The sequence below is a fragment of the Grampus griseus genome (assembly GCF_964374135.1).
Source record: "Grampus griseus genome assembly, chromosome: 1".
Lineage (NCBI taxonomy): Eukaryota > Metazoa > Chordata > Mammalia > Artiodactyla > Delphinidae > Grampus > Grampus griseus.
This window is the reverse complement of record NC_139017.1, coordinates 109,388,350-109,532,528: the sequence shown is the minus strand read 5'-3', so window position 1 is coordinate 109,532,528 and position 144,179 is coordinate 109,388,350. Positions and strand designations below refer to the sequence as shown.

Sequence of the window (144,179 nt, the reverse complement as noted above, 5' to 3'; positions counted from 1 at the left end):
ATTACTTTTGTGAAAGGTTCTGTGTCCACTAAAATGTACTGTATCAGAAAGGCTTGGGGAGGGGGAGAAAGATGGGGAAGGAGGGCAGATGTAAAAGGAGGAGAGGAGGCATAAGTGACACTGGTAAAATTTTTTGTTGACGAACTCTAATCTTTTGCTTTTTAAAACTTTCAAAATATTTTGAGTATTGGTTCTCTTCTTCTTCTCTTTCAAGTTTCCTTTCTTCTCTCCAGCTTTCTTTATTGTCTTTTTTTCCTTTTGGTGCCTTTTCCTTCTACTTTGTCTCCATCTTCTACATATTGCAAAGCTCCAAGTTTCTGTGGCTAAGAAAGGAATGATATGAGAAGAGAGACTGAGAGTGTGACCAGGATTAGAGGCTGAACCATTTAGCGCCCTTGAGCCTTGCTTCTATAAGAATGTCTATATAACCTGGTAAAAAATATCACAGAATGTGGCAGAGATAGAGACTTAGGAAAGAAAGTCCACCATTATAAAGACCAGTCATGAAAAATGTTACAACACTCACAGTAATTTGTTGCACCTCCGTACGTTCCACCATCTGGATTTGATATTACAGAAAAGCATACAGGAAGCTTTGAATGCCAGAAGGTGTGCATGAAGGATATGACTAAGAACAACACCTTGCCAAAAGCCAATATTTAAGATGGACAGGCTGGGCCCCATACATTCTGACAGGAAGTGTGGCTTCCCAGAGCTCTTTCTGATGATTTGCAAAATGCATGAATATTGTTCATCTTGTGACACAGACATAATCATTGCTAGCAGTACAGTGACTAAAAACAGTCACTATGTACCCAGGAAAACAACCCGATACACCTAGTAATAAATCTACAATCTCCATCCATGAGTAAAATATAAAATGAAGCAAAATACACAAACAGAAAAAACAATAAAGAATAATGAAGCTATCTTGAAAGGTATCATTATTTTTATTGTGAAACTACTGGAATATTTCAAACTGTTAATTTCTTTTCTTTTCTTCCTTTCTTTTCTTTTCCTCCTTTGTGTCTTTTCATTTTTCTTTTACCTTCAACCTGCTTCCCAATTCAGGCACGTAGAAAATGATGCATTTATTGCCTCCTAGTAGCTTTGGGACAAGATGGAAAGCAGAAGAGGTCTGCAAATCTTTTTCATTATTCTTTCAGGATCTTAAGAGAGCACAATGGCTTTGTGAAGGGGATGAATGTTTCTGTGCTAAACACAGAAAACGTTGTCTTGGCCAGAAATAAAAAGGGAGGAAGACTGTCATAGACAGAGATTCCCTCTGTTCTAGGTTGGTGGCTGAGGGGAGAAGAGAGAGAGAGGGAGGTCTGCAGGTACTGAGAGCAAAGCAAACTTGAGCCCACGTCCTGCCAGCACACTAATGCAGCAGCGAGACCCAGAGAGAAAAGGGCTGCCTGCTGTGTCTAGGCTGGGAAGAGCACAACAACCTAAGTACAAAATTTCCAGCTAATGTCAGCAGGTAAAGGTAAAGCAGATCATCTCTGCAGGTGATGTATAAACTAAGGTTTTTAGCTTGGAAGCCAACTGCACCTGGTTTGAGCAAGAAAAGAATGTATTATCTCAAAAGTGGAATTTACTGGAAGGTTATAGGGAAGTTTAAGGAACCAAAAGCAATCTGGGAAGATCTAGCTTCAGAAAGAGGAAGATTGCAGTGATTTTGATGACCTAACAGGAAGTATGGGCTTCCTTCAGGGTGCTGACACCAAGTACAACAGCTACAATCTTTTCCCATCCTTGAGTCACTCCTCAGAAAATTTAAATTCCTGGAGGAGTTGGAGGAAACTTACTCAGATCCCTTGCTCAACTTTCAGCTAAGGAAGGTAGAATAACTTGTCTGATAATTGCAGGCAGTGGTAGGCATTGGAAGGGTTAACCGCTGAAAGGAGAATCAAATGCTATTACAGAAAATGACAGAAAGAAAGAATGGATGCTGGGCAGGTATAAACAATATTTGCCAACTACGGATGGCCACTTTATATATATATATATATATATAAATCTCATATACATGATTACTTTTTAAGACATTGTTCATGTGTGACAATCAGCTGGAAGAAGTTGAAGTTCAATTTGTCTGAGTACTAACTTCATCGTGTCACTCCCCTGCTTACAACTATTCATTGACTCTTCATTCTCTCCAATAAAGCTCTAAATTCCTTTATATTTCTCTAGTCCTTGCTTATCTCTCCACCTTCAATTCCTTTCCTTCAGAGCACCATACGTTCCCATAACACTGCAAGGAACTTGCAGTTCTTTGAATACATTATCTTATTCATATCCACGAGTCTTTACACGTGCCACTCCCTGTGTTTGGAAAGGCCTTCTCTATCCCTTGTCTGTCTGCAGAGCCCATTCACCCAAATTGAAAACTTTCTCTTTAGGGATACCTTCGTCTCCCTATCATCCTTTCCCCACCACTTCTCTTCTTCATCTTGGTATCCCCAGATAACTTTATTTTACTGTTGTAATTATTTGTTTATATGTTTGACTCCCCTAAAGATACATGAGCTTTTGGCGGGGGTAGATTCTGAATAAATGGTCATTGAATGAACTAATGAACTTCCCAATCAGACACCAAAATTCACCCAGGGCCCACTCTGTTTGTAGTCATATACGGGAGGTGTAGTAGGGAGTCACACAGAATGTTTACTACCACATTAATTCTCCATTAGGGGTATGCAGACTACCAGTGGGGAAGGAAAAATGTTCTAGGTAGGACACAGGTTTTCACTAGAATCTCTGAATATTCACTCTTCCTTAATCCCCATATCCACTTGCAAGCACAATGCACCATTTTCTGCCTACTTTACTTTCTGATATTACTTCTGCAAATTTTAAGAAAGTTTTTTTTTTTGCGGTACGCGTGCCTCTCACTGTTGTGGCCTCTCCCGTTGCGGAGCACAGGTTACGGACCCACAGGCTCAGCGGCCATGGCTTACGGGCCCAGCCGCTCCGCGGCACGTGGGACCTTCCCGGACCGGGGCACGAACCCGTGTCTCCTGCATTGGCAGGCGGACTCCCAACCACTGCGCCACCAGGGAAGCCCCTACTTCTGCAAATTTTATTTGTCTTCATTTCATTTCTGTAGTGGTAAAGTTCAGAGTTCAAATTATTTATATATTTTTAATTACTAGTGAAACATTGGTTTTATATGGTGGATCATTTTATAGCATTGTCCCTAAGAATGTGGGTACAGGAGCCAGATTGCCTGGGTGTGGATCCTGGTCCTGGTCAGGTGACTCTGGGCAAGAATATTTTAACTTCTCTGTGCCTCAGACACCTAATCTATACAAGTGAGGTCCATAATAGTACCCGACACATTGAATAGTTGAGAGGATAAATAGGTCACAGATGTAAAGTACTTAGAACACTGCTTAGCACGTAAAAAGTGCTAAATAAATGTTAGTTACCATTCTCTTTTTTTTTAACATCTTTATCGGAGTATAATTGCTTTACAATGGTGTGTTAGTTTCTGTTTTATAACAAAGTGAATCAGTTATACATATACATATGTCCCCATATCTTTTCCCTCTTGCATCTCCCTCTCACCCTCCCTATCCCACTCCTCTAGGTGGTCACAAACCACCGAGCTGATCTCCCTGTGCTATGCGATTAGCCACCATTCTTATTGCAATAAAATGTACACCCTAACATATAACCACAATTTTTTTGGCCATTAAAATAATACAGTAAATGAGAAGTATAATAAAAAGTGCATGAAAACATGAGTTTGTTTCTATGATAGTAGGATTCAGATTCTTTGGTGAAGTAATCATCAGGACATAAGAAACGATTGAAAACCACTGCAACACAGAATGACCCTTAAGGAACTGATAAATGAATGGGGGAAATAGGGTAAACACAAATCCAAATCCACCCAGGGACACTTGAACATACTTTCTCACGCAAGAGCTTAGTGACTGGGAAATAACCAAATATGAGTCCAATGAGGTTATTTAATTTGAAGTGGCTGAGAGAGGAAAGGCATTGCCTTTTAGTTTGGGAAAAAGGCAGGAGTTTAAAAAATCTTGAACTTTGTGAAAAACAATTTTGCCCAATTTAGCATAGGGAACTAGAACTAATTAATGAATCTACTTACTTCATGAGTCAGTATTTATATTTTCAGTCAGTCTTGTTTCCTAGATCAGAGCTACAAAGTTTACTAACCTGTAGTCATGTATCAGAGAATCCCAACTCATTTACTCTGAAGCTGACTTTTGTTAAAGGAAATTTAAATAACTTATCCACTCACTGTAAGAACAGTTGAAATGAAGTTGAAAGCCATATAAAACTGGCTTTCCTGGTTTTCTAAGCATTTTGGTCACTCAGTAAAAGTTATATAATAAAATACGCTGTAACTTTGTTCAGGAGTTTCCAAATTGTCACTCTGTTTATATGGGAAGATGCTTGGAAATCCAAACTTATTTCTGTAGTTTGTGCTTATTACAAGTTGACTAAGGACATTGTATGTTTTGGTAGTTATGAAAATAAGCATTGGCCCTAAAGTGCAGGGTCCAAGCCTATTGATGTTAATGATAATCAAGGCTTAAGACTACTGAAATCCTAAAATATTACCTTTCCTCCTCCCTAATCTCTTATGGTTTAGCTTTTGATGGGATGTGTATTAATGAGTTAAATCAGATTACTGACTAGGGAAAAATAACTGTGCTGTTTCAGCATGTTTGGAACAATATGTGAGGATGCCTTGGCAGGTGAGAGAGATATGTTACCTTGGAAAATGTCTTAAGTCAAATGGAATTTGGAACCTAACGGCTTCTACAGATGATGATAAAGCAATAATAATGAATACTCTTGTTTTCAGTTTAGCTAAAATCTCCCCTTACGACCTTACTTCTACTACTCAAAAGGGTCAAAAACTCCCTCAATTTTCCCAAACTGAAGCCTACACATCTCCATAAAATTATACCAATCCTTTCTTACTTTCTTTTTTCCTAAGGCCATTGCTCTTCCTGTGCTCTGGATCCCACCTGAAATGCCTTTTCTCTTGTATGTTCATTTCCTAACGCCCCTGTGTACTCGATCTTTTCCATCAGCTTTCAAATACACTCAGTCTCTTTACCTCTAAAAAATCCTCCCTCAATCCCACCTCCTCTACTCTATACCACCCTATCACTGTCCTGCCCCCCACAGACTGATAAAAGATTTGTCTACTCTCTCTTCCTTTTGTCACTACACACTCCTTTTTAAACTTCTATGACCTAACTTCCATTTTCACTTCCCTGAAATGACAGTCACTAAGGTCACCAATGTTCTCTAGGTTGTTAAATCCAATGGACATTTTAGTCCTCAGTGTAACTGATCTCTCAGGAGCATTCAACACGTTGATGACTCTCTCCTCTATGAAACACTCTCTTCTCTTGGATTCTATTCCACCACATAATCCTTGTTTGGTTTTTTTTTTTTGGAAGTTTTAATTTTATTTATTTTTTATACAGCAGGTTCTTATTAGTCATCCATTTTATACACATACACATCCATTTTATACACATCAGTATACATGTCAATCCCAACCTCCCAATTCATCACACCACCACCCCCCCCATTGCCACTTTACCCACTTTGTGCCCATATGTTTGTTCTCTACATCTGTCTCTCTATTTCTACCCTGCAAACCGGTTCATCTGTACCATTTTTCTAGGTTCCACATATATGCGTTAATATACAATATTTGTTTTTTTCTTTCTGACTTACTTCACTCTGTATGACAGTCTCTAGATCCATCCACGTCTCTACAAATGACCCAATATCGTTCCTTCTTATGGTTGAGTAACACTCCATTGTATATATGTACCACATCTTCTTTATCCATTCATCTGTCGATGGGCATTTAGGTTGCTTCCATGACCTGGCTATTGTAAATAGTGCTGCAATGAACATTGGGGTGCATGTGTCTTTTTGAATTACGGTTTTCTATGGGTATATACCCAGTACTGGGATTGCTGGGTTGTATGGCAGTTCTATTTTTAGTTTTTAAAGAACCTCCATAGTGGCTGTGTCAGTTTACATTCCCACCAACAGTGCAAGAGGGTTCCCTTTTCTCCACACCCTCTCCAGCATTTGTTGTTTGTAGATTTTCTGATGATGCCCATTCTAACAATGTGAGGTGATACCTCATTGTAGTTTTGATTTGCATTTCTCTAATAATTAGTAATGTTGAGAAGCTTTTCATGTACTTCTTGGTCATCTGTATGTCTTCTTTGGAGAAATGTCTATTTAGGTCTTCTGCCTTTTTTGGATTAGGTTGTTTGTTTTTTTAATATTGCACTGCATGAGCTGTTTATATATTTTGGAGATCAATCCTTTGTCCATTGATTCATCTGCAAAATTTTTTTCCCATTCTGAGGTTTGTTTTTTCGTTTTGTTTATGGTTTCCTTTGCTGTGCAAAAGCTTTTAAGTTTCATTAGGTACCATTTGTTTATTTTGTTTTTATTTCCATTACTCTAGGAGGTGGATCAAAAAAGATCTTGCTGTGATTTATGTCAAAGAGTGTTCTTCCTATGTTTTCCTCTAAGATTTTTATAGTGTCCAGTCTTACATTTAGATCTCTAATCCATTTTGAGTTTATTTTTGTGTATGGTGTTAGGGAGTGTTCTAATTTCATTCTTTTACATGTAGGTGTCCAGTTTGCCCAACAGCATTTACTGAAGAGACTGTCTTTTCTCCATTGTAAATCCTTGCCTCCTTTGTCATAGACTAGTTGACCATAGGTGTGTGGGTTTATCTCTGGGCTTTCTATGTTCCATTGATCTATATTTCTGTTTTTGTGCCAGTACCATATTGTCTTGATGACTGTAGCTTTGTAGTATAGTCTGAAGTCAGGGAGTCTGATTCCTCCAACTCTGCTTTTTTCCCTAAAGACTGCTTTGGATATTTGGGGTCTTTTGTGTCTCCATACAAATTTTTTGTTCTAGTTGTGTAAAAAATGCCATTAGTAACTTGACAGGGATTGCACTGAATCTGTAGATTGCTTTGGGTAGTATAGTCATTTTCACAATATTGATTCTTCCAACCCAAGAACATGGTATATCTCTCCATCTGTTTGTATCATCTTTAATTTCTTTCATCAGTGTCTTATAGTTTTCTGCTACAGGTCTTTTGTCTCCTTAGGTAGGTGTATTCCTAGGTATTTTATTTGTTTTGTTGCAATGGTAAATGGGAGTGTTTCCTTAATTTCTCTTTCAGATGTTTCATCATTAGTGTATAGGAATGCAAGAGATTTCTGTGCCTTAATTTTGTATCCTGCAAATTTACCAAATTCATTGATTAGCTCTAGTAGAGTAATCTTGGTTGTAGGTTCTTCCCTTTCATCAGTTTAAGTATATCATGCCACTCCCTTTTGGCTTGTAGAGATTCTGCTGAGAAATCAGCTGTTAACTTTATGGGAGTTCCCTTGTATGTTATTTGCCGATTTTCCCTTGCTGCTTTCAATATTTTTTCTTTGTCTTTAATTTTGGCTATTTTCATTACTATGTGTCTTGGCGTGTTTCTCCTTGGGTTTATCCTGTATGGGATTCTCTGCGCTTCCTGGACTTGGGTGGCTATTTCCTTTCTCATGTTAGGGAAGTTTTTGACTATAATCTCTTCAAATATTTTCTCAGGTCCTTGCTCTCTCTTCTCCTTCTGGGACCCCTATAATGCGAATATTTTTGCATTTATTGTTGTCCCAGAGATCTCTTAGGCTGTCTTCATTTCTTTTCATTCTTTTTTCTTTATTCTGTTCCACGACAGTGAATTCCACCATTCTGTCTCCCAGTCACTTACCCGTTCTTCTGCCTCAGTTATTCTGCTATTGATTCCTTCTAGTGTATTTTTCATTTCAGTTATTGTATTGTTCATCTCTGTTTGTTTGTTCTTTAATTCTTCTAGGTCTTTGTTGAACATTTCTTGCATCTTCATTTCTTGCTTCCATTCTTTTTCCGAGGTCCTGATCATCTTCACTATCATTATTCTGAATTCTTTTTCTGGAAGGTTGCCTCTCTCCACTTTATTTAGTTGTTTTTCTGGAGTTTTATCTTGTTCCTTCATCTGGTACATAGCCCTCTACCTTTTCATCTTGTCTATCTTTCCGTGAATGTGGTTTTTGTTCCACAGGCTGCTGGACTGTAATTCTTCTTGCTTCTGCTGTCTGCCCTCTGGTGGATGAGGCTATCTACGAGGCTTGTGCAAGTTTCCTGATGGGAGGGACTGGTGCTGGGTAGAGCTGGCTGTTGCTCTGGTGGGCAGAGCTCAGTAAAACTTTAATCCACTTGACTGCTGATGGGTGGGGCTGCGTTCCCTCCCTGTTGGTTGTTTGGCCTGAGGCGACCCAACATTGGAGCCTACCTGGCTTCTTTGGTGGGGCTAATGGCTGACTCTGGGAGGGCTTACGCCAGGAGTACTTCCCAAAACTTCTGCTGCCAGTGTCCTTGTCCTCATGGTGAGCGAGAGCCACCCCCTGCATCTGCCAGAGACCTTCCAACACTAGCAGGTAAGTCTGGTTCAGTCTCCTATGGGGTCACCGCTCCTTCCCCTGGGTCCCGATGTGCACAGTACTTTGTGTGTGCCCTCCAAGAGTAGAGTCTCTGTTTCCCCCAGTCCTGTCAATATCCTGCAATCAAATCCTGCTAGCCTTCAAAGTCTGATTCTCTTGGAATTCCTCCTCCCGTTGCCTGACCCCCAGGTTGGGAAGCCTGACATGTGGCTCAGAACCTTCACTCCAGTGGGTGAACTTCTGTGGTATAAGTGTTCTCCAGTTTGTGAGTAACCCACCCAACAGTTATGGGATTTGATTTTATTGTGATTGTGCCCCTCTTACCTTCTCATTGTGGCTTCTCCTTTGTCTTTGGATGTGGGGTATCTTTTTTGGTGAGTTCCAGTGTCTTCCTATCGATGACTGTTCAGCAGTTAGTTGTGATTCTGGTGTTCTTGCAGGAGGGAGTGAGAGCACGTCTTTCTACTCCACTATCTTGAACCAATCTACAGTCGCGTACTCCTTGTTTTTCTTCTACTATTATTTCTCAGTCTCTTTTGCTAAACTTTCTTTTTTTTTTTTTGTCCTCCTCTATTCATCCTTTACTGTTGGTGTTCCTCAAAATCAATCTTAGACCTACCATTCTTCTTATGCTATAACCTCCCTACTTGTTTACATGCATATGAATGCTTTCAGTTATTATGTTTACACAAATGACTCCCAAATTTATACCTCCAGCTCAGACTTCTGAGGTCCAGGCCATATGTCTAACTGCCTACTTGAAAACTCCAGTTAGATGTTCAAAAGGCACCTCACACTTGAAATGTGCAAAATCAAACTCAGGGCCTTTCCTCTACCCTGACTACTTGGTCTTTTTTTTTGCTTTAACCTTTCCCTGTCTTGCCATCCATCCATTTTCTAGGTCAGAAATGGGGAATCATCCTTGACTCTTTTCCCTCTCACTTCCCATATCCAATATTTCAGGCTGGTAAATTGTTCTCTCCCTGTGTTCTCAGAATTGCCACCAAAGCTCTAAAGCTAACAACAACAGGCTCCAAGGAACCCCTATCATCTAAAGAGTGGGTTAATGAGAAGCAGCAGAACTAGCTTTGCAAATGCAAGCATCAGTCTCCCCCACCCTCCCTTTGCATTTTATACACACACGCACACTAGAGTAACATAAAGAGAGTCCCTGGGGATAAATGATGTGTCTCTTTCCCTCCACATATGCTGAGGTAATAAAACCAATCAAATTTCTTGTAAAGACAAGAAACGTGTGGAAGAAGGAAATACAAGCATCTCCTTGCTGGGTTGGACATCTACTTAGGCAGTGGACTTGTTAATTTGCTCTCAGCACCACCCTGAGCAGCAGAAAAACAGAACTTGAGAATAAAGGAAAGTGACATCAGTTCGAGTGGCACAGTGGTTGGATTTCCCAGAAGACACTGAAGAAGAAAGCCACACTTGAAGGGAATTGCTGGTAGGTGTCCAAGAGGGCCAGAGCCCAAGTGAGGGTGCCACAACACCAAGAGGCTGTGGTGTACATTGCTAAAGTAGGGTGTCAAAAGAGGTGGCCCCTCGCACATCAGAGAACTATGCAGAGGACCTTGCATGACCCTGTGAAGAATGCCTCATCAGACAGAGGCAGCATTTGATGCCTACCAAACAGAGTATATCATCAGCAGCTCCAATTAAGTGGGAGACATTTGTAACCTTTCCCCAGCTCTACACTCAGGCCCCATAGGCCACGGAACAGAGAAAAAGGTAAGAAAACAGACCACATGGCAACCCAACTTCCAGAGACATCTTTCAGTCCTTGGGTTATAACTGGACTGAGTGGGGGTGGGTGGAGAAAGGTTTAAATTGGGTATAAGATTGGACTAGGCCAGACAGGACTTTTTAATAACAGTAAATGATCTGCAAACTATGATAATCTGCTAGAGATGTCATTAAGGAATTTGAAAGGAAATGGGATCAGCACATGTGAAGACAGTGGTTAGCAACAAAAGTAGAATCTTTTCATGTTTATATCCCACTGAATTAAGTCCCTTCAACCACCTGGTACACAATCGATCATAGAGACTCCTCTCTGCTTCCAGCACTCTTGGCCCTCTCCACACAGCAGCCACAGTGCTCTCCTAAAACACAGATCTGGTCACATAACACTCCTGGTTAAACTCTTTAGTGGCTTATCATTAACACACCTGGGATAAAGATCTAACTCCTTAACACTGCCCACAAAGCCCTGATTCCAGTCTCACCTGCCCCGCCTCCCTGCTCTGTACTCCACCCACTCTGGTCTGTCCAGGCCTCAGGCACACCAAGATCAGCCTTCACATATGCTGTTCCTCTGGCCAAAACACCCTTCCCCACCCCTCCTTTCCCACTTCCCACTCGTCTAGAGTTCCATTCATACGTCACTTCCTCAAGAAACTATTCCTTAAACTAGGCAAGTATTCCCTTGTTACACACTCTCAGAGCACAGTATACATCTTCATAACACTTATTATAATAATTACATATATTTATGTATTTGTTCAATGAAAAAAGAGCCTGAGTAGTTTTATTTACCTTTGTACTCCTGACACTTAGCACAGTAGCTAGCAATGAGAAGGCACACAAGAAATATTTGATGAATAAATGAATGAACGAGTGAATGAATGAATGAATTTCCATGCATTTACCAATGTCATTGAGTACATCTCCAACTAGGCATCACTGAACATATTTTATCCTCAGTAACAGCAACAAATGAGATACGGTTTACCCTCAACACACACATTGAGCAAGTTCACCTTAGCTCTTGTCCTCTCTGGGAAATCTTCTCTGATTACAATAATAGACTACTAGTAGTAATATGAGGTACTTAGTGAGAGCACGCTGAGTGCCAAACAGATTGTGCTAAAGTTTCTTTATCAATCTTATCTAATCATCACAACAATACCACGGGCTAGGTGCTTTTATTATCCACTTTTTTAAAAAAAGAGAAGGAAACAGAGGCTTAGAGAAGTTAAGGGACTTGCCCAAAACCACACAGCAAATGTGCATTAAGATGGGACTGGAACCCAGATATGGCTGATTCTAAGACCTATGTTCCTCAATAGTCAAGATATGGAAACAATCCAAATGCCCACCAATAGATGAATGGATAAAAAAAAGATGCAGGAGGAGGTTCAAGATGGCAGAACAGCAAGGCTTGGAGATCACCTTCCACCCAACAAATATATCAGAAACACAACTACATGTGGAACAACTCCTACAGAACACCTACTGAACACTGGCAGAACACCTCACACCTCCCAAAAGGCAAGAAACTCCCCACGTACCTGGGTAGGGCAAAAGAAAAAGAAAAAACAGGGGCTTCCCTGGTGGCGCAGTGGTTGAGAGTCCTCCTGCCGATTCAGGGGACACAGGTTCGTGCCCCGGTCCGGGAGGATCCCACATGCCGTGGAGCGGCTGGGCCCGTGAGCCGTGGCCACTGAGCCTGCGAAGCAAAAACAGCGACAAAAGAATAGGGATGAGATCTGCACCAGTGGGAGGGAGCTGTGAAGGAGAAAAGTTGTCCACACACTAGGAAGCCCCTTCGCAGGCGGAGACTGCGGATGGTGGAGGGGGGAAGCTTTGGAGCCATGGAGGAGAGCGCAGCCACAGGGGTGCGGAGGGCAAAGCGGAGAGATTCCCGCACAGAGGATTGGTGCCGATCGGCACTCACTAACCCGAGGGGCTTGTCTGCTCACCCGCCGGGGCAGGCGGGGGCTAGGAGCTGAGGCTCTGGCTTCGGCTTCGGTAGGATTCCAGGGAGAGGACTGGGGTTGGCTGCGTGAACACAGCCTGAGGGGGCTAGTGCGCCACAGCTAGCCGGGAGGGAGTCCGGGAGAAAGTCTGGAGCTGCCGAAGATGCAAGAGACTTTTTCTTGCCCCTTTGTTTTGCGGTGTGCGAGGAGGGGTGATTAAGAGCGCCACTTAAAGGAGCTCCAGAGACGGGCACGAGCCGCGGCTAACAGCGTGGACGCCAGAGACGGGCTTGAGACACTAAGGCTGCTGCTGCAGCCACCAAGAAGCCTGTGTGCAAGCACAGGTCACTCTCCACACCTCCCCTCCCGGGAGCCTGTGCAGCCCGGCACTGCCAGGGTCCCAGGATCCAGGGACAACTTCCCCGGGAGAACGCACGGCGCGCCTCAGGCTGCTGCAACGTCACACCGGCCTCTGACACCGCAGGCTCGCCCCGCATTCCGTACCCCTCCCTCCCCCAGGCCTGAGTGAGCCAGAGCCCCTGAATCAGCTGCTCCTTTAACCCTGTCCTGTCTGAGCAAAGAACAGACACCCTCAGGCGACCTACATGCAGAGGCGGGGCCAAATCCAAAGCTGAACGCCAGGAGCTGTGCGAACAAAGAAGAGAAAGGGAAATCTCTCCCAGCAGCCTCAGCAGCAGCGGATTAAATCTCCACAATCAACTTGATGTACCCTGCATCTGTGGAATACATGAATACAGAACAAATCATCCCAAATTGAGGAGGTGGACTTTGAGAGCAACGATATATATTTTTTCCCCTTTTTCTTTTTTTGTGATTGTGTATGTGTATGTTCCTGTGTGTGATTTTGTCTGTATAGCTTTGCTTTTGCCATTTGTCCTAGGGTTCGATCTGTCCGTTTTTCTCTTTTTCTTTTTCTTTAGTATAGTTTCTAGCACTTGTTATCATTGGTGGATTTGTTTTTTGGTTTGGTTGCTCTCTTCCCTTCTCTTTTTTTATTACTTAAAAATTTTTTTTAATAATTATTATTTATTTTAAATTATTTAATTTTATTTTCTTGTATCTCTTTCTTTCTTTATTTTTCTCTCCCTTTTATTCTGAGCTGTGTGGATGACAGGCTCTTGGTGCCATGGCCAGGCATCAGGGCAGTGCCTCTGAGGTGGGAGAGCCAAGTTCAGGAAATTGGTCCAACAGAGACCTCCCAGCTCCACGTAATATCAAACAGCAAAAATCTCCCAAAGATATCCATCTCAATGCCAAGACCCAGCTCCACTCAGTGACCAGCAAGCTACACCCTATGCCAAACAACTGGCAAGACAGGAACACAACCCCACCCATTAGCAGAGAGGCTGCCTAAAAGCATAATAAGGTCACAGACACCCCAAAACACACCACCAGACGTGGACCTGCCCACCAGAAAGACAAGATGCAGCCTCATCCACCAGAACACAGGCACAAGTCCCCTCCACCAGGAAGCCTACGCAAGCCACTGAATGAACCTTAGCCACTGGGGAGAGACACCACAAACAACGGGAACTACGAACCGGCAGCCTGCAAAAAGGAAACCCCAAACACAGTAAGTTAAGTAAAATGAGAAGACAGAGAAACACACAGCAGATAAAGGAGCAAGGTAAAAACCCACCAGACCTAACAAATGAAGAGGAAATAGGCAGTCTACCTGAAAAAGAATTCAAAATAATGATAGTAAAGATGATCCAAAATCTTGGAAATAGAATGGAGGACATACAAGTAATGTTTAACAAGGACCTAAAAGAACTAAAGAGCAAACAAACAATGATGAACAACACAATAAATGAAATTACAAATTCTCTAGAAGGGATCAATAGCAGAAACTCAGGCAGAAAAATGGATAAGTGACCTGGAAGATAAAATAGTGGAAATAACTACTGCAGAGCAGAATAAAGAAAAAACAATGAAAAGAATTGAGGACAGTCTTGGAGACCTCTGGGACAACATTACACGGACCAACATTCGAATTATAGGGGCCCCAGAAGAAGAAGGGAAAAAAAACAAGGGACTGAGAAAATATTTGAAGAGATTATATTTGAAAACTTCCCTAATATGGGAAAGGAAACAGTTAATCAAGTCCAGGAAGCAAAGAGAGTCCCATACAGGATAAATCCAAGGAGAAACACGCCAAGACACATATTAAACAAACTATCAAAAATTAAATACAAAGAAAAAATATTAAAAGCAGCAAGGGAAAAACAACACATAACATACAAGGGAATCCCCATAAGGTTAACAACTGACCTTTCAGCAGAAACTCTGCAAGCCAGAAGGGAGTGGCAGGACATATTTAAAGTGATGAAAGGGAAAAACCTACAACCAAGATTACTCTACCCAGCAAGGATCTCATTCAGATTTGACAGAGAAATTAAAACCTTTACAGACAAGCAAACTCTAAGAGAATTCAGCACCACCAAACCACCTTTACAACAAATTCTAAAGGCACTTCTCTAGGCAGGAAACACAAGAGAAGGAAAAGACCTCTGATAACAAACCCAAAACAAGAAAATGGGAATAGGAACATACATATCGATAATTACCTTAAATGTAAATGCATTAAAGGCTCCAAACAAAAGACATAGACTGGCTGAATGGATACAAAAACAAGACCCATATATATGCTATCTACAAGAGACTCATTTCAGACGTAGGGACACATACAGACTGAAAGTGAGGGGATGGAAAAAGATATTCCGTGCAAACGGAAATCAAAAGAAAGCTGGGGTAGCAATTCTCATATCAGACAAAATAGACTTTAAAATAAAGAATGTTACAAAGGGACAAAGAAGGACACTACATAATGATCAAGGGATCAATCCAAGAAGAAGATATAACAATGGTAAATATTTATGCACCCAACATAGGAGCACCTACTGCGTAAGGCAAATACTAACAGCCATAAAAGGGGAAATCAACAGTAACACAATCATAGTAGGGGACTTTAACACCCCACTTTCACCAACGGACAGATCATCCAAGATGAAAATAATAAGGAAACACAAGCTTTAAATGATACATTAAACAGGATGGACTTAATTGATATTTATAGGACATTCCATCCAAAAACTACAGAATACACTTTCTTCTCAAGTGCTCATGGAACATTCTCCGGGATAGATCATATCTTGGGTCACAAATCAAGCCTTGGAAAATTTAAGAAAATTGAAATCGTTATCAAGTATCTTTTCTGGCCACAACGCTATGAGACTAGATATCAATTACAGGAAAAAATCTGTAGAAAATACAAACACATGGATGCTAAACAATACAATACTTAATAACCAAGAGATCACTGAAAAATTCAAAGAGGAAATGAAAAAATACCTAGGAACAAATGATAATGAAAATACGATGACTCAAAACCTATGGGATGCAGCAAAAGCAGTTCTAAGATGGAAGTTTATAGCAATACAATCCTACCTTAAGAAACAAGAAACATCTCAAATAAACAACCTAACCTTACAGCTAAAGCAATTAGAGAACGAAGAATAAAAAACGCCCAAAGTTAGCAGAAGGAAAGAAATCATAAAGATCATAGCAGAAATAAATGAAAAAGAAATGAAGGAAATGATAGCAAAGATCAGTAAACTAAAAGCTGGTTCTTTGAGAAGATAAACAAAATTGATAAACCATTAGCCAGGCTCATCAAGAAAAAAGGGAGAAGACTCAAATCAATAGATTTAGAACTGAAAAACGAGAAGTAACAACTGACGCTGCAGAAATACAAAGGATCATGAGAGATTACTACAAGCAACTCTATGCCAATAAAATGGACAACCTGGAAGAGATGGACAAATTCTTAGAAATGCACAACCTTCTGAAACTGAACCAGGAAGAAATAGAAAATATGAACAGACCAATCACAAGCACTGAAATTGAAACTGTGATTAAAATCTTCCAACAGGGCTTCCCTGGTGGTGCAGTGGTTGAGAGTCTGCCTGCCGATGCAGGGGACACGGGTTCATGCCCTGGTCCGGGAGGATCCCACATGCTGCGGAGCGGCTGGGCCCGTGAGCCATGGCCACTGAGCCTGCGTGTCTGGAGCCTGTGCTCCGCAACGGGAGAGCCCAGAACAGTGAGAGGCCTGCGTACCGCAAAAAAAAAAAAAAAAAATCTTCCAACAAACAAAAGCCCAGGACCAGATGGTTTCACAGGCGACTTCTATCAAACATTTAGAGAAGAGCTAACACCTACCCTTCTCAAACTCTTCCAAAATATAGCAGAGGGAGGAACACTCCCAAACTCATTCTATAAGGCCACCATCACCCTGGCTACCAAACAGACAAAAATGTCACAAAGAAAGAAAGCTACAGGACTACATCACTGATGAACATAGATGCAAAAATCCTCAACAAAATACTAGCAAACAGAATCCAACAGCACATTAAAAGAATCATGCACCATGATCAAGTGGGGTTTATCCCAGGATTGCAAGGATTCTTCAATATACACAAATCAATCAACGTGATACACCATATTAACAAATTGAAGGAGATACACCATATGATCATCTCAACAGATGCAGAGAAAGCTTTTGACAAAATTCAACACCTATTTATGATAAAAACCCTCCAGAAAGTAGGCATAGAGGGAACTTACCTCAACATAATAAAGGCCATATATGACAAACCCACAGCTATCATTGTCCTCAGTGGTGAAAAACTGAAACAATTTCCACTAAGACCAGGAACAAGACAAGGTTGTCCACTCTCACCACTATTATTCAACATAGTTCTGGAAGTTTTAGCTACAGCAATCAGAGAAGAAAAAGAAATAAAAGGAATCCAAATCGGAAAAGAAGAAGTAAAGCTGTCACTGTTTGCAGATGACATGATACTATACATAGAGAACCCTAACGATGCTACTAGAAAACTAGTAGAGCTAATCAATGAATTTGGTAAAGTAGCAGGATACAAAATTAATGCACAGAAATCTCTTGCATTCCTGCACACCAATGATGAAAAATCTGAAAGTGAAATTAAGGAAACACTACCATTTACCATTGCAACAAAAAGAATAAAATACCTAGGAATAAACCTACCTAAGGAGACAAAATACCTGTATGCAGAAAATTATGAGACACTGATGAAAGAAATGATACAAATAGATGCAGAGATATACCATGTTCTTGGTTTGGAAGAATCGACATTGGGAAAATGACTCTACTACCCAAAGCAATCTACAGATTCAATGCAATCCCTATCAAACTACCACTGGCATTTTTCACAGAACTAGAACAAAAAATTTCACAATTTGTATGGAAATACAAATGACCCTGAATAGCCAAAGCAATCTTGAGAAAGAAAAAATGGAGCCGGAGGAATCAGGTTCCCTAACTTCAGACTATACTACAAAGCTACGGTAATCAAGACAGTATTGTACTGGCACAAAATCAGAAATATAGATCAATGGAACAGGATAGAAAGCGCAGAGATAAACCCACGCACATATGGTCACCTTATCTTTGATAAAGGAGGCAAGAATATACAGTGGACAAAAGACAGCCTCTTCAATAAGTGGTGCTGGGAAAACCAGAAGCTACATGTTAAAGAATGAAATTAGAACACTCCCTAACACCATACACAAAAATAAACTCAAATTGGATTAAAGACCTAAACGTAAGGCCAGACACTATCAAACTTTTAGAGGTAAACATAGGCAGAGCATTCTATGACATACATCACAGCAAGATCCTTTTTGACCCACCTCCTAGAGAAATGGAAATAAAAACAAAAATAAACAAATGGGATGTAATGAAACTTAAAAGCTTTTGCACAGCAAAGGAAACCACAAACAAGATGAAAAGACGACCCTCAGAATGGGAGAAAATATTTGTAAATGAAACAACTGACAAAAGATTAATCTCCAAAATTTATAAGCATCTCATGCAGCTCAATATCAGAAAAACAAACAACCCAATCCAAAATGGGCAGAGGAATAAATAGACATTTTTCCAAAGAAGATATACAGATTGCCAACAAACACATGAAAGAATGCTCAACATCATGAATCATTAGAGAAATGCAAATCAAAACTACAATGAGATATCATCTCACACCAGTCAGAATGGCCATCATCAAAAAATCTATAAACAATAAGTGCTGGAGAGGGTGTGGAGAAAAGGGAACCCTCTTGCACTGTTGGTGGGAATGTAAATTGATACAGCCACTATGGAGAAGAGTATGGAGATTCGTTAAAAAACTAAAAATAGAACTACCATACAACCCAGCAATCCCACTACTGGGCATAAACCTTGAGAAAACCATAATTCAAAAAGAGTCATGTACCACAATGTTCATTGCAGCTGTATTTATAATAGCCAGGACATGGAAGCAACTTAAGTGTCCATCTACAGGTGAATGGATAAAGAAGATGTGGTACATATATACAATGGAATATTACTCAGCCATAAAAAGAAACGAAATTGAGTTATGTGTAGTGAGGTGGATGGACCTAGAGTCTGTCATACAGAGTGAAGTAAGTCAGAAAGAGAAAAACAAATACCGTATGCTAACACATATATATGGAATCTAAAAAAGAAAAAAAAAAGAAAAAATGGTCATGAAGAACCTAGGGGCAAGACGGGAATAAAGACACAGACATACTAGAGAATGAACCTGAGAATATGGGAAGGGGGAAGAGTAAGCTGGGAGAAAGTGAGAGAGTAGCATGTACATATATACACTGCCAAACGTAAAATAGATAACTAGTGGAAAGCAGCCGCATAGCACAGGGAGATCAGCTCAGTGCTTTGTGACCACCTAGAGGGGTGGGATATGGAGGGTGGGAGGGAGGGAGATGCAAGAGGGAAGAGATATGGGGATATATGTATATGTATAGCTGATTCACTTTGTTATAAAGCAGAAACTAACACACCTTTGTAAAGCAATTATACTCCAATAAAGATGTTAAAAAAATGTGGTACATATACACAATGGAATATTTTTCAGCCAGGAGAAAGGAGGATATCCTCCCATTTATGACAACATGGATAGACCTTGAGCACATTATGCTAAGGGAGATAAGTCAGAAAGAAAGACAAGTACTGTACGGTACCACTTGTTTGTGGAATCTAAAAAAGTTATACCTATTAAAAACAGAGAGTAAAATGGTGGTTACCAGGGCATGGGGGGATGAGGTGCTGTTAAGAGAGATGATGTTCAAGGGTACAAACTTACAATGAGTAGTAAATAAGTCTCAGAGATATAAGCACAGTAGAATGATTTTAGGTAATAATGTTGTCCAAAAAAATTTTTTTAGAAACCTATGTTCCTAACCATTATAATACATTGTTTCCAAAACACAGGTCTTTCCCCTCATTTAATTTTTAAGATTGTATCTGGAGATATAATCTTCTAATCCTTACAGTACTGTTCTTTTCCAGTGCTATTTAACACCTGGATTAAGATATAAGACTTCATGTTTGTATGTTTTGATTTTTCATTAAATTTTAAGTTACTGGCAGAGAGGGGCCTTTTATTGTGTTTTGCTTCTCTGGCTTCCTCACATGGCCCATGCTTGGTTGTGAGGGCTGAGAAATATTTATATAGAATGAATGAATAAATGAGCTCTGGAAGTACCTTACTTAATAGTTTATGTGGACTAAATGTGCTATGTTCATTAAACACAATTCCAAGTTTAGGGAGACATATTTTTAATAAAGATGCCTATTGATCAATGCCATGACTCCTATTTAAGTGTTTGATATGACAATATAATGTTCCTCTGGAAAAGTTAACACACCGTATTTTCTTATCTAGAACATCAAAACCTGACCACTTTGTTAAATGTTAGTTTCAAAACAATTGCCGAAATGTTTATGTTCATTTGAGATAAAATATTAAATAGAAAATACCTTTTATCAGCTATGTAAAGTATATTAGGTTCATCTTCATTTTGTATAAGGCTAGAAGGCACCATTCAGATAGTAAACCTCCATTTACCTGCTCAAATATTAAATCTCCCCATGAATGGTGTGAATGTAAAATCTTATTCAGGTATTTGAAAACTATTTTGTTACTGAGAAAGAAACCTGGAAGAGAAATCAATAATTCTCCTGGCTTCTGACCAACAGTTTTGTAATTGTGTCAACCAAATAATTTTCAATTTATTACCTCACGTCAGGAAATCATAAAGATAATTCTTTCCCACTTACTACAACTGGGAACCCCTGAGGTTAAATCTCCCTATTTAGTCATAGATATAGGAAACAATACATCAAATATATACATTTTTGCTTAAATTCATTTTGCCAAAATTGTATGAAGCTTTATCATCTCCACAATAGAAAACATGGGTTGAAATAATTAAATGAAAAACAAATACTGCTCTCACATTCACTGCTTCCAACTTCATGCATCTGCCTCTTTAAAGGATCCACAGCTTACTTCATCAAGTGCTTTGCTCCTGAACATTCACTGCAGAGTCAAGAAAAGAAAATGAGTTATATGCAGCTATATGAGGTTGTGTTCACTTAATCATTTACTCTAAGTAATATGGACCTAAGGACATGACACATTGTAAGTTAAAACAGCAATGGTCTAAGAACTACAATTTGTAGTTTAATCTGGATGCTGTTTTAAATCTCTTTGAATTTCCGTTTTCCCACTGGAAAAATGGTGAAATTCCTGACTTGCATCTACTTATAGGAATTTTAGGAGGACCGAGATGATATATCAGAAACACTTTGAGAATATCTAAGGTTAGCTGTATCATAATTCTTGGTATTTTTAAGTAGCTTTGGCTTTATTTTACATAGATACTACTGAGGAAGACTGGAGAGATAAATGGTTCCTTCTATTACAAGCCTTTTTCAGAATTTCTCAACTCATATCAACAACCAGAGCAAAATAATATTTGTGTCCTTGATTACTTTAAAATACAATTTTTTAAAAGCACGAAAGAAGTAAGACTGGTAACTTTCTATTCAGCTCAAATTTATTTTAGAAATGTTAACTTCACCATGAACTATTCACCTTCAGTCTTAACTGTATTTCATAGGGATGATTTAAATTTCTGATATTCTGGTTTCCACTGATGAATTCTGCATTTTGACAAGTTTTGATGAAGTCTATTCACTCTAGACAATTAATACAAACCTAACTTGAATAGTTGATTTTGACTTTATCCCCTTGAGTTCCTAGAACTGCCTTGATTAAATTTTAAAATATAATTACAGGTAGCACATTGAGTCAGTCAGTTAGTCAGAGAAATCTGAGCTCTGAATGCCGACTTCCTGCAGCACACTGCATTAAGTGCTCTGGAGAGGGTGGCGGTAGATGGGAACAGTCATCATGAAATGATTTAAGGATTATTATTAACACAACACATCACCAAGTACAAAGTATTCAAGTGGAAACTGTATACACAAAAGTTCAAGAAATGGAGAATAAAGGAAGCACCTTTCCTGCTTTAACTGCCTGTCCTATACATTTAGTAAATGTGTTTTGTGACTGCTAGTAGCTTTGCTGGCATCCCAAGAAAACAAATTAAACAATGTTGGTCGACTTACAAATGGGCAGCCTGGGTTGGTGCAGAGCAGTTCTTTAATTTGTTTTACCTGGTAATACTGCAACAGTTTTGTTAAGTCAAGGGTCAGGGAGAGATTTTTTTAAGAAACTTTTTGTTTTGGAATAATTTTAGATTTACAGAGATGTTGCAAAAATAATACAGGGTTCCTATATACCCTTACCCAGTTTCCCCTAATGTTAATATTTTGCATTGCCATAGTACATTTTTCAAAACTTAGAACCAACATTGGTATATTACTATTGATTAAACTTTGGAATTTATTCTAATTTCATTCATTTTCCACTAATGTCTTTTTCTGTTTCAGGATTCAATCCATATATCACATTGCATTTAGCAGGAGTGTCTAACGTCTTGCTGCTGCTATTTAAAAAATCAGTCGTTTCTGGACAATGAGGCTAATCAGTCAAAATATTAATGTGAGCAGTAATAAAAATGAATTGAGTGTCCAAGGGCCACCTGGGCACACCATAGTATCAGATTCTTAACTAACTTTGGAAAAAGTTAAATATGGTTTTGTAGGCAGTCATTAATCTTTTATTTTTTTATTTTATTTTATTTTTTTGCGGTACACAGGCCTCTCACTGTTGTGGCCTCTCCCGTTGCGGAGCAACAGGCCCCGGATGTGCAGGCTCAGTGGCCATGGCTCACGGGTGCAGCCGCTCCGCTGCATGTGGGATCTTCCCGGACCGGGGCACAAACCTGTGTCCCCTGATCGGCAGGCGGACTCTCAACCACTGCGCCACCAGGGAAGCCCAATCTCTTTTATTTACCTAAAGGTGACGATTGTATCAATACAAGCTCTATCATCATTTCTAGAGGGGTTTTTTTTTGTTCTGGGGGCTTTTTTTTTTTTTTTTTTTTTTAGTATATCCATGAGAACATTTTGATGTGATCATTCTTTTGGTATCACCTAGTGTAGGCACCTAGATTTTCCAAACGAAGACATGGGAAGAGGCTGATTTGGTTCCCAGTTAAGGACGCTTACCTTAGACACTAGAGAAAAAAAAAAAAAAAAAACCCTTAAATGGTCGGCTTATATGTATCAGAAGATAATTATGGATCAAGACCAGTGGGTCTCCAGTTTGGGCATGCACCAGCATCACCTAGAGGGCTTATTAAAATACAGATTTCTGAGTTCCATCCTCAGAGCCTGACTCAGAGGGTCTTGGCTAGCCCAGGCATTTGCACTTCTAACAAGTTCCCAGGTGATGTGATGCTGCTGGACCTGGTACTAAACTTTGGGAATCACTTTTGTTGATAGTTGCATGAAAGAAAAATAAAGCTATTTTGTTCTGACAAGGTATAATTATAGGTCCCTGGATTTATCTGTTGCCTACCAGTCAGATAAGGGGTCTGTTAAATTTCATTTCATGTCTGTGCAACAACTAAGTTAGAAAAATAAAACAAATATATTAGCTTTCTGCAGTAGTTCCACCAGTCTGTCTTCCCTTCAAGCAATGTAATCATTTAAAAAATAATATTGTTTTTAACAATAATATTATAAACCAACAATAAATTTTTGGCCTGAAACAAGGCCTCTGACTGATCAGTGGAAATTAATATGGGTGGGGGATGTAACGCACATCTTCAGCAGTGTTTCTCAGACTTTAATGTGTTTACGGATCACCTGGGGATCTCTCGGTTGGCCTGGGTATGGACCCCGAGATTCTGCATTTCTGTCGAGCTTCCAGATGATGCCACTGCTGCTGGGCCATGGATCATACTTCAAGTTAGCTCTATTATGCCTTCTGAAGGTTTTAGCAAATACAAGATGTTCTAGCATCTAGTGCTCCCTGGAGAACCCTGGAACTTCCTAGCATGTCTCTGTCATAGGAATAGTGCCTTGGACTAAGGCAAATTTTGGAATATACTAATCTGCCTCTGAACTCTAGACTTTAGAATAAAGAAGGGATAATTGTAGGGAAACTAAATCAACAAAATCTTCCTGGAGGGTACTGGTACATGGTGGAAACTTTTGGAACCTGGTCACTTACTGAGGGGTCCTTTATCTCTAATCTCCACTTTTTTACCCTAGTTAATCTAGTAAGTAGGAGTGACCTAGAGAAAAAATAGAGAAGAGTATAATCCAGTTCTGCAGTTTCTGTCCACATCACTGCTGTGAATGCTGATCTCATGAACATGTCTTCAGTTCCTCAGACTGTTCTTCCATCTCCTTACCTCTCTGTCCCAGAGGTCCTACTGGCTCGTATGATGGAAATTCCAGGAAAGCTACCGACTTTTGTTATTTCCCCTAAATGAAGCTTAGCTTTCTTTCAATTTTTGTGGAGCCAAAGGCCAACATTATGTAAGACCTTATCATCCCTATTAGAGTGTAAAGGGATAAAGAATAAGGAGTCTTTTATCTCTATTTCGACTGGTTGCTATAAGAAAAAAAAAGGAAACTTCAGAAAAATTGAAAAGGTTTGTTGATTGCCTCAAGAAGAAGAGTGGCTATGAGAATGCATTCTTTTCCATCGTGGGTTGGAAAAGAAGAAAAACCTTAGTCAGAAACAGCTAATAGTATAAACTTTGGCTCTCCCAAGATGCTGCCTAATGATCCATCATAGGGTGGGATGGTGATGTGCATCTTGCACAAATGAACAGGGTAGAAGGACCCCCACAAAGCACCCCTCAGACTGTCTCTATCAGTAGACTCCCAAAATATTTTCAAGTTAATGATAAGGTGGCTCTAGCTAACTAATGGTGGCAATGGAAAAGTCAGGCAATTTTCAGGGGTCCATAGATGAAAAAGGTAACAGTGAGATGGCCTAGCCTGAGAAACAGCCATTGGAAGTATGTATCAACAAGAGGCCCTCATCACTCACAAATCTCCTAATTCCCTGCTTCCATCCCCTGCATTGCATTATAGGTACTACCATCAGTGACCTGGAGCCAAAGGAAGCCCCTATTCAAGAAAATCAGAATTTCAGAAAACCTCTATCCCCCATTGTAAGCTTGGCAGCCTACTAGTACCTGAAGACTTTTCTGATGAGACTAGTAGTGATTTTAACAAACGTGATTTTTTGATATTGTAAAATATAGTGTGTCAACTTTTAGAAGAAATGCATAACTCAGTGAACCAATATTTTCCAGATGACCAGTGAATGCATGATATTACAAAATCATGCATGGGTAAAAGATCCATTAAAAATGAAAAATGGACTATTAGATTTTAATGTAACAGAGCATAAAGAGCTGCTTAATATGATTTCAGATTGTACACTGCAACTAATCTTTAAAAAACTTACAACTAGTCAAATTTTAATGTAATATCAAAGACGAACATCCATGGCTATCTGAAGAAGTTCTTAAATACTCCTCTTTTCCAACCACATACCTGTTTGAGGCCAGGTTTTTCTTTATATACTTCAACCAAAATGGTATGTCACAACAGGTTAAACACAGAAGTAGATATAAATCCAGCTACCTCCTATTAAGCCAGACATAAAAGAGATTTGCAAAGCATGTAAAATAATGTCACTCTTCTCATTAGCTTTTTTGTTTGGAAAAATACAGTCATTTTCATAACGTGTGTATGTTATCACATAATGGGTTTATTGTTATTATTTTTAAGTAAAATATATTTTTTCTCAGTTTTAATTTCTACATGGTAAATATTGATAGATAGAAACCACATAAATGAAAGTTCCTTGGGGTCCCCAATAATTTTTAAGGACAAAAAGTTCTAAAACAAAAAGTTTGAAAACTGCTAGCCTAAGCTAAGGACTATGCTTCATTAGCTTTCATTTTTAATATTATGTCTCTGATAATTGTATAGAATGTTTGCTATATTTTATGTTCATGAAATGATACGGTAGAGAATATTTTATTTCACATAGTAATTCTTTCTATGATTATGGAAAATTAAGACAAATATGGGGAAAATAAACAGCATCAGTTGAAAACAAATAAATGAATGAGTATCTGTGTCTCTGGTCTGAGTGATCTAATCACTACATGCAGGTTAATATCGATGGGAAATACATCCTGAGCTACCAACAAGGGACTTACAAACACACCTAATCTGGCTCTTTGAAGAAGACATGAGAAGAAACTTGGCCTTCATTATAAAACAAGGTAGTGGTTATAGAACCTCTCATACTTTTGGGATTTGCTTTCTTACTTGGGCTCTCCCCACTGGAGTTCTTTGAAGGCAGGGAGATAGGTTTGTTTGTTTTATAATTCTATAGCCAGAGGATCCGGCATAAAGTATGACTTAATAAATATTTGTTTAATGAATGAATCAAAAGAACACTAGATACTTAGATATACAAAAGCCATTCCAGGCTGATATTTAAATTATATTTATGGTTGCTCCATAGTCAGAAACACCACTCAGAGGCACAGTATACCTTACAAAGAAATAAATAAAAGTTCCTTTGATGAACTCAAACAATAAGAAATTACTTTAAGAGATGATATTTTAGTGAAACTGCATTTTAAAAAAAATGTATTACTTATTTTTATTTGGTTGCACTGGGTCTTAGTTGCAGCAGGCGGGCTCCTTAGTTGTGGCATGCAAACTCTTAGCTGTGGCATGCATGTGGGATCTAGTTCCCTGACCAGGGATCGACCCTGGGACCCCTGCATTGGGAGCACAGAGTCTTATCCACTGCGCCACCATGCAAGTCCCTGAAACTGCATTTTAATTGTGGTGCTGCTTTCCCTGGTCAGGTAAGGATCAGAAATATGTATCACCATTTCTGATATGGTGGACCTCTACATGCTCTGGAAATATTAACAGGCAGAAAAAAACCCTGTTTATTCAAACATCTCACCTTATTGCTAAGGATCAAGCTACTTGGAAAATAAAGAGAGCACTGTCCTTGCATCCTACACCATCATGGCCAAGTTTAGAGTCTACCGAAAAAAAGTTAAAGGTCTCAAGGAAATGATCCGAAATTATTCCAAAGATACAATCTAAAGACTTATCTCTGGAGGAAAACTTTTGGTTTCCTAATATATTTTTGGTTTCTGGAAAGGCCAGGAAATGCATTGTCTATTTCACAGTGTGGAGTATATAGGGATGATAGTATTCACCACACAATTACTCTCCAGGTTTTCAGTAACTGAGAAGTCCCTGTATTTGAGTCATTCTAATTCAGTTTTAGATAGGAGAGGGTGTGGTTCTAATATCTCCTCACAAAATTGTATTCATTCTACTCGTGTGGACTTTAATTTCTTTCAAAGGAGAGCTGACATTGTGGGAGTCCTATCGACACTTGGAATCCTTGTAATAACTTCTCAACCAACTTCCTGTGTCAGTACAGTCTGGGAAACAAACCTCATTAGTCACTAAGGTAACTTAAGGTATAGAATACTGTAAACGAAAAAGAGAACTCTCAAACTTCCATTAGATAAGTAGTTTAAGTGCCCAAAACAGGTCTTGGGTACCAAGGAAACATTCACAGATGAGACGCTAGCTTTGTAATAGTTCTATTGTTCTGTCAAAAGAAAATTTGGAGAGCTTTACTTGATATAAACATTTTATCAAGCAAGAAACACTACTCACAAACAGGGCGATTTGAGCTGAAAGGTGGTTAGAAGCTCAGCATTCAGCAGTTACAGCTGAATTTATAAAGCATGGATGAGGGAGTACATTTTTTTTGTGTGTGTGTGTGATTGGTTACTAGAAACTTAACGTCTTTTTATGGGAGTAGCACTGTGTACACTGACCTGAAGAAAGCTTTTGTGTTTTAGGTCAGAGGCAGTACTTTGGGGAAATCAGGATTGTTTTAGGTCAGAGTCAGTACTTTGGGGAAATCAGGATAGTTTAAGTTTTGGTTATTTAACTATGAGTGTTTGGTCCAAAAGTATATTCAAAATGTGGCCTCTGTTTTGGTTTTTCTTTTAACAATTCTGAGCAACAAACTGAATGGCATAATTCAAGCTCAGAAAGCGTTAATTTATTACTTTGTGTTTGTCCAAGGGTTATACCACATTGCAAATAAAAAATCTTCCATCCCTAAAACTGATATTCCTTTTTCTCATGCAATGGATTAATATTTTGAACTTTTGGAATGGTTTCTGTGATATAAAGAGCTTAAGTCATATTGTAAAATACAGATCAAATTTTCTCAACAGAATCTTAGGTCATATATTTATTTAGATCACTGAACTCATCTGGTGTCCAAGTGTTGTATTCCATGGTCTCCCAAATGTCAGAACTAAAACAAGTAAAAGATATTTATTAAATATCAAAAATAAGTGTTTTATTTTAAAATAATGTATACTCTATTAGAAGTGGGCCCTGAAAATAATGAACAATGAAGCAGTTACTGAGAAAGAACAAATGGAAGAAATGGACCTCATATTAAGCAGCACTCTACACTGACCACTACTGCATACTTACACTAGAATTGTGTTTTATCTTCTTCTGAACTGTAAGGTACTTGAGGGCAAACATGATGTCTTTCTTTCTCAACAATGTTTAGCTTAGTCTCTAGATCTAGACATAATAAAAATAGCTAGTTAGCATTTATTGGGTGTGTGTATTTCTTTAATGTACATTATCTCAACAACCTATGTGGTAATATAATTAGCCCAGTTTACAGATGAAGAAAACGAGGCTCACAGAGATTATGTGATTTAACTGAGATTTTATAGCATCTGAGTCAAAATCTGAACACAGATCTGAATATAGAGCCCACTGTTTCCATCATACTTACTCACCCTATTCATTTATTGAGTAGCATTAAATACACATTTGCTGAATTGATCAATGCTTTTATGATTTCTTCCGGATAAGAATTTTATTCTGATCATAGAAATCGTCTTATTCAACCCACACAACTATTATTACCAGTAAGTCATGAAGGCAGTCTCTATAAGCAGCCTTTTTTTTTTTTTTTTTTTTTTGCTGTACGCGGGCCTCTCACTGTTGTGGCCTCTCCTGTTGCGGAGCACAGGCTCCAGACGCGCAGGCTCAGCAGCCATGGCTCATGGGCCCAGCCGCTCCGCGGCACGTGGGATCTGACCGGGGCACGAACCCGTGTCCTCTGTATCGGCAGGCGGACTCTCAACCACTGCGCCACCAGGGAAGCCCATAAACAGCTTTTGGTCTCATTTGTAGGGCATCACTGAATAAATTAAAGACAGTTATCTAGTTCAGGATTATTTTGTATTCTTATAAGGAAAGAATGTATTATATGTAGGGAGATAAAATATTAAGGCTAGAAGAGACTTCCAAAATATTTTTTTCAGTCTATGTTTTTTAGATAAAGGTTGGTTTGTCTCCTCCTGCTGCCCCTCCTCCTCCTCCTCCTCCTCCAACTCCTCGCTTTTGATCTGATTTTTCCTCTTTAAATAAACTGCATAATATTTTATAAATTATTGCAGCCAAACCTGTATGTCAGTGATTTTTTAGCTCAACACTATTTGTTCCTTTCTATTGTATTGTACAATTCAAATCCAGTTTTGGATCTAAACATGATAGGTTTGTCTTCTCATCACAATTTTGCAGTTGTGGCTTGGTAGTAAGTTTTGGTGTCTTATTCTAAAAGACAGTTTTGATGTTTTTAATGTCCTGTTTAAAAGAACTTAAAAAGGTGAAAAACACAGTATAGACACCAAAATGTTGGATTATCAAAACACCCAATGTCAATATTGAAATATATAACTTGAAATTAAGACAATTTCTGGAAAATCAAGTGCTGACTCTAAACCAAAAGGAATTCTGTTTGGAGGGCATTTTCATAAAAAATTAAAATGAGAAATACAGTAAAATTTAACCACTGGGGAAACACTTTCTTCACTTGGCTTCCATGACACTCTACTCTCTTGTTTTTCCCTTCTTATTCTCCTTTATTAGGTCCTCCTTTTCTCTACAGTTCTTCATGTGGGACTGCTCCAGGATTCAGTCCTTCATCCTCTTCTATTTTTCAGTTCTTTATCTACACTCATTATAATGGTTTGAAATACTATCTGTTTGCTGATGACTCCCTAGTTTTGCTCTCTAGCCCACAGCTCTCTCTCCTGCTGCAGAATCACACATCCCAACTGACTACCTGACAACATGATGACGAGTAAGCATCTCAAGCTTAACATTCCATTACTGAAGTCTTGATCTTACCCTTCAAACTTGCTCCACATGAAGTCTCTCCCATCTCAATTGATGGTAACTCCATCCTTCCAGTCACTCGGTTAAAAAATCTTGGAGTCATCCAAGATTCTTCTCTTTCTCTCATGCCTTTTATTCAATCGTAGGAAGAATCTGATCACTTCTTACCACCTCCACTAGAACCACCCTGGTTCATGACATTCATTTCGCCCCTCCTGTCACTTTCCCTCCCCTACAGTCCTTTCTCAAGAGAAGAGTCTGAGTGATGCTTTTAAAATGTGTCAGGTCACGCCATTCCTTTTCTCAAAATCCTCCAAGAAATCTTCACGTCACATAAAAGCCAAAGTCCTTACAAAACCCTACACAATCTGGCACCCTAACCCCCACCCCACTCCCGCCAGCACTTACTCTCCTCCTTTCTCATTTGACTCCTGGCTTCCACTGTGTTTCCTGAACAAGCTAGGCTTGCTACTGACTAGGAGCCTTGGAGCTGTAAGTTTCCTTTGCCTGGACAGCTTTTCTCAGATTAACAGATCTTCCCCCAGTTAACTGCATAGTATGCCCCATTACCTCCTTCAAATCTCTGCTCAATAATGAAGCCCACTCTGAGAATCCTATTTAAGAGTTGTAATCTGCTCCTCTATCCCCTCATCTTCTTTTATACTGTTCTATTCTTTCCACACCGTGCACTACTTAATATTAATAGCTTACCACACTAATTATTTGGGAGCTCATTTTTGTCTCTAGTAGAATGTAAACTCTCTATACTTCAAAGATTGTTTTGTTCTTAGGTTTTAGGGGGTCAGCACACGGAAAACGCTCAATAACGTATTCCACCAACTCATCATTTCATTGTTCACACGGCTGGGCAAGCTCCCTAAACTCTCCTTAAGCCTAAATTTCAGCACCTTCTTAAACCGCTAGATCTCACAAAACTATACATTTTCCTTTAAGAACTTTCCGACCCCGGAAGTAATAGCTTAAAGACGGGGGTCGGAGGAGAAAGCTACTTCCGTTTCCGTACAGACCACAAGGAGCAAAAATACCATGGCGAAGGCCGGGGAAAAGAGCGGCGGCAGCGGAAACAAAGGCTTGAAACGCAAAGCTGCTATTGAAGAACCTCAGGAGGCTGCAGTCGCTGAGGATGGGACGACGGAAAGTGGGGTCCAACCCTCGAAGGCGGCTGCCTTTCCTCCAGGCTTCAGCGTTTCGGAGATTAAGAACAAACAGCGGCGACACTTAATGTTCACGCGGTGGAAACAGCAGCAGCGGAAGGTATGAGGCGCGGAGGCGCCAGAGCGCGTGCGCGTTTTCCCTTTCGCTCCCCTGGGGTGGAAGTTGGGGGATGGAGGGGATGTAGAAGGGGCATCTAACCCATTCTGGTGTGCACGTATGGGGGAAGGGTGTCCTAGAAGACTTATTGGGACTATAATTTCTAATCCGAGATCTGATGGATTGAGGGTCAACAGGCGCTGGGGGAAAAAAAAAACCTATTTTATATTGTGTGTCAAGCATTCTGTTCAGAAGTCGACAGAAGTTACAGATTTACGGTACATCTTGCCGGTTCTTGATCATTTTAAAAGCATGTTTTGTTTATAAAATATTTGAGTAACTAGTGATGGTTTTATTGGAAACAACCTGAAAACTCCTCTCTCATTACCGTTTATTTTTAGTACTTTTCAGGACAAGCAACCAGCATAGCCACGGTTTTCTTTAGGATGCAATTTGCAAAGGAATGCAAAACAAAACAACAAAAACTATTTAACTTGTTTAGATGTACATTTTGCACTTTCACTTAATTTGAGGTTTTATAGTAAAAGATAAAGCTAGTGAAATTTTAAACATTTAAACTTGTCAATTTAGATTAGTGTTTTGAAGGAGCAGAATCTTTGAGAAATCTTATTGATTGGCTAGCTCATTTGGTTTACAATAACAGCTACGGAAATCTAAGTCAGGATGTTTCTTTTAATACATTTCTAAGATTGCTCAGTTTAAATATTCATAGCATTAGTAATTTGTAACTTCAGTATGTGTTTGTGATATAACTGGTGGTTTCTCAATATTGTTCTTTTCTTTTTCAAATCCTTTAGGAAAAGTTGGCAGCTAAGAAAAAACTTAAAAAAGAGAGAGAGGCTCTTGGTGATAAGGTAAATGAAACTTTTAGTCCTCTGCTTTCTGTCTGGTATTAAGGAGTGCTCCCTCATACTTACATTGAATCACTTTCTTTTAAAATTTATTATGAAATATTTTGGATATATAAAATGATATAAAAATAAGGCAGCATACCCCTTTCTATCCTTTACTCAGCTTAAGAAATTATGCATTAGTAGATAGTGTTCAAGTTCTTGTGTACTTTTTTCTGATTGCTTTCCCCTCCAAAGAAACACTCATTGGGACTTCCCTGGTGGTCCAGTGGTTAAGAGGGTTAAGACACCGCGCTTCCACTGCAGGGGGCACCGGTTTCAAACTTAGATCCCTCTTGACATGTAGCATGGCCAAAAAAAAAAAAAAAAGATAAGCACTCATGAAATTGCTCTTTATTGTTCCCATGCACTTCCTTTATTACCTTTACTATGTTTGTGTCCCTAAACAGTAAACCCAGTAGTGGTGTTTTGCATGTTTTCAAAATTTCAAAATGGTGTGTCTACTTCAACTTGCTTACTTTACTTAACTTTATGTGTTTGAGAGGCAGAGACACATCTCCCTGACTGGGAATGGGGAAGATTCCCGGTTTAGGCCTGTAACTGGAGCTCTTCTGACTTGATGCACTTTGTTATGCAAGGCTGGGGAATGGCTGGGCACAGCCTCTTCTGTTGTAGGGTTGGGGCGTGTAAGAATGAGAGCTGACTCTGAGGTTAGGAGCCTTCGAAGAGTGAGAATGGGGAGTGGGAGGAAGGTGAGATACCTGAGTGGATTATGGCAAAGAAGAGAGAAGAGATAATGCATCAAGAAAGGATTTGGCTATTTTTGTGATATTAACAAAAAGTGAAATCTTTCTATTGAAAAATTTTAAAAGAACTACTAAATACTTCTGCATTATTGCACAGCTAAGTTATTTTCATTTTAGTTTCATTTTATTTGTAGTTAGTTCTAGGTTACAATTTATACTTGCAAAATTTAAAAAATGTTCGACTTTTCCCCCCTCCCATCTCTTAAGATGAGGGACCAAGAAATGATAAGCATTTTTGAGAAAGTGAAAAATAATAGACTATATATATATATATATATATATACACACACACACACACAAACTAAACGCTTCTTCTTCATGAATTTTATTTATAGTATTAGGTTAAATCACAGGAAGTTGCCAGTGTTAGACTGTTTTGACCTGCGAAATCCTATCAAGCAATGTTAGTCTTTTTTAAACTCTCAATAATCAGTCAGTTATAGCAAATTAATATGCTGATCACCATTTGAAAATATCACCTTTCTTGTTTTTGGATGACTTCCTAGAACTGCCTCTTTTAAAAAAATTGCTTCAAATTTAATATTCATTTCATAGAATAATAAAAAAATCCTAGTTTGTCAGTTCATATTCATCTCTGTTAGTGTACATATATTTTGGATTAGTTTTAGTCAGTATATGGTTACAGTTCTGTGTTCTTGCTCCTTAAAATTTCATTTACACAATATTTTGGTCTAAGCAAACAATATTGTGCATGATTGCTGATTCTCATGGTATTCCATTATGCTGGAAATGCTGTAGTCATTATCCTGTTGTTGGACATCTGCCCTATTTACTGTTCATTTCCACTAACCATAGTGATAATACATATTTCTTTGTATAAATTGCTCCCCCTTTTCATTCCTTACCATAAATCCCCCAAACTAGAATTACTAGTTCAGTAGATGGAAACAGATTTATAGCTTTTCTTATATATTTCTGAATAGCTTTCTGAAAGTATTGAAACAAAGCTACATATATATGTACCTTTGTAATTTTTTCCCATTTGATATTTTTCTTCTTCATGAATAATTATTTTGATTCCAGTTTCTTCTCTCTGCTACTTCTGCCTGGTTTTAAGCCATTTTATTTAGTGTCAGCAGTTTTTCCAGTATGTGCACGTGTCTACTCAGAGAATTAAAAAGCCTCTTACTCAATATTGTTATTAGGATTGATGTAGCAGTGGGTTGAAATGAGGAACAGATTGAGTTTTTGTATTATTTGCAGATTTCTGTTATTCTTCCCCAATCATAATGCAAAATTATTAATGTAAATTACTCCTAAGACTTAACCCTTTTTCTTTTATTTAGGCTCCACCAAAGCCTATACCGAAGACCATTGACAACCAGCGAGTGTATGATGAAACCACAGTAGACCCTAATGATGAAGAGGTAATGTTAGTATAGCACAGAGAACTGTATTCAATATCCTGTGATAAACCATAATGGGAAAGGATATGAAAAAGAATGTGTGTGTGTGTGTGTGTGTGTGTGTGTGTGTGTGTGTGTGTATATACACACTGAATCACTTTGCTATACAGAAGAAATTAACATGACATTGTAAATCAACTATACTTCAATAAAATACATTTTTTAAAAATGATAAAAAAAAAAAAAAAGAAAAGAGGTAATGTTAGAAGTCTTAAATGAATTTGGATGACCACACTTGATAAATTGTCTATTCGTATGTCAATGTTTAAATTAAAGTACTAACTGGTGAAGATGTATAATGGACTGATTCAACTGTAATGTTGGCATATTATCATTATTGTAGATTATTTCATAATTGAGTTTCTCAACAATGCTGTAGAAAAAGGGAGTAATTATTTATTTTCTAGAAAGGTATTGTATTTTATGCCTAGGTAAACTTATTTGTCATTTAATCTGTATAATAGTTCCAGTGTTTTTTAATGTCATTTGAAAAGCATTCCTCATACTATAGATTTTTGTAGTATTTGTTATACATTTTGACACCTAAGGATAACATTTGATGGTATTTTTGTGTCCTCATAAAACTCTTGGTTTCAAGATAACCTTCCACTTTTCACATTTTCCCTTTAAATAGTTTGCAACAGTACAGTGAGAGAATCAAGGTTTTAAAACTTTGTATATATATGTATTCTTTGATTTGTGTACGGGAAACTTGTTTTTGTTATATTTATTTGCTTTCAAACAATGCTGTTACCAACATTCTTTCACATATTTCCTGGTATAGCCATTCATTCATTCAGTTTGTCAGTCAGTTTTCCAGCAAACGCTTCTTGATTGCCTGCTATGTATGGAGATCTGTTTTAGGGACATGGGATTCATCAGTGCACAAAATACACATATACACACAAAATTTCTGCCCACCCAGAGCTTACTTTCTAGGAAGAGAGACAAACAATGAACATAATAAAATAAATTACCATAGGTTAGCAGATGGTAGGTTACTAAAATTAAATAGGGTAAAGGAGATTCAGGACAACTTGGTGTAGAGCGAGTTTGCAATTTTACAAAAAGGGGGGGTGCATGAGAGAGAGTATCTGTGTGTGTGTGTGTGTGCCTGCATTTTATTTATTGCGACATAATTTCAAACTTAATAGAAAAGTAAGAATTCATGTATACACTTCACCTGGATTTCCTAAATGTTAAATTGTATCACACTTCATTTTCATTTATGTTCTCTCTGAAATGCTTGAGAGTAAGTGGCAGATATAAGCCCCTTTACTCATACATGCTTAGTGTGTTTTACCTATAAACTTTTTTTTAATAAGCACAGTGTACAGTTTCCAAAATTAGACAATTAACATTGATATACATTATTATCTGATCTGTACAGCTTACTCAGATGTCACAATGATGTCATTTTTCATAAAAGAAAAATCCCAGTTCTTGCATTTCATCCCATTACAATGACTCTAACCTCCTTTAGTTTGGAACAGTTCCGCAGAATTTGCTTTTAATGACATTGACATTTTTGAAGAGTACAGACCAGGTATACTTGTAGAATGCCACTTAATATGAGTTTGGTGTTTGCTCATGATTATATTCAGCTTATGTACTTTTGACAGGAGTACCACAGTTGTGACGTTATGTTCTTTTCAGTGCTCTTAGCAGGAGTCACATATTGTTGATTTTCCCATTACTGGTTATATTAACTTTCATCACATGATTAAAGTGGTGTCTGTCAGGTTTCTCCACTATAAGTACTATTTTCCCCTTTGAATTTAATAAATATTTTGGGAGGGAGATACTTTGAGATTATATAAATAAATACATGTTACTCTTTAAACTCTCACTCAAGATTTTGCAATTACAAATAATTTTTTCCAGTCTGATAGGTGAGAAATTGTATTTCCATGTAGTTTTAATTTGCTGTTTTTTTGTTATGAATGAGGTTGGACATCGTTTCATGTTTTCTTCCTTTCTTTCTAATCAATTGTTTGTTCATGTCTCTTGCCCATTTTTCTGTTGGTTAGGGTTGCAATTTTTATACAATGGTTAGGGTAGGCTTCATTGAGGAGATGACCTTTTAGCAAAGACTTGAAGGATGTGAAGAAATCAGCCATCTTTGGGCAGAAAGTAATCCAGGATAAGGGGACACGGCCAGCGCAAAAGCTCTAAGGCAGGAACATGCTTAGTTTATTTTTGAGAATCAGTAAGGAAGCCAGTATGCTGAAATTAAGTGAGCAAGAGGGAGGGTGGTAGAAGAGGTGACAGGAAAATACGGGGAAGGGAAGAGGCCAGATCAGTGACTTTGCTGGCCATTGTGAGGACTTTGGCTTTTATACTTAGTGAAATGAGGAGCCATTGGATGGTTTTGAACAGGGGAATGATGTGATTGTATTTAATTTTTTTTAAGTAATTGGTTGCTTTACTGAGATAGCAGTCAGAGAGGTAAACAGACTAGTTAGGAAGCTAATCCAGTAAAGAGATGATGATAATGATGGTGGTGGTGGTGATGATGATGATGATTGGGACCACAGTGGTTACAGTGAATGTTGAGAATCAGTCTGATTCTGAGGTTTGAGTTTTTGGCCTTGGTGTATTTTGATATTAGAGCCACTAAGAATTTCTTGATATGAGGTGTTAGAGAAAGAGGATTCAAAGATGGCATTGAGGTTTTTAGCCTGAGCAATTAGAAGGATAGAATGATGGAATTATCATTGACAAGGTATGGAACAGGCCTTGGCTGGAGATAAATTGGGGATCAAAAACATGTAATGTAAAAATTTCCCTAAATATTTACATAGGGGAGAATTTGTTAGGTCATGGGGTGTATAAATGTTCAACTTTACATTAAAGTGCCAAAATGTTTTCCAAAGTAGTGGTTGTATCATTTTTGCACTCCCATGGTGTAAGAGCAATATTCCTGGTCATCCACGTTCTGACCATTGCTTGGTATATTCAGGTTAGTGATAAAGGGCTATCTCATTGTGGCTTGAGTTTGCTCTTCCCTGATTCCTAAAGTGGTTGAGCATCTTTTTGTGCATGTACTGTGGTTTTGGTAGAGATATGCCAGCTCATGTCTTTTGCCCTATTTTCTATCCTGTAGTGTATTTTACTGATTTGTAGAATTTCTCTAATTTCTACTAATCCTTTACATGTATTACAAGTATCTTCCAATTTGTGGATTCTCTTTTTACTTTCTTCTTTGGTGTCTTCTGATGAACAAAAGTCCTTAATATAGTTGGGTTTAATTTTTTTTGTTTTTGTGGTGAATGCTGTTTTGTCATGTTTAAGAAATCTGTCTCTATCCTGTAATCATATGATATCATATTTTTTTTCCTAAAAGAACTGGAGAGCTACTTTTCACATTTATGTACTTAATTATCAGGAATGAATTTCTCTGTTTGGTGTGAGAAAGGAAACCAGTTTCTCTCTTCCACTGCTCCCTCCTTCCCCCTCATACGTAACCAGTTTCCCCAGCACCATTTTTGGAGCAGTACAACCTTTTCTCATAGTAAATTGTAATGCTGTGTCATATATTAGGTATCCGTATATGCTTAGTCTTTTTCTGGGCTATTTTTTTGGTAGTTTGTTGCTGGATCAGTTCTTTACTTTCTTAATTATTTAGCTTCATGATAAGTTTTGATACCTGTTAGGGCAAGATGCCCCTCCCCATTACCATCCTCAAATCCCTCTGTTCAGGAGTGTTCTCTTCCTGGACCTTTGGTCTTCCATATAAAATTATAAATTGTACTAAATCAGATCAGTTTGAGGATATATATATATATTGCTTAATTAGGTCTTATTTAAATACTGAAAATGTATTTCAGTGAATTTCATTGTTTTCTTAATACAAATTGTACACATGAATCTTGTTAGAGCTATTCCTGGGTATCTTACATTTTTTCTTATTAGTGTAAAGCACATCTCTTTGAAAACTGTTTAAATTGCTGATTTACAAAAATGCAGTTGATTTTTTTAATACATTTTTTAAAACATCTATCTATCTATATTTGGCTCCGTTGGGTCTTCGTTGCTGCGTATGGGCTTTCTCTAGTTGCTGCGCGTGGGCTTTCTCTAGTTGCTGCAAGCAGAGGCTACTCTTCGTTGTGGTGCACAGGCTTCTCATCGCGGTGGCTTCTCTTTCTGTGGAGCACAGGTTCTAGGCCTGCAGGCTTCAGTAGTTGTGGCACGCAGGCTCAGTAGTTGTGGCTTGCAGGCTCCAGAGTGCAGGCTCAAGTAGTTGTGGCGCACGAGTTTAGTTGCTCCACGGCATGCGGGATCTTCCTGGACCAGGGATCGAACCTATGTCCCCTGCATTGGCAGGCGGATTCTTAACCACTGCGCCCAGGGAAGTCCCTGCAATTGATTTTTGGATCATGATCTTCTAACCAGTAGTTTACCTAAATTCATTTCTAATAATTTGTCTGAATGTTGTTTTCATTTCATGTTTAATCCTTTCTGCAAATAAGTTTTTGTTAATTACTTTCAATCCATTAACAGTTTCTTTCGTTCTTACTTAGAACCTCCAGCATGTCAAATAAATAGAAAAAGCAATATTAGCATCTGTGCCATGTTACTGATTTTAAAGAGAATACTTCGTGTATCATTATTAATGTTTGTGTCATTAATGGTAGATTCTCCTTATGAGTTATGGAAATTCCATTCTTTTTTTGCTGGATTTTTTGTTTAATGAAGGAATGTAGAAAGTTAGATGCTTTTCCTGCAAATATTAAGATAATTTATGCACTTTTTCTGCAGATATTGAGATGAATGTGCAGTTTTCTCCTTTATTGCACGAATGTAGTAAACGAAATAGATTTTCTAATCTTAAACCTCTTGTATTCATGGGATAAATACAATTTAGTTAAGATGACACAGGCCTACTAGAGAATGGACTTGAGGATACGGGGAGGGGGAAGGGTAAGCTGGGACAAAGTGAGAGAGTGGCATGGACATGTATACACAACCAAACATAAAATAGATAGCTAGTGGGAAGCAGCCGCATAGCACAGGGAGATCAGCTCCGTGCTTTGTGACCACCTAGAGGAGTGGGATAGGGAGGGTGGGAGGGAGGGAGATGCAAGAGGGAAGAGATATGGGGACATATGTATATGTATAACTGATTCACTTTGTTATAAAGCAGAAACTAACACACCATTGTGAAGCAATTATACTCCAATAAAGATGTTTAACAAAAAAGATGTTTTATCTTCTTAACATATTGTTTTGGTTTTTTAATGCTTTGTTTAGAACATGTACATGTGTGTTCATGAGTGAGACTACAGTAATGTCCTATTTTCATTCCTAATTTTATTTATTTGGGCTTTTCACCAGAGGTGTATCTGTTTTGTTTTTCTTTTCAAACTACTGTTTTCTTTAATCTTCTCTATTGAATCTTTGTTTTCTAATTCATTTATATCTCCTCATACCTTTATTTCTTTTACACTATGAGTTTATTGTTTTTATTTTTTTGATTAGCTTATTTTCATCTTTTTTATTATGAGCAACTAAGGTCATAAAATTCACTTTTGCTATAGCCCCCAAGTTTTAAGATGCATTTCTTTCATTATTGTTTAAATCTGAGTACCTCTTTTAATGAAAGATGATTTCTTCTTGTTTGCTATATTTTTTTATTTCATTAGTTTTCCCCGATCCTTGTTATTTCTTTCCTTCTGCTTACCTGGAAGAGCAAATGAAAGCTCTTCCATTTGCTCTTCTTTTTCTAGCTTCCTAAGATGGAAGCTTAGATTATTGATTTTATACTTTTTTCCTAGTATAAGCATATAAAGCTCTGGTTTTCCCCTAAGCACTGCTTTAGCCACATCCCATACATTTTGGTATGCTTGTTGTGTTTTCATTTTCATTCTGTTCATGATATTTTCTAATTTCTCTTGTGATTTCTTCTTTGGCTTATGATTTTCAAAAAAGTGTCCTGTTTAATTTCCAAATATTTGAGGATTTCCCAGATTCTTTCTGCTGTTGATTTCTAATTCAGTTTTATTGTGGTTTGGGACATATTTTGTTTGATTTCAGTCCTTTTCAATTAAAGAAATGTCCTAGCATTTATGTCCTAGCATAAATAAGATCTATTCTGAAGAATGATTTATCACAATCTACTTCAAATAAATACTGACACGATTCTGGTAAAATACAGCAAGTTTGCACCAATATAGCTTCATGACCCTCCACTCTTACTCATGCTATTATTGTCAGCACACGTTGTTATGTATTACATCTGTCTATGTTATAAACCCAGTGTTGTAATTACTGCTTTAAACATCCTGTTTTTTTTAAAGAAATTAAGAGCATACACACACAGCACACCCACAGAGTCTTTTATGTTTACCTTCATCGTTACCTATTTACAGTGCTCTTCTTTCCTGCTTGTGGATCAGAGTTACCATCTGGTATCATTCTCTTTCAGCTTCTAGGACTTTCTTAAGCCTTTGTTTTTATAGCAGGTCTGATAGCTAATTATCTCAGCTTTTGTTTATCTGAAAGTGTGCTTATTTTGCCTTCATTTTTGAAAGAATTTTGTGGGATATAGAATCCTTGGTTGACTTTTTTTTTCTTCTGGTACTTTGAACTTGTTCCATTGCATTTTGACCTTCATTATTTCTCTTGAGAAAGCAGCCATTAATAATCATTGTTCCCATGTACGTGATTTATTTTTTTCTTCTTTCAAAATTTTCTGTTTTTTTGGCTTTTACCAGTTTGACACTGATGTGTTTAGGTGTTGTTCTTTCTTTTTATTCTACTTAAGATTTTCTGAGTTTGGACCTTAAGTTAGAGTTTTTCATCCTTTATTTCTTTGAAAATTTTTTTCTGCCCTCATCTCTCCTTCGGGGACTTCCTTTTCACACACACTGTTGAAATGGTTATGAGTGTTCTAAAAGTTTCTGCAGCTTTGCTCTTTTTGCTATGATTGTGTTCTCCATTCTTCGGATTGGATACTTATTAATCTATTTTCAAGTTTATTGATTATTCTGTATCTTAGATCTGCTATTAAGCCTGTATTTTTCCTTAATTCCTTGAATATATCTGTTATAGCTGCTTTGAAATTTTCACTAAATTCAACATCTGGGCCCACTCAGTCAGTTTTTATTGACTTCTCTTTTCCTGATTATAAGTCATACTTTTCTGTTTCTTTGTATATCTGATATTTTGGTTGAAAATTGGACATTTTAGAAAACATTGCAATAACTCTGGATTGTTTTTTGTTTTTTTAAGGGTTATTCTTTTTGTTTTAGTAACTTGTCTGGACTTAAACTGGAATCTGTCTGACAGTAGCATTATGTTACTACTCAGTTTGTTATTTTTAACATGCCTCCCTAGGGACTGTCCCTGTTTGTGTGGATTAATGGTCAGCCAGTGATTTGGGTAGAGGTTGTGGTGCGACACCATGAACCCCTAAGACATACATACCCTCTGCCAGCTGAGCTGTGTGTGGATTGAGGAATGCATTCAGAGTTGCAGCCATTTTTCAAGTCTCCCTTGCCTTTCAGGTGCACTGGATTCTCAGGTCTCTCTCATGTGTAGTTTAGCTGTCAGTCAGGGATTTGGGGAGAGATTATGCCAGTCCCTCTATGATTTTTACTTCCAGAGCTCTCATTAAATTTTTGGCTGGTCCACATCTACCCTGAACTGGGCCTGTAACCTTGGATTGGCAAAGCTAGCGTCTTCACACCTGCCCCTCCTTGAATCTGGTCCACCACCTCTGGATTCAGGATTGCTGGTTGTCGCCTACTATCAGTCCTGAAGTTGGTAAAGTTACTGTTTTCACCAACAAGGTTGACAGAGGAAATGGAATAGCTCTAGGCAAGATTCTTGATGTTCTTGCCCACAGATGTATCCATTTTTCAAGAACAAACGCATCTCAGTGTGTGTCTTGAAATTGTTTTTGACAGTTTTTTTTCCAGTTTTATGTTAGTATTCCTCAGATAGAAAATTATCCAACCTCTTCATGTTGCCATTAACCTAAGTCCCTCCTGGGCCCTCTTTAAATCACCAGTCAGCTAGGTAGTCAGTGTTATAGAATCCCTACTGTAACTACTTTTAAAATGCTGGCCCAGTAGAATGTCTGATGTAAAATTATCTCTCTTTCTGTTTTCAGGTTGCTTATGATGAAGCTACGGATGAATTTGCTTCTTACTTCAACAGACAAACTTCTCCCAAGATTCTCATCACTACATCAGATAGACCTCATGGGGTAAACATATCAATTAGTATAGCTCTTGAATTCTTAATTTTCTTACATTACTTAGATTATTTAAGAGAACTCTGTTCAGAAGAGTTAAATTATTAGTAATTGCCTTAGATTATGCCTGTAAATAAGCTAAATAAAATGTAATGCTGATGTGATACAGGCTCACTAAGCATGATTCTTCAGGATAGGCTTTCTCAGCCTCAGCACTGTTAGTATTTTAGGCTGGATACTTTTTTATTGTGCAGATTGTCCTGTTCATTATAGGATGTTTAGCAGCATCTCTGGCCTCTATGCACTAGATATCCGTAGCAGCCAAACCCCACACTACCACCAGTCATAACCACCAGAAATGCTTCCAGATGTTGCCAAACATCCCTTGATGGCAAAACTGTCCCTAGTTGAGAACCACTGCTTTAGGTTGATCAGCCTTTGATGGATGAAACATTGTTTAGGTTTCACTCTTTCCCTAGCCTTGCTCTCTTTTAATAACACTATCTTATAATAATTACTTCTTTGCTTATAAATATGTGCTACACAGATTTGTATTTTTCACTTTTGAGGATTTTTGTTATTTTATTTTATAGAGAACAGTACGACTCTGTGAACAGCTCTCCACAGTTATACCAAACTCACATGTTTATTACAGAAGAGGACTGGCTCTGAAAAAAATTATTCCACAGTGCATCTCAAGAGATTTCACAGACCTGATTGTTATTAATGAAGATCGTAAAATACCAAGTATCCTTTGTTTTTTTACGGAAGTTTTCCTGTCTAAACAAGAGACAGCTTCAGGGAATTCATAATCTAGTAGGAGAAAAGAAACATGTAAACAAACAAAAATATAGTGTGGATAGTACAATTAAGAGAGAAATACAGGATACAGTGCAAACTCTGGTAAAATCTGCCCTGGGGATATCAGGGAGGAAGTACTTGATAGAAAAAAGTGCTTAAACCCTGTCTAGGTGGATATGGGTGAATGAGGTAAGGAAGAGGAAGAGTACCCACTGCAGAAATAACCATTTGGAAAGATAGAGGCGTGAAGGTGCTGACCCAGTTGGGGATCTGCAACTGTCATTTGATATGACTAGATTTTATGGTGCCAGAGGTGGTATCACAGGATTGCATTTTTAAAGTAGGTATTTGGGCCCATATTATGTATTAACTAGTATATCAGATGCCAAGAATAATCTATCCTTTTACCATGAATCACAGATCTGAGGTGAATGTGTTCCCTAAACCCTAGGTGTTTCTTCCTGTTGTGAGGTAAGAGATCATATAAAGGATGCCTAGATTTTTTGTCATTGCTGTTGTTTTACTTACTCATCTCATGGTGGCCTGTGAACTCAGTAACTTTAAAGATGGCCAGTTGAATGAGTCAAAATTAAGGACTTAAACAATAGGGACAGTACTTCTCTGCTGCCAGGTTAACATTTTTTTTCTTAAATCAATGAACACTTTTTAAAAAATAATGGTTTACAAGCTGTTTTTTTTTATTTAAATAATTTTTATGGCTTTTATGTTTTCAGTGTAAGTTAAAGACTTTACCCACTTGTACAGGTTGCTTTTCAGAGACTTTTAAGACTAAAACTAGCTTTGTATTGTGGTATATTGTTGGTCATTTTATAATTTGGCCGGATCGGGAGTTACTGTAACAAAGTAACAAAAATCTCTTGAATACTTAACTATTCCAGAAGAGATTTGTTTTAAGGTAGTTGTTGCCTTTTTAAAACTACCCTCCCAACATAAGGTGGCAAGGTCTGTGTTCCTCTATTTTTGGCAGTTAAAAACCCATCATCATTTCATTACTAGCAAGCCTGCTAGTAACTCTTTGCTAAGAAGCAAGCATTTATCAATTCAATAAACATTCTATCCATCTCTTGCCTTTAGAAAGCTTATATTCTCTTTACTTTATAATACTGTGTTGTCTTTTTACCCAAAATGTATTAATATTTTTCTGTTTACCATATTGGACACCCTAGAGGGTAAGTTAACCGTCAGGTAATTAAGGTACCATCAGTACACAGACCTGATTTAAGGAAATAATTAGGCTACTTAAGTAATCCAAATGTGAAACTGCTTACTCCTATTCACATAAACATATATATATATATATATGGTCTGCCCTCCCTGTCCACGGGTTCTGCATCTGCGGATTCAACCAACTGTATTGAAAGTTGGAGGGCTTACTCTACTATGCCAATTTATATAAGGGACTTGAGCATCTTTGGATCTGCCCTCCATGGTGGGTCCCAGAACCAGTCCCCCACAGATACTGAGGGAAAATTACCCAAGACTTAATTTTTGGATACAGAATCATGCAGCAGTTTCTAAAAGTCCTCATGATTGGAAGTTTTATAAGTATAATCCTGCCTGGATGTTAATTTTTATAATTTCAAAGATGTTTCATTTTTTCTGATTAACATCTAGTAATGCAGCTGATGTCAGAGTATCAGTGAAAGACACTAGGAAAACAAATCTCTTGATTTGCTTGATCACATAGAATGATCTTCAGACTAATGCACATTGGTAAGCCAGACTGGAAGTCCATCTTGGATAAGAGATTGTAAGATAAGGCAAAGAATATCTGCAGAAACTTGTAAATGAGACTGTTGCTCTAAGGAAGATATGAGACAGGTAAATGGAGGAAGGACAGTGGCTAATCTTTGCCATGATCCCCCCCCCAAAATGTAGAATTAAAGGGAGAATAATTTGTAAGCACCTAATAGAAATGGTGATTCCTAGAGACTTAACATGGGCTCACAAATAACAAATCATGACTCCTAATGATGTCACTTGGAGAAAAGTTGAAAGAATTGAAGATATCCAGCCTGGAAATAAGAAAGTGGGAACATGACAGCTGTCTAAAGATATATTGACAGTAGGAAGGGCTACTGTGTGCCATATGGTGGAAATTTATAGGGGTATACATTTTTGACTTATTCTAGAAAAGAACTTTGTTATCCTATCAGTAGCCTTGTGGCTTTGGGTCAGGCAGACGTGATATCAAATTCAGAGTTCATTACTTGCTATTTTTGTGAATTTAGTCAAGTTTCTTAGTTTCCTCATATTTTAAATGTAGGAAATAATACCTATCTTTGGGGTTCCCACAAGGATCACATTAAATGTATTATGTTTCAGAGGCATAGTGCCTGGCCTGTACTAGGCATTTTATTAATTGTGGTGCAGTGGGAAGCATGAAGGCTTTTTCTGGAGAGAGACAGACTTCCTCTATTCATTATTTCTAAATGGAAATTTGAGGTAGGGTAAGTCTTTGTGCTTTTGGCAGCTTATAGGGTGTTTTACATTCCTAGCCTTTGTATCAATCGTAACAAAATGCCTCTATACATTTCTAAATGGAAATTACCAGTCAAGAGTTTGGGCTCAGGTGTAACCCCACCCCAGTTGTGATCTACTGCCATGTAGCACTGAAACTTGGGTTGAATCTACCTGACCCTTCTCAGACTCTTCCTCATTGCTAAAATCAGTATGACTCCTATTTTACATGGTTTGGGTTAGAGATTAGCAATAACATAAAGCCTTTTGTACAATGCAGGTACTTAGGAATTAATACGTCTGGATTCTGTAGTTTCTTTTGACACAAACCACAATTTAGTGGGAATGTTCTGGAAAGGATTCAAGCCTTGATTTAGGTTGAAACTAATGACTTCTACCTCTCTTAACCCCCTCAAGATTTTATGATTTTTTCAATGTGCAAATGATACAGAAATACTTTTGCCTGTACCTCATGAGGTTGAACTTTTGGTGAGTCCTTGAAGGGAAGGAAAGAATTCAAACATTTACTGATAATCTGCTATGTAGTAGGCACTAGTATCTGTCAGAAATTAGTTAATAGATTTGTTGGGAAGAAAGGCATTTTACATGACTGTAACTCAAATGACAAGTGCTGTAGTAAGTAACAGTGAGATCGAGACTATTTAGAGCTTAATTTTGACTGTAAAGAGATGGCATTTGAAGTGGGTCTTAATGGATGAGTAAAATATTGTAGATATTTGAAATACAATGAGCAAAAATCACATGATAGGATTAATGTGTGTGGTGTGTGAGAGACTGTGTCAGTGTCTACCAGCTTGGAAGCAATATGGGGAGACAACAGGTTAGAAAGGTAGTTTGGAGCCACAGTATGACTGCTATGATGATGTCTTAAATCTATAGATGAGTCTGGTGAGAGTAGTTTGAAATTAGCTACAGCTGTCAAACTCTCACAGTATCCAGTTTTTCACATAGCACACGAAGAGCTATGGTACAGATAGTGACACAGCCGAGTCCCATAGCTTTAGTAACTGTAGAACCAAGGCCTGAATCCAGCTTGATTTAGTCTATATTAGAAGATGTACTTGAAATGGTGAGAGAGATCAAACCAAGCAAAATACTGTTTTCCTAATCTGGGTGGAAAATCTCAAGGACCTCAATTAAGACAGTAACAGTTGGGGTAAAGAGGAAGCTATAGCAGTGAGGAATTTAGGAAGGTAAAAGCAGTAGATAGGATTTGATGGGAGGAGGAAGGTGATGATAATAACCACCATAGTTTTTCAGTAGATGAATGGGAGAATGTCGATGGCTGTTTTTTTTTAATCTTGAATTTTATTTTATTTTTTTATACATCAGGTTATTAGTCATCCATTTTATACACATCAGTGTATACATGTCAGTCCCAGTCTCCCAATTCATCATGTTGATGGCTTTTAAATATGGCAACATCTGTTTTATAAAACCCATATTGTGTGCAGAAAAACAGTTTAATTCTGACCTCCTTTTAAGGTTAAGTATTTGAAAGAATCAAGTTGTGCTACAAAGACTTGAGGTATGTTGTGTAGTTTAGCCGCATTCCAAACTTTTAAAGCCCTTGGGCTGCTAATCCTGCTGATTGTAGGTAGTTGTCTTACACTTCATTTGTAGTTTAGAGTGTCTAGCCTAATTCTGTTTGTGGTAGGGTAAGTGTTTAATTAATAGGTTGATTTTAAATTGTGGTACAGTAATCCCAAGAATTAAGACCATGTCTCTTGAGAACACTAATAACCTTGATTTCCAGAAGAGAGTTTGTCTCTGGTCTTGTAGGATGATATTCAAAACTGCATATCCTAACCTTAACAAATGTGTAAGACATACATATATATGTATGAAAGTGTGCCTTTTAAGGGTTATAAAGCCTCTGAACATAGAGGTAAACTTATATTCCATTTGCAGTGCTACAATTATGCTAGAATCTCATCCTTTTAGAGTATTATAGTAGTGGATTTTAGCTCTTTTCACCTACTTCAGTTGAATGCCGAACATACCCTATAGCTATTTACCATATTGTGAAGAGAAAAAGTAGGACTGCTATAGGTTAGTTAATTTTTCTGAAAGATTTAGGTTGACTTCTGTGTCTTGAATTTTGGGTATGGTAAGAAAATCTGTTAAGCCAGAGGAATACATGCACCCACCTATTTACCTAGCTACAGATTTTAGGAGGCTTTGGGCATACAAAGGACTAGTTATTTAAACAATTTAAAACTTAGATTACAGAATGTAATCTAAATGTGTTCTTAGCTTTGTGAACAGATGGATTAATTCTGAGTCACTTGCCAAATGGCCCAACTGCTCATTTTAAAATGAGCAGTGTTCGTCTGCGTAAAGAAATTAAGGTAAGTTTTATGCATTCCTTGATTGGCATTGGTCTTCTCACAGTATTTGATCAGTAAATGCTATAACCTATATAGATCTAATTGATTTTAATAATGGTATTTGCTCTTCTGGTTAAAGGGATACTTTCGTGTACTGACCGTTTTCTTGTGAGATTATAATTGAGTTATGGCAGACAAGCAATAGCCTTCGTTACTATGAAACATGTCACATTTTAGTAGAACTTTCTTTTTGGTGCATTCACTGCATATTAAATAATTTTAGATAAATCTTATTTCATGGGTTTGATTAAGCCATTAAGATAACTAAAATGTTTCAATGTCATGTAAATTCGAAAACTTGAAATTGCAGTGAGATCGTTATTGTGACTTTTCATCATTTCTCTAGAGAAGAGGCAAGGACCCCACAGAACACATACCTGAAATAATTTTAAACAATTTTACAACACGGCTGGGTCATTCTGTTGGACGTATGTTTGCATCTCTCTTTCCCCATAATCCTCAATTCATTGGAAGGCAGGTTGCCACATTCCACAATCAACGGGATTATATCTTCTTCAGATTTCACAGGTGAGAAACTCCTTGGACTTCAATGATGAAATACATTTTACACACAAACCTGTTTTCTAATGTATTCTGACAAGTATTGTAGATGAGAAATTATCTTTCAAACTGTCATATTAAAGAAATAACAGTTTGGGGTCATTCACACTAATTTCCTTAACTCTATTTTATCTTTGAAGATACATATTCAAGAGTGAAAAGAAAGTGGGAATTCAGGAACTTGGACCACGTTTTACCTTAAAATTAAGATCTCTTCAGAAAGGAACCTTTGATTCTAAATATGGAGAATATGAATGGGTACATAAGGTATGTGCTTACTCTATGAAAAGCCATTTAGATAATTTTAAAAGGATGGAATGAGAATAAAACGACGTACTTTAAGCTTTGGGTGTTTATACCTTAAGTTAGGCTTCTGAATTTCTTCCCAGGAGCTAGCAATAATCAATCTCTGATACAGTGTTCTGGTCTGGAGATTAACCCTGGTTCATCTGAAATATCCCTAAAGATCAGTGGTTCTCAAAGTGGGACCAGTAGCATCACCTAAGAACCTGTTACAAAGGCAGACTGCTGGGCTACAGACCTGCTGAATCAGTAACTTAGGGAGTGGGCCAGCAGTCTGTTTATGAGCCTGTGTTATAATGATTCTGCAGCATGCTTGAAATTATTTTATAAAAGTTATATAGAAGTTACATTAAAGTTAAAATTATTTTATAGAAGGTTTTATAGAGGTTTGGAGATCATTTTAAATTATAAATGAAAACTTTAATACTTTAAAACATAATTTTTCAACCTAATAAGAAATATTTCACCTAAGTATGACTAAAATTTTATATCTATTATACACACACATATTGGAGCAGTAATTTCCAATACTTTTTATATTAGAGCTAAAGACTTAAACTGTCTCAGAGACAAACCTAGAGGTCCTTTTTTTATAGCACTGTTACAGATTGTTTACTTTTGTTGTTGTTGTTTTTTCTAATTTTCAGCCCCGGGAAATGGATACAAGTAGAAGAAAATTCCATTTATAAAGTACTGAGGGGATAGTATTGGATTGTGCTGAACAGGCCTATCTTGAATTTATGAAAGAAGAACCTTTTCAAAATGGCATTTACTGATTTCATAAGCCTTCTGTCATGTCTGGATAAAGTACCAAGTGCCATGAATTGCCACTCACTATTTATGTAGCAAATAAAAGGTCATTTTGGTAAGAGTTTATAAATTCAAGTTTCCTAAAGCTTAATTCTCTTATTTTTAGGTAATTGTTAATAGTTGAAATTGGGATCAGCATTCAAACTAACATTCCTGTTTGTACTTTCATGGAACATGTGGGCTGGAGAGAAATACAGTGCTTGGTAAATACTGTGTAGCCCACTGTTTTCTATCAGACTGATCTTCATAGTTTTAATTCTGTTTCCCGAAAATACATATATTTGAGGGTGAGGTTTCTAGGCTGTTTAACATTTCCTTAAGCCTTTCAAGAAGGGTAGAAATTTTTAAAGCAAAGTGTTTTGCCAAGGACTAAAAGCAAAAGTTGCAAATTATTGATGCTAATCTTTGGTTCCCTTTTCCTTGGTACTTCTTTACCTCATTACATTGTACTGTAGTGCTCCACAGGAATTACCTCGGGCTCTGAAATTTTTCTCTTCCATCTTGTAATGAAATTCTTATATATCTAGTCTTTACTATCCTTACTAGAAGAGCCATGTGTTATGAAGTAAATAACTTCTAGGTGTAATGGTAATACCCCACAAAGTAGTTCATTAGAAAACAAAGTTAACCCTGTAAATAACTCATCAATAGAAACTAGTATTATTAGCAGCCTCCTCCTGACCTTAAAAGAACAAATTTGCAACTTACCTTTAATTCTCTAACAGTCTTGCAAATGTATGGCATAAAGTTATGTGAGATGAGTTGCTGGAACAAACACTAAAAATTTTAACCCCTTAAAGATGATAGGAAAATTGTCATTTTGTTCTTAGGTGTTCAAAACAAATTAATATTATACATAGTATATTTAATACCAGTAATTAATCCAAAAACTTTTATACTAAGTATTTTATTGTATGCTGCCACCAGTGTATATAAAATAATTACCCTTGTGAAACAGAAATTCATGAATATTCAGAGAGGTAGACTGACAAAAGTAGAAGTTTGTATAGTATGGCACATGTTATAGAGACAGGCTTTTGTACAGGCTTCAGATTTAGCTTTCCTTTGAATATTCACCGGTTTATGAAAAGTGGTTTAAAAACCTGAAATGAAAAAACAAAAAAAACAGTGAATTAGGGTAAAGTATCATAAGAACAATAGCTTTTTTTCTGAATAGCTGTACATCTTACATTACATTTAAGGTATTCATCTGAATGTCAGCTTATAAAATGCTTTCAATTAAACTAAGCCTGTTTAAAAAAGAAAAAAAAAAAACAGACAGACATCACAGGGTTTCTAGGGAAAAAAATGAGAAACAGGATAGAAAATGCCTGTGGTGTAAAATATAACTTTCTCTTAACCACTCTCAAGTATATATATATAACTTATGATTTATAACCACTCTCAAGTATATGTAACTTAGGGTTTAGAAATAAACAGACTTAAAGTTTGACTTGCCAATATCATTGCCAAAATACACTCTGGATCCGAATTTTTAAAAAGGTTAATATAAAAATCTCTGAAGTTGAGAAATATCTGAACACCTCTAGGAAATGAGCAATAGTATCGAGGAGAGCAAGATGCAATCCCTTCTATTTACCCACATAAACCTATATACAAAGAGAAATGTGTACATGGATATTGACTATAGTAATGGTTTAACAGCAGAGGACTGGAAGTAGCCTAAATGCAACTCAATAAGCCAATGGATAAATAAACTAAGGTTCATACACATGACAGAATACTATACAGCAATTAAAACGACAAAACAATCTATGGATTAACACAAATCTCAAAAGTAATGCAGTAATATCTGTTCCTTAAAAATAATACCTATGTTTTAAAACTATAAAACAATAAATATATATAAAAAGTAAAAACAGGGGCATAACAACTTCAGGTTAAGTCATCTATATGGAAAGTTAGGAAAAGTATCTTTTATTTCTTGAAAGTTGGGAACCCTGGCAGTCCAGTGGTTAGGACTTGGGGCTTTCACTGCCAAGGGCCAGGGTTCAATCCCTGATCTGGGAACTGAGATCCCACAAGCCACACAGAGCAACCAAAAAAAAAAAAAAGGTAAACCATTTAATTCAGGAGAGTAGACACCTGGTTTTTTATACTTAGTTAAAAATTTCTGTTACTTCATTACAAAAATGTTCAAGAAGCATAAACAAAATCAGTGGTGAAAAAAACAATGTGTAGCCTCAGTTAATCAATGCAAATTACAAAAATGAGATAGGCAGAAGAAAGTAGCAAAGAATCTGAGATCTGTTTGGCAAGGGCTCAGCAAAAAAGTACTCTTAAGCTCCAGGTGGAATAGCAAAGTTTAATTTGGCAGTTTTCAAGGTTATTACATTTCAAATGTCATTCCTTATTGTTACTTCTGGGAATTTATCTTAAAGAAATGGGTAAAGTATACAATGGGTACCAAGATCTTCACCTCAGTGTATCCTCAGATTTGGAAACCTCAATATTCGATGAAGTATAATTTAACTTATAGTACAACCACATTTACAAGGACTATTAGATGAGAGCACCAAATCCTAACCTCTAGACCACCAGGGAACTTACAAAGACTATTAAATGAAATAAGAAAATTCAAGTGTAGAAAAAAACTGTGCATACTATGATCACTATTTTTCAATGATTGTTTTTTTCTCTTAAAAGGAAGTATCTGTTAACAGTGGTTATTTCTAGGTATGTGGATCATGATAACTTCTATTTTAATACCTTGTACTATCTGTTGCTAAATTATCTATGCTTTTAAAAAAGTTATATAAATATATAGACTTAAATATAAGACTTAAATACAGACTCTTTGCATCCATGCCACTCAGTGTGCCTAGGACAACCAACATCAGCATAACATCCCAGACCTACTTTCAAGTTTGAGAAGAAATGCTTTTACATCCAAATATTCTTTTCCTAGCCAAAAGTGTTTCAAATCATAATATCCACAAAGCTAAGGGCTTATTATACTGCCAAAATTAACAGCCATTATTTTACTTTGAAATCTAGATTCTTATCCCAACCATATTTTAACCTTGAGCAACTCATTAAACACTTATCTGCAGACTCCTATGAAATGAAACTATTAACAGCCAATTAAGAAGGCAGGCTTAACAGTATTTTAAATGAAAATAAACACTTTGTGAAGAGAATACAAGAGGAACCGTAAAAATATGAAATTTCCCAAAACTGCCATGAAGAATTAATACTGCCAGGAGCAAACGACTTTTAACCTGTTAAATATGAAGGTGCTAGACTTAAAAAGAATTACTTCCCTTAAACTCAAAGGCGGGTTTTTTTTTTTTTTTCCCCTGTGTTTCAAAAATCTTAACCAATTCAACCAATCATTGTATTTACTGGAAACATGTACTTATGCAAACTTCCTGGACACTCCCAAGTCTACAAAGTTTAATTAGGGAGGGCACAACTGTGTAACATGGTATTTTAGGAAGCAGCTTCCTGCACTTGGAGGAGTCAGAATGTCTGTAGATGGTGTGTGCCATACACAGTCTTTTTTTTTTGAAGCACTATTTAAGTTTGCTTCTCGTAGGTCAATATGAGTAAATGCTCTGACAAAAGTCCTATGGATTTATGAAGGTAGTACCCTTGGATTACATTTTCAATTATCCACATCATGTTTTCTTGTCACATCTCTTTTGGATTGATATATGTTTTTGCATACACTGACATTTGTTCTGTAAGTTACACGTTAACATATAAAAGTATGCTTTAAACCAGCCCAAAATTTAGTTTCTTAATCCTCTGAAAACCAATCCACTGTCTGCCACCATGAACATATATACTTCATTTCTCTCATTTTATCTTTACCTAACAACAATAAAATTAAAACCTGTTGTTCCCCAGTCCAAATGCCAACACCATGTCAGCTTATTCGGCTATCTCTTCAGTTTCTCTTGCATTCACAACTCCCAATTATTTGCTATGCTGTTCTATTAGATAATCATTAATCCAAATCAGTTGATAGTACTTCAAAAGCCACCACCATGAACACTGCAGATTTTTTTTAATGTCTAATTTTTTTTTTTTAATAATGTGCTGTTATTTACTGATTTATCCTCTTTTTTTTTTTTGGCCGCACAGCATGTGGGATCTTAGTTTCCAGACCAGGGATCAAACCCGTGCATTGGAAGCACGGAGTCTTAACCACTGGACCAGCCAGGGTAGTCCAATGTCTAAATATTTGCTAGATACACAAAAATCAAACTAAACTAGTATTTGGGGGCACCAGAATACACCATTAGGCCAATGCTATAAAAGGTAACATGACTTGTCACAGCAGTGAAATTTTCTAGTAACTCCTATATCCTCTTTATGGTTATTAAATCCTCTACTTAATCCTTTATGGTAAAATAGAAACAATTAGTCTTTATGACTACTAAATCAGCAAATTTCATCAATCCTCACAAAACAAAGACTGGAAACTCTAAGTGCCAAACAAAAGTGTATGGGATGATTTTGCTCAACTTATAAGTGCTGCAAAGAAAGAGACCTGACTAGTTATCCCTACTGTGTGGGGCTTTGTTGTTTTAATTTAAGGAAACTTACCTTGCAAAGATTCATTTTACTACAAAAAGGAACAGACTTTCTGAGGTCTGAAGGGATTTGTACTTGAAGATACTCCAGTCAGCAGGGGGTCATGTTGAGCATTCTGCAGACAGAATTGTTTCAAATCTGCAGCTGCCTGCGAAACCTGTATATAACAAAGGGTGGGGGAAGTGGGTGGGAGGTGTTGACAATGTTTTAATGAAGTTTTTCTCAAATCTTCAAAAATACCTGCCAATAAACACTTCTCTTAACTCAAAAAAGAAATATACTAATTGAAGCTCAACAGTCATATACTGAGCTTTTATACTTAAAACACTGCATGTAAATAAGTACGAACAGTACAATTCTGTTTATTTGTAAAGCACAGCACATCCTGCTAGTTTATTAATAAATAGGTTGTTCTAGTGTAACCTTGAGGGTACTCAACATCTTGTCTTTTATTAAAAGCAGTACACAGGATATTATAGGTTAAAAAGTGTTAAAATGCTAGTAAACTATCACTCTGTCTTGAAAGCAGTATGGGAAATGAGAAAATGCTACTGGGAGTGAAGATCATGTTCAAAATCTGAACCATTCAGTTTATTGTTTTGGTATATGTACCATCAGCTGTTTAATGTTACAAAACTGGACAGTGACAGTTTCTGCTCAGGGTCATGTGACTGAAAGGCTGATTAGCAAACTTCAGTTTATTTTAACAACTTTACCAAGCAGCCTGCCTTTATGAAACTGTGTATGCCTTAAATGTGATTTAATAATTTTCATATATGTATGCAAAGCCATTTAAACAGGACTTAGGAATTTCTGTGGCTTCATAGTTAAAATAACTTTATATCATGTATCACTTAAACATCTACTATTTGTATATATTCTGGTAAGGTGTGATACAGGACACCAAAACAATAAACTGAATAGTTCAGATATATAACATGAATGACTAAAGGATGCCTCAAATACATACAATATCCTAACTCTTGAATTGAGGTTTAAGAAGATGGAGAAGATAATCATTTATTTAATTGTTTTAACTTCCCTTAAGGAGGGTGAGAACAGGTGTCCAGTCTGGCTGGGTAATATTTAGCCTTTGAAAGGGAGCTTAGGGCATCACAAATGCTCTCTACAAAGAACTTCTGCACATGACAGCTGTACCCCAGACATTAACCTGATAAAAGGATCCATCATCATGAGATGAATCTAAACTCTTCTTGGAATCTAATTTATATGTTTGGCTTATATACCGATCCAGGGTAATGAGTTCCATGAATTTATTTAGCAACTGTGTGAGTAAACAGTTTATAAATTCCTGGTACCAAGTACTATAACAAATGGGTACCCTGCTCCCCTAAAAGGTGTAGCTACAGTGGGGGAATGGTGGTATAATTTTTCACTGTTGTATAACATGGTTTCATTCATTCACATTAACCAGCAGTAAAGAATGTGTTAATTATCTGCCTAAAGTGTAGGTAGGCACCAGCTTAACTCCCTTTCACAAACTTCTCATCACCTCTATGTGCCAAATATAATTTTAGGGACTGAGAATATGTAAGAACAGCCAGATCCCTGCTGTTATGGAGCTAACAGTTCAGATGAAAAGAGACAAGGTGCTCTGCAGAAAAACAAGTGTTTTTTTAGATCAGGACCTAAGAGAAAGTGTCTTTGAGGAGGTGACATTTAAATTGAGATCTCAGTGACAAGAGATCCAGCCAAGTGACCATCAGTGAGAAAATGATCAGTGACAATTCCAATCAGTGGGAAAATGGACACAAAGGCTTAAAACTAACAAGCTTCTAGCCCCTATGGCACTGTAATAATCACCATCCAGGAGGCTGAAACCCTATAATCCTGGCATAATAATCAGTGCCCTCTTTCAAAAGTGCCCTGGGTTAAGTGTATGGTTACCCAACAGTGGGAGAGTCTGTCAAGCATTTGTGATAGTTTCTATCAACTACTCAAACATAAAGGTTTAAAAAGTAAAGCTGTGGTAATTCTAAAGTAAAATATCACTACAAAAGCATCTAGCATAGAGTCATGGGTAAAACAGAAGCAAAAATGAAATTGAACTAACCACATTTTGCAACATGTCTAATGAAAAGCTCATTTAAAGTCCCATGGTGTAATGCCTCCTCTCCTTGCTACACACAGCCCTGGCATCAGACAAACAGATTTCTAAATAAAACCAAATCACTTGTGGTGCCTTTAATGATTCCGACGAAAACCCTCCTAAGAATAGGAGGAAGGCATCATGCTGGGGAGTTATTGGAGGGGCTAGAGTTTTCACGGTAAAGCGTGAGCCTGAGGACTTCAACTCATTTTCTTTGGAGATTAGGGCTAAATACCCCTACTTAACACTTTCTGCTTTCAACCAGCATTTTTCCCCTCCCCCCATTTTTTTCTTTCCCGGGCCACTCCAATCTATGATAAAGACACGCCTGAAATAAGATAGTGATTTCAAAGTTAAATCCAGCCAAGACTAACCATAAATCACTGGAATGAGTTAAGTATCTGGAGATTAGAGAAATGGATTCGAGACAGCAATGGCGTTTACAACACTTAAAGGACAGGAAGAGAGGAGAATCCCACCCCAAGACTGATGGGAATTTCCCTTCCCTCCCGAGATGACCACAACTGAGTAAACTAGGTCCCTGACATTTCTACTTAAGGAAATGGGTAAATAGGAGACCATCTTACTCCACAAAACATTTCAGGGGGAAGTAAAAACTAGCCTAATGAGTACAGAATCAAATCATCTTGGAAACTGGCTTTTTCTTTCAACAGAGTGCATGCTTTATACTCTTCTGTTTCTTTTTTAATTACAAGTGTTTCACACGTAAACTGACCCGCACCAGAAAGAAGCCAATCCACGCAGGATTTAAAAAATCAGGAAACTCGAAATAGCACTTGAACGTCAGGTTGTCATATCACCAGACACAAAAGGTTTTTTCCCCAAAGTAAATACCCCAGGACAAGATCAATGCTAAACAGATGCCAAAATAAATAAAACTGGTCCACCCTAATTACTTTTTCGGGTACGCGCGGACCAGTAGATATACCCAAAGTCACAACACAGCAAACGGTGCCAAACAGATACGAAATGCACGCTTTGTACGAGGCTGTACAGGGCACCAGTGGTAACCTTAGACATTGCGAACGTTTCCAAAACAGGCTTCTTTAAAGTTATGCAAGAATTCGTTTTCAAGTGTGTGTTCGGTGAATGAGAGGAGCTGGAAGTAAGACTCTACTACTAAAGGGAGTGGATTTGGGAAAGTTCTGAAATGCAAAGAAAAAATACTTCTAAATCAAAAGTCGGATAAAACCCCGTCGGGTGACAAAAAACAGAGGAGCTGGTCGAGAGGGCCGGGAAGGGTGCGGACTGCGCGCGGAGGAACAGCTGTTGGCGAGCACGGCCGCGGAGTCACCACGGAGGGAGGGAGACGGAGAGGAGGGCCGGAATGCGGAAAGCCGCTGTTCAAGCCAGGGCCAGCTCGCTTTGGAAAGTCTTGGGGCGGAAGGGCACACTAACCTGCCCCCCAAACCACAGCGCCGACCCGCGCCGCTACTTTTCTAAAGCTGGCCGCCGAGATCGCCGCCGCCGAGAGCGCGTCCTCCCTAGGGGTGGCGAGAGCCGGACGCGAGCCTCGCCTGCCGCGCCAGCTCGCCTGCCGGATTCCCCCCGCCACCTCCCCCGCCCTCCCATCCCCCTCAGCCGCCCGCCCCCGCTCACCTTCACGCGGTTGAGCCCGGCCTCCAGCCGGAGTTGTTGAACCACTTTCTTCATAGCGGCGACGCTGGAGGAACCAGACATGGCGCACGCGATAGCTGGGCAGATCGGCAATCCGTCGGTGGATCGGTGGTGGGTCCGCAGGGCCAGACGGCGGGACGGCGGGGCGGCGGGGCTCGGAACTTTGTCTCTAAGTTTCCGGTTCTTTGCCCCGTGGCTCCACCCGCGGCGCGCATGCGCGCCCTTCTCCGCTTTCTGTTTCAGCTCCTCACTCGGACGGGAGCCCGAGCCTCAGGGGGGTGAAGGGAGAGCTGGGAGCGAGAAGGGGCGGAGCGGATGGTGGGCGCGGCAGCTGAGGGATGCTAACGCGACCAGACACCCATCCTCTCCGCTCTCCCTCTCTGGAGAGGATGATTGGGAGAGGTAAGGAAAGAGCTTGTCGTTATCCTCCAAGACCCGAGGGGACCGGTGAGAGAAGTCAGATATTGAGGGACTTTGTAAAAGGCCTGGTGGCGGGACGACGAGGTGGTTCCTGTTTTCCTGACGGAGTTGGCGGCAGAGATTGAGGGGAGGGAAGGGGAGAGCCTTGCCGAGGCGTAAGAGCTAGAAATACGGGCTTGAGTCACTGGCACCCTGTCCCCTTAGAGACGCATCCCTGAGTGACCCAAGTTTGTCCAACGGGCGGCCCATCCGCAGCCCGCTTCCCCATCGTCGGACCCCAATAGGAGTAGATGCAAGGTTAGGGACCTCAACAGCAAAAAAAAAATTGACTCTTCTCTTTAGTGCTTAGCTATAAACATGAATTACCTATGTATCTCCTCAGCCGGCATCTCACTACTGGTTCAATCAGTCATTCTCTCTAGTCTTTATCTCTTTTTCTGTTGTGGTTTACAAATAATTACAGCTTTCTCATAACATGGGCTTGCTTCATGGATATGATACTGCTTCATGACTTCCCTTTATACATTCATTTTGCTTCAGTATCTACTAACTACATACTTGAATCTTGAGTTCTTCTCCCAATTTTAATTCCTAAGGGCTCATCTATACATGCCAGGCCACTTTGTCTCTGGCCAGCCAGGATTTGGTCTTTAGTATTGATACAGTCAGTAATGACAAAGGGAATTGTAGCTCAAAACACGGCTTGTTTGCTGTTCCTTTAGAAGGAATACTATAGGGGGGCAGTTTAATTTAGGATAATAGTAAAGCAGGTCTTGATTGCTCTATCTTGAGTTCACTTAATGAAAAATTTGTTCTGAGTTAGAATATCAAGTTTTTAATGCATCCAGAAAAATTGAAAGTTGTAGTCTCCCAGTTGGCATACTAGTTAATGAATGCCAATATGCTGTATTTAATATAGATTATTACCATTAATTCTTATCTAATAAAGAAGTTGAGTTGTGCTTTGTTAGGTTCATAATTGAGACTAATAGTAGTACAATGTCAGAAAGAGCCTTTGGATAGATACAGAAATAGAAATATTTAATGTTTCCTTAAAGTACTAATGTATTTAAAATAGCGTTTGAGATGGTTAAAATGACAAATCACATTTTGTTTTAATTGTTGTAAAAAATTTATATAGGAAGTAATATGTGGAAATAATTTGATTTGAAAGATTGTGTGTCCCAGAATATAATCTTTTAATTTTGATACCATTAGAACAATTAGTGGAGTCTGATAGGATTTCATAGAGACGTAATCAGTACTAGATCACAGGAATATTAAGTTCTGTCAGATTTAAATCACTATCTTAACATAAGGCAAACCTTTGGAATCTTTTTTTTTTTTTTTTAAACAGAAAGAAGCACACTCCATAGACAGTGTGGGCCATCTCAGAAGGTGAAAGGCACCAGGGTATGGGAGTTGTCAGTTTTTATAGGGGTGGGTAATTTCGTAGGCTAATGAGTGGGAGGAGTATTCTAGCTGTTTTGGGGGAGAGGTGAGGATTTCCAGGAATTGAGCCATGGCCCACTTTTTTTTTTTTTTTTTTTTTTTTGGTACGCGGGCCTCTCACTGTTGTGGCCTCTCCCATTGTGGAGCACAGGCTCCAGATGCACAGGCTCAGTGGCCATGGCGCACGGGCCCAGCCACTCCGCGGCATGTAGGATCTTCCCGGACTGGGGCACGAACCTGTGTCCCCTGCATCGGCAGGCGGACTCTCAACCACTGCACCACCAGGGAAGCCCTGGCCCACTTTTTGACCTTTATGGTCAGCCTAGGAACTGTCATGGCGCCTGTGGGTGTGTCATTTAGCTTGCTGATGTGTTACAGTGGAAGTCAACTCATCCACCATCTTGGACCTATTTGGTTCTAATGAGTTTATGTTGTATCCTCCAGCTATGTCATTCTTTTTAAACGTTGTGTCCTGCCCCCTTCCTGTCTCATTCCCCGCTCAGAGATTTTACTCCCATAATCTTATGGGAAGCAGAGGGGTAATGGTCTGTCTTCTGTAACTGCTTCAGGGCTGAGTAGAGGTGTCAACCCTGCCTGTCAGGGAGTAAAAATCTCTGGATGCCTGATCTAGAGACCCCAGGGGGCAGGACAGCTTCTTGTTCTGAGTTGGTATGGACTGGAATCCTTGCATAGTCATCTTATGTGGGACTATTGTAACTACTTCTGTAGCCTTCCTGTGAATTTTCTTTTGTTTTTGAATTTTATTTTATTTATTTTTTCATACAGCAGGTTCTTATTAGTCATCCGTTTTATACACATCAGTGTATATATGTCAATCCCAATCTCCCAATTCATCACACCCCCGCACCCTCTGCCGCTTTCCCCCTTTGGTGTCCATACGTTTGTTCTCTACATCTGTGTCTCAATTTCTGCCCTGCAAACCGGTTCCTCTGTACCGTTTTTCTAGGTTCCACATATATGCGTTAATACACAGTATTTGTTTTTCTCTTTCTGACTTACTTCACTCTGTATGACAGTCTCTAGATTCATCCACGTCTCTACAAATGACCCAATCTTCTTCTTTTTTTTTTTTTTTCTTTTTTTTTGCGGTACGCGGGCCTCTCACTGTTGTGGCCTCTCCCGTTGCGGAGCACAGGCTCTGGACACGCAAGCTCAGCGGCCATGGCTCACGGGCCCAGCTGCTCCGCGGCATGTGGATCTTCCCGGACCGGGGCACGAACCCGTGTCCCCTGCATCGGCAGGTGGACTCTCAACCACTGCGCCACCAGGGAAGCCCGACCCAATCTTCTTGAAGAGGAAGCACTTTTGTAACAGCATCAGAGTACAAGGATAACTGTCTATAAATGACAAGACTTAAAAGGCATGGTTAAACATCTTATTACAGTGTAATCCATAAAGAAGTGACAGACAACATTTTAAGATGACAGCTAGAACTATAGCATTAGATCAGGACATATCCAAATTCCAGAAACTATATAATTTTTAGAATGTCTGTGTTAATAACATTCATCTATACAGTATATCTTAAGTAGGTTAATCTCTCGTGTGATAATGCTCTCTATGTAATTTAGCATACCAAATAATACTGGTTAAATATTTCTCTCTGAGATGCCTCAGGGGCCCTCCAAAACATCCCAAAGTTAACTGAAAGTCAAAAGAACTTTGATTAAAATTTGATATTTGGGAAGTTTCTCAAAAAGTTTCAACACTTGATCAAATAAGGTCACTGGTCACTGTGAGACAATACTTATTTGTTAACCAAAGTTACAAGAGATCTCAAAAGCAAATACAGATCACTTAAAGGCAAAGAAACTCACACAATATGTTATCAGAAACGGCATTCCAGGGACTTCCCTGGTGGCACAGTGGTTAAGAATCCATCTGCCAATGCAGGGGACACGAATTTGAGCCCTGGTCCGGGAAGATCCCACATGCCGCGGAGCAACTAAGCTCACGCACCACAACTACTGAGCCTGCGCTCTAGAGCCCACGAGCCACAACTACTGAGTCCACACACCACAACTACTAAAGCCCACGTGCCCAGAGCCCGTGCTCCTCAACAAGAGAAGCCACCTCAATGAGAAGCCCGCGCACCGCAACAAAGACTAGACCCTGCTCGCTGCAACTAGAGAAAGCCCTCACGCAGCAACGAAGACCCGATGCAGCCGAAAATAAGTACATAAAATAAATTTATTAAAAGAAACAGTATTCCAAGAAAACCTTGTTCTTGGGACTTCCCTGGTGGCTCAGTGGTTGAGAATCCGCCTGCCAACGCAGGGGACATGGGTCTAATTCCCTGGTCTGGAAAGATCCCATGTGCCACGGAGCAACTAAGCCACAACTACTGAGCCTGTGTACCTAGAGCCCATGCTCTGCAGCAAGCGAAGCCCGTGCACCACAACAAAAAGTAGCCGCGGCTCAATGCAACTAGAGAAAGCCCACGTGCAGCAATGAAGACCCAATGCAACCCAAAATAAATAACTAAATAAATAACTTTTTTTTTTTTAAAAAAAAGGAAAACCTTGTTCTCTTAACGGAAAGAGAAACCAAATCCAAGACTTAGCTTACTCCCAACAAAATCCATTTACCCACCTAAATTCAATCCAATGTTAGAAAATCCTGATCATGCGTAACTCTTCAGTATTTTTTCATCCTCACGCCTTCTTTTTTTTTTAATTTATTTTATTTATTTTTGCTGTGTTGGGTCTTCGTTTCTGTGAGGGCTTTCTCTAGTTGTGGCAAGCGGGGGCCACTCTTCACCGTGGTGTGCGGGCCTCTCACTATCGCGGCCTCTCTTGTTGCGGAGCACAGGCTCCAGACGCGCAAGCTCATTAGTTGTGGCTCACGGGCCTAGTTGCTCTGCGGCATGTGGGATCCTCCCAGACCAGGGCTCGAACCTGTGTCCCCTGCATTAGCAGGCAGATTCTCAACCACTGTGCCACCAGGGAAGCCCCCTCACACCTTCTTTTACTGAAGACACATATCTAACTTTGCTTAAAAATCTTTCCACATTGGGTTACTTTTCTTACTGACAAATTTGCAATAGATATAATAAAGTCTAGTAAACCTAAGTACAACAGAAATATTGTACATTATACTTAACATTGATGACTCTAAAGACGTGTCTATATTAATGAAGCCAACAAGCTTAAGCCACCTTCAATACCAGATATCAGTTTAGTACTGAATATTTTCCAGTACTACTGGGGCTACTCTTTGTTGCAGTGCGTGGGCTTCTCATTGCGGTGGCTTTTCTTGTTGCAGAGCATGGGCTCTAGGCGCGCGGGCTTCAGTAGTTGCGGCGCACGGGCTTAGTTGCTCCTCGGCATGTGGGATCTTCACAGACCAGGGCTCAAACTTGTGTTCCCTGCATTGGCAGACGGATTCATAACCACTGTGCCACCAGGTAAAATTCATTCTGGCCAGATTATTTTCTATTTCTGCGCTAATTTCCTTTAAGTCAGTGAAATAGAGCTCTTTTACTAATTACTTTTCGGCAATACCGTACATCTAAGACACACATAGATACGTACGAACACACAAACAAACACAGAGACCTCATTGTTCCCATTCCAGAATTTCAGCCATGAGCCAGGTACAGCAATGTAAAACCCATCAGTCTGCAAAAGAGGTTGGATTAAAATTGGGTTTCTGGCAGATGTAATAAATCAAGCTCACTTGTCTAGATGGCTAAACCCTTGTTAATAATATTTATGGAAAAGATGCTTAAGATTTTTATTTGTCCTTGACAAGTTCCAATTTACCCCCTTTTTCAAAGTCTGCATTTTAAAAAGATGGCAGAGATTAGGGTTCCTGGAGAAAACCAGGTCAGATATTTGCATCTCAAAGGCACAGGCAAGTTCCTCCTAGGATGACTGTTTCCCCTTTAATACTTACAAGTCTCTTAAGATAAATAGGGAAGCTTTTGGGAGTGATAAAAGGATTGGTGGGCTTTGGATTATTTTTGGAGCCATACCTCTGATTCTGTAGAGACCAGATTTGTAAAACAAGGATAGTTTTGGGTTTTTTTTTTTCTGTTTTTAAATAATTGGGTGGCTACCTCAATGATACTGAAAGACCGATATACCTATTAACCTATGTTGGAATGTTTTACTTTCCTTATTTAGCTTAGGGGAGAACGCCTCCCCCAAAATTTCTATGAGGTACGGTTAGCTTAGACCAGTGGCTTCCCATTTTGGTACGCTATTTACAATTTTGGGAATCCTCCCTAGGTTTAAGAAATTTTTTAATTATAGCCCTCAGTCAGGCCTTTGATCTGAGGAGGCTTGCCTACAGCCTCATGTGATCTCATATTTAAAGGTAGCCAGACAATTTTCTTTTTTTTCTCCATTCCATTCCTATCCTGCAGGCACCCTCAGCTTGAATTTCAAGTTTTGTCAGATTTAAATCACTATCTTAATATAAAGCAAAGCTTTGGAATCTTGAAAAAACTTCTCTACTATTGGTATTATAGTATATCCCTAAGGATTGTCCCACTTTGATAATTCTTTTTTAGAGTAATAATTCTGCTACCTTATTTTTTAACTTTTATTATATATTTATATACTTTAAATTTTGTTGTGTATTCTTGTAAACTGTCATACATTTTCTGAGGGAAAACACAAGAAATAATACACAAACATAGGTACACAAACCTGATATACTTAAAGACTGATATTTTCATCTGGAATAATTGTTCACATTTATTATTATTGAGGTATCCAAGGCCAGGAAGAAATGTAAAGGGTAAAACAATTTTCATCATTTTACAGCATTTGTATAAGTTTAGTCTTTCTACTTCCAAAAGTATATTTCTACTTTGTGTAAAACACTATATATATTTAACCTTAATTTTTGACCAAGAGAAAATGAATTGTTTAGAATAGTAAAAAATGTTCTAGTCACAAGTCTATTATAATTTACCACTTTACTTAGTTGTATGGGATATAGTTCATTTCATTGCAGTTACCAGCCCTACTTACTAGTAGTATATCTTTTTGAATTATTATAATAAGATTGTATACTTATCAAGTTTTCATTTTGAGTCTAAAGCCTTTTGTGTTTTTCTGTTTATTTTTTGAATGAATCAGAGACCAGAAATGAGTGGAATGCTATCTTAAACAAGCCAAAAAGCTGTTATAATCTTTATTAAATACTACTTCAATGAAGAAAGATTAAAAAAACCTACAAAATTCCAACTGATAATTACCCCATTCAGAGGTTGGTGAATATGTCCCTCAGTCCAAGTCGACCTTCCTCATCAGAGGTAAGAAAATCTTTTTTACACTAAAATATAAGAAAAACCTGCTTATCATTGGTTTTGAAAAGTTTTGATAAAGCAAAAATATGGATTATATAAAGTATTAGATACCAACACCACTGTGAACCCAACTTTGTGTATCCCAGTACTTGATTACAGTTCTTGTATCTCTAAGGACCCCAATTATACTGGGACCTCCAGTGCATTGATCCTATCACCTTTTTTTGTTTGTTTGTTTATTCCTCTTCTCAGGATGCCTTCCATGGCTGGCTTAAATATCACGGAGCACTCTTTTGGGGTTTTTTTGGAATTTTTGAATTTTATTTTATTTTTTTATACAACAGGTTCTTATTAGTTATCTATTTTATACATATTAGTGTATACATGTCAATCCCAATCTCCCAGTTCATCCCACCCCCACCCCCAACCCCGCCACTTTCCCCCTTTGGTGTCCATACGTTTGTTCTCTACATCTTTGTCTCTATTTCTGCCCTGCAAATTCATGGAGCATTCTTGATCACTCTCTTGCACATACTTTTGACTCCTTGCCCTCTCTCATTTCACTGTAGTCCTTGACAAAACAAAAACCCTGCTTAATCTTCTTCACCTATTCTTCATATATACCTACAGTGGAACATGGCTGGAGAAAAATATACCAGCATAGGACTATTCTCATTTTAAATTAATGACCATGAATCTCAAGTGGAACTTTTTGCTAGTAGGCAATAAGACTATCTCCCACTCACTCATTCACTCTTCCACTATTCTAGATAACTATTTCATACCTTCTCAAACCCCAATACATTCTTCTCATTTTCACTTTAAATCAACTCCAGTCAAGCTTTCACTCTACTATTCCACCAAAACTGCTGTTAAATTCACCTTTACATTACTAAATCTACTGCTTAATTCTTATTCCATATATGCTTGATCTGTGTGTGCACAGTAGTTGACACTGTTAATCACTCTGTCTTCCTTGACATAATTCCTTCACTTAGCTTTTAGCATACACATTATCTTGGTTTTCCTTCTACATTCCTTGTTATTCATTTTCAGTCTTCTTTTTTGTGTCTTTTTCTTCTTCCTGTTCTCTTGATATTGGGGAATTTCAGGGGTCAGCTCTTTGCTCTCTTCTCTATTTGCACTCATTGTGATCTCATCCAGTCTAGTAGCTTTTTTTGGGGGGGGGGTTATTTCACTTTATTGTACCTTTGGTTCTTTTTTTCATTTTAACATCTTTATTGGAGTATAATTGCTTTACAATGGTATGTTAGTTTCAGCTTCACAACAAAATGAGTCAGTTATATATATACATATGTTCCCATATCTCTTCCCACTTGCGTCTCCCTCCCTCCCACCCTCCCTATCCCACCCCTCCAGGCGGTCACAAAGCACCGAGCTGATCTCCCTGTGCTATGCGGCTGCTTCCCACTAGCTATCTACCTTACATTTGGTAGTGTATATATGTCCATGCCTCTCTCTCGCTTTGTCACAGTTTACCCTTCCCCCTCCCCATATCCTCAAGTCCATTCTCTAGTAAGTCTGTGTCTTTATTCCTGTTTCACCCCTAGGTTCTTCATGACATTTTTTTTTCTTAAATTCCATATATATGTGTTAGCATACGGTATTTGTCTCTCTCTTTCTGACTTACTTCACTCTGTATGACAGACTCAAGGTCTATCCACCTCATTACAAATAGCTCAATTTCGTTTCTTTTTATGGCTGAGTAATATTCCATTGTATATATGTGCCACATCTTCTTTATCCATTCATCCAATGATGGACACTCAGGTTGTTTCCATCTCCGGGCTATTGTAAATAGAGCTGCAATGAACATTTTGGTACATGACTCTTTTTGAATTATGGTTTTCTCAGGTTATATGCCCAGTAGTGGGAATGCTGGGTCATATGGTAGTTCTATTTGTAGTTTTTTGAGGAACCTCCATACTCTTCTCCACAGTGGCTGTATCAATTTACATTCCCATCAACAGTGTAAGAGGTTTCCCTTTTCTCCACACCCTCTCCAGCATTTATTGTTTGTAGATTTTTTGATGATGGCCATTCTGACTGGTGTGAGATGATATCTCATTGTAGTTTTGATTTGCATTTCTCTAATGATTAGTGATGTTGAGCATTCTTTCATGTGTTTGTTGGCAGTCTGTATATCTTCTTTGGAGAAATGGCTATTTAGGTCTTCTGCCCATTTTTGGATTGGGTTGTTTGTTTTTTTGTTATTAAGCTGCATGAGCTGCTTATAAATTTTGGAGATTAATCCTTTGTCAGTTGCTTCATTTGCAAATATTTTCTCCCATTCTGAGGGTTGTCTTTTGGTCTTGTTTATGGTTTCCTTTGCTGCGCAAAAGCTTTGAAGTTTCATTAGGTCCCATTTGTTTATTTTTGTTTGTATTTCCATTTCTCTAGGAGGTGGGTCAAAAAGGATCTTGCTGTGATGTATGTCATAGAGTGTCCTGCCTATGTTTTCCTCTAAGAGTTTGATAGTTTCTGCCCTTACACTTAGGTCTTTAATCCACCTTGAGCTTATCTTTGTGCATGGTGTTAGGAAGTGATCCAATCTCATACTTCTACGTGTAGCTGTCCAGTTTTCCCAGCACCACTTATTGAAGAGGCTGTCCTTTCTCCACTGTACATTCCTGCCTCCTTTATCAAAGATAAGGGGACCATATGTGCGTGGGTTTATCAGGTTTTCTATCCTGTTCCATTGATCTATATTTCTGTTTTTGTGCCAGTACCATACTGTCTTGATTACTGTAGCTTTGTAGTATAGTCTGAAGTCAGGAAGCCTGATTCCTCCAGCTCCATTTTTCATTCTCAAGATTGCTTTGGCTATTCGGGGTCTTTTGTGTTTCCATACAAATGTGAAATTTTTTGTTCTAGTTCTGTGAAAAATGCCAGTGGTAGTTTGATAGGGATTGCATTGAATCTGTAGATTGCTTTGGGTAGTAGAGTCATTTTCACAATGTTGATCCTTCCAATCCAAGAACATGGTATATCTCTCCATCTATTTGTATCATCTTTAATTTCTTTCATCAGTGTCTTATAATTTTCTGCACACAGGTCTTTTGTCTCTTTAAGGAGGTTTATTCCTAGATATTTTATTCTTTTTGTTGCAATGGTAAATGGGACTGTTTTCTTGATTTCACTTTCAGATTTTTCATCCTTAGTGTATAGGAATGCCAGAGATTTCTGTGCATTAATTTTGTATCCTGCTACTTTACCAGATTCATTGATTAGCTCTAGTAGTTTTCTGGTAGCATCTTTAGGGTTCTCTATGTATAGTATCATGTCATCTGCAAATAGTGACAGCTTTACTTCTTCTTTTCCGATTGGATTCCTTTTATTTCCTTTTCTTCTCTGATTGCTGTGGCTAAAACTTCCAAAACTATGTTGAATAAGAGTGGTGAGAGTGGGCAACCTTGTCTTGTTCCTGATCTTAGAGGAAATGCTTTCAGTTTTTCACCATTGAGGACGATGTTGGCTGTGGGTTTGTCATATATGGTCTTTATTATGTTGAGGAAAGTTCCCTCTATGCCTACTTTCTGCAGGGTTTTTATCATAAATGGGTGTTGAATTTTGTCAAAAGCTTTCTCTGCATCTATTGAGATGATCATATGGTGTATCTCCTTCAATTTGTTAATATGGTGATTGATTTGCGTATGTTGAAGAATCCTTGCATTCCTGGAATAAACCCCACTTGATCATGGTGTATGATCCGTTTAATGTGCTGTTGGCTTCTGTTTGCTAGTCTTTTGTTGAGGATTTTTGCATCTATGTTCATCAGTGATATAGGCCTGTAGTTTTCTTTCTTTGTGACATCCTTTTCTGGTTTTGGTGTCATGGTGATGGTGGCCTTGTAGAATGAGTTGGGGAGTGTTCCTCCCTCTGCTATATTTTGCAAGAGTTTGAGAAGGGTAGGTGATAGCTCTTCTCTAAATGTTTGACAGAATTCGCCTGTGAAGCCATCTGGTCCTGGGCTTTTGTTTGTTGGAAGATTTTTAATCACAGTTTCAATTTCAGTGCTTGTGATTGGTCTGTTCATATTTTCTATTTCTTCCTGATTCAGTCTTGGCAGGTTGTGCCTTTCTAAGAATTTGTCCATTTCTTCCAGGTTGTCCATTTTATTGGCATAGAGTTGCTTGTAGTAATCTCTCATGATCTTTTGTATTTCTGCAGTGTCAGTTGTTACTTCTCCTTTTTCATTTCTAATTCTATTGATTTCAGTCATCTTCCTTTTTTTCTTGATGAGTCTGGCTAATGGTTTATCATTTTTGTTTATCCTTTCAAAGAACCAGCTTTTAGTTTTATTGATCTTTGCTATCGTTTCCTTCATTTCTTTTTCATTTATTTCTGCTATGATTTTTATGATTTCTTTCCTTCAGCTAACTTTGGGGTTTTTTTGTTCTTCTTTCTCTAATTGCTTTAGGTGCAAGATTAGGTTGTTTATTCGAGATGTTTCCTGTTTCTTAAGGTGGGATTGTATTGCTATAAACTTCCCTCTTAGAACTGCTTTTGCTGTATCCCATAGATTTTGAGTTGTCGTGTCTCCATTGTCATTTGTTTCTAGGTATTTTTTGATTTCCTCTTTGATTTCTTCAGTGATCACTTCGTTATTAAGTAGTGTATTGTTTAGCCTCCATGTGTTTGTATTTTTTACAGATCTTTTCCTGTAATTGATATCTAGTCTCATAGCGTTGTGGTCGGAAAAGATACTTGATACAATTTCAATTTTCTTAAATTTACCAAGGCTTGATTTGTGACCCAAGATATGACCTATCCTGGAGAATGTTCCATGAGCACTTGAGAAAAATGTGTATTCTGTTGTTTTTGGATGGAATGTCCTATAAATATCAATTAAGTCCATCTTGTTTAATGTATCATTTAAAGCTTGTGTTTCCTTATTTATTTTCATTTTGGATGATCTGTCCATTGGTGAAAGTGGGGTGTTAAAGTCCCCTGGTATGAATGTGTTACTGTCGATTTCCCCTTTATGGCTGTTAGTATTTGCCTTATGTATTGAGGTGCTCCTATGTTGGGTGCATAAATATTTACAATTGTTATATCTTCTTCTTGGATCAATCCCTTGATCATTATGTAGTGTCCTTCTTTGTCTCTTCTAATAGTCTTTATTTTCAAGTCTATTTTGTCTGATACGAGAATTGCTACTCCAGCTTTGTTTTGGTTTCCATTTGCATGAAATCCCTTTTTCCATCCCCTTACTTTCAGTCTGTATGTGTCTCTAGGTCTGAAGTGGGTTTCTTGTAGACAGCAAATATATGCGTCTTGTTTTTGTATCCATTCAGCCAATCTGTGTCTTTTGGTGGGAGCATTTAGTCCATTTACATTTAAGGTAATTATCGATATATATGTTCCCATTCCCATTTTCTTAATTGTTTTGGGTTCGTTATTGTAGGTCTCTTCCTTCTCTTGGGTTTCTTGCCTAGGTAAGTTCCTTTAGCATTTGTTGTAGAGCTGGTTTGGTGATGCTGAACTCTCTCAGCTTTTGCTTGTCTGTAAAGGTTTTAATTTCTCCATCAAATCTGAATGAGATCCTTGCTGGGTAGAGTAATCTTGGTTGCAGGTTTTTCTCCTTCATCACTTTTAATATGTCCTGCCACTCCCTTCTGGCTTGCAGAGTTTCTGCTGAAAGATCAGCTGTTAACCTTATGGGGATTCCCTTGTGTGTTATTTGTTGTTTTGCCCTTGCTGCTTTTAATATGTTTTCTTTGTATTTAATTTTTGACAGTTTGATTAATATGTGTCTTGGCGTATTTCTCTTTGGATTTATCCTGTATGGGACTCTCTGTGCTTCCTGGACTTGATTAACTATTTCCTTTCCCATATTAGGGAAGTTTTCAACTATAATCTCTTCAAATATTTTCTCAGTCCCTTTCTTTTTCTCTCCTTCTTCTGGAACCCCTATAATTCGAATGTTGGTGCATTTAATGTTGTCCCAGAGGTCTCTGAGACTGTCCTCAGTTCTTTTCATTCTTTTTTCTTTATTCTGCTCTGCAGTAGTTATTTCCACTATTTTATCCTCCAGGTCACTTATCCGTTCTTCTGCCTCAGTTATTCTGCTATTGATCCCATCTAGAGTATTTTTAATTTCATTTATTGTGTTGTTCATCATTGTTTATTTCATCTTCAGTTCTTCTAGGTCCTTGTTAAATGTTTCTTGCATTTTGTCTATTCTATTTCCAAGATTTTGGATCATCTTTACTATCATTATTTTGAAATCTTTTTCAGGTAGACTGCCTATTTCCTCTTCATTTGTTAGGTCTGGTGGGTTTTTATCTTGCTCCTTCATCTGCTGTGTGTTTTTCTGTCTTTTCATTTTGCTTATCTTACTGTGTTTGGGGTCTCCTTTTTGCGGGCTGAAGGTTCGTAGTTCCTGTTGTTTTTGGTGTCTGTCCCCAGTGCCTCTGGTTGGTTCAGTGGGTTGTGTAGGCTTCCTGGTGGAGGGTACTAGTGCCTGTGTTCTGGTGGATGAGGCTGGATCTTGTCTTTCTGGTGGGCAGGTCCACGTCTGGTGGTGTGTTTTGGGGTGTCTGTAGACTTTTTATGATTTTGGGCAGCCTCTCTGCTAATGGGTGGGGTTGTGTTCCTGTCTTGCTAGTTGTTCGGCATAGGGTGTCCAGCACTCTAGCTTACTGGTCGTTGAGTGAAGCTGGGTGCTAGCGTTGAGATGGAGATCTCTGGGAGATTTTCACCGTTTGATATTATGTGCAGCTGGAAGGCCTCTTGTGGACCAGTGTCCTGAAGTTGGCTCTCCCACCTCAGAGGCACAGCACTAACTGCTGGCTGCAGCACCAAGAGCCTTTCATCCACACGGCTCAGAAGAAAAAGTAGAAAAAAGAATTAGTAGAAGTAGAAAGAAAGAAAGAAAGGAGAGAGGGAGGGAGGGAGCAAGGAAGGAAGGAGGGAAGGAAGGAAAAAAAGAAAGAAGACCAAGTAAAATAAAATAAAGTAAGGTAAAATATAATGAGGTTATTAAAATAAGAGGGAAAAAACCCAAAAACAACGGATGGATAGAACCCGGAACAAATGGTGGAAGCAAAGCTATACAGACAAAATCTCACAGAGAAGCATACACGTACACACTCAGAAAAAGAGGAAAAGAGGAAAAAATCATAAATCTTGCTCTCAAAGTCCACCTCCTCAATTTGGGATGATTCGTTGTCTGAAGGAGGGAAGGAAGGAAAGAAAGAATGAAGATAAAGTAAAATAAAATAAGGTTATTAAAATAAAAAGTAATTGTTAAGAAAAACAAACAGGACGGATAGAACCCTCAGACAAATGGTGGAAGCAAAGCTATACAGACAAAATCTCACACAGAAGCATAAGCATACACACAAAAAAAGGAAAAGGGGAAAGAATAATAAATCTTGCTCTCAAAGACCACCTCCTTAATTTGGGATTATTCGTTGTCTATTCATGTATTCCACAGATGTAGGGTACATCAAGTTGATTGTGGAGCTTTAATCCGCTGGGGGGAGGGAGGGGCACGGAGTGCGGGGCGGGCCTGCGGTGGCAGAGGCCAGCGTGACGTTGCGCCTGCCCGAGGCGCGCCGTGCGTTTTCCCATGGGAGTTGTCCCTGGATACCGGGACCCTGGCAGTGGCGGGCTGCACAGGCTCCCCCGAAGGGGGCGTGGATAGTGACCAGTGTTCACACACAGGCTTCTTGGTGGAGGTAGCAGCGGCCTTAGCGTCTCATGTCTGTCTCTGGGGTCCGCACTTTTAGCCGCGGCTCTCGCCTGTCTCTGGAGCTCCTTCAAGCAGTGTTCTTAATCCCCTCTCGTCGCGCACCAGGAAATAAAGAGGGAAGAAAAAGTCTCTTGCCTCTTCGGCAGGTCCAGACTTTTCCCCGGCAGGTCCAGACTTTTCCCCCGGACTCCTTCCCGGCTAGCCACAGCGCACTAACGCCCTGCAGGCTGTGTTCACGCTGTCAACCTCAGTCCTCCCCCGGTGCTCCGACTGAAGCCTGAGCCTCAGCTCCGCCCCGGCGGGTGAGCAGACAAGCCTCTCGGCTGGTGAGTGCCGGTCGGCCCTGATCCTCTGTGCTGGAATCTCTCCGCTTTGCCCTCCGCACCCCTGTTGCTGTGCTCTCCTCCGCGGCTCCGAAGCTCCCCCGCTCCGCCACCCTCAGTCTCCGCCCGCGAAGGGGCTTCCTAGTGTGTGGTAACGTTTCCTCCTTCACAGCTCCCTCCCACTGGTGCAGGACCCGTCCCTATCCTTCCGTCTCTGTTTATTCTTTTTTCTTTTACCCTACCCAGTTACGTGGGGGGTTTCTTGCCTTTTGGGAGGTCTGAGGTCTTCTGCCAGCGTTCAGTAGGTGTTCTGTCGGAGTTGTTCCACGTGTAGATGTATTTCTGGTGTATCTGTGGGGAGGAAGGTGATCTCCGCGTCTTCGTACCTTTAGTTCTAGTTTCTCTCACTAGAATAGAGAACTACTCTTCCATTCCCTGAGTGTTATCCTCTCTAATCTCCAGTCTAGTAGCTTTAAATACCAACTTTATGCTAAGTATTCTCAAATTTATATCCCCATCCCAGCCCTCTTTCCCAAACTCCAGATTGATATTTTCAGCTGCCTACTTGAAATCTCCACTTGGATAACCAATAGACAGCTGAAACTCAGTATGTCTGAAACTGAACTACAGTTCTCCCCCCAGCCCAAACCCGTACTAACCATGACCTTACCCATCTCAGTTGATGGCAAATCCATCCTTTCGATATCTGAGGCCAAACACCTTGGAGTCATACATCACACCTTACTCAAACTTCACTTCTTGGACTCTAGCTTCAAATTATATACAAAATCTGACCACTTCCCATCACCTATATTGCTAGCATGTTAGTCTGAGCCACTATCACCTCACACTTTAATTATTGAAATAACTCTATAACAGGTTCCATTTTCTTGTCCCTTATAGTCTGTTCTATTATCCCTTTAATAATTATTAAATATACAAATATTTGGGAGTAGAGCATTATGTATGCCCAAATGTGAAGTAATATGTAATACAGGGTATTATGAAGTGTTCTTACCCCAGTTGATTAACATGTGTCAGTTGAGGGCTATAAAGTCAACTGTTTACAGGAGAGAGAAGGATTGGAGAAATAAGTTAAATGACACCTTAGGAGTTAATAAGGTAAATTCAGAATGCAGAACAGCCTGTTAAACAATTGGTCCAGTCTCTTTAAAAAGTGCCATGAAGAGAAAAAAAAAAAGCAAGTCTGGAAAACTCTTCCAAATTAAGCTTTTTAAAAGTTGTGACAAAGGGAAGAAGGAGAGAGAGAAGGACAAATTAGAAGTACGGGATTAATCGATACACACTAGTATACATAAGATAAATAAGCAACAAGGATTACTGTAAAGCACAGAGAATTATATTCAATGTCTTATAATAACCTATAATGGAATATAATCTGAAAGAAAATAACTGAATCATTTTGCTGTATACCTGAAACTAACAAATTGTAAATCAACTATACTTCAATTAAAAAAAAAAAAAGACGTAACAACCAAATGCAATATGTTACCCTTGATTGAATTCTAGATTGAAAAAACATTCTGAGAACAGTTGGACAGTTGGCGAAATTTGTATATGGACTAGATATTAGTTGACATTAAGCAATTGTTAATTTTCTTAGATTTGTATCTGGACTATTCTATTTAAAACTGAAAACTACTCCCTCTTTTATCTTCCCAATTTCCTTGCCCTGCTCTACTTATTCTCTTTTCCCAGTACTGCCCACTTTCTGATTTGCTATATCACTTACCAGTGTTTTATATTTAATGTTTATTGTCTATGTCCCTCACAGGACTGAAACTAGTCTGAGGAAAATGAGTCACTTGCCTTTGGTGCAAAACTTAAGCAGGCACCAAAAAATTAAGTAATGAAGATAAATATTTTAATAAAAGATTTTTAAAATGAAAAACTAATGCAAAAACCTGTGACAAACAAGATATCAACATTTTAAATAGAAACAGGATCTAATAATGCTATGCCTAGCCATTTTGGAGCCTGAGGCAAAAGGCAAAATATGTGCCCGTCTGTATACCTTTTAATGTATTTTTATTATTTATTGTAAAATAGTTATTTTTATTTTTACTTACTTAAAAAATTTTTTTTAATCAAAGTATAGTTAAGTTACAATATCATGTAAGTTTCATGTATACAGCACAGTGATTCAGATATATATATATATATATATGAATATATATATTCTTTTTCAGATTCTTTTCTCTTATAGGTTATTGCATAATATTGACTATAGTTCCCTGTCCTATTTAATGTATTTTTAAAATAATAGTTTTAATAAGAATATTATTGATGGATTTACTTCCATTAAAGCCAGGATAAAGTTGGGTTTTGATATAAATAGAATGTTTAACCTTAAAATGATGTTGTGAGTTTTAATACAGGCTTTCAAAATTTTCAATATTTTTTCAACTATGTTGTTCTGGAAAAAGTTAACCATTAAGAAATGTATTTTGGGGCTTCCCTGGTGGCGCAGTGGTTGAGTGAGAGTCCGCCTGCCGATGCAGGGGACGCGGGTTCGGGCCCCGGTCTGGGAGGATCCCACATGCCGCGGAGCGGCTGGGCCCGTGAGCCATGGCCGCTGAGCCTGCGTGTCCGGAGCCTGTGCTCCGCAACGGGAGAGGCCACAACAGTGAGAGGTCCACGTACTGCAAAAAAATAAATAAATAAATAAAAAGATGTTAAGAGCCATTGTCATTTCCTATAAAAATTACTAATGTTAATATAAGGTCATATTTACTTAAAATTTAAAAAATGTTTCTCACTTAGTATCATAGAGTATAATCATTTCAATGCTTTGACTTTTAATATACATGAATAGCAAACTTTCATTAGACTAAAAGATAAGCCTTTATTTGCTGTAATTGTTCTGTTGTAGTAATCTAAATATTCTTCCCCATAGATAAATTCTAATTGAGGTAATAAAACACTAATAGGAAAAAAGATAGTACATATAAGCACAGACAAGCTAAGCTTACAGACATGCCCTATGTGAAAACAACCATTCCTTTCCCCATCACTGGTCAGGAATAGGTTCTTCCTTGAATTCTGGGAAACAAATATTCCCCAAGCCCTAGTATTCACACTTTAGCAGGTGCTGAGAACTAGCACTTATCACAGCTGTGTTAGGGAGACAATATGTAAAGGATAAGGATTCTACAAGATAACACCAATGAAACTGTGTAGTTAGAGGTCAGGGAAGGTGGAAAGGTTGGTAATAAGAAAACTGATCTTGGCAATCTGGTATCCTTACTGCAAGCCACAAAACAAGCATTGTATGTTGGTATGTTAAGGAACTCTAGGACCACAGCTATGACATTGTTTCCAAGGGAAAATGTGCTCCAAGTGCCAAGTAGCCAACCTAACAAATTTTTGGCTCTTCATTTTGTTTTTTTGTGTTTGTTCAGAGGATGCATGTATTCCATGTTTATTTCAATTATGTTTTTTAAACTTAAAATTCTAGAGGACATCAGTTGATTTTTTTAACTTTAAAAATATTTTAACTGATTTTATTCTCAATTTATTCACTTGGTGGAACTTCATGTTTTTTATGTCCCTGAAGGATCTTGGAACTATCAGTTAAATACCATTTCAATAGAAGTTGTTAACAAATTAATTTTAGCTGGATTTATAAGGCAAGTATTTTGTAGTCATGTTACAATGTGCCTGAAAAAGCAATCTTTTTTTTTTCTGCAGAGAAAAATGCTTTCTGGAAATTCAAAAATTCTAAGTGAAAAGTATCTTATCCATATGATGGATCCAGTCCCTGACTTAATGAATACTATCAATAGGTAGTGCTATATAACAGTTAAAAAGTACTATAGGAACAGATGTCACTTAGCCATAGTACTGCCACCTAGAAAACAGAGTATAACCTGTGTATTACTATGGCTATACCCAAAGAGAATTAAGAGAGAAATTATCTGAAATTAGAAACCTGTTGAAGAGCTGTGAATAGCGATTAAACCAGTATATCTACAATTACTTTTTCACTGAACTATTTAAAAATAGAAACAGAATACACACACACACACACACACACACACACACACACACACACACACGTGTATATATATACATATATGCTCACTTCTGGTTTCTCATATTTATATAAGGTTTATTTCTTTAATCAATATTTTTCATATTTAAACCCTTTAAAATGCAGTATATTCCTATTCTATGCTAGTTAATGTATCATTATTATGTATTTGCTTATGCGATTATTTGTTTAACATAACTGCCATTAGACTGTAGCTCCCTGTGAGCAGGGACTTTATGTTATTCACTACTGTATTTACAACCAGTGCCTAACAAGGTGTTTAGCACTTAGAGGCATTTAAATGTTTATTGAAAAAATTAAATAATGAATGATAATGGGAAAAAAAAATTTTCCCCCAAAGTAAAACTATAAAGAAATTTGCTATGTGGAATTCTTGGGCTCAGTAGGTAGATTTAAAGTTTTTGTCATTAGAGTTCTGTTTAGTATAGCAGAATATTAATTTACTGATCATTAAGTTAGTTTTCCTTAATCAGGGAAGGAAAGGAACAACCCTCATAACTTTTTGTTCTTTTTCATGATAAGTAAAATTGCAAAATACCAATCACAGAATTCTAGATTGGAAGGAACCTAATGGCAATTTAAGCCAACTTCTAAAATGCTTCTAATATCAATATTTTATTATAATATTTTCAACAAATATTTATTGATGTTTTTCTGTATACAAAATGAGAAAAAAGAATTGACTATGGATCCTGCTCTTAAAGAATATTCAGTGTAGTGGTGAAGATAAAATACATAAATAATTAAAATAGCATACTCTGTATATTTAGAAGAAAAGGAGACTGCTTCCAGCAGGACAAGAGGGGAGATGGAGAACTTTAAGGAAAAAGTGATCATCAGTTTAGATTTTGACAGAAGAATATTTGATCTTGCAAAGATGTTGTGTGGGAGAAGCTTTCTGAGCAGAGAAAATAGAATGAGCACAGAAGTGGCAAAGGAGGCAACTCTAGGGAAAAGTGAGTGGTTTGGTTTTTACTAGAGCATTGACTGTGTGAAAGGGAATAGTAGACAACAAGTTGTAAAAGTTGTTTATTGAAGGTCTTGAATGCCAGATTAATGAATTTGGATTTTTTTTTTTTTTTTCTGAAGCTTTGGAGGTTTTGAGCAAAAGATGACATGATGAGAGCCTTAAGAAACTAGAGACAGGAATTGTAACCAGGAGACTTTTGCAGTGGTTAGGCAAGAGATAAGGAGAGTCTCAGGAACAGGCTGCCTCTCAGATTTGATCTACTACTATTTTCTCCTTGGTTCTACACTTAAGCCACAAAAATCTTCCTTTGGTCCTCACATACAGCAAACTCATTTCTATTTTATCATCTTTGTACTTGCCTGGAAATCACTTCCCCCAATTTTCAAATAGCTTGCTTCTTGTTTTCATAATTCAGTTCTCAGCTCAATTATTATCTTTCAAAAATGGCCTTCTCTGACCACCTAGTTTTCAGATATTCTTTCTCTGAATTCCTCTCTATTACCTCACTCTGTTTTATTTTCATAAATCACATATCACTATCTTAAATCACATTTATTTAATATCTGCTCTCCCAAGTAGAATATAAGCTACATGAGAGCAGGGACTTTGCATTGTTCACAGTTGTATCCCCACCACGTAGAACACTACCTAACACATAGTATACCTCAATATTTGTTGAAAGAATGAACGAATAACAAATTAACTCTATGGGATGAATATTTAGGAAATAAAGTTTACAAAGTTGGATTCTAGAACCAGATTACCTGGTTTTAAATCCCAACTTGAAAACTTCCTATTTATAAAATCTTGGGCAAGATGCTTAACCTCTCTTTGCCTCATTCTTGTCTGTGAACTACAGACAATATGTGTGCCTATCACATGGAATTGTGAGGATTAACTGAGCTTTATATGTAAAGCATTTAGAATAATGCCTGGCACATAGTAAGTCCATGCAAGTGATAGCCATAATTATTATTATTAAATGACATAGAATTTCTATCATGTTTAGTACAGTGAATAGAAATAAGATTATATTCTACGTTTTCTAGAATATAGCCTTAGTTACTAGCTTTTTGATTTGATTTTTATGTCACAGAAATATGCCGTCTGCAAAAAAGTGAGGGTAAAAGTAATTGAAAAACGTTACAGAAGCTTTAATTATTTCCTCATTTATTTCCAGGTGAAGGCAAAGCAAGAATCAGAACTGAAACTCAAATCATTTGCTCCTCCATATGTATGTAATGTGACACTTTAAACTTATACTAATTTTTTAACTTATTTTTTAAAGTGTAAACTAATTTTTTAAAATTTCCTCTATGTTTTAGGCTCTTCAATCAGAATTATATTTGCTTCCTATAATGGATCATTTAGGAAATATTTATTCAGCATCATCAGCAGTTTCTTTAGATGTGCAGCAGACTAATAATGGTGTTGCTGAGGCTGACGGAATAATACACAGACCACTTAGTGTAACTTTGTCAAAGGAAGAACCTGGAACAGATCCCAGTTGTTTAGAAAACACTTTGAAAAAGCTTCTTAACAAGAATCAGGAAGAAGGTGATTTCAACTGGAATGGGAACGACAAAGAGGTTGTTATAGTACATTTTAACAGTCAGGTCTGGGCAAATTCTGGGCACATCTAGCCTTACGAATATTGGCAGTATAAAAGGAAAGCTACAATTCAATATGGGGATTTTAAAAACTAGTTTCACCAGTTGGGAGGAAAAAAAGACAATTTAAGTACTGTTCGAAAATAAAAATAAAATCAGGGCTTCCCTGGTGGCGCAGTGGTTAAGAATCTGCTTGCCAATGCAGGGGACATGGGTTCAAGCCCTGTTCTGGGAAGATCCCACATTCCGCGGAGCAACTAAGCCCATGTGCCACAACTACTGACCCTGTGCTCTAGAGCCTGCAAAAAAAATAAAATAAAATTTAAAAAGCAAATAAAGTCAAAATACTTACAGCACTTACGTAAAGTCTACCACCTTTTATAATAGTTTCAGATAAAGTTAAGGCTAAAGGAGAAAAGAAGTTATTGTTTCATAAAATCTTGATATTATTATTATAGTTCAGAAATATCTTAGCCAGGAAAACAGTATAAAACCAAAGCAAAACAACTTTAATGTTGGGAGACATTTGTATTTCAAAGACTTTAAAATTTTTTATATGGTTACACCCACCAATTTACTGATAATTCAGTTCTTAAAAAGTGGTAGGTAATTAAAGAAATCAAAATTAAACTTATAAACATATAAATAAAGCTGGAACTACACTCTAAGAATCGATTGAAAAAAAGTCAGTTGAATTTTTTTACTTACTGCATACAGCAAATAAATTGTGATGGAAAAGCAAATATACTAAACATTTATGAATTAAATGAATTCTCCCCCAAAATAATACACTCCTTTTTCTGTGAATCTATAACATTTTATATGTACATCTACTCTAGCTCTCAAAACACTATATTTTTTCAAAAGTAAATAGACCTGCTTTCTTATTAAGTTGCATAGGTATTGAATGGTGCATTACATCATTCTCTAAACAGTTATTAGGAATAAGAGATACATGTCATATATTCCTATCAAAATGTCACTCAGAATCTACTGAGTTTTCCATTGTTGTTTGTTTTGGGGGGCAGGTGGGGGGAGTGGTATTTTACTATCAGTTTTAAACAGCTGACATATCTATTTTTTGTTCCTTTGCCTTGAATATATCTTTTTAGAAAATCCCTATTTGTTGTCTTTAAATGACTAAGTCCAGTGCCAGATAGGAAATAAGTGGTAGCAACCTGACTAAAACTAAACCAATATGGGCTTCAGGTTGCAAAATACTGTGGCAACTCTTGTAAAATGACTTTTCAAACACTAATATGACTCCAATTTTTTCTAAATTAAAAAAAATTGATTTCCCCAAGGGAAAAAAACCTGTATTAACACTACCAGGTTCACGGATCTCTTGTTCATGTAGATCATGTGGAACATTAGTGCTAATGTTTTAAAGACATTGTGTGGTTTTCTTATATGGAGAAATTCTGTTAAAATGAAGGGAGATTTTATAAATGAAAATGTATGTGAAATAACAAATGGCATTATATGCTCTGTATTTATACCCAGCACTTTCCAGAGAAGGATCCTCAGAATACTCTTTTAAAAGATGCTTTTGGCAAAAGCTTTATGAAGACAACAAAGTTTGAATAAAACCCAACTTACCCCCTCTTGCAGATTCATATTGTACATAAAAACAGAAATCCTGCCATAGGGGTGTGTGTGGGGGGGGGATTTGTGTTCTGTTAGGATTGCTTAATCCAATTTTTCCCAAACTGAATTTACCAAAGAATTCTCCTTTTGCATAAACTAAAGTTTCATGAAATTCAGTTTGGGAGAGTAAAGTTCATAGAGATTCTGAAACATGGGACAAGAGTATATAGTATGTACATAAAAAACCAAAATTGTATTTTAGTATTTTCTTAATATTATGAACTTTCTTTGCTATGGATGGGCATCATCATCAGCTGGGGGAAAAGCCACTCCAAATGCACATCAGACTGGAAATAATCAAATTGGAAATTCTGAATTGCCAGGATCACAGGAAGATTCAGATAATGATTATTTTAGCGGCAGAAAAGGTAATTAATATGGATGTTGATTCTACATGTCATAATCTAGACTATAAGAAAAAGAGTGAGATATCCAGGGTACTGTTATAAAAGACTTCTAATTAGAACAAAGATATGAGTGAAGTTAGTGACATTTTTAATTAAAATTACCTTGATTCTGATGTTTACTGTTAGATACTAATATTCCCTTCCAACATAATGAGGGATAATTGATTGCTTAAATTTATTCTGTTGTAATCCTTTTGTCATCAGGGGCAACCTAATGACAGAAAAATTTCTGTCTTCATTTGCCTTTCTTAGAATTAATTTTTCTGCCTCTTTTATATTCCTGGTTTTGAGTAAACTAATCATGTTTGAGTTTCACATTGTTATCATTTCATTCAAAATTATAGTACTTAGACAACAGTTTTGCATATAGTCTTCTGAAATTAAGATAAGGAATTTTATAAACAATTATTCACAAAAGAACTATAAGCAAAGTATGTTTACAAAATTTCCAGTTATTTTACCTTGCTATAGACATTGGACTATGATTTGAATTTAGCTATAATATAATGAAATATTATTTTATAAGTCATGCTAAATGTAGTTTATGTTGATAACTAATGAGTTTGAAAGATAATATAATGGTTTCAAGCAGACTTTAAAAATTTTTAATGTTATGTTTGTGTTTATGGAATATTAAATAAAAAACATGAAAAGTTAATATTCATGGAATCATTTTTTAATATGACTTACAAATCTGTCATTCCCCTTTAAGTCAGTTTCTTTGGAAAAATGAAGATGATAGAACTAATATCATTAGAAGAGAGGACAATCAGGTATGATTTTTAAATTTTAAAAAAATTTTATTTATCTTTTTATACAGCAGGTTCTTATTAGTTAGCTATTTTATACATATTAGTGTGTATATGTCAATCCCAATCTCCCAATTCATCCCACCACCACCACCCCCCCCCCGCCGCTTTCCCCCCTTTGTGTCCATACATTTGTTCTCTACATCTGTGTCTCTATTTCTGCCTTGCAAACCAGTTCATCTGTACCATTTTTCTAGATTCCACATATATGCATTAATATACGATATTTGTTTTTCTCTTTCTGACTTACTTCACTCTGTATGACAGTCTCTAGCTCCATCCACATCTCTACAAATGACCCAATTTTCGTTCCTTTTTATGGCTGAGTAATATTCCGTTGTATACATGTACCACATCTTCTTTATCCATTCCTCTGTTGATGGGCATTTAGGTTGCTTCCATGACCTGGCTGTTGTAAATAGTGCTGCATTTTTTTAGATGTGGTATTGCACCATAATATTTATACTGAAATTGAAATGGAACTGCAGATTAAAATGTCTTAAATTTTCTAACCTTAAATGTTAGAGAAGGGGAGATAAACCTCAAAATTCAGGAGCCTGCAAATTCAGTGAAATTTCTGGGAGTTTCATGATCTGGGACATGTTGATGTATGCCCTTTAAAGTAAAAACCAAGTTTTTGTATCTTGCCCCAGCTACCATGAAGAATGAGTCACTTGATGGACCTGTTTGGAATTTGGAGATTTACTGCATTCGGATGCATGGCTCCAATCTTTTTCTTTTTTTTTTTTAATCAAGTAATCTAAAAGACTGCCAACTTTGAGTGGGCCCAGAGCAAGAGAAGGCTCACAAGGTGATCCAAGAGGCACAGCAAGCAGTGCTGCCAGTTGTGTGCTAATATCCATCTGGTCCAGTGATGCTTGATATGTTAGAATACATATGTTGGTTGTTGGTTGTTGGTTATATATGATATGTTGGTTGGAATGCTAAATGGAGTCTGAGACAAGTCCTGAGAGGAGAATCACAGCTCAGAGCCTTTGAGTTTTGGAGCAGAGGCATGCCATATTCAGCAAATAATTGTTTTATTGTTGCTAGATATTAATAAAATATGCTGTCTTCACACTTTAAAATTTTTCCAGCTGGTGGGTGCTTAATGCTATTTCACTGTGGTTTGAATTTTCATTTCCCAGATTACCCATACAGTTGATCATATTTTTATATTTTATAGACTCCATTTTGATAACTTTTTTGGAGAACTACCTTTTCAAGTATTTCTATTGTGTTGTCTGCCATATATTTCTGATTAGTAGGAATTTTTAATATACTTTGGAGGGTAGTCCTTTGATGCTTATGTGCATTGCAAATATCTTCCCCTACTCAGTGTTTTGTCTATAATCTACATTGTTTAATATGTTGTTTAAGTGTTCCATATCCTTTTTTTTTCCTACATTTTTCTTTCTATGTCTTGGACTGAGAATAGATATATTAGAATCTTCTGTTATTAGTATTTTACATCCTTATTTTATTTTATCCTTATTTTATCCTTATCCTTTATCCTTTTATCCTTACATCTCCTGTGGTTTTTGATTTATTTAGATTTCTATGTATTATTTGGCACAAAGTTGTTCTCATGCAAATAGTAATATCATCACTTTTGCATTATGAAGTGCCCTTCTTTGACTCATTAAATGCTTTTTTGACCTGAATTCTCCCTTACTGCATATCAAGATACTAACCTCTCCTTTCTTTTTGTTTACATTTATTTGGTATACCCCTATATTCCTCCTCTACTTTTTTCCCCAACTTTTCTGAATTGCTTTGTTTTAGGTATGTCTTTAACAGACATGCTAGAGTTGGGTTTCCCTTTGTAAGCCAGTCTGAAAGTCATTTTCATTTAGTAGATGAGTTATGTCCATTTATGTTTTTGATAGGACTGATATATTTGACCTCAGATTTCTCATTTTACTTTATGTTATAGTTACTATGTGTTACTATGTGGTTTATTTGCACTCCCCCCCACTCCTGGTATTTAGGAAATCTGAATCTCATTCTAGTGTTTACCTTTATACTGATACAAATTTGTGCTAGTATTCCTAACCCTCCTTTTTCCTTTTTTTAAAATTTATGCTTCTGATTTTGATTTGTTACCTCTAAAATTATCCTCTGACTCCTATCTTTAAATTCAAGGCAATTAAAAAGTCATCTTTCCCCCTCCTTTCTCCTCTCATTTACTTTTAATTGTGTTATTTCTACTTTGTAAAAGAACAGAACATTTATGGGCTGTGCTTCTTGTCTTATCCTCCTCACCTTTGTTTTAGTCTTAGATCTATAATTAAATATGTTCAACACTTACTGCCAGTTCTTTTACACAAGATTTTTCAATCATTTCTTCATTGGGTAAAGCTCTACTTATTAAAAAAAAAAGCTCCCAGGTACGATATTCCCTTACTTCTTACATATTTAAAATTTTGTCTAGAGCAGGAATAGGCAGACAAGGCCCACAGCTTGTTTTGTGAAGCATGGGACCTAAAAATGTTTTTTACATTTTTAAAAAGTTGGAAAAAATAAGAATTATGACAAATACCATATGTGGCCCACAAAACCTAAATTATTTACTCTGAGGCCTTTTACAGAAGAAGTTTGCTTATCCCTGCTTTAGAGCCTTGGTACTTGAAGGATAGCTTGATTGGCTGTAACATCCTTGGCTTACACAATTTTTCCTTGAGTTTATTAAAATGTTGCTCTACTGATGTTTTATATGTTACTGTTAAGAAGTGTGATGCCAAACTGATTTTCTTTTCTTTGTAAATTGGCTTGGTTATTTTTGTCTGGAAGGCCAGAGGATCCCTTTAATGTGTAGTAGTTTTATCAGGCTATATTTCAGTTGAGAGTTCTAGGTCTGGTTTTTATGGGTACCCAGTGGGCCCTTTCAGTATGAAAATCAGGACTTCTTTTATTTCAAGAAATTATAACTCTAGAAAACAATATAAATAGCAGATCCATTCCATGTTTTTTTGGGTTTTTTTGTGGTTTTTTTTGAGACCTCAGTTGGTCTTATCCTAGTTCTTCTTTACCTTTTATCTCTACTACTTTCTCTATGATCTAGTTTACTATTTTCTTTATGTTTAATTTTCTTTATTCCTTTTATTTCTGTTCTCTATTATGCTTACTGTATTTTTGGTCATATCTGTTCCTTTTGGGATACCTGTTATTCATTTCTGAGACAGTTTTGTTTTTTCTTTAATTTCTTTCCTCAGTTTGGTCAATTTCCATTTTACATCTTCCTGTTATTTTTCCATTTTTATTCTGAGTTTCTAAATATGTGATTTGTGGTGTTCATTAATACCTAAAATGATTTGATTTAATTTAATTTAATCTATGTTGGGAATATTGTTAATTTTTTCTCTGCTTCCTGGCTGCTGGTTTTGTTTTGTTTTAGTTCTCAGTTTTGAGGGTTTTCAAAAAGTAACTTTGTATGGATGCTATATTATGTTGTAGATTTTGTCCATGTTTATTTGTGTTGGATTTTTCTGAATCAGTAACAGGTATTCTTATAGAGAAACAGATGTTCTGGTGGTTTATTTTAGCTTGTATCAATAGATTAGGAAAGCTCTCTCCTGTTGTTTTAGTGAAATGCAGTTATTTATTTATGTATTTTTAAATAAATGGGGCCTTAAGGGAAGTGGTCTTTTTTCTTTGTATTCTTTCCTGCTAATTTAATTCAGCAGAACTCTTAACTTGACCACCTTCTTTTCTCTACCACCTAGCCCTGACGAACATCTCTTGCTTCCAAAGAATTTTCCTCTCACCCAGTAGCTGTGTTTTCCCATAACTACCACCTCTGGCCACCTACATTTTAAAAGCCCCTTTCTTTTAGATCCTCATAGAAAGAGATTTGATTTACCATTTGGTACCCTTACTCAGTATTCTTCCACCACATGCAGGACCTTCTCCTTTAAGACTAAATGTGGTTGATGTTTACTGTGTTATCTGTGTATTGTGCTCTTTAATGCATAGTTCCCATCAGACTCTGCTCAGGTGTGAGCTCCTAAGCACACTCTGCTGGTCTAGGGTGTTTATTTCCCCACTTACATGTAAATTAAAGTATATGTAAATTAGAGGATTCTGTGTCCTAGTTATTCTACAGATATAAATTATGGGTGATTGTATTTGCTTTCTTTTTATAGTAGTTGAGAGCATGCGTGGAGAGATTTTAGTGGCTGCCATTATCCTGTGGGAACCTGACCTTGTAAGTTAAGGTCAATGCAATAAAATAGAAAAAGAATAATAAAACAAACAAAGTAGGGGTAAGGGATTAATGAAGATAAAAGTAGAAGCTAATAAGTTACAAAAGTTAAAAGCCTGGCAGAATTGAAAACAACTCAAGGTCTATAAAGTAGTAGTGGCAGAAACATTAACATTGGTAAGGCTTGAGGTAGTTTATCAAAAAAAGAGTAGAAACACAAAAATTAGGTGAGATGAAGGCAATATAACACAAATACAGAGGTGATAAAATTTATGAGAATAAAATGTATGCTAAAATTTGAAAATGTGCTAGGATCTCGAATTTTCTAAGCAAATATACATGATCAAAATTGGCTCAAAATGAAAAAAATTCAATAGCCATCTTAGAAACATTTAAAAGTTGCCATAACAAGTAACTGAAATCAGAAATCTTGGAAGGAAATCATGTTTAGAAAGGAATATGGATTCTTTTTTTTCTTCTTTTTGAATTTTAAGTTTGAAGCTCCTGTGGTATAATGTCCAAGTAATGTCCAGTGGAATGGAGAAGCTAGAGCACAAGAGGGGGTCTATAGTTATAAAGACAGATTTGGGAGTTCATCACCATACAAGTAAAAAAATGCATTACTGTTGTGCATTACCAGATGTTTACAAATAGGTGAAAAACAATGTGTAACCCTACCAGATCTTACTGATTATCATGTTTGCTTACAGCTAGCTAAAAGAGAGTGCATCAGCCTACCAGACCTTATTGATTTTCCTTCAGTTCCTTGTCAACCTGCTCTTTCTCCAGGAATAACTGATATATCATTATTACAGATTGAGAGTAAGTATGATGATACCATAAGTACAGATGTAAGTACAGATGATTCTGTGAGGTAAAGTTAAATAATGTTAATGAGGAGTTAATTGTTTAATGCATACACAGTTTCAGTTTGGGAAGATAAAGTTTTGGCGATAAAGGGGTGGTGGTTGTTGTGGAACATTATGAATGCATGCAGTGCCATTGAACTGTACATTTAAATATGGTTAAAATGGTCAATTATATATGTTTTACTACAAGAAGTTAAAGTATTTTAAAGTCTGTGACTTATGTTGATTACCGCATATGTGTGTCACTAATATTATTTCTGCTTTTTAAATATGTACTTTAAAATATACATTTTTCCATGTAAGATTTAAGTACAATAACTTTGGTCCCAGGATAAATTTACTTAAAGAATTAAAACAAGAGGTATAACTACATGAGTTTTGCCTAGTTTCCATACATGTATATAAATGCAGAAGAGACATACTGTATTGTTTATATATATATAAATCCCCTATAGATACTGAAATGACTCCTCAGTGTTTTCCATCGTGGCACATGCTGTACTGCAGCCAGAAAACCAGAGTTTGGGGTAAAATTCATACTTGCTGTTGTAAGCATTTTTTAGTTTTATACTCTATATTTTAGGATATGAGCTGTCTTTTAGCTTTTGGACATTGATGAGTATGGGTTATAATCTTCTAGGAGAGAATATTATCGAAAAAAATGAAACAAGTAAAGGAAGAAAGAAGATATCTGGAAAGAATTAAAGAAGAACTAATAAAAAAAGTTGAAAGGCTATTGGAACAAGGCAAATTAAAGCAATATCATGGTAAAGTTTATTACGTATCTTTTATCACTATAAAGGAAACTCAAGTTTTACAGAATTTATGCCTTTGGAATAAATGATAAAATGGTAATATTTACTATTTTATAGTAAATATTTGTAGTTTAAGTGGTACACTAATATAAATATATACTTATATTTATATTTATATATAAATATAAAATATTTATAGTAAATATTTGTAGTTTAAGTGGTACACTAATATAAATTCACTATAGGAAAGATGAAATCATTGTTCAACTCTATATAATAAATGCAACATGCCTTTTATTAAAATTCAATTATTTTTTAAAATGGACATTTGTTTATTCATTTCAACATTCATTTATTAAATAAGTATTTATTAAGGGCCTACTGAACTTAGTCACTGTTCCAGGGGCTGAGGTGATACTAATAGGCCAACATAATCTTGTCCCTGCCTTCAAAATGCTTATGGTGCAGTGGGGAAATGATGATCAAGTTAAATAGTAGTGATACATACTGATGACTGCTATGATAAAGAAATTACAAATTCTATGCATAGGAGTACAGAGGAAGAACACCTAAATTAGATGGAAGAGGTCAAGAAAGGCTTGCAGGAAAAGTGGTAGATGTACTAGAATCTGAAGTGTGCCTCCTCTTGGCTGTAGGCCTTCAGGCATTCTTTCCCCTCTGCCACCTAAATCTTCTTTTCCTATCTTCTCCTTCTACCCACTTCTTCCCAGTTCCTGGTTATTTCCTACCAGTCATTCAATCTCAGCTAAGATACCACTCTCGAAGCCTTCTTTGAGTCCCTTAGTGTCCCCTAGGTGCTCAATTTTGTTGGTATGTGTGTGTGTCTGCTTTGCTAAACTGACTGGATGAGTGAATAAATGAGAGAAATGAGGTAGGAAAAATAGACAGTTTCCTTGCAATAGAATTAGAAACAATGTTGTTAGAACTGGTAGAAATGGAAAAATGAGCCAGGGTGGAGAAAGTATAGGATAATGGTTTGAGAGATGTTAAATAATTTGAGAGGCCTGCATTTTGCATTGTATTTGAGGATAAAAAGGGTAAAAGGTATATATGGAATTAACTGCCTTTAGGATTCTCAATTTACAGCAAAATTATTGCTTCAGTACTAGATCTGACTAGAGGTTATAGACAATGTCAGGAGGTATTTCTTAATGTTCTACCTCATAATATTAAAGTGTGTCCCAGAAGTGGTGGCAGTGATTTGGCCTTGTTGTGCTGTTAAAAGAGCAATTTTATCAGACAGTATTGAGCAATGGATTAGAAATCACAGGACAGTGATTCTAATACTAGAATAATCTTATACTTAGGCAAGTTATTTCTCCTCTTTGTGCCACACTCCTTCTATTTATAAAATGAGAATCATTGGTCACTTTCTATTTCAACAGGAATGTTTCAAGATAAAAGGTATGTATCAGCCATCAAATATTTATTGAGCCTACTATATACCTCAGTTCTCAGCATTGTTTTAAATGCTGAGGATACAGCAGTAAACAAGACAAACATAGCCCTGCCATTAAGGAGCTTGCCTCTAATGGAAGGAGACCGACAATAAATAAGTAAGACAATGTCAGCTACTGATTGGAGCTGAAAAGTCAATTAAAAGAGTGCAGTAAAGAATCGTGGGGCAGGAGAGATGGTTTAGCTAGGGCTTTCAAGGAAGGCTTCTTTGAGCAGATATAACTAAGATTTGATTAATAAAATGGTAAGCATGTGAAGAGACAGGGTAAAAAGAGTCCAAACAGGAGGAACACTAAAAATCAAGGTACAGAGATAGAAATAAGCTTGCAGAATTAAGGACCTGAACTAAGACCAGTACAGCTGGAGTGTGATAAATAAGGAGGAATGTAGAGGGAGAAAATCAAAAGATCAGCAAGGAACAGATAGGCCAATTCAAGGAGTTTGGATTTTATTATCAATACAAGTAATATGGGAAGACATAAGAGGATTTTTAAACTAAGGATTTATGTGATTTTTAAAATATCTTAAAAAGATCAGGATGACTGCGGTATGGAATAGCCTGTAGAGGGGCAAATATGGAATCAGAGAGACAGTTAGAAAAATAATACAGTTTTCAAAAGATGATAGTGGATTGCCTAGGAATGTAGCATTGAAGAAGGGATAATGTGCCAGATGCTCGAAGTATTTTGGCAGTGGTACCAGTAAAACTTGCAGAGGGATTGGATATAGGGCTGAGGAAAATAGTTAAAATCTTGAGTTAAAAGTTCCATATAGTTTTATTTTTATATATATATATATATATATATATATATATATATATTTATTTATTTATTTATTTATTTATATTTGCAATACGAGGGCCTCTCACTGTTGTGGCCTCTCCCGTTGCGGAGCACAGGCTCCAGACGCGCAGGCTCAGCGGCCATGGCTCACGGGCCCAGCCGCTCCATGGCATGTGGGATCTTCCCGGACCGGGGCACGAACCCGTGTCCCCTGCATCAGCAGGTGGACTCTCAACCACTGCACCACCAGGGAAGCCCCATAGTTTTATATTTTTAATTAAATCAATTTATAATATAGAATTTTAAAATTTGGTGTTTTCGTTTCTTCGATAATCTGAAAAAAAGAAACATAAGCATATTCTGGTATACTAGCATGCAGTTTGTGTTCCAATTAAGTTTATATTTAGAATCTCATTGGTGTCAAAGTGATTCCCTAAACTGGCAGAGTTTAATTTCTAATTTTCTAAACCAGAAGTCTCAGGTTTAAGAAATTCTGCCCTACAGAAGTTTGGGGATATACCTGGAATAATGTTGATAAATGATGAATCAGAATCAGCTGATTACACAAAACAAGTCATTTGGGGGCTGAACAATAAGGAAAATCTGAAAAAATATATTTTGCCTTTTCTTTCATAGCTTTAATTATATAAATAGTGAATTCAAATCAGATTATAGATAAAAGTAATTGAAATAAAAAGTATACACTTCTTGCGCTTCCCTGGTGGCACAGTGGTTGAGAGTCCACCTGCCGATGCAGGGGACACGGGTTTGTGCCCCGGTCTGGGAAGATCACACATGCCGCAGAGCGGCTGGGCCCGTGAGCCATGGCCACTGAGCCTGCGTGTCCAGAGCCTGTGTTCCGCAATGGGAGAGGCCACAACAGTAAGAGTCCCGCGTACCGCAAAAAAATAAAAATAAAAAAGTATACACTTCTTGCTATAGGTAGTATTTTGAAGAAAGATTTTCTAAACAAATTACAAGCTTAAAGAAGAACTTGATTTTGGTTCCTGGATTTATCAGTATTTTACTATATTTATAAGCAAGTCCTTTTATTATCTAATAAACATTTGACTCTTAACTCTAATTTCCTCAGAATATAAGAGAGGAAGGAGAGGAGAGAGGAATGGTTTAAATTAACTTTGCAGGTTGAAAAGTTTAAACAAACTATAGCCTTTGCTTTTTTTTTTTTTTTAATAGCCTATGATGTTTGGAAGAAAAAGTACTTTGAAACAAAGAAAGTTACAGCATCATTGGAGGAGATTTTAACAAAACTTCGAGAAGATTTGGAACTTTACTATAAAAAATTGCTCATTCAGCTTGAAGCCAGGGTGATCAAGATGAGACCAAAGAATCTGGCAACCATCACAGACTCTAAGGTACTACTAAATATGTTCACATTCTGTTAGAGAAGTTCTATTTAAAATACGTGCTTTGTAACTGCTAGTATGATCATATCTAGGATGTTTTGGGCTACAGGTAACAAAACCTTGGCTTAAACTGGCTTAGACAATAAGTAAAATCATGATCTCGTGTAATGCGTGCTGAGGAGATAAAATCAGCTGCTTAATGATGTCTTTAAGGGCCTAGGTACTTCTGATATTTCCTCCCTATTATTTTCGGTGTTGGCTTCATTCTAAGACTGCTTTTCCTCAGGGTAGCAACAGAGTTACCAATGGCAAGTAGAGATATATGCCTCCAAAACAAGAGACAACCTCTTCTAGACGCATGGACTATATAAAACTTTCCCTTTGGCCTGATTGGGGATCAACCAAGCCTACCCTGGATTGATCATAGTTACCAGCGAATGCTATATCCTGACTTAGCCTAATTAGGATCTACCTCTGTACCAGGGGAAAGGGTCAAGATTCTATGGGTAAGAGAGAGATACCTAATGAAGTATGGCAAGGGAGTAATAGTGAGTTATACATTTCTTTTCTTTCAGTTGGGGGTGGGAAGCACAGTTTGATACAGAATCTATAGGTAGTGCTATTCTAAATAAATTATAAATTATATTAAATTTTGATCAATTCATTTTCTTGAGATAGTCTTCAATCTTGACAGATGAGAGACATGAAGTTTATTTTTTAGTTGAGTAATTCTACCATATAATTAAACAACAAATTCCAGAGGCCATTTATCAGTTTAATTTTTGTTTGTTGATACCACTTATCCAAAAAAGATTTTATAATATGTTAATTATGATTGAGTATAGATTTAACTTTAGACATGATGAAATATTATGTTTACTTTTTTCCCAGTTTTATTGAGATATAATTGACATATAACATTGTATTAGTTTAAAGTAGAAACATAATGTTAAGACATATGTTTATGTTGTAAAATGGACACCACAATAAGTTTAGTTAACATCCATCACCTCACATAGTTATTTTTGTGTGTGATCAGAACTTTTAAGATCTACTCTCTTAGCAACTTTCAAATATACAGTACAGCATTGTTAACTATAATTGCCATGCTGTATATTACATGCATGTTATATATGCATGCATATATAAGTTCCCTAGAACTTACTTATCTTGTATCTACAAGTTTATGCATTTGACCACCGTCACCCATTTTCCCTAATCCCCACCTCCTGCTTCTGCCAGAGCCACCAACCTCTTCTGTTTCTATGAGTAAAAGTTTACTATTTTAGATCTATTTAATATGAAATCCAAATAAGTTTAAGTAAAAGTTTCTTCTTATTAGCTGATACTTTTTTTAAGCATTATTGAAACTTTTTATCTTACTGTTTTCTCAAGTTCAATATATGATAATTTTTTTTCACAAAAGCAGCTTAAATAATTTCTTTGTTGACTATTACAGCTCATAAACTTTTCAGAACAAAAGTAACCAAAAGGCTTCTAGAATAGGTTTTCTCACATTAAACAGATTTTCTTATAAAATACAGTATTTCATTATTAAATATTTTTAAGTAATTCTAATATGATTCCACTGATAAACCATTATGCCAATTTCTAAAGTCTTGCTAAGTATCTTAATCTAATGTATTCCTCTTATAGTAATAGTTGTTGGTTTTCATGGCGCTAATTTAATGGTAACTTTTACAAATACGTATTTATTTTTATAATACATGAAAATGGTAGTAAAACAGAAAGGAAAGTGGTCCCTAAAACATAAGAAATCAACAGTTCAATAGTAATTTACTCCAAAGCAAAAAGTTTATTTTATGGAATGGGTTATTTTCATGATTTCCTTTTTTGATATTTGATAACACTTTGTAGTTTGTATTGGCAGGCAATTAAAATTAAAAATGAATAGATGTTATACTAAACAAAGATGTCTTTATATATCTCATACAGAATTACCTTATTATTCAGATCACTGAAGTACAGCATGCTATTGACCAACTTAGAAAATTGGATACTGACAAAATGAAACGGATAACAGAAATTACGGTATTTTGCATTTCCCCTAATCAGATTATAACATTTATCTTGAAATAAAATATTTTGGTGTTTTAACTTTGGCTGTCAGTAGCATAAGGGTAGTAAGGACTGATTGTCTTAAAATTGTTACCTTAACAAAAACAAGAGCATGAATGGAAGATGGGTTCAAGATGGTGGAGTAGAAGGACGTACTCTCATTCCCCTTTGCAAGAGCATGAGAATCACAACTAACTGCTGAACAGTCATTGACAGGAAGACACTGTAACTCACCAAAAAAGATACCCCACATCCAGAGACAAAGGAGAAGCCACAATGAGAAGGTAGGAGGGGCGCAATCACAATAAAATCAAATCCCATAACTGCTGGGTGCATGACTCACAAACTGGAGAACACTTATACCACAGAAGTCCACCCACTGGAGTGAAGGTTCTGAGCCCCAGGTCAGGCTTCCCAACTTGGGGTTCCGGCAACAGGAGGAGGAATTCCTAGAGAAACAGACTTTGAAGGCTAGAGGGATTTCACTGCAGGATTTCAACAGGACTGGGGGAAACAGAAACTGCACTCTTGGAGGGCACACACAAAGAGGTGTGCGCATCAGGTCCCAGGGGAAGGAGCGGTGACCCCATAGGAGACTGAACCACACCTATCTGCTAGTGTCTGTGTCTCACCATGAGGACAAGGACACTGGAAGCAGAAGTTCTGGGACGTACTCCTTGGCGTGAGCCCTTCCAGAGTCCACCATTAACCCCGCCACAGAGCCTGGGTAAGCTCCAGTGTTGGGTCCCCTCAGGCCATACAACCAACAGGGAAGGAACCCAGCCCCACCCATCAGCAGACAAGTAGATTAAAGTTTTACTGAGCTCTGCCCACTACCAGTCCCTCCCAACAGGAAACTTGCACAAGCCTCTTAGATAACCTTATCCACCAGAGGGCAGACAGCAGAAGCAAGAAGAACTACAATCTTGCAGCCTGTGGAACAAAAACCACATCCGCAGAAAGATAGACAAGATGAAAAGGCAGAGAGCTATGTACCAGATGAAGGAACAAGATAAAATCCCAGAAAAACAACTAAATGAAGTGGAGATAGGCAACCTTCCAGAAAAAGAATTCAGAATAATGATAGTGAAGATGATCCAGGACCTCAGAAAAAGAATGGAGGCAAAGATCAAGAGGATGCAAGAAATGTTTAACAGACACGTAGAAGAATTAAAGAACAAACAAACAGAGATGTACAATATAATAACTGAAATGAAAAATACACTAGAAGGAATCAATAGCAGAATAACTGAGGCAGAAGAACAGATAAGTGACCTGGAAGATAGAATGGTGGAATTCACTGTCATAAAACAGAATAAAGAAAAAAGAATGAAAAGAAATGAAGACAGCCTAAGAGACCTCTGGGACAACATTAAACATATTAACATTTGCATTACAGGGGTCCTGGAAGGAGAAGAGAGACAGCAAGGACCCAAGAAAATATTTGAGGAGATTATAGTTGAAAACTTCCCTAGCATGGGAAAGGAAATAGCCACCCAAGTCCAGAAAGCACAGAGAGTCCTATACAGGATAAATCCAAGGAGAAACATGCCGAGACACCTAGTAATCGAATTGGCAAAAATTAAAGACAAAGAAAAAATATTGAAAGCAGCAACGGAAAAACGACAAATAACATACAAGGGAATTCCCATAAGGTTAACAGCTGATTTCTCAGCAGAAACTCTACAAGCCAGAAGCGAGTGGCATGACATATTTAAAGTGATGAAAGGGAAGAAACTACAACCAAGATTACTCTAGCCGGCAAGGATCTCATTCAGATTTGATGGAGAAATCAAAAGCTTTACAGACAAGCAAAAGCTAAAAGAATTCAGCACCACCGAACCAGCTCTACAACAAATGCTAAAGGAACTTCTCTGAGTGGGAAACACAAGAGAAGAAAAGGACCTACAAAAACAAACACAAAACAATTAAGAAAATGGTAATAGGAACATACATATCGATAATTACCTTAAATGTAAATGGATTAAATGCTCCAACCAAAAGACACAGACTGGCTGAATGGATACAAAAACAAGACCCATATATATGCTGTCTACAAGAAACCCACTTCAGACCTAGGGACACATACAGACTGAAAGTGAGGGGATGGATAAAGATATTCCATGGAAAAGGAAATCAAAAGAAAGCTGGAGTAGCAATACTCACATCACACAAAATAGACTGCAAAATAAAGACTATTACAAGAGACAAAGGACACTATATAATGATCAAAGGATCAATCCAAGAAGAAGATATAACAATTATAAATATGTATGCACCCAACATAGAAGCACATCAACACATAAGGCAACTGCTTACACCTGTAAAAGAGGAAATCGACAGTAACACAATAATAGTGGGGAATTTTAACACCTAACTTACACCAACAGACAGATCATCCAAAAAGAAAATTAATAAGGAAACACAAGCTTTAAATGACACAATAGACCAGATAGATTTAATTGATATTTATAGGACATTCCAACCAAAAACAGCAGATTATACTTTCTTCTCAAGTGCACACGGAACATTCTCCAGGATAGATCATATCTTGAGTCACGAATCAAGCCTCAGTAAATTTGAGAAAATTGAAATGATATCAAGCATTTTTTCTGACCACAACACCATGAGATTAGAAATGAATTACAGGGAAAAAATTGTAAAAAACACAAACACATGGAGGCTAAACAATACATTATTAAATAACCAAGACATCACTGAAGAAAACAAAGAGGAAATCAAAAAATATCTAGAGACAAATGACGATGAAAACACGATGATCCAAAACCTATGGGATGAAGCAAAAGCAGTTCTAAGAGGGAAGTTTATAGCTATACAAGTCTACCTCAGGAAACAAGAAAAATCTCAAATAAACAATCTAACCTTACACCTAAGGGAACTTACAGAAAGAAGAACAAACAAAACCCAAAGTTAGTACAAGGAAAGAAATCATAAAGATCAGAGCAGAAATAAATGAAATAGAAACAAAGAAAACAATGGCAAAGACCAATAAAACTAAAAGCTGGCTGTTTGAGAGGACAAAGAAAATTGATAAACCATTAGCCAGACTCATCAAGGAAAAGAGGGAGAGGACTCAATTCAATAAAACTAGAAATGAAAAAGGAGAGGTTACAACAGACACCGCAGAAATACAAAGCATCCTAAGAGACTACTACAAGCAACTCTATGCCAACAAAATGGACAACCTGGAAGAAATGGACAAATTCCTAGAAAGGTATAACCTTCCAAGACTGAGCCAGGAAGAAATAGAAAATATGAACAGACCAATCACAAGTAATGAACTTGAAACTGTGATTAAAAATCTTCCAACAAACAAAAGTCCAGGACCAGATGGCTTCATAGGTGAATTCTATCAAACAGTTGGAGACAAGCCAACACCCATCCTTCTCAAACTCTTCCAAAAAGTTGCAGAGGAAAGAACACACCCGAACTCATTCTATGAGGCCACCATCACCCTGATACCAAAACCAGACAAAGGTACTACAAAAAAAGAAAATTAGAGACCAATATCACTGATGAATATAGATGCAAAAATCCTCAACAAATACTAGCAAACAGAATCCAACAGCACATTAAAAGGATCATACACCATGATCAAGTAGGATTTATACCAGGGACACAAGGATTCTTCAATATACGCAAATCAATCAATGTGATACACCATATTAACAAATTGAAGAAGAAAAAACATATGATCCTCTCAATAGATGCAGAAAAAGCTTTTGACAAAATTCAGCACCCATTTTTGATTAAGAAAACACTCCAGAAAGTGGGCACAGAGGGAACCTTCCTCAACATAATAAAGGCCATATATGACAAACACACAGCAAACATCATCCTCAATGGTGAAAAACTGAGTGCATTCCCTCTAAGATCAGGAAGAAGACAAGGATGTCCAGTCTGGCCACTATTATTCAACATAGTTTTGGAAGTCCTACCATGGCAATCAGAGAAGAAAAAGAAATAAAAGGAATACAGACTGGAAGAGAAGAAGTAAAACTGTCACTGTTTGCAGATGACATGATACTATACATAGAGAATCCTAAAGATGCCACCAGAAAACTACTAGAGCTAGTCAATGAATTTGGTAAATCTGCAGCATACAAAATTAATGCACAGAAATTTCTTGCATTCCTCTACACTAATGATGAAAAATCTGAAAGAGAAATTAAGGAAACACTCCCATTTACTATTGCAACGAAAAGAATAAAATACCTAGGAATAAACCTACCCAGGGAGACAAAAGACCTTTATGCAGAAAACTATAAGACAGTAATGAAAGAAATTAAAAATGATACAAACAGATGGAGAGATATACCATGTTCTTGGATTGGAAGAATCAATATTGTAAAAATGACTATACTACCCAAAGCAATCTACAGATTCAGTGCAATCCCGATCAAGTCACCAATGGCATTTTTTACAGAACTAGAACAAAAAAATCTTAAAATTTGTATGGAGACACAAAAGACCCCAAATAGCCAAAGCATTTTTGAGGGATAAAAAATGGAGCTGGAGGAATCAGACTCCCTGACTTCAGACTATACTACGAAGCTACAGTAATCAAGTCAGTATGGTACTGGCACAAAAACAGAAATATAGATCAATGGAATAGGATAGAAAGCCCAGAGGGAAACCTACGCACCTGTGGTCACCTTATTTTTGACAAAGGAGGCAAGAATATACAATAGAGAAAAGACAGCCTCTTCAATAAGTAGTGCTGGGATAACTGGACAGCTACATGTAAAAGAATGAAATTAGAATACTCCCCAACAGTGTATACAAAAATAAACTCAAAATGGATTAAAGGCCTTGATGTAATGACAGACACTATAAAACTCTTAGAGGAAAAGATAAGTAATACACTCTATGACATAAATCACAGCAAGATCCTGTTTGACCCACCTCCTAGGGAAATGGAAATAAAAATAAACAAATGGGACCTAATGAAACTTCAAAGTTTTGCTCAGCAAAGGAAACCATAAGCAAGATGAAAAGACAACCCTCAGAATGGGAGAAAATATTTGCAAATGAAGCAACTGACAAAGGATTAATCTCCAAAATTTACAAGCAGCTCAATATCGAAAAAACAAAGAACCCAATCCAGAAATGGGCAGAAGACCTAAATAGACATTTCTCCAAAGAAGACATACGGATGGCCAAGAAGCACATGAAAAGCAGCTCAACATCACTAATTATTAGAGAAATGCAAATCAAAACTACAATGAGGTATCACCTCACACCAGTTAGAATGGGCATCATCAGAAAATCTACAAACAACAAATGCTGCAGAGGGTGTGGAGAAAAGGGAACCCTCTTGCACTGTTGGTGGGAATGTAAATTGATACAGCCACTATAGAGAACAGTATGGAGGTTCCTTAAAAAACTAAAAATAGAATTACCATATGACCCAGCAATCCCACTACTGGACAAATACCCAGAGAAAACCATAATTCAGAAAGACACATGCACCCCAATGTTCATTGCAGCCCTATTTACAATAGTCAGGACATGGAAGCAACCTAAATGCCATCGAGAGATGAATGGATAAAGAAGATGTGGTACATGTATACAATTGAATATTACTCAGCCATGAAAAGGAATAAAATTGGGTCATTTGTAGAGACATTGGTGGATCTAGAGACTGTCTTACAGAGTGAAGTAAGTCAGAAAGAGAAAAACAGATATCGTATATGAACGCATATATGTGCAACCTAGAAAAATGGTACAGATGAACTGGTTTGCAGCGCAGAAATTGAGACACAGACGTAGAGAACAAACGTATGGACATCAAGGGGGAAGTGGTGGTGGGGGTTGGTGGGATGAATTGGGAGATTGGGATTGTCATATATACACTAATATGTATAAAATGGATAACTAATAAGAACCTGCTCTATAAAAAATTTTTTAATAAAATTCAAAAAAAATTAAAAAATAGAAAGCATGAATGAAAAAAATACAATAATAAATTCTGTGAAAAGATTCCTAGCAAGGCCAAAGTAAAATTGAATAAAATTTCACTAAGAAATAAAGTAAAAGAACCTTGTGAATCAGTATAGAGTCTCCGTAAAATATTTTGAAAGAAGTAATATTCCTACATTAGAGTTGTTCATAAATAAGTCTGACAAACCACTGAGCTCTCTGAGCTCCCATTTAATTTTATTTTTTTGTCCTCTCTTGGGTAATTATCTCATTCTCTCTGGTTATTTTCATATATATATATATATATATATATATATATATATATAAAATGTTATATGAATGCTCTTGATTCACCTCTTTATCAGAAGTAGCTTTATGACCCAGAATAATGACCCCTATGTAGAATTAGCACTGTCCAATACAACTCTCTGTGATGGTGGAAATGTTTCATACCTGTACTGTCTGATAAGGTAGCCACTAGCCACATAAGGATGTAGATTGTTGTGTGCCTGAGGAATTTAATTTTAGTTAATTTCAATTTAAATAGTTACATGTGGCAAGTTGATACTCTACTGGACAGCGCACTTCTAGATTATTTTCACTAGCCTCATACTCAAGGCTAAATCCTGGCTCAGCACTGAGAAGCTTAAAACTTAAACTACAGAAAAGGAAAAAGGCAAAGGACAATTTTAAACCAAAAAAAGGAGTTATTTAAAATTCTTATACAGTCTGAACTCAAAAAAATAGTTCGTTCAGTGAATTAAAACTCCTGTGCATTCAAAAAAAAGGAGAGAAATCAAATGTGGAAACTTGTCCCCTTAAGGATAGTTGGATGGGTAGAAGGGAGTAATAAAAATACCTCCAGTGCCTTCATTTATGACTCTCTCAATGCTCTTTTCTTCTGGAAAGCATACAAATTAGTTCTTACCATTTTTGTATATTTTAATTTTATAAATATTACATATAAATGTTTTGAACCCAAATTAGAATTATTAGTGAAAAAACAGGAAACACAAATGGAAAAAAAGAGATCCAAGTTTTCAGCTTATGCACTGGGGGAAAAAAATCCTACATTTAACCATAGTGCCTAATTGTCACATAGTAAACATTATAAGAATTTTTTATTGATTTCTGAATGATTTACCCCAAACTACCCATAAGATACAGAACTAAGGGGCAGAAAACCTAGCTTGACTGTTGCAACCATGTTCAAGATAATATAGCACTATCAGTGCTTCTCAAAGTTCAATGTAATGTCACCTGGGGATCCTGTTAAAATTAGCAGGATCTGACTCAGTAGGTCTGAGGGGAGGCCTGAAAGTCTTCAGTACTAACAAACTCCCAGGTGATGCTTATGCTGCTGGTCCACAGACAATACTTGGAATAGCAAGAGCTCTGGTACCAGATGGTTTAAGTTTGAATCCTGGCTGTGCCACTTACTAGTTTTATGCCTTGAGCAAGTTACTTAACTTCTAGGCATCTCAGTTTCCTCAACTGTAAAATGGGGAGAAATAACAGTATCTGCTTCAATTAAAAATTTGAAAGTATCATAGTACACTTAGAAGAGCACTTGCCACACTTATATTTCTTAAGTACTTATTCAGTTTCTAAGGGCTGGGAATTAAGGTTTTGGGGAATTTTTTTTAGGAGGCAGAGGTTTCTTGTTTTTACTACTTTCTTTGCACAATGAGAACAGATTTTGAAATAAGCAAAAGATAAAATTCTTTCTCACTCTAGTTTTTTAGAACCGTTTAATTTTATCATGCCTATATACTAATAAATGAAATTATTTGGTAGCATATCTAGCATGCGTATTCAAAGGGACTTATGAACTACACATTTACCATAGTAATCCAGTGCAAGTGAAGGCATTGAAGGCAAATGAGAGAAGACATGAAAGCTGTCATAAAAACCCTTATTTAGGGCTTCCCTGGTGGCGCAGTGGTTGAGAGTCCGCCTGCCGATGCAGGGGACACGGGTTTGTGCCCCGGTCCGGAAGGATCCCACATGCCGCGGAGCGGCTGGGCCCGTGAGCCATGGCCGCTGAGCCTGCGCGTCCGGAGCCTGTGCTCTGCAACGGGAGAGGCCGCAACAGCGAGAGGCCCGCGTACCAAAAAAAAAAAAAAAAAACCCTTATTTATATGACGATTATATAATTTTAGAAAGGTAAGATGAAAGTTCATTTTTGAAAGTCAATTGTTCTTTTATAGATGAGAAAACAAGCAGTTTCAGAATTACGCACATTGAAAGCTGAACTGGCACAGAAGAAATTTATTACATCTTTTCAATCTCAATAAAGTATGTTAACTTAAAATTTTTATTTGTTAAAAAACTTACTTGAACAGATTTGTTTAACCGTTGTTCTCCTTGTTTTCATATAAATTATAAGTTTTACATCTTTTCCTTTTTCATGTGTTTATTATACAGTGTTTCAGGAAATATTAGATGTAAAAAAGCAAAATGGTGTCTGTTTGTTTTTGAAGGTTTCAGATGTGTAACATATTATTTTACAGTACTATATTTCATTATTTTCATTTTTTAATAGTCTTAAAATGTAATACCTAGAATGACTGTAATATGAAAAATCATATATTTTAATAAATATGAATCTAACTTGCATCTACAGCTATGTAGAGATTAGTACTAAGAATTTAAATTTTTAAAATTTATTTTAAAAATACAGAGACAGCAGTAATTCAGCAAGTACTATGGAAAATGGTTGGTTTTACTTTGCCGTAAATAATTGTGCAAGTAGGAAATGAAATATTCTCATAACAGATGACTGAATTGTCATTTATTCAAATTTGGAGAGGGAAAAATGTACAGGGAAGGCAGGATTTATGTAAATCCAGAGTTTAAGGATGCAGATTTCTAATCTAAGTATTTATAGGAACTAATATAAGTTCTACACAATATTCTTCTTAATTGCCTTGAGAAAGGAAACTGAGACCTCTGTACATTTCTTTGCACAAAATGTCTCTTTTAGAAAGAAAAAAACAGTTGAGAAACCAATGTCTTTAGATAATTAAAAGTAAAATGCAGATATAGAAAATGAAAAAAATTTAACCATGGAAACAAAACTAACCAAGAAATATATTATAGATGTCCATAAATGAAGGAATATTAATAATTGGAAGGGTAAATGCCAATGAATAGAATCGGGTTCAACACCAGGTTTTTCATAAACATTTCAGATATAACCTCAAAAAAATAATTTAGTTGGAAAATATTAGGTGGCTCTAACCTACTAATTCAAAATATTAGTACTAAGTTATCTTCTTGTATTTTCTAAGTATTTTGATCCTTTATATTCATTATTCCCCCCCCCTGGAGGCATAAGTGAGTTTAATTCAGGTGACTCAGAGAACATGAGTGCTGTATGGAATCAAGAAGGAGAAAAATGATTTGCATCAAATGAACCTAAAGACACAAAATTGCAGGTTTTAAATTTAGATTTATTGAATAAAAAATATAGAGCAAACTGATTCCTAAAGACTACATTTTTAAAAATATATTTCTAAGCAAAAAATTTCTACTTCAAATTATACATATTTTAGAAATTAGCATTGATTGGTAAGCATATATTTTAATATGGAGAAAATTTTAGCATAATAAAATTGTGAAAGCAGTTGTTCCCAACTATAATATTAAACATCATACAGAGGAATATTTGATATGGTAGGTTGACTTGTTTCTTACCTTTATGTTGTTGTACACTGAAGATATAAATAGGTATGTATTTTTCAAATTCAAACAATCAAAGCATTTCTTTATTCTTTATCTGTTTTTGAGTACACTAATAACTAAAATATGTAGCAATCTGAAAAAAGGTATATATTTTTTAATCTCTTCAAGAAACTAGATCTGTTTAAGCAGATCATTTTTCTAAACCTTAATAGTTTAACAAAAGATGTTCATCTCTGTCACAGCTTTGGTTTTAAAGCTTTCCACATTTCTTCAGTTTGCTGTTTGTCTATAGCATCTCCAGAGTAGTCAAGACAGTTTGCATGCCACATGCCAATGCCGAGTAAGCCACGGTTTTGTACATATGCTGCCTTTAGAGAAATGCTCTGAGGGTCATCATACCACACTTGATGAAAATGGCCAGCCTGATCCTATACAAATAAATTAAAATGTAACTTTAAAGTATTCAGTGCAATAAGAGGGAAAGGTGTTTCTTAAATCCAATGATTCAAGAAGGAGTCAATGAAATAATAAAAATTTTAGGGCATACATAATACTTTCCATGGTTCTATATGTAATACTTTCTAGATATCATTGCTTATGGCACTTTTACAACAATAGAGATTACACAAATGAGCCTCCCAGTATATCCTATTTAAAATCCTTCTCATGCCCTAAGATTCTTTCCTTGCTCTGATCTGATGATTATCAACCAAGATGTACTGTACACATTTGAATCACTTGTGAGGGCTTTTAAAAACAGATTCTTGGGACCCACACCACATGAAACCTATTGAATCAAAATCTTCCAGGGCTAGTGCTATAACATATATTTATTTGTTTCTTTATGTTATGTTTTAATGTTCCATTAGGTGATTCTGATATGTAGCCAAGGTTAAGGAGAATCACTGCTTTTGTCCTCTAAAACCAGCTTATATACTTTTTGGGATTTCCTTACAGTTCCTGGAAATGTGCCTAGTTAGGAGCTCAACAGGTGATTTTGTTTATGATGAATGTCAGTGGACAAAGAAAACATCTCCTTTTCTAGGTCTTACAGAATTGAGTCTAAGAGCCTGTTGGGTCTGGACCCCATGGGTGACTTAGGTACCCACCTAAGAACCACAAACTAGAAACTAGTCTTATGCTCACCTTCCACCCTGTAAAGTCCTTCTCCCCAGCATCACTTGCCTCTATCTAGTGCTAAACACAGTCTTTTTTAGAAGGTATGTAAGCTATGGATAAAGGATAAAAGAAAGAGGAAAGGAGCAGAATTAGGCAAAAGCGTAAAGGAAGAGAAAAAGATAGGAAGTAAAAATAGAATGATCTATGATTTAAAATAATTTACTGATTTTTATATACATCTGGGGAACTCTTTAAAGACAGTTCTCAATGAATACCAGTAATATTTCTATTTATGGTAGCACCACGAGAATTAGAATCATCTCCTAAGATGACTGATTTAAAGGACAATAGTCACTTGGTAAATGAATAAGCTATGGCATATTTAAGTATAGTAGATTCATTACATACAAGCATATCTCATACTATATCTTATATTCCGTTCTTTAAAATCTTTAGAACTAGAAAAAGCTATACATGCTCTAGTTCCAATTGTGATTCAATATTAAAAGGCAACTTGCAAAACCTGTACCTAAATATAGAAAGATTTATTTTTGTAGAGTCAGGGGCAAACCCAAAGACATGCACCTTTGAATTTTGCCATCATTCTAGCTAGAACTTTGAGCCTTTTTGATACGTTAAGAAATTTCAAATGCCTCAAATAGTGAAGGATCAAAGGATAAAAAACTGAGTATATGTAAGTTTGACAGATGTCTGGTTAGGGAATGTATGCCTCCAAGAATATTGAGTGCAAGATGAAGCTGCTATTGCTGAGACAGCATAAGAAAGCAGAATGATTCTCTTCAGTTAAAACAAAAACTTGATTTGGGTTGCTGTGGAATTTTACAATGAATGAAGAAGAACAAATTGGTTATAAATAGATGGTTGTCTGAAGTGCCATTAAATGAATGGTTTTCAAGGCTCATCAAAATGTTTTCTGAGTTCTAAAATCTTAAAGAATGTGTCTTCTTATGCATTAAGGAAAAAATAAGTCAGGAATTACAAAAAACAGTACATCATAGGGTAAAGTATTTATTCTAAATTACATATTTCCAAACTATGTATAATTGGTTAAACAAACCCTTTACCAAACTGATATCCATGAAACACTGTTCCCCTGCATGTTTCTAAGAGTGCTAGGAAACAGGGTTCTATGTTAAACAATTAAATGGCTTTATGTACTGTAGTACATCTTAAATCCTTGAATATAATGTTATATATTATAAATCTCCAAGAGAGACTTACAGTTTGTAGTGTTTTCCAAATATATTTGGCCATGGCACATGCATGTGTATTTGTGTGTGTTTGTGTTTTTTTAGTATATTCTTTTTATGTTTAATCTTTAAAATGAAAAAAATATATACAATTTTAAAGGTTACTTTCCATTTACAGTTATTACAAAATGCTGGCTATATTCCCTGTGTTGTACAATACATCCTTGAGCCTATCTTAAACCCAACAGTTTGTACCTCCCACTCCCCCACCCCTGTCTTGCCCATCGCCCCTACTCTTCCCACTGGTAACCACTAGTGTGTGTGTGTGTGTGTGTGTGTGTGTGTGTGTCTATGTGTTACTAACAGTTCCCAGAACAGAGTTCTATAAATACTTTCTGGTAAAGACAGGATCACAGTGTACCCTAGTTTAATGTTTATACTTAAGATTCTAAAGTTTAAAAAGCTCTACACTAAAGCCTTCTACATAATTGATATACAGGCATGTACATGTATATCAATTATAATTTATTAAATTTGTATATTTGCAGTCATCCTTTTGTAAATGGGTACCAGACCATTAGAAAGAAATATAAATTGTTGCTGGAATTAATGTTCATCATATCATTTTAGGGTTCCTTTTGTAGTAACATAATTCAAGGTAAATTAAAGATGGTTTGTACTTAGATTTTTGAGGTGTGAAAAAGTTTTTATTATGCTAAAGGTAAACTATGGAAAAGATAACTTTTCTTTGTCCCTTTGGTATGGCAATTCCTATTTATCAAACACTACCTGACAGAATTGCTAGTCATTTACTCTGTTTCTTCAAGTTTCTGTTTGTAATATTTTTCTGTCTCTAATTTTTAATTTTGTTGAATATCACATAGTTTGAATTGTGGAATAAATTTGAAATGATACCATTTTCCATTGTGAAGTCCTTGATGACACATCTCCTGTTCTCAGCCTCATTCCTCCCTATATAAGAGCCTCATCAGAATTTTGAGGCTACTTTGAAATAGAGGTTTTCAGAGCAAGTAACCCATTTTGGCCCAAAGCTCTTTCAAAAGCCACAGACATCATTTATAATTGACAACTCTTAAGGAAATCCTGTTTGTGACACACATGTTTTTATTATATCATCTAAAATGACAAGTGGCCCATGCAGAGCAGTTCCACTATTAGCATAACTTGAATTGCTCACAAGGGAAGTAAAGTTCCTGATTACACAGATTCAAAGACAAGTCTACTCATGTAAACAGCAGTCTGTATGTTGTACCCTATAAGAAAACTGATAGAAAATCTTACTTTCAAATATGTAATTATGAAAATACACAATTATGAAAACTAAAGATTGATAACTTGTGAAAAGTCTTACTTGATAGTGATAATAAGGAGACTGCTGAATTTTATCCCACAGTCTTCCAGAAGTAGAACTATTTACTTGCTTCATGATCATTTGATAGGCCACCTGACAGTATACAGCATCTTTACAAGGGTATTTTGCAGTGGTACAAACATGATTCTAGAAATGCAAAAATGTTCATGTTATAGATTATCAATTAAGCAAATCTTAAGCAATTAAGCAAATCCAAAAATATAATAAAATTATTTATTAGACATAAAATACTATAGATAGATAACCTGACTATATGGAATAAAAGTTAAATTTCATTACTAAATAGAAATATAATATTCAGAAACTTGTATGGGATTTAATTATTTAAAATAAACTGTCTACATTTTAGTCTCAAACTATATTAAATAAATTCTCAAAGTGTATATATTCTATATAGAGAGAAATTTCTAAATTATAAATAAAATGAAGTTTATATAGAGGAAACAAAACAGACTCTAAAAAATATAATAGAAAGAGAAAAAAATTACATAAGAAATGATCTGTTCTTACCACTGATAGATTTTGGCAGGTATAATCATAACCATACCAGGGAATACCCATTACAAGTTTCTTAGGGTTAATGCCTATCTTGATGTAGTCATCATATCCTAACCAAATAGGAACAGAAAAAGCATATTTTTTTCTCTTCATATGTCTACTAATGTGTTCATACAAGCTATGCAACCACTCAGAATCCAAGTTTGTAACAACCGGTACATTTATGTAAAATATTAATATGGTGTTTCTCGAATATATTATAAAAGTCATCTCTTAAGAACTATAAATTTGGTATCACTTTCTAAACAATTTCTTTTTGAATAATAGAAAATATTCAAAACAATTTAGATCAAATTGAAGCAAAAAATTCACAAATTTTAATTTTAGGAACAATGACACATTTTAGGAAAGCATGCTAATTGTGTCTATTAACTGCTAAGGCATGGATTTGATATTCTAGATTCTAAAGCTTTAAAAAAAGTTCTATAAGTTTTAAACTTTCTGGCAGGTGTGGTCTCACAATTACTTACAGAACACACAAGTGTTCCTCATTTTATCAATATCCTATAAGCATGGATTACAGCTTGGGATAAGGAATGACCCCATCTTACTCTGTAGCAGATAATCTGTAGTTATAGGAAACAGAGAAAAATGAACAAATTCCTGGTACTATCAATCCCTTTCTTGCCCATGCTGCAAATTATGTTTTCCCACCAAGATATGTTCCAAGATTAACTAGAATGTTGAGTAAATTTGCTGTTTTTCAGAGGCTTTAAAGTTATTGTGTACTGTTAAATATCCAAGAGAGGGGTGGAGTATACATCATTTCCCAAACATATTTGACAATGAACCTTTTATTGATATACATAATTATCATCTCTTTCATAAACACAGTTGGCAAACATTGGGTTAAATAATTATTTTGTATTATAACACAAATTATTTTTCAAATTTTAAATAGTATATGCTTATGATCAGACTATTCTATCCAGACAATTAGGACGTGATAAAATGAGGCCAGGGTCTATGATTTTACCTATATATGAAAAATAAAATAATTTTTATTTATTACTCAACACTTAAATCTATGCTAACTATCCCAGAAAATCTCACTTAAGTCCAAAAGATAGCAAGCAATCTTTAATTCAATTGGTTGATGGGATATAAACCAATCCAAACTTTGGAAAGGATAATGCAAAGGCCACATCATATGAATGACAGATCAGAAGTACTCTTTTTTTTTTTTCTTGCGGTACGCGGGCCTCTCACTGTTGTGGCCTCTCCCGTTGCGGAGCACAGGCTCCGGACGCGCAGGCTCAGCGGCCATGGCCCACGGGCCCAGCCGCTCCGCGGTATGTGGGATCTTCCCGGACCGGGGCACGAACCCGTGTGCCCTGCATCGGCAGGTGGGCTCTCAACCACTGCGCCACCAGGGAAGCCCCAGAAGTACTCTTAATTCTGGTAGGAATATAATTTTTAATGTAGCATGGGTACTAATAGTAAATGCCAAATAAGATAAAGCCAGTCCTATCAATCATGTATAATAGGTACTCACATTATAGGTACCTTTGCTATTAAATTATTTAACATTGGTTATTTCAACAAAAATATTCTATCAAATTCTAAGTAAGCAAATATCTTCTTCGTGTAACTTTCTGACAAGAGTGTTGACTTGAAGTTAGAACACCTGCTTGAGTTCCAACCATATAATACTTAATAGCTGTGCAATCATGAGAACTTAACACCCTTCATCTTATCTATAATAGAGGGTTAATATAATACACCTACCTCCCAAGACTTTTTAGAGGTAATTGAAAACTTCAGAACTTTAAAACTTTTTGTAAACTTTAAAGCTCTCAAATTAAGAGGTTTTTATATGTTTCAAGAAAGCGTTACAAATGGAAAAGGTATACAAATGACTTAGAAATACTAAAATATATCTTAATGTTTGAGGTTATAGAATTAATATCACTGATAAATGATTGTTTTGTAAATTCTTACCAGTTAATGTCTTAGTATAGGGAGAATTGGCTCCTGCAATACATTGTGACCAGACCAGACTTCATTCACCATAAGACATCACAAAGAGAAAGTCACAAGCATCTGCAATTCCAGTATAATTATAGCACCTCCTACCTAAGCAGTTTGGAGACCAAGATACATCAAATGTTACCTGTGGGAAAACCATTTTATGTAACATGATCAAATATGCATATTATGGCAGATGTTTTGTTGATTATATATTCTCTTGCCTCATATTACTCCCCCCCTCAAAAAGAACCACTTACGTGTCTGACTTAAGGTTTGACATGTATGGAACTAGAACAATTCTAAGAAATATATTTTTTGCCTACACGGACTGACCCAGACATATATTTTGGACAATGTTTTGGACATATATTTAGATAATGGACATATATTTGGACACAGGCATATTTGGACATATACAATGACCAGGAGCAGGCACTGTGTAGAAGAGGAGTTTAAAATCACATGCCTCCAGAGGACAGACTAGCAACTCGACTGACTGAAGGAAACTGGTGTAATCACAGTAGGGTGTGGTAGGGCCCATAAGCAACTAGAGAGTAAAAGCACACTAAAAGAATTCAAATACGAAAGTTCTTAAAAATATCATGCAAGCTAAATAGGTCATCTCTTGGCACAAGCTTACTGGACTGTGTTGGCAGCTTGAGCCCTTGATTTACAATTACTTTACATGGTAAGTTTAGTCCAACATTATAGTTAAAGAGTAGTGGTGTTTTATGGCTACAAGTATAAATTAATCAACTCAAAATGTTAAACAAATCACTTAAATGATCTTATGGAAATATTCAAATAAAACTTGAGTGTTAAATTATCTTTCATTTTTGAATAGTGAGCCAGTCCTCAATAAGGATGAATCTCTTTCAAAGATTTATTGCCGGGATTCCCTGGTGGCGCAGTGGTTAAGAGTCCGCCTGCCGATGCAGGGGACATGGGTTCGTGCCGCGGTCCGGGAAGATCCCACGTGCCGCGGAGCGGCTGGGCCCGTGAGCCATGGCCGCTGGGCCTGCGCATCCGAAGCCTATGCTTCGCAACGGGAGAGGCCGCAACAGTGAGAGGCCTGCGTACCACACACACACACAAAAAAAGATTTATTGCCTTAAGATGTTGGTCAAAGGGTCAAACTTTCAGTTATAAAATAAATAAGTTCTGAGACCTAATGTAAAAAAAAAAGATTTATTGCCTTAACTGAATATTAGTTAGCTTTATTTTATTAATATAGGTCTGCAAACATTCTAAAGCTTCATTAAAAGTTTTCTTCTTAATTAGGCTCTCAATAAATGTATTGATTAATATTACAAAAAATTGAGGTATTTTAGTTAAATTTTTACACTTTGGCTAATTTATTCTACTATAACTCTTTTTAGGACTTTCTCAAAATTCTCTCTGTAATTCTTTCATTATTAACACTAAAGGAAGCTCTGCTTTGTAAGTCTAGGCTTTCCCCAAAGCTCTCCAGCAAAATAGGTTATAAAGTGAAATTTTTACATATTGGACTTCATTTTATCACTGTCCCCTCTTACAAAATGGAAGTATAATAAGGTAATAGAGAAAGTGATTACCTCTAAGCAAGTAAATTTCAAGTCCATTTTGTAAGTCCTTACCTCTCTCCTGAGCAGTGAGAATATTTTCACCTGGGTTTCCTCCTGAGCAGTGAGAATATTTTCACCTGGGTTTCCTGTCATGGATAATCTCATATTTTTGAGAAGGCAGCATTATTAGAAAAGAAATTAGAAAAGAAATCAAAAAACTTTGGTTCTTTTCTTGGCTCTCTTATAACTAGGTTATTTCATTTTAAATATCTGATCTGTTTTCCCACATGTAACAATGAAGGTGTAGAAAGAATTCTTCAAGAGCACTTCTAGCTCTTTAATTCTGTGATCACAAATTCTATAATCCTAAATTATCATCTTTTCCCAAAAACTCATTTCTCCTTGCTGGGGCTCTATATTAGTCATTTTTTTCTGGTCACCAGTTTAAGAACCTTTGGGCCATTTTGTGACTCTTCTTCCCTCACACCCCATAACTAATCTCACATTTTCCTTTGAGTGGCCTCTCACAGTTTTTCTACCCATTCCTTTCCATTAATTAATCAATTCAATGAATATTGAACACTTGCTGAGTGTTAGGGTTATGCCATCATCCCAGTTCAAACCATAAATTCCAAGTTATTGGATTACTGGGTTAGTCCTTACAGGTCTCTCTTTCTCCTCTAGACTTTTTTACGTACTACCATAAATAATCTTCCCCACATACTTTCTATACACATTACCCATTACATACAGAATAAAATGCATACTCTTCAGTGTCACATCCTGGATCTTCCACAATCTGGTTCATCTTGGCAACTCTACTTCCCACTAACTTAACTAACATGAACTTGACATAGTAGCCCAAATTGCTCTACTTGCCCCTCAAACATGGAAATAGACATTCCTACTGCAAAATCTTTGCTCAGTCTCTTCCCCCTTGCTCTTTCACTATAGCTTAATCAGGACTAGCAAATAAGTTCCCATATATTAATTCTACCCTATTAACAACAGCAATCTAGAGAATGAGGGAAAAGTTTCTGAGACCAAAAGGTGTGAGGAGAGGAGTACAGTGGCTTGCATACCAGGTATTTGCTATTCTTGATCTAAATTGTACTCATCTGAAAAGCTGAATTCCACACTGACAAACCTTCCGTACTTGTATAAAGCCACAGAGTTGTTGATCGTTACATCATTTATTATTTTTCCAGTGACTCTCAAATTCATATTGACCAACTACACCAGAATCACCTATCACACTTGGTAAAAATACAGTTCCTAGAATCTATGCCAGAATCAACTTCTGGGCATATTTTTAACAAGCACTCCCAGGTGATTCTGAGATAGATTTAGAGTTATTAGTTTATACTATATATATCCTACTTAACTAGACTTAAAATTTTGAAAGGCAGGTATCATTCATATATTCAATAAGTATTTTTTAAACATTATGTTAGACATCAAGGAACTGGTCCCTGCCTTCAAAAAACTCACTGTCTAGCCTAGCAGTTTTTTCTCAGCTTTACTAAGGTATAATAGACAAGTAAAATTGTAATATATTTTAAGTGTACAATATGATGATATACATATATATGCAAAAGTATTCCCATCAAGTTAATTAACATAGCCATCGCCTTATTTATTTTGGTGATAACACTAAAATTCTACTCTCAGCAAATTTCAAATTATACAATACAGTACGATCAACTATAGTCATCATGTTATGCACTAAATCCTCAGACCTTATTCATCTTACAACAAAGTTTATACCTTTTACCAGCCTAACTGTATCTAACTACAGTTTCCTTATTGACGTTTCCCTATTGATTATCTGTCTGAATAAGCTGTCCATTGCTGAAAGTGGAGTACTAAAGTCCTCTACTATTATATTGCTGTCTGTTTCTCCCTTCAGATATCTTAGTGTTTATTTAATACATTTGGGTGCTCTGATGTGGAGCACCCACAATAAATATTTGAAATTGTTATATCTTCTTGATGAACTGACCCTTTTATAATTATATAATGAACTTTGTCTCTTGTTACCATTTTTGGCTTAAAGTCTATTTTGTCTGATATAAATATAGCTACCCCTGCTCACTTTTGGTTTCCATTTGCCTGGAACTAGTTTTTCAATCCTTCATTTTTAGTCTATGTGTGTCCTTAAAGCTGAAGTGAGTCTCTTATAGGCGGCATATAGTTGGATCTTGTTTTTTTTAATCCATTCAGCCACTCTGTGTCTTTTGATTCAAGAATTTAGTCCATTTCCATTTAAAGTAATTACTGATAGGTTTCTACGTAATATTGCCATTTTGTTAATTGTTTTCTGGCTCTTTTCTAATTCCTTTTTTCCTTTCTTCTTTTCTTGCTCTCTTTCTTTGTGATTTGTGATTCCCTGTAGTGGCATGCTTGATTCCTTTCTGATTTTCTTTTGTATATCTAATGTAGGTTTTTGCTTTGTGGTTATCATGTGGCTTATATTAAAAAAAATTTTGTAACTATGTATGGTGATGGAAGTTAACTAGACTTATTGTGGTGATCATTTTGCAATATATACAAATATCAAATCATTATGTTGTACACCTGAAAAAATAATTTTTTAAAACATCTTATAGTTACAACAGTCTATTTTAAACTGTTAACAACTTAGAACACATACAAAAGCTCTACATTTTTAGGGCTTCCCTGGTGGCACGGTGGTTGAGAATCTGCCTGCTAATGCAGGGGACACGGGTTCGAGCCCTGGTCTGGGAGGATCCCATATGCTGCGGAGCAACTGGGCCCGTGAGCCACAACTGCTGAGCCTGCGTGTCTGGAGCCTGTGCTCCGCAACGGGAGAGGCCGCTGTAGTGAGAGGCCCGCGCACCGCGATGAAGAATGGCCCCCACCTGCCACAACTAGAGAAAGCCTTTGCACAGAAACGAAGACCCAACGCAGCAAAAATAAATTAATTAATTAATAAACTCCTACCCCCAACATCTAAAAAAAAAAAAAAAACTATATTAAAAAAAAAAGCTCTACATTTTTATACTCCACCACCCGACATTTTATGTTTTGGATGTCAAAATTTACATCATTTTTTATGTGTCCACTAACAAATTATTGTATAGTTTTTTTTAAGAAGGAAACATCCTAATGTGTTCCTTTATAATTTCTGTAATATACTTTTTTATTGACATATAGTTAATTTAAAGTGTTGTGTTAGTTTCAGGTGTATAGCGAAGTAATTCAGTTGCACATATATATATACCTATTCTTTTTCAGATTCTTTTCCATTATAGGTTATTACAAGATATTGAATATAGTTCCCTGTGCTATACAGTAGGTCCTTTTTGTTTATCTGTTTTGTATATAGTAGTGTGTATATGTTAATCCCAAACTACTAATTTATCTCCCCCCTACCGCCCCCCCACCACTATCCCCTTTGGTAATCATAAGTTTGTTTTCTTTGTCTGTGAGTCTATTTCTGTTTTATAAATAAGTTTATTTGTATCACTTTTTAGATTCCACATATAAGTGATAACATACGATATTTGTCTCTGTCTGACTTCATTTAATATGATTATCTCTAGGTCCATCCATGTTGCTGCAAATGGCACTATTTCATTTTTTATGGCTGAGTAATATTCCATTGTGTATATATACCACATCTTCTTTATCCAGTCACCTGTCAGCAGACATTTAGGTTGCTTCCATGTGTTGGCTATTGTAAATAGTGCTACTATGAACACTGAGGTGAATATATCTTTTCGAATTATAGTTTTGTCTGGGTATATGCCCAGGAGTGGGACTGCAGGATCATATGGCAACTCTATTTTTAGTTTTTTAAGGAATCTCCATACTGTTCTCCATAGTGACTGCACCAATTTACATTCCCATCAACAGTGTAGGAGGGTTCCTTTTTCTCCACTCCCTCTCCAGCATTTATTATTTATAGACTTTTTTTTTTTTTTTAAAGAAGATGTTGGGGGTAGGAGTTTATTAATTATTTATTTATTTTTGCTGTGTTGGGTCTTCGTTTCTGTGCGAGGGCTTTCTCTGGTTGTGGCAAGCGGGGGCCACTCTTCATCGCGGTGCTCAGGCCTCTCAATATCACGGCCTCTCTTGTTGCAGAGCACAGGCTCCAGACGCACAGGCTCAGTAGTTGTGGCTCACGGGCCTAGTTGCTCCGCGGCGTGTGGGATCCTCCAAGACCAGGGCTCGAACCCGTGTCCTCTGCGTTAGCAGGCAGATTCTCAACCACTGCGCCACCAGGGAAGCCCTGTAGAGTTTTTAATGATGGCCATTCTGACTGGTGTGAGGTGACACCTCATTGTAGTTTTGTTTTGCATTTCCCTGAATAAGAATCTCTGGGAGTTGGACCCAGTGTACATGTGTGTGTTTAATTTTTTTAAGATTCCTGGTTATCTTGGTGTATGACCAGTTTTGAGAATCACTGATCTGGGGCCACACTGTCCTTCTGTTACTCACACATTTCCTGGCAAGATGCCTTATGTTGTGATCTTCTCTCTGATCATGCTCATTATGGTAGTAGGGAAATACTGCCTTTCATCACAGCACTGACAAGCTCTATGGAATTAGGCTTTGAGCCTTACTGGGCCTTGGGTGCTTTGCAAAGTAATTCAGAGTCTATGGAGCAAGTGAGACACTTCCCCAGAACTACCTCTACTCTTAGGCAAGAGCTGTTTCTGTCCTGCACTGATAAAAGCAGAGCGTGGGCAGCTAAATCCTTCCTGATTCCCATTGCCTATCTAATATTTCTAACTCTGCTGCAAGGCAGGTAGGTGGGGCAATTCCAGTATTGTATCCTGATGTGAATAAAGAACAGATTTGGCACCTTAAAATTTTATAAAACTTATCTAGTTAAGAACTCAAAAGTTCCAGAAAATTTTTTAGGATGTACTGAAACTCTTCCTACTCAATAAAACTGAGATTCTATTTGCCATACCTTCATGAACACATTTTGATAGGAAAGATAAGGGGTTTCCAAAAAACACCAAATGAATTTTTACCTGTGATCCCTCAATTTCATGATGGAAAGAGTCTGCAGTTTCTTTGACTAAAGCAGTTAACGCATAATATTCATGTGATGAACGAGCAACTTCTTGTCTAGATTAATTCCATCCATATATTGTGTTTTGGCCAGCTTAACTTGTTGAGCTAACCAGGATGCTCTTAAAGTAGCATTAATGATATCCCTTATGGATACATCTCCTATGGAAGAAATATACATCTTTTGTACATATATGCTTTTCACAGTTTAATAAAATTTACTTCACAAACTCATTCCAAAGAGATCCAAATGTCTTTAAAACACCTCATAATTTTGGAATACTAAGCCCCAAATTTAAGTTTTCCAAATGAAGAAATAATATATCAAGATCACAGAAAATCATTAGTCATTAATCTTCGAAATAACCATTATGAATAAATAGTAATATTATCAAATTAAAAAGAAATCATGGACTATGGCTAGCTAAGGGTCATCATGCACCCAAAGTAACAATTAAACATTGATCATATGCCAGGCACTGAGAGTACAACAGTGAATAAGACATAGGGGTCCCAATTAATTGGTGGCAGAGGAAATTAGTGGGGCCTGGAAAGTAGGAGACGGTAGGCTAGGAAGAAATAGGGGCAAGTGTCAAGGCCTGGAGGCAGAGTATGGAGGTTTGCTGATGCCTAAAATTTGGAGGGCGACAACAGTGAAGAACCTGAGGGTGGTAGGCAGGGTTAAATCATGAAAGACCTTGAAGCCCTCTTGAGAAATTATCCCAAGGGAAAGGGTTTTAAAAAGAGAATATACATATTTTAGGTATGCATTTTAGAAAAATCCCTTCAGCTGAAGTGGAAACTGGTTTAAAGAGGCAAAACTGGAGGCAGAATATCTAATAGGAAAGCTTTGGAAGAATGCAGGCCAGAGATGATGGTGACCTCAACTAAAGTTGTGGAGCAGTGGAGACTATGAGATAAATGAATAAATCTGGAAGATCCTAAGAAGGCAGAATTAACAGGACTCTGATCCACTGAATGAGTAAGGTAAGAGAAAGGGAGGAGGTTGAAAATACTCAAGTTTCTGGCCACTGCAGATGGACTCATAGATACTGCATTTACTATGAATGATTTCTGGTGAACCTTACTTCTTAGACTAGTACTCAAGTTAAATACTAAGATGGTTGATGTTATGTTTCTCCTGTATTTTTTTCTCCACAGATAATATTAGAAGCACTGATCATTTTTACTTTATCCCAAATAATGTGTTAATTCATTGATTTAGCAAATATTTATTGAATTCCCAGTAAGGTATAGGCAGGGTATATTGTTAGGCATTAGTGACACAGACCAGGTCCATTGGTTATTTAATGCAGTAGATTTAAGGGCTACATGGAAATGCAGGGTGCCATGACAGCATATAAAGGGGACCTGCAACCCTGGTAGGGCAGGAAAACTTCCCTGAGGACTACACTCTTTAGGGGAGGCCAGAAATCTGGGCAATGACCTACACAGGGGACAGAGGAGGGGTACCAATGCACAAAAAAGAGCATTCTCAGAAGAGTGAACAAAAAAGGGCAAAGGTCTCAATACCTCAGAAGAATTCTGAATTTCTGGAGCCAAAAGAAGGTCAGTGAGGCTGGAGCACAGAACTCCTGAAAGTACATGGAAACAGATGAAACTGATGAAACTACTGAGGTAGGTAGTAGCAGGATCAAGTAGGGCTTTGTAGACCACTGAGGAGTTGCTATTTTCTCCTGAGATGAATGGGAAGCATTAAAGTATTTTAAGCAGAGGATCATAAGATTTGCATTAAAAAATGAGAGAGACAGACAGACACACAGGGAGAGGGGGAGAGAGAAAGGGAGAGCGATATCTATGATCACTGGGCCACTGTGAGGAGAATGGATGGGTGAGGGTGGGGAGAGCTAGCTATAAAAATTAAACCAGGCTTTTCCTAATTTTCTGTCTCCTTTTTGGTTTTTTGTTTATTTTTCAGAATTAACTGTGCATAACCCATTTTTCTACTAGGCAGTTACCCACTGAAATAATAAAAATTACAAAATGTGAAACTGAACAGCCCATTGTTTTTAGACTCTTAGAATCATATTTATGTCACAAACCTTACCCCTATTTCAATTCTGATAACTAAGATTGAATATGTTAAAAATATACAGAGAGCTTGTGATATAATAGAAATACTAAAAAATAACTTGATGAACCAATTGAATATATAAGGGAAAAAGTAATGCAGTCTAGTCTTTGTCTTTGAAAAATATAGGTCAGTAGAGAGAAAAGACCATTAACCACCAGCATACAAATGAACAAAATTCGGCTTCTTTGCATAATTGGTTTTCTAAATGCCCACAGATGCCGCCTAACCGACTAAGAGGTATTGGGTGCTACAGAAAGTCTTTCAGATGTTAGGCTTACACACTAGGCAGGTTCTCCATAAACACTTCCCCCGTTTTTACTTCTTCTAAGCAATTATATTACTTTTTTTCACTGACATTTAAATGTCCCTGCCTCAAATGTAATCTGCTAGATTAAGAACTGGCAATTGTCGCTATGTTTACACAAAATTGCTCTTTTGGACTGAACTTTTCCACCTGCCTGATGTGTCCAGTTCCTGGTGCAGTCATCAAACTCTAGGCAGACAAGTGGTCTTCACATTACCTCCGAAAGGGTGTTTGCTTAAACCTGCCCAAGGCCTTATAAATTCTTAGGTGGGTAGATGGAATTTTTACTTAAAGACCTATTTTTATCCCCCTTCTTGTGTGGCAGGTATAGAAAAGCAAAGTAAGCAGAACTTTCATTCTTCCACTGGACCGTGGGAGTGCTGAGATTCTTTCAAACTGATCCTCAATTCTCTTGGAAACCAATGGGTGTTGCTACTTAGGAAGTATCTCCTTACCATCTTGCTTATCTGGCCAGACTGCCTGGGGAGAGGCACAGCAGGGCAATGCAAGGAACTTGCACTTAGAGTCAGATCTGGGTTGGAATACTTACTGTGAGACCTGGGAGGAGTTACTCAACCTCTCTGAGCCAAAATTTCCTAATCTTTAAGGCTGAAGGAAATCTGTGGACAGAAAGGCCCCTCCGCGAGCGGTCAAAGCTGGTTTTGCGCCCCCAACACCTCTTTCTCGGGCTCGGTTATTCTACTGTAACTCCTCTTAGGGCCTTGAGGACCAGATCTGGAGCGTCAGGGGAGAGAGGCCACTGACCTCGAAGTCGGGGCGATGAACGATGGGTGATGGGACGGCACAGCGCTGGGGCCTGGCACTGGCAGTCGGCCCCGAGCCCGACGCGCAGCGCCAGGAGCAGTGGCAGCAGCAGAGGAGCCAGCCCCAGGGTCCCGTGCAGCGAGGGAACGAGGCGCCAGCACCGGAGCTGCGGCCAGGCCATGCCAACGGCTCACCAGTCAGCAGAGCTGTCCCGGATTCCCTGGCGGCGCCTGCTTTATGGATGGGAGGGGAGGGGCCGGGCCGAGCTCCCCGGCTGGGCAGGGGAGGAGCTGGGCGGTCGCCAAGTCCGGGGGATCTGGGGCTGCGGGAGAGAAGGACAGAGGCCGAGGCTGCGGTGCCCCTAGCACGTCGAGCCCAGGGAGCCGGGGCCTCGGTGCCCGGCAGACAGTTGACTCAAGTGTATATTGCCTACCATCTATGTGCCTCTCTTTGGCTCTGTGTCATAGTTGTTTGTGTCTTCCTTGTGGAGTCTGAAACTGGAGGGAGTCCTCAAAATGGAGAGAAGTAGGATGCCTTGGAAGGGATGACTGTGCTACATGGTTGGAATGGCCCAAAGATTTTGAAGTTACAGATATCTGTTGAATTAAGACAGCAGTTCGAATACGGCCTCTAATTTCGCCTCCTCCCATGCTTAAACTCCAGTGAAAACCTCAACCCACAAGGGAAGGGAGATGACAGCAACATTTTGGAAGCTTGAAAGCACAAGTATGAGGGGTAAGTGTCCCAGGCCCCAACAGTGCGGAAACTTGAGAAACAACGCAATTTAAACCAGAATCTTCAAAAGGTTCCGGAACTACAAGAGATGCCTCAGGAATTAGGGGTGAAGGGGAGATGGAGGTTAGAATGTCCGAAAATAAAGGGGAATAGGTGAAAGCTGCTTGAGGAGCAGTGAAATCTCTAGATCCTTTCTCCAACCTTATGTCTCTGGGCAGCTGCCCCTCTCCCACCCAGGTTGAAGTTTGGAGGTTTAATGCTCTGGGGAGGGTGAATTCTCTGGTACTTGCTCGGGTACCATACCTAAAATAGGATATAACTGACTTTGTGCCTGACCACAGATATTGACAACATGCCCGCAGATCATCCTGTAGCAAAATTTAAAGTCAGAAACACCAGGCACCCACTCAGAGCTCCCTCTTTACTTTTTATCTCTTACTTTTAATCATGGACAACAAACAAGGCAATTGAATAATATAAAAGGAACAACAGAAAAAGGAATATGGAGGAAACAAACATTGTAGGGAGGACATTAAAAAAAAAAAAAAAAAAAAAAACTCTCAGTAATATCCCCAGAAAGGCAAGAGAAGATGAAGCCACAACAGGATGAAATTTTTTTAAAAAGCAGGGTGGGACTAGAAAGAGTTCTTGGAAATTAGACAGAAGATCACAGAAATGAGGGAAAAATCACAGAAGATTTGAGCAAAGTAACACAGAAATACTCTTCAAAAAGAAAGAAAATTGGAAGAGCAGTCCAGATGGGAAGAAATCATCAATTAAGTAATTCAAGAAAAATTCCAGGAATGAAGGACAGGAGTTTTCAGAAGGAAAGAGCAAAGAATAGATCCTAAGAGCTTCCAGAGAGAAAAAAAATCACCAAGTATCAAGAATCAGAATGTCATCAGATTTCTCAACAGCAACATCTAAAGCTCAAAGACAATGAAACAATGTGTTTGAAATTCTGAAAGAATATGCTTTCCACATAAAATTCTGCAGAATTATCAATCAAATGGGAAAGTCATGTAAAATTTCAAAATATTGACCTATCATATACTCCAAATGGAGTGTCTAGGCCCTTCCCCCAGAGATCCTGGTTCACTAAGTCTAGATGGGGGCTGTGAATGTGAATTTGAAACAAGAGCCCCCAATGACTGTGATGCAGGTGGTTGTGGTATATAATCTGAGAGTCACTGCCATAATTAGTGATTTTATAATCTCTCCAAAGTACAGCTTTTTGATTTTACATCTCACCACTATTTCAGAAGCCTTCCCCATTTAGTAGGGCAGTATTTCTTATTATGGGAGCTCACAGTTTTGTTTTGTTTTGTTTTTGAGGACCTGTGAATAGCTATGAACTCTCTCTCCAGAAAACAGCATATACATATTCATACAAATTTTGTGAACCAGTTTTTAGTTTATCTGTGGACCACTAGGGTGCTCTTAGGTATAAGGCTAAGAAGTGATGTTTTACATTTACATTCCTGGAGTGGCATTCACATTTCTTTTACTGCCACAATTCACTCATGCCCCATTTTTCAAAACCTCCTCAGTTCAGCTCCTTCCCATTCTCCTTACCTACTGCTATCTTATCACTCCTGCTGCTAACTCTGCATATAAAAGTATCGAATTTTCCTGAACCAAATCAGGATGACACTTGATACGAATGACAGAAAACTCGAGCAAAAAAAAGTGGGAATTTATTACCTTAAGGAACTGAACTTTCATGGGTAGATCTTCAGGACCCGGAGACGTTAATCATATCACTAGTTCTCAGTCTCATTCTCCATTTCTTGGCTCTGCTTTTGTCTGAGTTGGCTCTGTTATCGGGTAGATTTTCTCCTTATGGTGCAAAGATGGTTTCCAACATCACAGGCTTCCTGACATCTCCAGAGCCTCCCCTAACATTTGCAGGCCCCAGGGCAAGGGCACAAATGGAAGTCCACACACCTGAAGTTAATTTTTTTTTTTTTCCTAGAGATTTTATTTTTCAACAGGAAGCCAAAGTGAAATGAGTGCAAAACTGAGACTATAAGTCTCGATATAGTTTTCCACTGATTAGTATCTCATTTTCTGCCTACAAATCGGTTTAAGGACACTAAGTTTTAACTCACGAAGTTGCTGGGAGGATACAGTCTGACAGTTAATATCAACATCTTTTGGTAGTGTTTGTAAATGCTTGGCATTCTCGTTATTAGTAATGCAATGTTTTTGCATTCTTATCAGTAACATGTTTGTCATAGAATATTGTTGAGTTAACATTCTGAGAAGATCAAACAATATTCAAATTTTTATTATGTGCTGGTGAAAAATTAGAGAACACATTGCTTAGTGTTACACATAATTTTTGAGAGGGGGCCTATGCTTTCAACTAATTAACAACTTCCATATCACGTCAGGTTATTTGGGTACACAGAAGTGATTTTTTTTTTTAACCCACAGCAATTGCGGTAAATTGGCTCCCAAACTGATCACGAGAGACTTCATTTATTCTTGTGTTGTTATGAGGTGAAGATGTATTAGGCCCGAAGTTTGTATGTTAGGGTTATTGCAGTGTTATTGAATTGTATGAAATGACTAAATTTCTCAGTTATTTAGCTTGAAAAAATACAATTCAAATATTGTAAAAATGAGACTCCACAGTGAATCCCCACAGTAAGGAGAATGGTCCACTTATTTCTACATGGAAATCCCCAGCTGTCACACTACATCAATGATCTGACATATAATCTGACTTCCACTGAGCTGGAATGTGCTTTAAAGATCAGGTCTCTGGACAAAGAATTTTAGCTTAAGTGGGTTATGCAACAAAAATGCCCAAACCTAGAGCACTGTTTTAGTGTTGACAGAAATAGCTTCTCTTGAAATAGCAGACAGGAAGAAGAAAAATGGAAGATTTTAAGCCCAAAGTCTTTTGCCTAAGCACATTTTCTAATGTTTCTGCCCGCATTTCATTAAAAGCTGGATAAAGGAATAGGGGTGGGGATAGAACCACATCATCTACTTTCTTAGAAGGTGCATACTGGAGTCCCACAGGCAAATTTATTTGGCCTACACTTTAGAAATTTGGGAAATGCCGTATTATAAAAAAAATCCAGATTTCTGGCTTCTCTCAAGAAATGGAACCTTTGGCCACAGTGGGCCTGTATTCATACGGGGGGAAAGCAGGCTGGATTTGAGAATCAGCTACTCTCTACACACGCTCTATGATTTTCCGTTCCTTACCACCCTGAACGTCTTACACCACATTTACTCTACCTGCCTCAACCCTCAGGCATTGCGATTCCTGCAGTTTATGAAATGGATGAACGGGTCTTTTCCTTTTTCCTTTAATGATGGGCACATCTCTTTGTTAAAGGAAGAGGGTCGGGGGATGGAGAACTAGTGGCTGGTTTTACTTCCGAACAGTCCTAAATCTGCCATTTTCAGCAATCTGACCCTAACCTACTTTTTCCGAATGGCCCAAAGTATAAAACTAAGTATCAAAGGATGGCCCTTGTAGTTGCAGCTCTATCACAAGTCAGCCATGTGACCTTGGGCAAGTCCATTAAGCCCTCTTGGCCAAAGGTGATGGAAGGTCTCTAAACGGACTTAATACCTGTTCTGAATACTTCACAGGGCTGTTGCACAGCACACACGAGATTTTGAAAGCACTCGTAAGTCATTTATAAACCACCAAACGCTCCCTAGCACAAGCGTCTGCGACACCAGGGCTTTAGAAGCTGGATTACTGGAACCCGCTTTGGTTCCACTGGGCTCCCACCTCCCACGTGAGCAGAAGAAGATCCTCAGGGGAGAAGCTCTGGAAAAGCAGCTTAGAAATGCAGTGAGAAGTCCCTTAGCAGGGGTAAAGTTGTTGGTGGCATTTTCAAGCCCCCAGAGTGGCATACCAACTCCTAGCCTAGTCCCTGGGCCACCTTCCTTCTGGAAAACCCAGATCCCAGAAACCAGGCCTGAACGCTCCTAACCAGGACCCTAGACCAGGGATCCCAGACCTCACCCTCCTCCAAGTCTAAACATTTCAGTTATAGCCAAGCCAACAGACTCTTCTCTATCTTGAAAAATATACTTCATAGTGACTAAATAGATAAATTTATCTGTGTGTGTAAGGCTATAGTTTTGAGTTTTTTTAATTTACTTATTTATTTATTTATTTTGGCTGCGTTGGGTCTTTGTTGCTGAGTGTGGCTTTCTCCCGTTGCAGCGAGAGGGGTCTACTCTTTGTTGCGGTGCTCCGGGTTCTCATTGCAGTGGCTTCTCTTGTTGCGGAGCACGGGCTCTAGGCGCACAGGCTCAGCAGTTGCGGCACACAGGCCCAGCTGCTCCGCAGCGAGATCTTCCCAGACCAGGTCCCCTACATTGGCAACCAGGGAAGTCTGAGGCTATAGTTTTTATAACTGAATATCAGTGAACTATTAAGATGATTACACTTATTATTACAAAGATATTAATTATTTGTTTGGATTTTTTGTGTTTTTTATTATTCCATTAAATTTGTTTATCTTGTCTCTATTTCAGCAAAATCATGCTGTTATAATCAAGAGTTTCATATAATTTCTGGTCTGTTGAGAGTAATGATCTTAAAGATTCAAAATAAGTGTAGTAAGTTGTATTCAGAACACATGAAATTTTAATATATACATTTAAAAAGTAGATTAAAGTCAATGTTAAACAAAAATTTAAATTATTTTATGCTTCTAAAAAGTTATTTTTATTCTAAAATAGTCAACATTTTATATTAAAATGTAAAAGCAAAATACAAAATACTTAATGAACGTAACATTTTTAGACTACTTTTATGTTTGCAGAAAAATTGAGCAGAAAATACAGAGTTCCATATACCACCTGTCCCTACACAAAACTACTAGAGCTAATCAACGAATCTGATAAAGTTGCAGGATAGAAAATTAATGCACCGGAATCTCTTGCATTCCTATACACTAATGATGAAAAATCTGAAAGAGAAATTAAGGAAACACTCCCATTTACCATTGCAACAAAAAGAATAAAATATCTAGGAATAAACCTACCTAAGGAGACAAAAGACCTGTATGCAGAAAATTATAAGACACTGATGAAAGAAATTAAAGATGATATAAATAGATGGAAAGATATACCATGTTCTTGGATTGGAAGAATCAGCATTGTGAAAATGACTCTACTACCCAAAGCAATCTACAGATTCAATGCAATCCCTATCAAAATACCACTGGCATTTTTCACAGAACTAGAACAAAAAATTTCACAATTTGTATGGAAACACAAGAGACCCCGAATAGCCAAAGCAATCTTGAGGAAGAAAAACGGAGCTGGAGGAATCAGGCTCCCTGACTTCAGACTATACTACAAAGCTACAGTAATCAAGACAGTATGGTACTGGCACAAAAACAGAAATATACCTCAATGGAACAGGATAGAAAGCCCAGAGGTAAACCCACGCACATATGGTCCCCTTATCTTTGATAAAGGAGGCAGGAATGTACAGTGGAGAAAGGACAGCCTCTTCAATAAGTGGTGCTGGGAAAACTGGACACGTACATGTAAAAGTATGAGATTATATCACTTCCTAACACCATACACAAAAATAAGCTCAAAATGGATTAAAGACCTAAATGTAAGGCCGGACACTATAAAACTTTTAGAGGAAAACATAGGCAGAACACTCTATGACATACATCACAGCAAGATCCTTTTTGACCCACCTCCTAGAGAAATGAAAATAAAAATAAAAATAAACAAATGGGACCTAATGAAACTTAAAATCTTTTGCACAGCAAAGGAAACCATAAAAAAGTTGAAAAGACAACCCTCAGAATGGGAGAAAATATTTGCAAATGAAGCAACTGACAAAGGATTAATCTCCAACATTTATAAGCAGCTCATGCAGCTCAATAACAAAAAAACAAGTAACCCAATCCAAAAATGGGCAGAAGACCTAAATAGACATTTTTCCAAAGAAGATATACAGACTGCCAACAAACACATGAAAGAATGCTCAACATCATGAATCATTAGAGAAATGCAAATCAAAACTACAATGAGATATCATCTCATACCAGTCAGAATGGCCATCATCAAAAAATCTACAAACAATAAATGCTGGAGAGGGTGTGGAGAAAAGGGAACCCTCTTGCACTGTTGGTGGGAATGTAAATTGATACAGCCACTGTGGAGAACAGTATGGAGGTTCCTTAAAAAACTACAAATAGAATTACCATATGACCCAGCAATCCCACTACTGGGCATATACCCTGAGAAAACTGTAATTCAAAAAGAGTCATGTACCAAAATGTTCATTGCAGCTCTATTTACAATAACCCAGAGATGGAAACAACCTAAGTGTCCATCATCAGATCAATGGATAAAGAAGATGTGGCACATATATACAATGGAATATTACTCAGCCATAAAAAGAAACGAAATTGAGCTATTTGTAAGAATCTGTCATACAGAGTGAAGTAAGTCAGAAAGAGAAAGACAAATACCATATGCTAACACATATATATGGAGATTAAGAAAAAAAAAGTCATGAAGAACCTAGGGGTAAGACAGGAATAAAGACACAGACCTTCTAGAGAATGGGCTTGAGGATATGGGGAGGGGGAAGGGTAAGCTGTGACAAAGCATGAGAGAGGCATGGACATATATACACTACCAAAGGTAAGGTAGATAGCTAGTGGGAAGCAGCCGCATAGCACAGGGAGATCAGCTCGGTGCTTTGTGATCGCCTGGAGGCGTGGGATAGGGAGGGTGGGAGGGAGGGAGACGCAAGAGGGAAGAGATATGGGAACATATGTATATGTATAACTGATTCACTTTGCTATAAAGCAGAAACTAACACACCATTGTAAAGCAATTATACTCCAATAAATATGTGAAAAAAAAACAAAGAAAAAGAAAATCTACAAACAACAGATGCTGGAGAGGGTGTGGAGATAGGGGAACCCTCTTGCACTGTTTGTGGGAATGTAAATTGATACAGCCACTATAGAGAACAGTATGGAAGTTCCTTAAAAAACTAAAAATAGAATTACCATATGATCCAGAGGTCCAGAAGACCTCAGACCTCCCAAAAGGCAAGAAACTCCCCACGTACCTGGATAGGGCAAAAGAAAAAAGTAAAAACAGAGACAAAAGAATAGGGACGGGACCTGCACCAGTGAGAGGGAGCTGTGAAGGAGGAAAGGTTTCCACACACTAGGAAGCCCCTTCACAGGTGGAGACTGTGGGTGGCGGAGGGGGGGGGAGTTTTGAAGCCACGGAGGAGAGCGCAGCAACAGGGATGCAGAGGGCAAAGCGGAGAGATTCCCGCACAGAGGATCGGTGCCGACCAGCACTCACCAGCCCGAGAGGCTTGTCTTCTCCCCCGCCGGGGCGGGTGGGGGCTGGGAGCTGAGGCTCAGGCTTCGGAGGTCGGATCCTAGGGAGAGGACGGGCGGCATGAACAAGCCTGAAGGGGGCTAGTGCGCCACAGCTACCCAGGAGGGAGTCCGGGAGAAAGTCTGGAGCTGCCGAAGAGGCAAGAGACTTTTCCTTGTCTCTTTGTTTCCTGGTGCGCGAGGAGAGGGGATTAAGAGAGCCGCTTAAAGGAGCTCCAGAGACAGGCGTGAGCCACGGCTATGAGCGTGGACCCCAGAGACGGGCATGAGATGCTAAGGCTGCTGCTGCAGCCACCAAGAAGCCTGTGTGCAAGCACAGGTCACTCTCCACACCTCCCCTCCCGGGAGCCTGTGCAGCCCGGCACTGCCAGGGTCCCAGGATCCAGGGACAACTTCCCCGGGAGAACACACGGCGCGCCTCAGGCTGCTGCAACGTCACGCCGGCCTCTGCCGCCTCAGGCTCTCCCTGCATCCATGCCCCTCCCTCCCCCTGGCCTGAGTGAGCCAGAGCCCCCAAATCAGCTGCTCCTTTAACCCCACCCTGTCTGCGCGAAGAACAGATGCCCTCAGGTGACCTACACGCAGAGGCGGGGCCAAATCCAAAGCTAAACCCCAGGAGCTGTGCAAACAAAGAAGAGAAAGGGAAATTTCTCCCAGCAGCCTCAGGAGCAGTGGACTAAACCTTCACAATCAACTTGATGTACCCTGCATCTGTGGAATACATGAATAGACAACGAGTCATCCCAAATTGAAGAGGTGGACTTTGGGAGCAATGATATATATACATTTTTCCCTTTTTCTCTTTCTGTGAGTGTGTATGTGTATGCTTCCGTGTGTGATTTTGCCTGTATAGCTTTGCTTTTACCATTTGCCTTAGGGTTTTGTCTGTCCGTTTTTGTTTGTTTGTTTGTTTGTTTGTTTTTAGTATAGTTTTTAGCACTTGTTAACATTGGTGGATTTGTTTTTTTGTGTGGTTGATCTCTTCTTTCTTTTAAAAAAAATTAATTTTTTTAATAATAATTTTTTATTTTAATAACTTTATTTCATTTTATTTTATCTTTTTCTTTCTTTCTTTCTTTCTCCCTTTTATTCTGAGCCGTGTGGATGACAGGCTCTTGGTACTCCAGCCAGGGGTCAGGCATGTGCCTCTGAGGTGGGAGAGCCGAGTTCAACACATTGGTCCACCAGAGACCTCCCAGCTCCACATAATATCAAGCAGCGAAAATCTCCCAGAGATCTCTATCTCAACGCCAAGACCCAGCTCCACTCAGCAACCAGCACGCTACAGTGCTGGACACCCTATACCAAACAACTAGCAACACAGGAACACAACCCCACCCTTTAGCAGACAGGTTGCCTAAAATTATAATAAGGTCACAGACACCCCAAAACACACCAACAGACATGGACCTGCCCACCAGAAAGACAAGATCCAGCCTCATCCACCAGAACACAAGCACTAGTCCCCTCCACCAGGAAGCCTACACAACCCACGGAACCAACCTTAGCCACTGGGGTCTGACACCAAAAACAACAGGAACTATGAACCTGCAGCCTGCGAAAAGGAGACCCCCAAACACAGTAAGTTAAGCAAAATGAGAAGACAGAGAAACACACAGCAGATGAAGGAGCAAGGTAAAAACCCACCAAACCTAACAAATGAAGAGGAAATAGGCAGTCTACCTGAAAAAGAATTCAGAATAATGATAGTAAGCATGATCCAAAATCTTGGAAATAGAATGGAGAAAATACAAGAAATGTTTAACAAGGACCTAGGACTAAAGAGCAAACAAACAATAATGAACAACACAATAAATGAAATTACAAATTCTCTAGAAGGGATAAATAGCAGAATAACTGAGGCAGAAGAATGGATAAGTGACCTGGAAGATAAACAGTGGAAATAACTACTGGAGAGCAGAATAAAGAAAAAAGAATGAAAAGAATTTAGGACAGTCTCGGAGACCTCTGGGACAACATTAAATGCACCAAAATTCGAATTATAGGGGTCCCAGAAGAAGAAGAGAAAGAGAAAGGAACTGAGAAAATATTTGAAGAGATTATAGTTGAAAACTTCCCTAATATGGGAAAGGAAATAGTTAATCAAGTCCAGGAAGCACAGAGAGTGCCATACAGGATAAATCCAAGGAGAAACACACCAAGACATATATTAAACTATCAAAAATTAAATACAAAGAAAAAATATTAAAAGCAGCAAGGGAAAAACAACACATAACATACAAGGGAATCCCCATAAGGTTAACAGCTGATCTTTCAGCAGAAACTCTGCAAGCCGGAAGGGAGTGGCAGGACATATTTAAAGTGATGAAAGGGAAAAACCTACAACCAAGATTACTCTACTCAGCAAGGATCTCATTCAGATTTGATGGAGAAATTAAAACCTTTACAGACAAGCAAAAGCTGAGAATTCAGCACCACCAAACCACCTTTACAACAAATGCTAAGGGAACTTCTGTCAGCAGGAAACACAAGAGAAGGAAAAGACCTACAATAACAAACTGAAAACAATTAAGAAAATGGTATTAGGAACAAACATATCGAAAATTACCTTAAATGTAAATGGATTAAATGCTCCAACCAAAAGACATAGACTAGCTGAATGGATACAAAAACAAGACCCGTATATATGCTGTATATAAGAGACGCACTTCAGACCTAGGGACACATACAGACTAAAAGTGAGGGGATGGAAAAACATATTCCATTCAAACGGAAACCAAAAGAAAGCTGGAGTAGCAATTCTCATATCAGACAAAATAGACTTTAAAACAAAGACTATTACAAGAGAAAAAGAAGGACACTACATAATGATCAAGGGCTCAATCCAACAAGAAGATGTAACAATTGTAAGTATTTATGCACCCAACACAGGAGCACCTCAATACATAAGGCAAATACTAACAGCCATAAAAGGGGAAATCAACAGTAACACAATCATAGTAGGAGACTTTAACACCCCACTTTCACCAATGGACAGATCATCCAAAATGAAAATAAATAAGGAAACACAAGCTTTAAATGATATATTAAACAAGATGGACTTAATTGATATTTATAGGACATTCCATCCAAAAACAACAGAATACACTTTCTTCTCAAGCACTCATGGAATATTCCCCAGGATAGATCATATCTTGGGTCACAAATGAAGCCTTGGTAAATTTAAGACAATTGAAATTGTATCAAATATCTTTTCTGACCACAATGCTATGAGACTAGATATCAAATACAGGAAAAAATCTGTAAAAACTACAAACACATGGAGGCTAAACAATACACTACTTAATAACTAAGAGAATACTGAAGAAATCAAAGAGGAAATCAAAAAATACCTAGAAACAAATGACAATGAAAACACGACAACCCAAAACCTGTGGGATGAATCAAAAGCAGTTCTAAGAGGGAAATTTATCGCAATACAATCCTACCTTAAGAAACAAGAAACATCTCAAATAAACAACCTAACCTTACACCTAAAGTAATTAGAGAAAGAACAAAAAACCCCCAAAGTTAGCAGAAGGAAAGAAATCATAAAGATCAGATCAGAAATAAATGAAAAAGAAATGAAGGAAACGCTAGCAAAGATCAATAAAACTAAAAGCTGTTCTTTGAGAAGATAAACAAAATTGATTAGCCAGACTCATCAAGAAAAAAAGGGGGAAGACTCAAATCAATAGAATTAGAAATGAAAAAGGAGAAGTAACAACTGACACTGCAGAAATACAAAGAATCATGAGAGATTACTACAAGCAAATCTATGCCAATAAAATGGACAACCTGGAAGAAATGGACTAATTCTTACAAATTCACAACCTTCCAAGACTGAGCCAGGAAGAAATCGAAAATATGAACAGACCAATCACAAGTAATGAAATTGAAACTGTGATTTAAAATCTTCCAATAAACCAAAGCCCAGGACCAGATGGCTTCACAGGCGAATTAAACATTTAGAGAAGAGCTAACACCTATCCTTTTCAAACTCTTCCAGTGTATAGCACAGGGGGGAACACTCTCAAACTCATTCTATGAGGCCACCATCACCCTGTTACCAAAACCAGACAAAGCTGTTACAAAGAAAGAAAACTACAGGCCAATATCACTGATGAAAATAGATGCAAAAATCCTGAACAAAATACTAGCATACAGAATCCAACAACACATTAAAAGGATCATACACCATGATCAACTGCAGTTTATCCCAGGATTGCAAGGATTCCTCAGTATACGGAAATCAATCAATCTGATACACCATATTAACAAATTGAATGAGAGAAACCATATGATCATCTCAATAGATGCAGAGAAACCTTTTGCTAAAATTCAACACCGATTTATGATAAAAATACTCCAGAAACTAGGCATAGATGTAACTTACCTCAACATAATAAAGGCCATATATGACAAACCCACAGCCAACATCATCCTCAATGGTGAAAAACTTAAACATTTTCCACTAAGACCAGGAACAAGACAAAGTTGCCCAGTCTCACCACTATTTTTCAACATAGTTTTGGAAGTTTTAGCTACAGCAATCAGAGAAAAAAAAAGAAATAAAAGGAATCCAAATCAGAAAAGAAGAAGTAAAGCTGTCATTGTTTGCAGATGACATGATACTATACATAGAGAATGCTAAAGAAGCTACCAGAAAACTACTAGAGCTAATCAATGAATTTGGTAAAGTTTCAGGATACAAAATTAATGCCCAGAAATCTCTTGCATTCCTATACACTAATGATGAAAAATCCAAAAGTGAAATTAAGAATATTCCCATTTACCATTGCAACAAAAAGAATAAAATGCCTAGGAATAAACCTACCTAAGGAGATAAAAGACCTGTTTGCAGAAAATTATAAGACACTGATAAAAGAAATTAAAGATGATACAAATAGATGGAGAGATATACCATGGTCTTGGATTGGAAGAATCAGCATTGTGAAAATGACTATTTTACCCAAAGCAATCTATGGATTTAGTGCAATCCCTATTAAACTACCACTGGCATTTTTCACAGAACTAGAACAAAAAATTTCACAATTTGTATGGAAACACAAAAGACCCCAAATAGCCAAAGCAATCTTGAAGAAAAACAGAGCTGGAGGAATCACGGTCCCTGACTTCAGACTATACTACAAAGCTACAGTAATCAAGACAATATGGTACTGGCACAAAAACAGAAATATAGATCAATGGAACAGGATAGAAAGCCCAGAGGTAAACCCACGCACATATGGTAAACTTATCTTTGATAAAGGGAGCAAGAATATACAATGGAGAAAAGACAGCCTCTTCAATAAGTGGTGCTGGGAAAACTGGACAGCTACATGTAAAACAATGAAATTAGAACACTCCTTAACACCATACAAAAAAATAAACTCAAAATGGATTAAAGACCTAAATGTAAGGCCAGACACTATAAAACTCTTAGAGGAAAACATAGGCAGAACACTCTCTGACATACATCACAGCATTTTATTTCTCCTAGAGAAATAAAACCAAAAATGAACAAATGGGACCTAATGAAACTTAAAAGCTTTTGCACAGCAAAGGAAATCATAAAAAAGATGAAAAGACAACCCTCAGAATGGGAGAAAATATTTGCAAATGAAGCAACTGACAAAGGGCTAATCTCCAAAATTTACAAGCAGCTCATGCAGCTCAATATCAGAAAAACAAACAACCCAATCCAAAAATGGGCAGAAGACCTAAATAGACATTTCTCCAAAGAAGATATACAGATTGCCAACAAACACATGAAAGAATACTCAACATCATTAATCATTAGAGAAATGCAAATCAAAACTACAATGAGATATCATCTCATACCAGTCAGAATGGCCATCATCAAAAAATCTACAAACAATAAATGCTGGAGAGGGTGTTGGTGGGAATGTAAATTGGTACAGCCACTTTGGAGAACAGTATGGAGTTTCCTTAAAAAAGTAAAAATAGAACTACCATATGACCCAGCAATCCCACTACTGGGCATATACCCTGAGAAAACCACAATTCAAAAAGAGTCATGTACCACAATGTTCATTGCAGCTGTATTTACAATAGCCAGGAAATGGAAGCAACCCAAGTGTCCATCAACAGAGGAATGGATAAAGAAGATGTGGCATATATATACAATGAAGTATTATTCAGCCATAAAAAGAAATGATTTTGAGTTATTTGTAGTGAAGTGGATGGACCTAGAGTCTGTCAGAGTGAAGTAAGTCAGAAAGAGAAAAACAAACACTGTATGCTAACACATATATATGGAATCTAAAAAAAAAAAAAAAATGGTCATGAAGAACCTAGGGGCAACACGGGAATAAAGATGCAGACCTACTAGAGAATGGACTTGAGGACACGGGGAGGGGAAAGGGTAAGCTGGGACAAAATGAGAGTGGCATGGACACATATACACTACCAAATGTAAAATAGATAGCTAGTGGGAAGCAGCCGCATAGCACAGGGAGATCAGCTTGGTGCTTTGTGACCACCTAGAGGGGTGGGATATGGAGGGTGGGAGGGAGGGAGCTGCAGGAGGGAAGAGATGTGGAGATATATGTATATGTGTAACTGATTCACTTTGTTATAAAGCAGAAAGTAACACAAAATTGGAAAGCAATTATACTCCAATAAAGATGTTAAAAATTTTAAAAATGTAATTTATCCAATCCTGGCTTATAGCTTGGTTTTTTCTCCCCCATGTTCCTTTCCAGTGCAAGAAAAAGATTACCATAAGTTGTTCTGGCATGAACAAGAACTAGACAGCAATGGCATTAGTTTACTTTCCTTAAATCCCATCTCTATTGCCTAGGTGATCCTAGCCAGAGCTTGCTTTCTTCATCAATGAAAGATGTGTTCCTTTCAGAATTAGAATTTACTGGAGGAATAAGACCTGTCTTATATTTGGGGGACAATATGAATTTAAATTGGTAGGTTTCTGGTAGAATCTTTAAACTAAGGCAAATAAACTAGTAAGTATGATACCTTTGCATAAAATAGAACTCTACACTGCTGTAATTTTAAGTGGGGAAGCAGAGCCCAAGACATCACAAATCAAGTAAAATTTTAAAATAGTCTCCAGTTGATAAGTGAAGCTTCATTAAATGCCATCTAACGAAAACTAAAATAGGATGTAAAGGGAAGCAATTAAAATGATCATTTGAAGAATTCTGAAAGCAGGCAGACTCAATTTGAAAAGCATTGGAATGGGGGAAAAAAGCAATGGAATCATATACAGAATGGTTAGCCTAATTTAGCCCAGATTTATTTGATAAAGTTCCATTGGTCATCTTCATAAGATTTACCTTACCAAATGGTGATTATTAACAAAATTATAGGGTCGGAAACAGGTCCCATTTAAATTACCTAGAAAGTGAGTAATAGCCAAATGACCAAAAGGCTCTTTAGTATGGATTTTTTAAAATGACACTTTTAATTATTAATAACATTATTTGTGATCATGTTGATATTAATGATATAATCATTAATAGCAACAATATAAATAATTATTTTTAATTGCATGTTCCTGTTTACAAAACACTTTAATATAAATAGATTATATATACTATATTTATCATATATTTGTATATTATCTCATTAAAACATGTCCAGTGAATAATTACAGAATTAGATCATAGTATCTATCTAGTATATTCCAAATAGATTTTGGAAGCCCAGTCCTTAAACCTGGTGGCATGATTACTACCAACTGTAATCCCTTTCCTTTGCGAAGATGCCAAAGAATTCCCTTTTTCCCCCTCACTCTCACTGCTGCCAAGGATGGTTTTGCTTAATTGGCTCTGTGCTTAGTGCTGCTGAGGCTGTATTTGCCCCCTTGAGTGCATCGCTGCTGTTGCTGCTCTTACTTCCACCTACTGCTTATTTTGCCCAAAATAATTTGTTTGTTGGGCTTTGCTTTCTTTCTGTTTAATTCCAAGAGTGTTTTTCGTCTTGCTGCAGCCGAGGAGATGCTGAGGCTGCCACGGCTGTGACTTTGCTACTGAGGGTCTTCTTGTGGGAAAGCTGAACCCTGGTCCTCACTGGGGCACTGCCTATGCTGCCCCTATGCTGTGTTTGCTCTTTGTTTGGAGGTCCATGTCCCAGTTTTTGTCTTGCTCTTTCCAGAATATGTCACAGAAAATGTTAACATTTTCGATAGAGACTTGGATGGGATTTTCCTCCAGCCTCAGTTGAATTTCAGTCATTGTCATGTTTGGAGATGCATGCTTATGTCGGCCAAGCTTGGTTTTAGTTTTATGCTGTAAGTAAAACTGAAATTTATGATGATGATGATGTTGATTAATAAACAGGCCGCAGAGCAGAGTAAGAGCTCAAGTTCTGTAATAATAGACAGCTGAGTTCAAATCTCAGTTCTGCCCAGTTCTAATCATTTGACCATGAGATTCTTAATTAACTCTCTGAATTTTTTTTTCTCCTCTATGAAACAGACAACAGTAGCATTATTCTCCTAGGGCACTATGAGAATCCCATGAAAGAAAGGAAGTGCATGTAAAACACTTTGTTTACTACTTGATGCATAGTAATAGTAATTTTCATTACTGGAGTATTATATTCTACACACAACTAATAGTGTGTTTTTGTACATACAAATATTACATAATTTTTGGTTTCATAATTAAATGAATAAATTAATATTATTAACATATGGTACCTCTAAAATCTTGTTGAATGAAATTGTAAAATTTAAAATTTGCATATCCTTTTTTTAAAGAACAAAATATTATTAGTTGATAAAACTCTGGAAGATTGATGCCATCAGAGCTAATAGGAAAGATTTCTGGCCTAGAAAAAATTTCCTCTGATAGATCTTAAAATGAAGCAAATGCAATTGTCCCTCTGGGTGGAAAAATCAAACACAAATAATGATTTGTACGTAAGAACTTAAAGAGGAATAAAAATAAAATTCATCAATATTCATTTATTGATTCATTTGTATATACTATTTAGTAAATATATATTGAATATTACAATTGTCCTAAGCTTATTCTATAGTAATCTAATTAATCTAATTATTTTCTGGTATTGAAATGGCTGCATTGGGCTGAGGCCTGGAAAAGGGCTGTGGGACTTGGGGGTCAGAAGAAGCCCATCCTAGGGCTTCCCTGGTGGCGCAGTGGTTGAGAATCTGCCTGCCAATGCAGGGGGCACGGGTTTGAGCCCTGGTCTGGGAAGATCCCACATGCCGCGGAGTAAATAGGCCCGTGAGCCACAGCTACTGAGCCTGCGCGTCTGGAGCCTGTGCTCCGCAACAAGAGAGGCCGCGATAGTGAGAGGCCCGCGCACAGCGATGAAGAGGGGCCCCCGCTTGCCACAACTGGAGAAAGCCCTCACACAGAAACAAAGACCCAACACAGCCATAAATTAATTAATTAATTAATTTTTTTTTAAAAAAAGCCCATCCTAGGGCTCAGCATCTGCTCATAGGATGCCTGGGACTGCAGTCAAATGCAGAAGTGGCTACTTGTTTTGGGCCTTCTTTGCTGGACCCCCTCATCTTCCTGACCTCTAGATGCTGCAGTGTCCCAGGGCTCAATCTTTGACTTCTTTTCCTCTCAATCCACACTTGCTTTTTGAGTGATTTTATCCAGTCCCATGACACTGAATACAATCTATATGCTTATGATTCCTAACTTTATATCTTCACCCTCATAACTCACCTGAGCACATTTAATTTGCACATTTAATGGCCTACTCCGTATTTCCATCTGGGGGTTCAAGAGGTATCTCAAGCTCACCCTGTTGAAATAGAGCCCCTGATTTACATCCCATACCTGGTCCTGTTCCAGTGTTCCCCATCTTAGTAAGTAATCCCTTATCCAATCACCAAATTACTCAGGCCAAAGACCTCTCTGTCTCTCCCTGTCTCTCTCTCTCTCTCTCTCTCTCTCTCTCTCTCTCTCTCTCTCATACCATATCTAACCCATCATCTATAAACTCTCCTCCCAATCATTTCTCACCTCCTCCACCAATACCTTAGTCCAAATAACTATCATCTTTTTGTGTGTCCACTATAGTAGCCCCCATTTGAATATCTACTTCCAGAGGCCCTAGGTCTCTGCCTTCTGCCTGTCACTGAGCTTCAGTCTTCGCTTGCTAATTCAGTGGCCTTCTTTCTAGTCTTTATCTCAACCTTGTTCTTGCTTCAGGGTCCCTGCATTTGCTATTCCCTCTTCTTGGAACACTCTTATGAAAGCTTCTTGTGGCTTTTTCCATCACTTGTTTCAGGTCTCTGCTCATCTGTCACCTCCTCATCTATCCATTCCATAGTTGTGGAATGGATAAATGACTGTCTCTACTTCCCTCCCACCTGGGGAACATGGTATCATGGACAGGTTGAAGATCGGATCCTTGACTTTTTGACAATATTTACTGAGCTCTTACATTCAAGGCACAAAGCTGGAAGGTTTTTTTCTTTATGTTCTTTATCATATTTAATCTATAAACCCTACAAAGTAGGTATTCTTATTGTCATTATTATTATCTCCTATTTTACAGATGAGGAAACTGAACTCAGCAAGGTTTAATAATTCAACCGAGACAGCTAGCAAGAGATAGATAGTGTTGGGAAGGGTAGTTATGCAGTTTGTTGATGCTTGCACAGCTGCCAAAGTGTGCCTTGGGCCTAGAACATTTCCTTACATGGAGATGAGGAGCCCTCACAGCCTATGTTGGGTGTATCGCCTTGTTTGGGAATATAATGTTCCTGTTCTGAGTTTAAAGTGTACTTCTTTGTTCTGCTTCAAGTGTATGCATCACACGGGACCTGGCTAAACACATTGCTCTATCTGTTTGTTCTTGGTGAGGAGGAAACAGGGTCCTTCACTGGCAACACAGAGGGGTGCTGGCAGACCATCTTCCAGCATCAGCTACACAGCAAGACCCACTGGCCTTGGGGAACTGACACTATTGAAGCAAAGCATTGCTCCATCCAGTGTCTGTGTGAGTCATGTCTTTCGTGGTGACCCCAACACCTGCAAACGGTGCAGTGGGTTGACATCTTGGGACAGCTGCTCCTGGTGGGAGGCATTGTCATCTCTTTGCTATCTTCCATGCAGGGCCCTCCTCCCTGGTGGTGGTAACAGGTGTTAGTTGCTCTACTCTCAGTAACTCTAAGCTAATTATCTCCAATTTCAAAGTGCTACTCTTTTTTTTAAAATTTATTTTATTCAAGTATAGTTGATTTACAATGTTGTGTTAATTTCTGCTGTACAGCAAAGTGGCTCAGTTACATATACACACACATATGTATTATTTTTCATATTTTTCTCCATTATGGTTTATCACAGGATACTGAATACAGTTCCCTGTGCTATACAGTAGCACCTTGTTGTTTTATCCATTCTCTATATAATAGCTTGCATCTGCTAATCCCAAACTCCCAATACATCCATCCCCCAACCCCTTCTTCCCTTTGGCAACCACAAGTCTGTTCTGATGTCTGGGTGTCTGTTTCATAGATAAGTTCATTTGTGTCATATTTTAGATTCCACATATAGGTGATATCATATGGTATTTGTCTTTCTCTTTCTGACTTACTTGACTAAGTATGATAATCTCTAGTTGCATCCATGTCACTGCAAATGACATTATTTCATTCTTTTTTTATGGCTGAGTAATATCATTGTTTATATGTACCTCAAAGTGCTACTCTTAAGCATTATTCCATGTTCTCTCCCCACCCTTCTTCTAAGTGCAGTTGCTTCTCCTTATTTGTGGTAGTTGTTTTATAAAGTCACCACAAACACTGAATTAGCAAATAGTAAATCATTGCTCTTAGAGGAAATATAGGGTTAAGTTCCTGCAAGCCTCTGGTCACAACATTTTCTTCAATAAATCAATATATAACCTTGTTTTATGTGTGTTTCTGTTTAGACTCCTTTTTTAATATACAGTTGATTTGTTAACATTAAAATAATAGCCAATATCATTATACCTCAGGCCAGAATGAAGTTTATCTACACACATATTTTCTCTGTAAGGCAGTTCACAGCCTTCTTGTGTTCAGGAACATTAGATGACACTTCAGCACTATGATTTGGTCCATTTTGAATAGCAAAATCAACAACATACAGCACAAAAGTGCAAAAAAAGTGGTACTAAATAGACCATGGAAAGGATACAGTGTGAGAAATGATACAGGATAGGAGAGCATCACCTTGTTTGACCTCAGCTGGGGATGTGCACATCAGGCAACTCAAATTTTTCACACATGTTTGTGAATGACTGTGAAAGCACTGGGTGTGCTGATTTTGGTGTAACAAACACATTTTAGTGTGTATGTGAATTCACAAATGCAGAATTTGCAAGTAGTAAGGATCAAGTGACTGTAAATGCTTCTTAACCACTTCAGGTTTACAGATTTCTTTAAGAATTTGATAAAAGTTTCTAACCAGAAAAATGCACTGTTCACATATACACACAAATCTTACATGAAATTCACTTGTGAATTCCAAAGAACCCCAGGTTAAAACTCCTGTCCTCATGCATTTTGTCTGATTCATCTTCATGGAATTTCTTTGAAGTTGGTAGGGACAGAACATAGAGTGATGAGCTCATTTGCCCCGGTTACATCACTGACAGCAATTACATAATTGCCCAGGATTACATAAATAGCATCCCCAGGCAGCCAGAGAGACTGTTACTGAACCAAATTGGTCTGCTCACCCAACACACAGCAAAGCCAATCTACTGACATCAGGTTGTGGTGAGGGAAAATACAGTGTTTATTACAGGGCACCAAGTGAAGAATACAGGTAGCTAATGCCCCAAAGACCCGAACTCCCTGATGACTTTTAGGAATAGGTTTTTAAAGACAAAGTGAGGGGAGTGACATTTGTGGGGAACGTAATCAGCTCATGCACAATTTTCTGATTATTGGGTGGTGAGGTAACCAGGTGAGACCACAGAGGTTAACATTATCAATCTTCAGGCTCCAGCTCATCTGGGGGGTATATATTCTCAGGGTCACGATTCTTCATCTGGTTAGGATATGGTTTCTCTAAAACAACTGAGGAATGTGTATTAGACTTTACCTTTACCTGAGACAGAACTGGGAGTGCTTGGGGGATGACTTGTTTAAGCTATGGTTATTTCCCTGCCTGACTGTGCTATCTTTGTCTCTGTACTACTTACCTGCACCAGGAAGGCCTCCACATAGGTCTCCTCTATTTCAAGACCACTCCTGGAAATTGAAGTGCTATTTTCAGGGAACTTGCCTTTATTATGAGGTGGTCTCTTAAACATCTCTACTTTGGGACTCATCATCATCATTCTTGTGTGCAGTTGTCCCACCCTTACAAGTGGACAACTGCATAAGTTTTAAAGTGGCCTGATATCCAACTTTTATGTCAGATTCAGTCTTTTCAATTTTGTAATCTGTAAGAACTACACACCCAACACAGGCTTTAGCAAATAATCACTCTCTGAACTTTCTTATGTTTCTGCTGATGGAGGGTGGGGTGATGCAGAGGAGACTAACAAAAAAAAAATTTACTCTATTTTTGAGGTCCATTTTATCTTTTTTATTTTTTGTGTTTTTTTTTTTTGTTTGCAGTCCATTTTAAAAGCTGGTTTCCTTTCCTAATTTTTTCTTGCCCATGTGAATAGTTTGATGGATTTCTATTCCCTGGAAATAAACCATGCCAGTGGAACCAAGTCATCTCATCCCTAAAATAAGGGACTAAGTTTAGAGTTTCCAGTGTCTCTTTTGTTCTAACATCCCATGGTTGTCTGATTCTATCTCAGAAGGATTCTGGAAGGCAGAAAGAGGCCAACCAACCAGGATTAAACATGTTCTTCAGAATGTTTGCACTTTAGCAATTAAATATGAAAACATTCTCAATCTCTTACCAAGTTTCACAAGAACAGTGAGAGAATTAATTTCCAAAAATATTGAGAAAAGTAGAGATTTAAGAAATGAAATACTAAGATTTTATATAATGATGCATATTTCATGCAAAAAATGAAATATTTTGAAACCAAATATCCATGTGAATGACTTTCTAAGAGCAAAATAAAAAGTAACCTCTTTGCCAGAATCAGAACCTTTGGGGGGCATCACTACAGCAGACACACATTGCTGCATTGAATATATTTTGGAGATGACAATGTTATAAGCATCTTGAGAGATAACAAGTGTGACTTTTTAAAAACAGTAGCAATATCAATGAGTACAATATACGATCAAGCTTCTTTTCTCTAGAAGTTAATTCTACTGATTAGAAAGGATCATACAGAATATAATTTTGAATGCTGTCAGGAAATAGAAGTTTTCTATAAATCCAATTTCTGAAGACAGCATATACTGTACAACTGTGTATTCAGGGATGAGGGGGAGAATCTCATTCACTCACATAGTACCAGATATTTTTGTTAATTCTATGTTCTACGACTTGATTCTATGTCACTTTGTAGCAGTAAACAAATCATACTTAAGAATGGTAAAATCTTAAAAATAGGATAATGAAGTCAGCTGGAGCCTTGGCTGAACAGCTTGCAAGATTTCATTAGAGCTGTTTTAGAGATAACCTCCCTCAACTGGCACCATCCCTCTCCTACCAGTGTAAGATAAGGATCTTGAAAAAATAGGGAGAAGAGTTTGAGAAGGATAGGTGTTAGCTCTTTGGAAGACCTAAATAGACATTTCTCCAAAGAAGATATACAGATTGCCAACAAACACGTGAAAGGATGCTCAACATCACTAATCATTAGAGAAATGCAAATCAGAACTACAATGAGGTATCACCTCACACTGGTCAGAATGGCCATCACCAAAAAATCTACAAACAATAAATGCTGGAGAGGGTGTGGAGAAAAGGGAAACCTCTTGCACTGTTGGTGGGAATGTAAATTGATACAGCCACTATGGAGAACAGTATGGAGGTTCCTTAAAAAAGTAAAAATAGAACTACCATACTACCCAACAATCCCACTACTGGGCATATACCCTGAGAAAACCATAATTCAAAGAGCCATGTACCACATGTTCATTGCAGCTCTATTTACAATAGCCAGAACATGGAAGCAACCCAAGTGTCCATCGACAGATGAATGGATAAAGATGTGGCACATATATACAATGGAATATTACTCAGCCATAAAAAGAAATGAAATTAAGTTATTTGTAGTGAGGTGGATGGACCTAGAGTCTGTCATACAGAGTGAAGTAAATCAGAAAGAGAAAAACAAATACCATATGCTAACACATATATATGGAATCTTAAAAAAAAAGTTCTGATGAACCTAGGGGCAGGACAGGAATAAAGACTCAGACATAAACAGTGGACTTGAGGACATGGGGAGAGGGGGAAGTGTAAGCTGGGACGAAGTGAGAGAGTAGCATTGACATACATACACTACCAAATGTAAAATAGATAGCTAGTGGGAAGCAGCTGCATAGCACAGGGAGATCAGTTTGGTGCTTTGTGACCACCTAGAGGGGTGGGATAGGGAGGGTGGGAGGGAGGCACAAGAGGGAGGGTATATGGGGATATATGTATATGTATAGCTGATTCACTTTGTTGCGCAGCAGAAACTAACACACCCTTGTAAAGCAATTATACTCCAATAAAGATGTTAAAAATAATAATAATAAATAAAATAAAATAAAAATAGGGAGAGAGCCCCTGAGATTACAAGCATTCTTGTAATGCTGGAGAAAGTCACCAGTTGGCACAGTGTAGAAGTCCCCACACCCACATGATAATGGGATTGTCTATGGAAACATCGGAAGACCCTAACTGAAACTTTCTCCACTTTGGTTAGTCCAAACAAAGAACACCCTTTCTGTCAGCACAAATAAGAGTCTAGACATCCTCAGAAAATATAGTTTCTTTAGCTATCACCAAATCTTCCCCTCTACCTGTTTCTTATAACCATTTCTTGACATCCACATGGACCTTCTTAATTCCTCATTCAAGTTTGTAGTACATAACAGATTCAATGATCTATCAGGTTATTATTTAACAAATATATATTGAGTGTCTTCTACTTTCCAGGCACTCTGCTAGGCAGGGATGTAACAGTAA

The 144,179-nt window shown here is 37.5% G+C and overlaps 4 protein-coding genes across 4 annotated transcripts; 2 read left to right on the top strand and 2 right to left on the bottom strand.

Annotated features, from left to right (window-relative positions):
* Positions 1 to 30,910: 30,910 nt before the first annotated feature.
* On the top strand, positions 30,911 to 49,881 carry RPF1 (ribosome production factor 1 homolog). Its single transcript, XM_082679014.1, has 9 exons — positions 30,911 to 31,142; positions 31,958 to 32,014; positions 34,125 to 34,205; positions 42,361 to 42,456; positions 43,038 to 43,191; positions 48,016 to 48,098; positions 48,484 to 48,665; positions 48,839 to 48,965; positions 49,649 to 49,881. Exons 1-9 carry the CDS (start codon positions 30,915 to 30,917, stop codon positions 49,688 to 49,690), a joined length of 1,050 nt encoding a protein of 349 aa, XP_082535140.1. The 5' UTR covers positions 30,911 to 30,914; the 3' UTR covers positions 49,691 to 49,881.
* Positions 49,882 to 50,708: 827 nt separating this feature from the next.
* GNG5 (G protein subunit gamma 5) lies at positions 50,709 to 58,363 on the bottom strand. Its single transcript, XM_082665360.1, has 3 exons — positions 58,105 to 58,363; positions 54,387 to 54,531; positions 50,709 to 50,914 (listed from the first exon to the last, which is right to left on the bottom strand). The coding sequence occupies exons 1-2, from the start codon at positions 58,183 to 58,185 to the stop codon at positions 54,406 to 54,408; spliced, it is 207 nt and encodes a 68-aa protein (XP_082521486.1). The 5' UTR covers positions 58,186 to 58,363; the 3' UTR covers positions 50,709 to 50,914; positions 54,387 to 54,405.
* A 6,835-nt stretch (positions 58,364 to 65,198) lies between these two features.
* SPATA1 (spermatogenesis associated 1) lies at positions 65,199 to 102,611 on the top strand (the record flags this gene model as incomplete). Its single annotated transcript, XM_082656403.1, is given in 11 exon segments — positions 65,199 to 65,281; positions 79,544 to 79,597; positions 79,689 to 79,920; positions 81,875 to 81,988; positions 82,739 to 82,800; positions 87,751 to 87,862; positions 88,550 to 88,563; positions 88,565 to 88,676; positions 92,123 to 92,301; positions 94,249 to 94,344; positions 102,525 to 102,611. Coding segments are annotated over 11 exon segments (1,098 nt in total). The 5' UTR covers positions 65,199 to 65,245.
* Positions 102,612 to 104,237: 1,626 nt separating this feature from the next.
* On the bottom strand, positions 104,238 to 120,188 carry CTBS (chitobiase; the record flags this gene model as incomplete). Its single annotated transcript, XM_082665063.1, is given in 9 exon segments — positions 104,238 to 104,429; positions 107,704 to 107,850; positions 108,235 to 108,332; positions 110,224 to 110,284; positions 110,288 to 110,395; positions 116,804 to 116,898; positions 116,901 to 117,024; positions 120,008 to 120,025; positions 120,027 to 120,188. Coding segments are annotated over 9 exon segments (1,005 nt in total).
* Between the last annotated feature and the right edge of the window lie 23,991 nt (positions 120,189 to 144,179).

Coding starts and splice junctions, on each gene's coding strand:
- RPF1 (XM_082679014.1), top strand. CDS start 30,915: ATGGCGAAGGCCGGGGAAAAGAGCGGCGGCAGCGGAAACAAAGGCTTG. Junction 48,099..48,483: donor GTCTGCGTAAAGAAATTAAG/GTAAGTTTTATG, acceptor TCATTTCTCTAG/AGAAGAGGCAAGGACCCCAC. Junction 48,666..48,838: donor ATCTTCTTCAGATTTCACAG/GTGAGAAACTCC, acceptor TTATCTTTGAAG/ATACATATTCAAGAGTGAAA.
- GNG5 (XM_082665360.1), bottom strand. CDS start 58,185: ATGTCTGGTTCCTCCAGCGTCGCCGCTATGAAGAAAGTGGTTCAACAA. Junction 54,532..58,104: donor CCGGGCTCAACCGCGTGAAG/GTGAGCGGGGGC, acceptor TGTTATATACAG/GTTTCGCAGGCAGCTGCAGA.